We start from the raw sequence: 103,730 nt of genomic DNA, 5'->3' as shown, positions 1-103,730 counted from the left end.
CAGTGTACCCATTTTATGCAAACTTAATTTAAGGAATATGGGCGTTGTTAATAAGGACACCATTTACTGTGGTGTGAGTGTGGAATAATAGTGGAAGTGGTGGATGCAGCTTTGATTTCAGCATTTATGAAAAGTTTGGATAAGTGCATGGTTGGGAGGGGTCTGGAGGGCTGTGGTCTGGGTGTAGGATAATGAGACTAGGCAGAATAATTGTTTGGCATGGACTAGATGTTCTATGATTCTATGACCTAGACGTAATGCTACTTTAACACTTAGTGTTGTACTGAGTAATACATGTTTATTTCAACAGTATACATTACACAAGGACTGTGCCAATAGTTTCACAATTACTTTACGTGATTTGAAGACATCAGAAAAAAAATCTCACGCAATGTAAAAACTCTTGTATTCAACCTTTAGAACAACAAACTACATTAACATCAGTAGGACACAAATAAAAATAAATTTTATTATTTAATACAGGAATAAAATGTTTCCAGCAACCTAGTTTAAATATGACAGGGACTAGTTACCAGAGCTTCAATAACAATGTGAAATAATGCAGTGAAATTCTTAGCACCAAACCTTTTCTTATCATTGAGCTAGATCACATTTGAACAGACTCATCAATGCATAAAGAACACAGGAAATTTGTGGATAAACCGTAAATTTAGTTTATTAAATCAGTTATAGGGCATAGGTTACACTGCAAGTTTCCTGTTGTGGAACAATAAAATCGCTATCTTTTTGCATGCCTGTTTAGCCTCCGTAGGATTGCCCTACAATTTCCTGCCAAACTCAAGTTTATAGTCACCATAAAATAGAAGGAAATTAATGGAAATCTGCATAACAGAAATATACGTAACAGAAATATACGTAAATACTGAGTTCAGTATAAAATAAGTTAGCCTCTGTTGAACTTTAATAGACATAGCAGGGTAGAAATAAGCTTGAATTGGACACAGAACATACATGCAGATGCACATCAAGCTTTTCTTCTGAAATGTAATGCCATTTGAACTGGCAACCTGGGAACAAATTTTAAGTTCTATATTTATGTAGATAGAAGGAAAGAGCAGAGCACTAAAGTGGATGTTAAGTCATAATCATAGTGAATAGCAAATGATCTATCGTGCTCCTAATCCCCGTGATCATATGAAGCTCTGGAAAAATGTTTTCAAAAGAAAAAGATAATAAATTTACTTTGAACTTTGAAAAAGAAAATTTAGCATGCATCACAGTGAGGACTGATTAAAAGAAACCCAGACTGCTGAATTGAGTCACTCAGAGACTTAAGCTAGTTCTTGTAAATGGTCATTCTTCAACAAGGCAAGCTGACATTCCCTTGAAGACCCTCTCTGTCTCCTCATCTCAAAGTACACCATGTTTTAGCAGGTGATTCAATACAATTTCAGTAGCAATAATGATAGTGTTTATTTCAGTATTTTGTGTCTGACAAATGGTTCCATTGAATTTGCAATGGTTACACAGCGACTGTTTAATCACTTTTTCTGAGACAAAGTAATTTACATGGATGATCTAAAGCCGTCTGAGGACTGAGAACTCAGGCACCTATTGGTGTTGTGTACACTAATATCTGAGTTATTGATATTCAGGGCAAGTATGCTGATAACCAGGTTTGATGTGCTAGTTAGGAAGCTTCCCTGATCTCTGTAACAATATGCAAAATAGCTTAGCTGAAGGTGTCTGATGCCTGGTTTGATGCAGACTAACAAATATATCTGTTGCTTTATATTTGGCTGATGTGAAGGCCTCATAGACTTGTCAGATTTCAAACCAGATCTCTTGAGCAGCCAGTCTCCTACTGTGAGCCAGTGCTCTGTCTGCATAATTTGAAATTGGATTAATTCTTTTATTATAGTAATGAACTGAAGATTGGTGCTCTTCTGAATTAACACCTGCTATATTCAAACAATTCCACAACTCCCCAACTCTCGGTCTTAACAAACACAGTAGAAAAATGGACTTCCACTACATCATAAATCCACACAATGGAAAGCCTTCCCTTAAACACTCATAACTGCAAGAAACTCACCAAACATGCAAAAAAGCTCTACAATTTGGCCATTATTACAGGCAGAGATGTATTCAGTCTTTGGAATTAAATAGAGAATTAAAAAAATACAATTGTTTCAGACATACTGATTTATTGTGCTTCTATCTCCTGCCTAAAGTAACTTGTAATTGTGCCCAATTGTGCATCTGTGGGTGGAAATACACAGGAAGTTGTAAGCCATTATTAAATAATCATAATGGCATCATTGTTGCAAGGAAGCATTGCAGTAAGCTGTGTTGATACAAGGAGTATTTCTCCATTTAAAGCGTACTGTTTTACAATAGAACTATGAAACAGAAAATGGTTTGCATATTGGTATGTGTCCTCTGTTATAATATCCAATGTTCTAAAACAAGGAGATATTAAATTGGCTTGAAGCTCAACATTATAAGCTCATAAAACCAACAATGTACTAGTGGGCTGAGAGTTAAATAAAGCTTAGTTGATTCATCATACTCTGGATGGAAGTGCCTTTGTCAACTCATTGGGAGAAGTGAGAATGTGGGAGGCAGAGCTGAGCAAGAAAAGCTTTTTACCATCTGGAATAAAATCCAGTAGGAACCCATTGTTTACAAGGAATGCTAACACTTCGCTTAGTTTGACAATTAACTTCTATGTTGAGTAATTTTGGATTGAGAAAGGATCAGTTAGAATATACAAGACACAAAAGGTAATAAGGTATGTTAAATGGAATACAGTAACAACACTGAGACCACACTTGGAGCATTCAGTTCCAGTTACCTCATTATAGGAAGGATGTGAAAGCTTTAGAGAGGGTGCAGACAATTTATCAGTATGCTGCCTGAATTAGAAAGCATCTTTTATGAGGAAAGGTTCAGCAAGTAAGGGCTTTTCTCGTTGGAGTGGAAAAGGATGCAAGGAGAATTGACAGAGGTGCATAAGAAGTATTGAAAGTATAGACAACCAGCATCATCTTTCCAGGGTAGAAATGGCTAATAGGAGATGGCATAGTTTTAAGGTGATTTGGGGAATATCAGAGGTAGGTGTTTCAATTGTAAAACAGTGGTGAATGCATGGAACACACTGCTAGGGGTGATAGTAGAGATCGGTACAGTAGGGACATTTGAGAGATTCTTAGATGGCACCTTGATGAAAGAAAAACGGAGAACTATACTAGAGGGATCCATTAGATTGAGATTGAAATAGGTCAAAAGATTGGCACAGCATAGACCAAAGGGCCTGTGCTGCGCTATACTGTTCTATGTTCTACATGATCGAAGTAATTTAGGCTCTTTAATGTTGGTGTACCTAACACACACAGCTCAGTTGCAAATCTTCTGCAAGACCAGCAAACTGCTGGACACCTGTGCTCAGCAGGTGGAGTCTTGGGCTGGGAAAACTGCCGCCAGAATAGTAAGGTCATTGAAATGAAATGGAGGAAGTCTGGTAATAGGAGAAAGGTAAGTAATGGCCTTCGTTTCATTTCATTAGTTTCAAAGTTTTTAATAGTTTATTAAGAGTGCATCGGTGCCTGTGGTCAAGTTTCTTTTAAATAGGTCCTGAATTAGTGAACATGAACATATTCATGAACATTCAACTTAGACACCATATTTAATAGTCCCTTAAAACACACAAAATGCTGGAGGAGCTAAGCAGGCCAGGCAGCATCTATGGAAAAGAGTAAACAATCGACATTTTGGGCCGAGACCCTGCATCTAGATTAAGGGTCTCAGCCGGAAACGTTCACTGTTTAGTCTTTTCCATAAATGCTGCCTGGCTGGTGAATTCATCCAGCATTTTGCCTGTTGCTTTGGCTTTCCAGCATCTGCAGATTTTCTCATGTTTGTGATTATTCAACCCCATGGTTAGGGCAGTTAGAATAGTTCCGTCAGTGCAATTGGAAGTGCACTGGGAGAGGTCCTTTCATCTCTTGGACCATCCCAAAGAGCTGGAAACCAGTCTAATTTACCATATAGGAGGGAAAAAAAAACCTAATCCAGAGTGCAAGTGACTGCCAATTTCAAGGCAGTCGAGAACTTCCCCTCAGTACTGTACAACATCATATTTCCCAGAAAAATCAGAGGTCAAATAGCTGGGATTATACATTCAATATCCAAATCTTTTCTCTGTCAATATCTCATGAAACAATAGTTGTGCAATGGCTTCATATAAATATCGAAATGTGCAAATATACAAACATTTTAAATTATGACAATTACAATCTCAAAGATGCAAAATGTGAAAAATTAATTAAGCATAAACTGAAAGCCATAAATTTTCAGAACATATTTCATCAGAATAAAATCATTCAAAAGCTAAGTTCAAAGCTAAAAGGGAAACTTCTGCAAATTACAGGTTTCAGTCCTCACTTTCGTAACTGATGTTTCATTCCACAGATAATTCATCCACACTTGAAGTAGTGCATGAACCATCTTGCTCCACACAGAATTTGTTTCTATAATTTTAATTCTGTTGATTTACTAGAGGGTGACTGAATTCTTCAGTCTGTGGAGGCATGAGAAATGCTTGCAAAATAAACTGCAATGTACCTTTTAATATGTACACTATGTTGAAAAGCTAAAGTGAATCAGAAAGTAATCATTTATTTTGTAAATGCACTCATCTCTGTAATGCTCAAGTAATGAACTGCAATTGTGAAAACAATTTACAGCAAATACAAATATTAAGGTGGGAGGGAATCATTACATTACTATGTGCCTTTGGCAAAAAAAAAATCACTTTTTCCCACTGTTATTGAACTAAAAAAAAAAAAAAAAAAAATTTCACCGGACTATACATTTCAGAAAGGTAAAATCTATGAGTAATGACAGAAGCTCATGATCTGTTTGGCTAGTAGTTTAAATAATAAATAGCCTGAGTATTTCTTCATTTGCTTACTCAGCAAATTTTAATTCCAATGTGTGCAGCAGTTCTCTTCAGAACCTGTAATCACTTTAAGCAGCTGAATAGTCATGTGCCCATGCTCCCCACTCAGTGGAGATCATTTTGTTTTCATTACACTTTTAAAATGTCTTTTTGACTAAGCAGTCTGCTTTAAGCAGGTCTTGATTACAGCCATTGTTTCTCAGTATTGTATAAAGTCAAGTTTACCCAGTCATATTGATCAAATGATTATTCTAAGCATCTGCGAGCGTTGTTTTAAAAATAGCTCTCATTTTTTTTATTAATGTAGCTTTAACTGAAAAATCTGTGAGAAAAATTTAACCAGACTGCAATACAAATTTTTAAAATTCCTCAAACTGAGGAGGCCATTTAATCCATGGGTCAATGGCACTTCTCAAAGCATATCAATCAGCCCCATGTCTCCACTTAGTCTCCTTACAACCAGAATCTGCTCATGACTCACCAATTCCCTCATTCCACTTACCTACACTGGGGCTGATTTAATTACCAATTAATCTACCTACGTGCCTTTGAGACACCAGGGGAAATAGAAGCACTCAGCCGAAAGCCATGTGGTCACTGGGAAATTAAAAAAAAAATCTTCATACAGGTATAGCCAGAGATCACGATCAAGACATGAGGCAGCAATGCTCCTCAGAAATGAAATTTCCAGTTACATTGCAATTTTCACATTGATAGCACAGAATTTGGCTAGAAAATCATATCTCTACCAAATGGCATTTGAAATCTACAGCACCTTTGCTGCTGAGATTTTGTATTGGTTGTCCAGTTGTCAAGAAGGGAGCTGCATCCCAACCACCACAGAATCAAATGAATGTCATGACATCCGAATAATCTACTATCTCTTTACCAAAGAGAGTTAGGCTATTTGACTAAACTTTGTGGCAAGTCATGTGCATCATACACAGGCATTCTTCAGGTTTTATCAGTATTCAAACAGCACAGACTCGTGTGTAAAACACAAATAGCACATGCGGTATATGCAACAAAAGAATTAATGTGACCTAGTCCAGATGACCATTAAAATAAAGATGCACCTCTAGTAACTCATCGAGATGATGCTCATGTTTACAGCAAAGTTCAAACGTACACATTTAAAGTATAAAAGACTATTTGATTTGAAAAGAAACACGACAGGCATTTTTCGATCCATCACACCTTGTCTACCAGAACCAGTCAAGAACGTGTGCTTGAGGAGTAGTGAATAATGGGTTACAAGATGAACAAGACATGGGTGCACCCAGATGCATGCAGCATGTTGATATTTGGTACAACTACCTATATAATATTAACTAGATTGTTGTCAAAATGTCTGATTCTGAAATCTTGTGAAATGATTATAACCATATGTGGAATTTATTTATTTATTTTTTACACACAGTTTTGGCCAGAAGGTCAAGTGTATCAACTTGTCTGGTACTTTTGATCATATTTTACGTAGCTGAGTGACTTTGCAATCTAGTTTCGGCCACAAATTGGCAACCATTACAATACAGCTGGAGATATTTAAAAACTTATGGAAATAAAGTTAGCTATTGTTTTCTTTAATTGTTGAAACAATTTACCTTTACTTAGTGATACAGATCCAAAGACTTTAAAGATAATGGCAGTTTAAGTGATTTAGTAAGGTGGCAAATAGAGCATTAGGTGAAGAAGCATTTCATTATTCCCTCTGGTTGGAAGAATGGAAAATGGGATTTTTTTTTAAAGGACAGAAGTGAATAAATTGTGAGGTACAAATGAATCTACACATTTTTGGCCAGGCAGCAATTAAGGAGACAAATGGTATATTGGCTTTTATTGGATGTGGGTTGGTGTTTCGAGTAGAAGAGAAAGGGAATCTTGCTGTGCCCGTACATCTGCAGCACTGCTCTAGTCTCCATAGCAAAGAAAGGGCATGCTACCTTGTAATGTAGATTGGTTTACCCAGTGAAAAGACAATGAATAGATTAGTATTCACTGGGTTTAGAAATACATAAGGTGCTTTCACTGAAGCATTAGTGGGCAATTGGCTAGAAGTCTAAAGTATGTTTTCCCTGAATGAAGAGTCTGAAACTGGAAGCCTGGTCTCTGGATAAGGAATGAGATGAAAGAAAAAATACCTATTTTCTAACAAAGGGCTGCAAATATTTTGTATTCTCTATTTTGAGAACAGTGGATGCTTAGTCATAAATATTCAACAGTGCAATTGACAGACTAAAAGAACAGAGGGGCAAGGCTTTCAGCCTTGGCTAAACTGAGGATGGGGAAGTTCAGGTAAGAATAAGTAGTGTTCAAGACCTGTACTGTATTTGACCCAAGTCCCATTTGGCAATCATATATGACACTGAAGCTGAGAGTAATCTTTTTTGTTTTTGATAGGGAAGGGGGAATTGCAAGGCAATAGTGTTCATGGCTGGAATGGAAGACAATAGCTTTGGTTTCCAACTAATAAGTTGGGAGAAAACCTAAACTCATATGTTACACCAAGTAAAACACAATTAACTCTAAGCTCCAAAACCCACTGAACACAGCAAGCAGATATAGGATTTGTTATATGTTGACAAAATAATCCTTAGAATACAACTTATCCATGGTCTCACCCTGTTTCTACCAGCTTCATGTTTATTTAATTCAGATTTGATAAGCCAATCAGACATTAGATTCTCTTGCAAACATTACTACTTTTTTGGTTAGTAAATACAGATTCATGACTAGGTAGAATCATTTTAATCCATTTTAGATTTTGCCCATTGTGTTGTTTCCCATTCACCAGATGAAATGACTGATGTGGTCCTTGAGGATTCAACCTTTATGATGCTGTAAAAATATATTTGGTGAAGGACATTGTTTGACAATGAGACTTTTAAACTGTTCCTCATGATGTCACATAGCCAGAGACAGAAATAAGTAATTACTAAGTTAATGGGCCTGCCTCTGCAAGATGTATCATACTCCTTTAGCTGTATTAAATATGACTTGCTGTTGACAAAACTTCTGGGGAGAACTATTAATAGCTAATGATACGGACCTGTTGGAAAGTACATACAAAAACACAGTAAGAAATGTTTGGCAAATAGATATCTCAGCAAAAACAAAAAGCCTTTAATACATCCCTGCCAGGTCATGTGATATAGTATTGTGCCTTTGCTAGCATTATAATGATGGCATTGCTCCAGTAATGATCTCAGCATGCTTTCTGCACAGTAGAGTTTGAAATTACAGCAGCAGTTCCTCAAAACTCTTCAGCCTTTTGTATGATGTAGTTTCATAAAGAGACATAAAACACCAGATCTCTTCAGGAAAAAAAGGAACAAACTGCTGGAGGAACTCAGTGAGTCAGGCAGCATCTGTGGATGCAAAGTGATAGTTGACATTTTTGGGTCTACACCCTACATTGGGTCTAATGACCCAAAATGTCAACTACCTGCTTGCCTCCACAATTGACAACATAACACTGAAGTGCTGAAGTGTTCCGATAATGAATAGCCCAGCTGAGTTCCTCCAGCAGCCAGTGTTTTACCAAGTTGATCCCTTTCAGTAGATATTCATCTACAAAAATCTTCCTATTCTTCTGTTAATCACCACTAATGGCTATATGCATGCCATAGAGAGGAGATGTCCTTATTTAAACGTTGCACTATTGACATTAACCCGTGGTTTGCCCCTTTCATTTTTCGAGGGGCAATTATGGTGTTGGCGAAGGTAGAACACCGATACAACACTGCTCAGATGAACCTAAATTCACTCACTAAGGCAAGACGGCAAGCAGCAAACAGGAGCCATCCAGTGTTGTCACAAACTTGACTGTTTCGTGTAGAGTTGACATGACCTATGATTCTTTTCTTCTAAAAGCCATTACAGCAAAGAGGTTTTATTGCGATCAGCTGGGATATAGAGCAATAGTCAATGACATAACACAAGGCATTTATTGTGCTGAAGTGTTCCAATAAAGAATAGCCAAGCTGAGAGGCAGCTCTACACAAGGCAAACCATTCAGGGTACAGGTGGGTCTTCAAGGAACTATGGTTCAGAATCCTATGAAGAAAACAGAACAGATTAAGTACACAGTATCACATAGTACAGGAGGCCTCTGTACAAGCTGAAAAAGAGTTTGTGTAATCCCACTCTCCACCACCAGGTCATGTATCTTCAAATGCACATTCAAATATTAAATGTGATGTGATACAATTATCTGCCCTCATGAGGAGTGAGCTCCAGATCCCTACCACCCTCTGGATAAATTCATTTTTTTTCTTTTCCTTTCCATTTAATTCCTCCACCAAATATCTTAAATCTATTACTCATGTTTTTCAACGATCTGCTAAGGGAAATATTCCTTCCCTTTACTTTAGTCACCTCAACTTTATACACTTATAATTAAGTTTTCCTTTAAGCAACCTCTGTTGAAAGGAAACTCCCCTGCCTAATATTTTTCTCCTTCTAGCTATGTCTCTAGTCTCCTGGCAGTACCCTTAAGTCACTTCTGTCATCTCATCTAATCTTTCCTGTAATGTGTTGACTGGAAAGGTATGTGGTACTTGGATTCTAATCAAACTAGTATTACATTCTAGCATAATTCCACGCACCATTCATTATATTCTGTGTTTCCTCCAATGAAGAACAACATTCTGTCATTTTAAAGACCTGCCTCCAACAATTACAGATCTCTGGATCTACATTCCCAGGTCCTGATGCCCTACTTGCCCCGTTGCACCTCCCCAAATGGATCATCTCACCAGTCTTGCTTAAATTCCATTTACCACTCGTCTGCCCAGGTGACCAGACACAACATACATTTCCCTGCAGCCTTAAGCAAAAGACTGCAGAGAGAAAGCATCTGTTAACTGATCTAATGTACAGTAATTTAATAAACTACAGCACTTACTGGTACAGTACCTTCTTTTATATTTGTTTTCTTGGTGATCACTGTTACAAAATGGAGCTACTTTATTACTAGTTGTATTACAAAATGCATTTCATAGACCAGAGCAAAACAGGAAGTTTAGCAGGGAAGCCTTTCTAAATTTTTATTCCATGTGCATTGCCCAAGTCTAGAGTGTACATATTGTTGATTTTAAAAACTTGCCCAAGCAGGCAATATCACATTTTTCACATACCAATTATATGTGGGTGTTTCACTACTATGGACTACCAACATAAACTTCATTTGAATCATTTTATAAATACTGTATAGTACTGTGCAAAAGTTTTATATAGCTTTTGCACAGTACTGCATTTGTCACTGGACTAGAAAACAGGAACAATACAGTGGCTTTTTTATTTGCATCTCCCTGGAATTCAGAAGAATTTAACCTCACTGAAATCTATCAAATATTGAAAGACCTCAATAGTGCAGACGTGGAAGGGATATTTCCTATGGTGAGGAGTCTAGGACCAAAGGGCACAGCCTCAGAATAGAGGGGCGTCCACTTAGAATGAAAATGAGAAGGAATTTCTTCAGCCAGCAGGTGGTGAATCTGTGGAATTTCTTGCCACAGGTGGCTGTGGTGGCCAAGTCACTGGGTTTATTTATGGCAGAAGTTGATAGATTCTTGATTAGTCAGGGCATGAAGGGTTATGGGGTGAAGGCAGGAGAGGGGCTGATTGGGAAATGAATCACACATAATGAAAAGGCAGAGGGAACTCGATGGGCCAAATGGCCAAATTCTCCTCCTATAACTTATTGCATTATGGCCATAAATGTGTGTTTGAGTATAAATAGGATTGACATCCAATAGTTTGGAAAAGTTGCTAATCTGGTACCAAAAGTCCCAAAGGTGCTGGATAATCACAATGTTGCTGATCTAAGTAATACTCATTTCTCATGTATTTTAATCAGCCAATAGGTGGCGTCTCTGCCCAAGAGGACTGGATTGAACTGGATTCAGCCTTAAATTCTGCTGGGTCTTTGGCGATTCTGAGTAAGCCTGATAGATTCTTACTACCTCTTACTTTGTGCATTTACATTTATTTCAAATACAGGCACTTACATGATGAGCCAGCAGTTTGGAGAACCTGAAGATCTGTCAGTGTCAAAGGATCTATGACAAAATCATGAAATTCATGAAATCTAGATTGCTGTTTTTTGTTTACCTCAATCCCCCTAGCATTCCAAAGTAAACAATTTAGTCTGAGCTTTGACTACACTCAAGGACTGAGCATTCACACCTTTCCAAGGCAGAGTGTTTAGACAAGCTGAGTGAAGACATTCTTCATCTCAGTGCAAAAAATATGGATCCTAAAAGAAAACAGATAGTGGTTGAACTGCTAAATGACTGTTTTGCATCTGCCTCTATGCCAGAAAGGATACTTATGCTGAAAATTATGGTTGCTCTGCACTGAACATCATCATTAATATTACAATGCATAATCAGTCTCCCTAAAATAGATTAGGAGAGCTCAAATTTGTGACAACACTAGGTCAAGTTAGTATTCAGACAAGATTGGATAAATAATTCAAATAACATGCTCCATGGGCCCTCTGTCCACATCATTAAATCAATAAAATCGGGGATACTTCCATTAGTTTGAAAGCTGGAGAATGGAATTTATTTACTCTGCTTTATAGCCTGACATCAGTTATCAGGAAAAATACTGGAAGGTGACATGAGAAGCCTCTAGTGATCACGGAGGCCAAACTGTGACATGAACACTTAACTTGGATGAACACTGCATCATCCCCAAAGCAAAATCAATACAGGAAAACACATCTCATTTGCAGGCCATAATACAGAAAGGAGAAAGAAAAAACCTAAATGTTGCTGTGCATGTATTGTTTAAAGTTCCCAACCAATACATAGCTAATATTTACAAGGAAATGAGTTCTATTGTTTGATGCTGAACCTTCTACCATTTTAACATCAATGCTAGACAAACTAAATTTAGTGTCCAGTTTCCCCCTGAAATGGTTAGTGATAGAATACATCTCATACTTTACAACCTAGAAGACTTCAGACTATCGATCCTATCTCAGCTTTCCGCACAATTGCATCAGTCCCATTCCTTATGCATTTTCCATAATCTATTTTCTTGCACACACTCATTAATTCCTGTCACCCAATTACACTTAATTCATCCCAACATGATGTTCGAGTGAAGGAAGAATGAAGCAGAGGCTAACCTGTTGAGGTGCAGACAAAGGGCTTTGTTTGAGCCTGAGAGGGGTTGAGTGAGGGAAAGCTGCAAAACTCAGAGATGACCATAAAGGGAAGATAAAAACCTTATCCATCCTAGGTATAAACCAGATGCTGCTCCTTTCAGTGCAAACAGAGGCTCAATTTGACTCATTGGTCATTCTCCGGTCACCAATTTGCAGCAGCATTTATACCTTTGCTGCCTCTCACCCGTCCTCCACGCATCGCCAATTCCTCCTCAAATAAATAGCATTTACCTTTTGTATTATTCAAAAATATTAGTATTTCATTGCTATTATACAGTGAGTTTCAAAGCACAATTATCCAAGGAGCTTTCAATATATTCCTGCAATCCCGACTAATATCTTTAATCATCATTTTTAATCATCAAAACTGAGCCACAATGTGTCAGAGAGGAGCTCTTCGAAGTAACTTGATTATCCAAGTACATTTATGTTACCATATACAACCCAGAGATTTGCTTTCTTGTAGGCATACACAGTAAATTAGGAGCAGCAGCTTAGGAAGATTAAAGGCGCCTAACGGCAACTCCTTTGATTGCATCTTCAGAAACAGCTCTTCCATCTTTAATATCTCTGTTTTTCCCTTCCAGGGTTCTTTTGAAGAGTTACACACTGACTACAGTTCTTTGCAGGAATGGAACCCACTCTCGGGGTTACACGACTGGCCGTTATTCAGCATGTCAAGGGCTCTGCCTAAGAGCTCAGCTCGCCTTCGGAGGGCCAAGATCTCATGGCTCTGGAGGCGGGTCAGTGTCTGGGCAGGAGATTGGTGTGTCGTGGGAGATGGAAGATCTAAGGCTGTCTGCCCAGAGACCCGAGATCTTTGGGCACAGAACTTGAAAAAAAGCAACACAATGGACTTTTAACATCGTAAACCAGCGAGTTGTTTGTTATGTCTCCCCTCTCGCTGTGAAACAGAGATACCTCATTCGTGAGAGAGAGAAAAAGAGCCTGTGGCATGTGGAATACCTCATGAACAAGTAGTCTTTGGAGTACTGCAAGTCTGCATCTTTGCTGTTGCTCTGCTCACGCTCAAGTGCTCGGTGGTGGGTGCTGATGCTTTTTTTTGGCTGGTGGGGGGAGAGGGGAATCAATGCTTGCTGCCACTTATGCGCGGGAATGATGGAAGCTTGTGGGGACTTTAGGGTTCTATTCATTCTTTGCGGTACTTCTCTGTTTTCGTGGATGGTTGCGAAGAAAAAGCATTTTAGGATGTATATTATATACATTTCTCTGACATTAAATGTACCTTTGAAACCTTAAATCCAAGAAACACAACAGAATCAATGGAAGATCGCACTAACAGGATGGACAAACAACCACTGTGCAAAAGACAAACTGTGCAAATACAAAAAGAAAGAAAAAATCATATTAATAAATAAATAGCAATAAACATTGAGAACATGAGATGAAAGGTCCTTAAAAGTGAGTACATAGGTTGTAGGAATAGTTCAATGACAGCACTAGTGAAGCTGAGTGAAGTTATCCCCTTATATTCTTCCTGATGGCAGCAGTGGGAAGAGAGCATGATCAGGGTGGTAGGATTCCTTGATGGATGCTACTCTTCTGCAACATCGCTCCGCGTAGATATGCTCAATGAAGAGGAGGACTTTACCCATGGAGAAGAGGGCTTCAGCATAGCCACTCCTTTTTGTTGCACCTTCTGTCCGAAGGCATTGGTGTTTTCATACCAGGCTGTGATGCAGCCAGTCAATATACTCTATACTATACACCTATAAAAGTTTGTCAAAGTTTTAGATGTCTTGTCGAATCTTCATAAACTCCTAAAGAAAAACAGGCACTGCTATGCTTTCTTTGTAATTACACTTACGTGACAGGCCCAGGACAGATCCTCTGAAATGATAATACTGAGGAATTTAAAGTTGCTGACGTTACCTACCTCTGATCCCCCAATGAGGACTAACTCATGGACCTCCGGTTTCATCCTCCTGAAGTCAACAATCAGCTCCTTGGTCTTATTGACATTGAGTGAGAGATTGCTGTTATGGCACCACTCAGTCAGATTTTCAATTTCCCTCCTATATGCTAATTCATCACACCTTTAATTCAGCCAAACTTAAATACGGTATTGGAACTGTGCTCAGCTTCATAGTCATAAGTGTAAGGTGAGTAGAGTGGGGGTTAAGCCTTGTGGTGCACCTGTGTTGCTAGAGATTGTGGAGGAAATGTTGTTGCCAATTGGAACTCACCTGTGCCTGCAAGTGAGGAAATCCAGGATCCAATTGCATGAGGAGGTATTGGGGTCAAGTTCTTAGAGCTTATTGATTAGTTTTGAGGGGATGATGTATTGAATTTATGGTAAATGTTATTTATTTGAACTTACTTTAGAAAGTGGGGCTCATCACCCATGGCTGAAAGCTCATCTAGGAGAAGGAAAACTCTGATTTGAAACCTCCCCCTACCTTGCGGCTATATCCATTCACAGAGAAGGCTTTAGGAGTAAACCCCGAGGAAATACCTCGAACTGGAGTTCCTAACACAGACCTACATTGTTTAACACTGGTAACTACTGTGATGCCACTTATAGCAAACTATATCACTCATTGCTATTCCTTTGGATTCATCTGCTGCGTGGAGAGGGGGAGCCTGCTGCACTGGCAACAGCTTGCTCTCCATTTCATACTTTAATGGCTTGTGTATTGACTGACAGCGACAACATAGACAGCTGGGATGCAACCTTCATGGTTGACCTCAACCAACAGAGGGCCTCATACCTTAGAAAATAGCTACATTTAGAAATCTTCATTAAATAATTTATCTATATTCATTAAATCATAGTGAAGAGGGAAGATATAAATAACACAAAGTCAATAATGAAATATAAAATTACAGAAGATAAAGGGTCTCGGCACAAAATGTCGATTGTTTAATCCTCTCCCAAGATGTTGCATGACCTGCTGAGCTCCTTCAGGATTTGGTGTATGTTACTCAGCATAAAATAATTATTCCTTCCATTGGGCAGTATGTTAGCGTAATGGTTAGTGCAATGCTTTACAGCACCAGCAATCACTGATCAGGGCTCGATTCCCACCGCTGTCTGTAAGGAGTTTGTACGTTCTGCTACGGCCACATGGGTTTCCTACAGGTGCTCCCATTTCCTCCCACATTGAAAAGACATATGGTTAGGCTCAGCAATAGGAGGTTGTGGGCATGCAATGTTAGGTCTGGAAGAGTTGCAACACTTGCAGGTTGCCCCCAGCACATTCCTCACCGACTTGATTCAACACAAACACATTTCAATCTATATTTCAATGTTTTGATGTACATGTGACAAATAAAGCCAACCTTTATAAGCTGCTAGCCCTCCAGACTATCATTGCTATGGTACAGCCATCACATTAGTCCCATTTTACACTCCCCCCCCCGCAATTTCCTTCTCATAACTCCTGTAATTATTTTCCCTTGAACTATTTTGTTTAACAGATTTTCAGGATATGGGTCTTGCTGGCAAGGCCAGCATATATTTCCCATTCATTACTGGCCTTGTAACAATTGTGGTGAGCTTGCTTCTTAACCTTTCTAGTGAAATAACACTCAGCACTGTTGGTTTGAAAGTTACAAGATTGAAATCAAGAGACAGTGAAGGACCAGCAATATACATGCATTCTCAAAGCAGGATGGAGTGCAATTTGGAGAGAGATTGCAGATGGTGCCTAATGCCCAATGTTATAGAGGTCATGAGCTTGAGTGACTTTTGTGTGATGGTATTTTGCTGATATCTCATGAGAGCTTACTATCTTACATGTGCTGTGTATGACTGTTGGTACCGTGTTTTGCACCTTTGTCCCAGTGCAACACCGTTTCATTTGGTGGTATTCATGCATGGTTGATTGGCAATTAAACTTGAATTGAGAAGTGCTGTCAGGGTAGCCAAGCTGTATAACTGCAGTACATATTTTGTAGATGATACACACCATAAACACTGGTGGAGAAAACTAACATTTAGGGTATTTGGATGTGGTATGAATCAGGCAAGCTGTTTTTTTTCCTGCATTTAGTGGAGCATTTTGATTGCTGAAGGTGCTGCACTCATCCAGGCAAATGGAAATTATTCTACCACTCTCTTGACTTATGACTTGAAGATAGTGGAAAGGCCTTGGGATTTCACAGGGTAAGTCATTGGGTGCAGAACCCGAGGCCTCTGACCAGATCTTGCAGCCGTGGTATAGCTGGTCCAGTTGCAGTTCTGGTTGATGGTGATCACAAGGCTATTGAAGGAGTGGGATTAAGTGATGGTACATCATTGAATGCCATGGGGAAGGTTGTTAAACTCTCTTGCTGGACATGGCCATTGCTTGGCAGGTTAGCAGAGAGTAACGTACTGTTTATCAGCTGATAATTGAATGTAGTTTAGACCTTGCTGCATCCAAGTATTTGCTGAGACATTGACCCATATTTGATTCAGTTTGCAATGAAATAACCTCCCCTCTTGACCTTACGATAGAAAGAATGTCAGATGCAGTAGCTGAAAATGTCTGGGCCCCAGGACAGTACACCAGGGAAGTTTTGCAGTAACATCTTGGGACTGACAATGATGGTCTTCAACAGACATAGCCACTTCCCTCTGTACAAGGTATGATATGACTTCAAAGCTTGATTTCAGGTTTTATTAAGGTTATTTTAACAGTCAAATACTACCTTAATATCAAAACAATCACTCTTACCTCACTTCTGCAATTCAGCATAGCTCCCAAGGCTTTGTACTTTTTAAATAGTGTTCTCTACCTACCCTAATACCGCTGAATACTTGCGGAAAGATGCACACCTCCCTGCACCACAGTGCCACCACCCCCATCCCATATTCCTGGTCTCTTGGTACCAAAACCGTGTCGTTAAAACTGTAAAATAATACCACTTACTACATATTATCTCCTCTCATTCTATGAGAATGAACAATACAGGAACCTGAAGACCCACACTCAATGTTTTAGGAACAGGTTCTTCCCCGCTGTCATCTGAATGATCCATGAACTCTACCTTGCCATTCCAATTTCACAACTTTATTTATTTATGAGATTTATAGCAATGTTTATGTCTTGCACTGTACTGCTGCACAAAACAACAAATTTTAGGACATATGTCAATGATAATAATCGGATTCAATGTTAAGTTCCATGTTTCTACCTAATTCACCAGTCTATCTTCCCTGTTGTTTAATTCATTCGTGTTTCTTATCTAGAAGCATTGAAATCATATCTCTATATGAAGTCCAGGTTATCAATGTTTATCAAGAATAGTGGTCCCACTATTGATCACTGGGAAACCATGCGACTCTTTCTTCCTATTTGAAAAGTTACAACTCAGTACCACTCTGTTCTTAGGCCATTAGCCAAATTTTACACCAACATTGAGAGTATCCTTCCAGCGGCTCATAAATCTATTGTCAGGAAGACTGAATTGGTTTTCAGAGTTCATCTACACTCATCAACCTTTTCCATTGGTTTCAAGATTTCACATGTTGCCTAGCACAATTTCTCTTTAATAAGTTTTTAACTATTTTCAGTTGCCCATACTTTCTCAAATACAAATCTATTTTGTCCCAGATCATTCTTAAGTGTCCCAATTTACATAACTGTCCAGTGATTGCTTATGTGGAAAAGGACCAAGTACAGAAGCATAACACACAATGGATGTCATCAGAAGCACAATAGCCATTCCAGAGCTAACTCGCTAATCCAACTCTCCTACTCCTTACCCATAGTCACATAATGCTCTTCCTTTAAATACTTGTTGAATCCTCTTTTAAGTACAGTAGTTGACAGTGCTTTGCCACTTGATCCAGAGCAGAACTAACTACATTAGAAAGATGCTTCACCATGATGCTATATCTATACCAGCGGTCCCCAACCACCGGGCCGCAAAGCATGTGCTACCGGGCCGCGAGGAAATGATATGATTTGGCGATATGAGTCAGCTGCACCTTTCCTCATTCTCTGTCACGTGCACTGTTGAGCTTGAACGCATGTGAGGTCATTACCCATGTGTCATCCATGTCAGCGCGGGAAGGAGATCAACTCCTCGAGCTTGCAAATGACGGCGGGCAGGAAAGTATGTTTGACATAACATCTCTGCCGGCATTCCGGATCAAAGTCAAGGCTAAGTATCCTGAGATAGCCATGAAAGCACTGAAAACGTTGCTTCCATTTCCAACGTGTCTCTGCGATGAACGCAACAAAAATTAAATTGTGGAATAGACTGGACATAAGGAACCCCCTTCGAGTATCGCTGTCTCCCATCACCCCTCGATGGCACCGTCTTGTTGCAGGAAAACAAGTATTCAGCCCAGGGCTCCCACTGATTCAGTGATATTGGTGTGTTGCAATGATTTTATATGTTCATGCGGGGAAAATATGTGCTGTGTGTTTAATATCCAAATGTTACTTAAAATGTTATGATGCTATTGACTTATATAACCATATAACGATTACAGCATGGAAACAGGCGATCTCGGCCCTTCTAGTCCGTGCAGAACGCTACTCTCACCTAGTCCCACCGACCTGCACTTAGCCCATAACCCTCCATTCCTTTCCTGTCTGTATACCTATCCAATTTTTCCTTAAATGATAATATCGAACCTGCCTCTACCACTTCTACTGGAAGTTCGTTCAACACTTACTTGAAGCTCCCCTGTCCTCCCCTGATAACTGACTTATCACTATATTCATGCGAGGAAAACATGCATTGTGTGTTTAATAATAAATTCATTAGATAAACCCTTTTAGAAACGAAATTCAATGTATTAGCCACTTATCACCTATATTCCGGTCATGATTAACACCCCTACCCCAACAGAATTGCCAAAAACGATTTGTAGGAAAAAAAATCGGCATGTACACGCATGCGCACTGGTGCCCGCGCAAGGCTTCATGGTCATGGTAGTCTTTCTCGGGGTAAACACAACGTATTTGACTGCTACTCTTGTCCGTTGGCAACCCTACACCCTCGCCCCCAGTTGGCCGGTCCTCAAGAATATTGTTAATATTAAACTGGTCCGCAGTGCAAAAAAGGTTGGGGACCCCTGATCCATACCAAACCCTTACAAAAGGCAAGGATAAAAATAAAGTGAATTAACTTTAGATTAAAGGATATATTTACCTGTGATGTAGATTTTGGTTTCAAACCAAAAAATGTGGCAACCGTATTATTTTCCTTCGATTCGAAGAAAGCATCATAATCCTAGAATCAAACCGAAAAAGCGTAAGTACACACACAAAATGCTGGAGCAATGCAAGAGTACCTATAGTTCAACATTTTTAATAGACCATTGCATTTGAGAAGAAAGGAAGAATAGCAAAAGGTAGATGGGATTATTTCTCATATATACTTCAAAGTTCAATGTACATTTACTATCAAAATATGTATATATTTTCATCTCCAAACAGGCAGCCAAAAAACAAGAAAACCAGAAAAACCCAGAAAAGAAAAAGAAGACCATCAAACTCCCACGTAAACAACAGGAATTCTGCAGATGCTGGAAATTCAAGCAACACACATCAAAGTTGCTGGTGAACACAGCAGGCCAGGCAGCATCTCTAGGAAGAGGTACAGTCGACGTTTCGGGCCGAGACCCTTCGTCAGGACTAACTGAAGGAAGAGCTAGTAAGAGATTTGAAAGTGGGAGGGAGAGGGGGAGATCCAAAATGATAGGAGAAGACAGGAGGGGGAGGGATGGAGCCAAGAGCTGGACAGGTGATTGGCAAAAGGGATACGAGAGGATCATGGGACAGGAGGCATAGGGAGAAGGAAAAGGGGGAGGGGGGAAACCCAGAGAATGGGCAAGGGGTATAGTTAGAGGGACAGAGGGAGAAAAAGGAGAGTGAGAGAAAGAATGTGTGTATATAAATTAATAACGGATGGGGTACGAGGGGGAGGTGGGGCATTAGCGGAAGTTAGAGAAGTCAATGTTCATGCCATCAGGTTGGAGGCTACCCAGACGGAATATAAGGTGTTGTTCCTCCAACCTGAGTATGGCTTCATCTTTACAGTAGAGGAGGCCGTGGATAGACATATCAGAATGGGAATGGGATGTGGAATTAAAATGTGTGGCCACTGGAAGATCTTGCTTTCTCTGGCGGACAGAGCGTAGGCACTTATCCTTGTAAGCGGAACAAGTGCTACACATGCCCTCACACTTCCTCCCTTACCACCATTCAGGGCCCCAGACAGTCCTTCCAGGTGAGGCATCACTTCACCTGTGAGTCGGCTGGGGTGATATACTGCGTCCGGTGCTCCCGATGTGGCCTTCTATATACTGGTGAGACCCGACGCAGACTGGGAGATCGTTTTGCTGAACACCTACGCTCTGTCCGCCAGAGAAAGCAGGATCTCCCAGTGGCCACACATTTTAATTCCACATCCCATTCCCATTCTGATATGTCTATCTACGGCCTCCTCTACTGTAAAGATCAATCCACACTCAGGTTGGAGGAACAACACCTTATATTCCGTCTGGGTAGCCTCCAACCTGATGGCATGAACATTGACTCCTCTAACTTCCGCTAATGCCCCACCTCCCCCTCGTACCCCATCCATTATTTATTTATATACACACATTCTTTCTCTCTCTCTCTCCTTTTTCTCCCTCTGTCCCTCTGACTATATCCCTTGCCCATCCTCTGGGTTTTTCCCCCCCTCCCCCTTTTCCTTCTCCCTGGGCCTCCTGTCCCATGATCCTCTCATATAACTTTTGCCAATCACCTGTCCAGCTCTTGGCTCCATCCCTCCCCATCCTGTCTTCTCCTATCCTTTTTTTCCTCCCCCTCCCCCTCCCACTTTCAAATCTCTTACTAGCTCTTCCTTCAGTTAGTCCTGACGAAGGGTCTCGGCCTGAAACGTTGACTGTGCCTCTTCCTAGAGATGCTGCCTGGCCTGCTGCGTTCAGCAGCAACTTTGATGTGTGTTGCATCAAACTCCCAGTGTGCAAAGAGCAAAAAAACACATCGTGCAAACAATAAAAGAAAGCAAATGGCATTCAGAGCAAAAATGAGTCTATAGACATGAAGCCCGCAGCAGCTCGAACAGTCCACAGCATCAGCCACAGTTCAGCGCAGGGCCGCGTAAATATCACGGAACAGTGAGTGGAACTGGCCTGACCCTCACCTCTTATCCCAACACCCTGTCTTTTCAATCCATCTGGATCCACGGTTAAATCATCCAAATATCTGGTTGTTCCTCGCACTAGAACCCGGGCACTATCACAGTGATATGCTCCTTGCCTGGACCCTGTTTCAGCCCGTACCTGATCTTTCCAAATTGGCCTGGCACTTAGATCAATCAACCTTCACTCTCAGTTTAAGTGGATGGTTTGATCAATCTAAGCACATAGAGATTGAGGCCTTTTGCCCGAAGGCCTATGCCAGCTCTCAGACTAATCCCATTCCAGCCACTTATCGTACTCTCTCACTCATGTTTATCAACTTCACTTTGATTCTCCAATCACTGCCTCTGCCACCCCACCCCGACTCAAGCTATGGGGAATTTAAAGTAGGCAATTAAACTACCAATCAGCATTTCTTTGGGATGTGCGGCACTAAGAGAAAACACACACAGTCACTGAGACAACATATGCACTTCACCAGACAGTACCCAAGGTCAGGAACAGATTCAAGTTGCTGCAGCTGTGTGGCAGCAGCACTCTCTAATGCACCATTATGTGTCACTGTGCTCTTCAAACTTATACCAAGATGCATGGTTTGCTTGAAAATGACTTCTAAAATAGTCTTCATTAAAAATAAAATTACTATTTTCAAAGTTAATTATTTAAGTTACGCTGCTAATTATTAAGAAAGAATCGTAATTTCTGACAAAGGTGTACTTGGTAAATGGGAGGCCTTCAAAAGTGAAACTCAGGGAGTACAAAGCTTGTAGAATATGTGCCTGTCAGAATAAACGGTAAAGATAACAGGTTTAGGGAACCTTGGTTTTCAAGAGATATTGAGGCCCTGGTTGAGAACTAAAAGGAGGTGCATTGCAGGTATAGGCAGGTAAGAACAAATGAGGTACTTATGGAGTACAAGCAATACAAGAGAACACTTAAAAGAAACCAGGAGGGCTTAAAGAAGGCATGAGGTTGCCCTAGCAGACAAGATGAAGGAGAATCCCAAGGGATTTACAGATATGGTAAGAGCAAAAGGATTACAAGGGACAAAATTTGTCCTCTGATAGATCAGAATGGTTAACCGTGTGTGGAGTTAAAAAGTGCTGGGAGAGATCTTAAATAGAATTTTTTGCATCTGTATTTACTCAGGAGATGGCCAAAGAGTCTATAGAAGTGATGCAAAGCAGCATCAACTTCATGGACCACATAAGGATTTCAGAGAGGAGGTGTCCGTTGTTGTTTGTCTTCTACTGTATATCAATAATCTGGATGATAACATGGTAAACTGCATCAAATTTGCAGATGACACCAAGAACAGGGTGCAGTGGACAGCGAGGAAGACTATCAAGACTATATTGCAGCGAGATCTGGACCAGCTGGAAAAATGGGGTCAAAAAATGGCAGCAGATGGAATTTAATGCAGACAAGTGCGGGGTGTTGGACTTTGGTAGGATCAACCAGGGTGGGTCTTACACAGTGAATGGTAGAGCTGTAGAACAAAGAAATCTGGGAATACAGGTCCATAATTCATTGAAAGTGGCAGCACAGGTAGAAGGGTCGTTCAGAAAGTTTTTGGCATATTCATAAATCAAAGTATTGAGTACAGGAGATGTGATGTTATGCTGACGTCATACAAGACATTGATGAGGCCTAATTTGGAGTATTGTGCATAGTTTTGGTCATCTACCTACAGGAAAGATGTAAATAAGGTTGAAAGAGTACAGAAAGAATTTACAAGGATGTTGTTGGTACTGGAGGACCTGAGTTATAAGAGAAGATTGAATAGGTTAGGGCTTCATTCCTTGGAATATTGAAAATTGAGGGAGGATTTGATGATAAAAAATTATGAGTAGAGACATGGTAAATGCAAGCAGGCCTTTTTTCACTGACTACAACCAGAGGTCTTGGGTTAAGGGTGAAAGGTGAAATGTTTAAGGGGAACATGAGGGGAATCTTTTAAGGTCGGATGGCCATGAGAGTGTGGAATGAGCTGCCAGTGCAAGTGGTGCATGCGAGCTCAATTTAAGATACGTTTGGATAGGTACATGGATGGTAGAGGTATGGAGGGCTATGGTCCTTGTGCAGGTTGATGGAAGTAGCAGTTTAAATGGTTCAACACAGACTAGATGGGCTGAAGGGCCTGTTTATCCGCTGTAATTTTCTATGTCTATGATCTGGCTCTGACAGATTATTCTGGAAGCTCATTCAGGAAGTACAATTGCATTATTGTACTTCAATCATGTCAGTCACATCAACACTCTTTTTGCATATCGACAGGGAAGTCACTGGGAGTTGGTGATGTCTTTTGCCTGCATCAGAAACACACAACTGAATGGCTGGCAGTGATACCTGATGACACAGGCAAGCAGGTTCCACTCAACTGCTCTGATAACTTTCAGGACCTGAAACATGATGAATCTGCAGCCATCTGAAAATGCATATTGAAGGATTCCTGTTCAAGCTTGTCCCAGGCAATGCGCAACTTGTTTTTGTCTAGGAAGCAGCGCATGCCATGAGAATATGATCAGGAATTAAATCTCATTCTTCAATCTGAATTAGTCATGCAGCACAGAAGAATGAAGGGAGATCTTATTGAATTGACTTTATTACTTACATCCTTCATATACATGAGCAGTAAAAATCTTTACATTACATCTCTATCTAAATATGCAATGTACAATTTATAGTAATTTATAGTAAATATTATGTACAACAATCTAACATAGAAATACAGATGTGTCAGCATGAATTGATCAGTCTAATGGCCTGGTGGAAAAAGTTGTCCTGGAGCCTGTTGGTCCTGGCTTTTATGCTGTGGTACCATTTCCCCAGCTAGAACAGTTTGGAGTTGGGGTGACTCGGATCTCCAGTGATCCTTCGGGTCCTTTTTACACACCTGGCTTTATAAATGTCCTGAATAGTGGGAAATTCACAGCTATAGATGAGCTGGGCTGTCCGCAACGCTCTCTGCAGTATCCTGCAATTGAGGGGAGTCCAGTTCCCATACCAGGCAGTGATGCAAGCAATCAGGATGCTCTCAATTGTGCCCCTGTAGAAAGTTATTGGGATTTGAGGCCCATACCAAATTTCTTCAACTATCTGAGATAAAAGAGGTGCTGTTGTGCCTTTTTCACCACACAGCCAGTATGTACAGACCACATGAGATCTTTGATGTTTATGCCGAGGAATTTAAAGCTGTTCACTCTCTCTATCCCAGATCCATTGATGCCAATAGGGGTTAACCTGTCGCCATTCCTCCTATAGTCCAAAATCAGCTCCTTTGTTTTTGTGACATTGAGGGAGAGGCTGTCTTCTTGACACTGTGTCAGGGTTATGACTTCTTGTCTGTAGGCGGCCTCATTATCGTTTGAGATTAGGCCAATCAGTATAGTATTGTCAGAAAATTTAATTAGCAGATTAGAGCTGTGGGTGGTGACACAGTCATGACTATACAGAGAGTAAAGGAGAGGGCTGAGGACACAGCCCTAAGGGGCACCTGTGTAGAGGGTCAGAGGGGCAGAGGTGAGGGAGCCCACTCTTACCACCTGTCGGTGATCTGACAGGATGTCCAGGATCCAGCTACACAAGGCATGGTGAAGGCCGAGGTCTCTGAGCTTCTTGTCGAGCCTGGAGGGAATTAGGGTGTTGAATGCTGAACTGTAGTCCAAGAACAGCATTCTCACATAAGCATCCTTCTTCTCCAGATGTGCAAGGACGATGTGTCGAGAGGTGGCTATTGCATCATCTGTCAGTCGATTGTGTTGCTTGGTGAATTGTAGGGGGCCCAGTGTGAGTGGTAGCACGCTGCAGATGTAGTCCTTGACCAGCCTTTCAAAACATTTGCTTATTATTGAGGTGAGAGCAACAGGACGCCAGTCGTTCAGACATGTTACTTTGTCTTTTTTTTTAGGTACAGGCACAATGGTGGATGTTTTGAAGCAGGCGGGCACTCTGCATTGGGAGAGGGAGAGATTAAAAAATGTCTGTAAACACACCTACCAATTGTGCCGCGCACACGCTGAGCACCCATCCTGGGATGCCGTTCAGTCCTGCAGACTCACGACTGTCCACTCGTTGGAAACATAGAAACATAGAAACATAGAAAATAGGTGCAGGAGTAGGCCATTCGGCCCTTCGAGCCTGCACTGCCATTTATTATGATCATGGCTGATCATCCAACTCAGAACCCAGCCTTCCCTCCATACCCCCTGACCCCTGTAGCCACAAGGGCCATATCTAACTTCCTCTTAAACACAGCCAATGAACCGGCCTCAACTGTTTCCTGTGGCAGAGAATTCCACAGATTCACCACTCTCTGTGTGAAGAAGTTTTTCCTAATCTCGGTCCTAAAAGGCTTCCCCTCTATCCTCAAACTGTGACCCCTCGTTCTGGACCTCCCCAACATCGGGAACAATCTTCCCGCATCTAGCCTGTCCAATCCCTTTAGGATCTTATACGTTTCAATCAGATCCCCCCTCAATCTTCTAAATTCCAACGAGTACAAGCCCAGTTCATCCAGTCTTTCTTCATATGAAAGACCTGCCATCCCAGGAATCAATCTGGTGAACCTTCTTTGTACTCCCTCTATGGCAAAGATGTCTTTCCTCAGATTAGGGGACCAAAACTGCACACAATACTCCAGGTGTGGTCTCACCAAGGCCTTGTACAACTGCAGTAGTACCTCCCTGCTCCTGTACTCGAATCCTCTCGCTATAAATGCCAGCATACCGTTCGCCTTTTTCACCGCCTGCTGTACCTGCATGCCCACTTTCAATGACTGGTGTATAATGACACCCAGGTCTCGTTGCACCTCCCCTTTTCCTAATCGGCCACCATTCAGATAATAATCTGTTTTCCTATTTTTGCCACCAAAGTGGATAACTTCACATTTATCCACATTAAATTGCATCTGCCATGAGTTTGCCCACTCACCCAACCTATCCAAGTCACCCTGCATCCTCTTAGCATCCTCCTCACTGCTAACACTGCCACCCAGCTTCGTGTCATCCGCAAACTTGGAGATGCTGCATTTAATTCCCTCATCCAAGTCATTAATATATATTGTAAACAACTGGGGTCCCAGCACTGAGCCTTGCGGTACCCCACTAGTCACCGCCTGCCATTCTGAAAAGGTCCCGTTTATTCCCACTCTTTGCTTCCTGTCTGCTAACCAATTCTCCACCCACACCAATACCTTACCCCCAATACCGTGTGCTTTAAGTTTGCACACTAATCTCCTGTGTGGGACCTTGTCAAAAGCCTTTTGAAAATCCAAATATACCACATCCACTGGTTCTCCCCTATCCACTCTACTAGTTACATCCTCAAAAAATTCTATGAGATTCGTCAGACATGATTTTCCTTTCACAAATCCATGCTGACTTTGTCCAATCATTTCACCGCTTTCCAAATGTGCTGTTATCACATCCTTGATAACTGACTCCAGCAGTTTCCCCACCACCGACGTTAGGCTAACCGGCCTATAATTCCCCGGTTTCTCTCTCCCTCCTTTTTTAAAAAGTGGGGTTACATTAGCCACCCTCCAATCCTCAGGAACTAGTCCAGAATCTAACGAGTTTTGAAAAATTATCACTAATGCATCCACTATTTCTTGGGCTACTTCCTTAAGCACTCTGGGATGCAGACCATCTGGCCCTGGGGATTTATCTGCCTTCAATCCCTTCAATTTACCTAACACCACTTCCCTACTAACATGTATTTCGCTCAGTTCCTCCATCTCACTGGACCCTCTGTCCCTTACTATTTCTGGAAGATTATTTATGTCCTCCTTAGTGAAGACAGAAACCAAAGTAATTATTCAATTGGTCTGCCATGTCCTTGCTCCCCATAATCAATTCACCTGTTTCTGTCTGCAGGGGACCTACATTTGTCTTTATCAGTCTTTTCCTTTTTACATATCTATAAAAGCTTTTACAGTCCGTTTTTATGTTCTCTGCCAGTTTTCTCTCATAATCTTTTTTCCCCTTCCTAATTAAGCCCTTTGTCCTCCTCTGCTGAACTCTGAATTTCTCCCAGTCCTCAGGTGAGCCACTTTCTCTGGCTAATTTGTATGCTACTTCTTTGGAATTGATACTATCCCTAATTTCTCTTGTCAGCCACGGGTGCACTACCTTCCTTGATTTATTCTTTTGCCAAACTGGGATGAACAATTGTTGTAGTTCATCCATGCAACCTTTAAATGCCTGCCATTGCATATCCACCGTCAATCCTTTAAGTGTCATTTGCCAGTCTATCTTAGCTAATTCACGACTCATACCTTCAAAGTTACCCCTCTTTAAGTTCAGAACCTTTGTTTCTGAATTAACTATGTCACTCTCCATGTTAATGAAGAATTCCACCATATTATGGTCACTCTTACCCACGGGGCCTCTCACGACAAGATCGCTAATTAACCCTTCCTCATTGCTCAAAACCCAGTCCAGAATAGCCTGCTCTCTAGTCGGTTCCTCGACATGTTGGTTCAAAAAACCATCCCGCATACATTCCAAGAAATCCTCTTCCTCAGCACCTTTACCAATTTGGTTCACCCAGTCTACATGTAGATTGAAGTCACCCATTATAACTGCTGTTCCTTTATTGCACACATTTCTAATTTCCTGTTTAATACCATCTCCGACCTCACTACTACTGTTAGGTGGCCTGTACACAACTCCCACCAGCGTCTTCTGCCCCTTAGTGTTACGCAGCTCTACCCATATCGATTCCACATCTTCCCGGCTTATGTCCTTCCTTTCTATTGCGTTAATCTCTTTTTTAACCAGCAACGCCACCCCACCTCCCCTTCCTTCATGTCTATCCCTCCTGAATATTGAATATCCCTGAATGTTGAGCTCCCATCCCTGGTCACCCTGGAGCCATGTCTCTGTGATCCCAACTATATCATAATCATTAATAACAATCTGCACTTTCAATTCATCCACCTTATTACGAATGCTCCTTGCATTGACACATAAAGCCTTCAGGCGCTCTTTTACAACTCTCTTAGCCCTTTTTAATGCTTGCCCTGGATTTGTCGGCCTGCCACTTTTACTTTTCCCCTTTGTACTTTTTGCTTCTACGCTCACTTTACACCCCTCTGTCTCTCTGCACTGGTTCCCATCCCTCTGTTGTGAACTAACCTCCTCACACCTAGCCTCTTTAATTTGATTCCCACCCCCCAACCATTCTAGTTTCACCTACGTACCTCAGCCTCAGAGATGACCAAGCTATAGGTTGCATCAGCTGTAGGTCTCCTTAGAGGCTCAGTATTGGCAACATCACTGCAGTTGTACAAAATTATGAGGGATATAATTTTGCATGTACACAGATTTTTTCCCCCTCAGGTTATGTGGGACTAGAACTGGAGGTCATAAGTTTAGTGTAAGAGGGGAAATATTTAAGAGGAGTCTGAGGGGGAGCATCTTCATTCAGTGGTGTGAGTGATGAATGAGCTGCCAGCAGAAGTGGCTAATGCAGGCTTAATTGTAATATTTAAGAGAAGTTTGGATTGGTACATGGATGAAAATAGAATGGAGGGCTTTTGTACATATACAGGTAGATAGGACTAGGCAGAAAAAAATGCCCAGTGATGGATTAGATGGGCTGAATAACTTGTTTCTGTCCTGTAGAATTCTACGACTCTATTTCTGGAATTGAAACTCTGGCCTTTGCTGATTACGTAATCATGTTTATGGGGTGTATGGGGCGTCAGGGAGGGGTAGCACCTCTGGTGGGGGAACATGACACGTCCTTCTCAGGGCAGTTTGTCCACCTTTGGTTCCCACCTGGAACTCAGCTCTCACCTGTGGCTCCCCGTAGCTGTTTGCATGCGACAGCAGCCACACCCTGGGCAACGGCTTCGACAAGCCGGCTAATCCAGGTGAGGGTAGCCGACGAGTCTCAAACCCTCGGTGAGGTAGGCAGTTGCCTATCCCAGCATGTGAAGACAGACTCCGGCTGATTGAGTGGATGAGACTAATGGAAGGTCCAACAGTCAAGAAGGCGTCTCTGCAAGTGTCATGGAATGTATAGAGCAGGACAAGACACAGAAGACGTCCTGGTCATCCACTGTGCCTAGTCCCATCTCCAGTCATCTCGACTCTTGTCTTGCCACTGGATGCAGATGGGAATTGGGAAGAGAGAGTGAGGCTGACGCTGCGCAACTCTCCCTCACTTAAATCCAAGTCAAGCGCTAGTCTCAACACCATCAAGCCAGCTGGTGGCACAGAGACATCAGCACCGGACTCTGGGAACGAAGGTTCTGGAGTTCAAATCTAGTCGAGCCGCTCCCGGGCACACTTTCCATCCGTGCCGGGTTGAGTGTCGAGCTAGCAACGCGACCTCGTAAAAAAGTACTAATGGTGTCGAGGTCTTCATCGATGACGATGGACAAACCTATAGTCATGTTTATGTAACTTATTAATATCCTATCTCACACTAACTGTTAATCTATTATCGTTAGCCTCACTGGACTAACTAGGCCTTAATTTTATTTTTGAAAAGTATTTACTCTTGTTTTCAAGGCCCTTCATGGTATAAACCCTCCCTCTTTTAAAAAGTTCATTTCAATATTGAAACCACCAGCCACAACCCACGGCCCCTAAAATATCTACATTATAATTCCAACCTGGGGTTCCCAAACTTTTTTATGCCTTGGACCCCTACTATTAACCGAGGGATTTGTGGAGCCCAGGTTTGAAACCCTTGTTCTAATCTCTTAGACAACTATGAATTCAACCTCTCTACTTTAGTGGTTACGCCTTCAGTACTGGAATTAATTCCCTAACCCTGACTCTATCCATTTCTTCTTTAACAAGAATCATAAAATGAAATTCTATGACCAAGTTTTAAAATCACCAGCCTCAATATCTCTTTATGTGTCACCATATCAATTTTTTGGTTCATGAGGCAGCTTTGCTGCAATAAGGTAATCAAATTAAGGAAGGTACAGTCATGGACAATGTGCAATTGCTCGATTTGAACATTACAAATCAAATACATTTGACAAGACATGATTTACCATCTATTCAGAATGGCCCCAGTCTGGAGTAGCCCAAGGGTAGCTCCACTTGTGTTGGGGTCCCGGTAGTGACAAAAAAATGATCCCAAATCAAAACAAAACAGAATAATTGCTGCCACCCTGCGACTCCTGACGGAGTTGTTATACTTGAATGACGCACCCTCAGTTCCAAAGAATCGAATTCCTTATTCTGATCCTTCACTCGAAATTAGCAAACATACAATCTTAAAGCAATATCAAGTGGTCAGCTAAGATATGACCTCTGCTGGTGCCAAGCAACAAACTGCCACAAAATAAGCAAGAATAAGAAACTTATTCCCTTCACGTTTACCACACCCCCACTAATGTGACTAGTTACCATAATTAACAGAATAAACACACAACACAGAATACATGACTCCTACAGTCTCTATAGCAGAAGTGAGCCATGTTTTTTTTTGATAGATTACAGTTATAGTTTTACAATGGTGCTCTCTGCCATTTTCCTTTAGTTGCCGAACTTGAACAAATAGAAGAAAAACAACCTGAAAATCTGATCTTTCGCATACAAACCTTCAAAAGGGCTTAATAGCAGCAACACAGCAGGGAAAGTTATCGAGTCTGTGGATGCTGGCAAGTTAAATTAAACCCAACTGGCAAAGACAAACAGCAAAAGCCTTCACACATTCTGGATCAGAAGGGAGCCATCTGCTTAAAATGTACTTACTGCCAACTTGAATGATAGAGATGGTACAATCAGTGATGGTCAAGGTCAACCTCTTCCTCAGCATTTCTACCTTGTTCCCTTTGTATTTCCAACAATAGAATTAGTTTCACCCATTATTGTCCTCATTTCACTGCCACTATATTCCCTGCCAACAACATATCCTTGACACTTAACTAGAGCAAAATAGTGTACAAAGTACTGGGCTTGGCTGCCGCCTGCTGTTCAGCATGATAACTGCTATGCCCAGACTCTTAAAACAACATGCCAGGGTTTCATATTAGCAAAGGAACAGATAATTCAAGTAGTATATTGCAATGTTTTACTTTTGAAGAGAATGAAGAGTACCCAAGAGTGAGTTGGTTTCCTGCTGCTCAGGATAGAAATTGGGTTTAAATGGTTTTGAAAACTCAGAGCTAAGCACAGTGGAGGAAGAGTTCAGGAGTTGGGATAGATTGGGTATCTGGGAAGAGCAATCCTAATGAGTCCAAAGACATTGACTCCTACTGAGACTTCAAATCTGCTAAATAAAATTATGACTGACAGTAAGACATTGCAAATAATTTAAAAATCTATTAAAATTTAATTATAGCATTGGAATCGGTTCTTAAACATTTTTCAGTGAATTAAGAAATAAAACTAAAATGTTGAAATAATTAACATTAAGCTGCACTAAATACTTATGTACATTTAAATTAACTCAAACAAATGAAAACAAACTGAAATTCCTCCATCTCAGAATTGCTCCTCTCCTTAACGAAGACTGGAGTTGGCAAACATGTCCCAGGTTCTACTCCTGGGAAAATTCAAGGGTTGATTTCACAGTTGGATAAACTGCATAAAGATGGAACCCTGTTGCTGGATTCTATTAGAAATGTCTGTCAGAACAACATTGGCCATGATCTCTCAGGGATATTGAAGGAATTAAAATTGGCATCTCAAAGGCAGACGGTGAGCTGCAACTGCAGTTTGTGACAGTTAACGGAAGCCACTGAGATTCATGACAACCAGGACTATTGTTCAGTTGAGCCAGAACCTATGTTATGGGCATCATGATGCATCAGGGAGGGAGGTGGGGGAGTACTTGAATGCTTTGTTCCAAGGGGTAGTCACATCCTTTAGATTGAGTCAGCTGGGTATGACTGCAAGTACGGCAGTAATGGGGATTCTAAATATGGCATAATAAGAGTCTAAGCTGTTGCAGCTATGTGGTTCTTGATGTCTGAATGAGACTGCAGCGCAGATTGATTCACTGATCGCAATTCCGAAAGTACAAAGAGCCATTCAATCAAGTGAGCAAATAAAAGGAATACAATGCAGTTAAGAAGATGCATCTACAGCCACAAGCACGAGTCTTCAAGATTGCATCGTCTGCCCAGTGCCAGGGGTGAAAACATCTTTGAGGCTAGTACGGAACTTGGAGCGGGATTGGAAAAATCCAGTTGCTGTTGTCCATGTGAGAACCATCAACATAAACAGATCAAAGTAGATGGTTCTGTTGAAGGAGTACGAGCAGCTAGGGTCCAGATTAATGAACAGAACGAGGGGCAACAATTTCTGGATTACTACTTGAACCCTCTGCAAATTGGCATTGGGTTAATGAGATGAAAAAATTAAGTGCTTAGTTCAAAGTTTGGCGTGGGAGAAAGAAGTTTCAATTCATCAGACACTGGCAGCAGTACCAGAACTGGAAAAAGAGAAGGCTGGCCCATTGGGACAGGATTTACCTGAATCAGGCAGGGAGTAGAGTCCTTGCAAATGTATGACACAGAGATTTTATGTATGATAAAAAGGTTTTAAGTTAAATAGTGGGTTTGCGGTGGGGGTAGAGTAGTGTTCTGGCAAAGTCAAGTTTATGAAGTTACAGAGAAAGGACAAAATAGTTGGGGTTACAAAATACATCTAAATAAATGCGTCTATCTGGTAGGTAAAATCTATTTAAAAACAACATTCCCTTTCAATTAGAGTCAGAACGAGGAAAACCAAACAATACAAGGACACAATTGAAGGCAGTACACACAGAATTTATAGAAAGAAAGGGGAATTAGTGATGCAGGTAGAAATAATTGGGTCAAACCTAATGACCAGTACATGGAATGAAAAATAAACCTACAGATGTTGGAAATCTGAAATTAAAAAACCCTTTATCAGACATCTTTATCTCTGATCCAAGATGAAGGGTTCTGTTAAAGGGTCCCAGATCACAGACATTATCTGTTTCTCTTTCTACAGATGCTGCCTGCCCTGCTGAATGTTTCCAGCAATTTCTACCAAAACCATTGCAATCGGAATTAGATCAGGTTTATTATATAAGTGTTTTATATGGCTTGAAATTTGTTGTTTTGCAGCAACAATTCAGTGCAAAAGATATAAAATTACAATGAATTCTAAAATAAATAAATACTACAAAAATGATGGACTATTCAGAAATTTGATGTAGAGGGGAAGAAGCTGTCCCTAAATTATTGAGTGTGTGGGTCTTCAGGCTTCTGTACTTCCTCCCAAAGGTAGTAATGAGAACAGGGCATGTCTCAGATGCTGACAGTCCTTCATGATGAATGCCACCTTTTTGATGCACTGACTCTTAATCATGTTCTCAATGGTGCAAAAGATTGTGCCATAATGGAGCTGGTGGAATCTACAATTCTCTTCAACCTCTTTTGGGTCCTGCACAGGGGAGGCTTCAGACCAGGCGGTGATGTAAGCAGTCAGAATGCACTCCACTGTACATATGCAGAAATCTGCAAGGGTCTTTGATGATGTGCCAAATCTCCTCAAACTCTTAATGAAGTAGAAACACTGGTGTTTCCACCACTGACCCCTCAATGAAGGCTGGTGTGGGTTCTTCCAAATTCTCTTTCCTGAAGTCCACAATCAATTCCTTCAACATACATCAAAGTTGCTGGTGAACGCAACAGGCCAGGCAGCATCTCTAGGAAGAGGCACAGTCGACGTTTCAGGCCGAGACCCTTTGTCAGAACTAACTGAAAAAAGAGCTAGTAAGAGATTTAAAAGTGGGAGGGGGAGGGGGAGATCCAAAATGATAGGAGAAGACAGGAGGGGGAGGGATGGAGCCAAGAGCTGGATGGGTAATTGGCAAAAGGGATATGAGAGGATCATGGGACAGCAGGCCCAGGGAGAAGGAAAAGGGGGAGGGGGGAACCCAGAGGATGGGCAAGGGGTATAGTCAGAGGGTCAGAGGGAGAAAAAGGAGAGTGAGAGAAAGAATGTGTGTATATAAATAATGGATGGGGTACGAGGGGGAAGTAGGGCATTAACGGAAGTTAGAGGTCAATGTTCATGCCATCAGGTTGGAGGCTACCCAGACGGAATATAAGGTGTTGTTCCTCCAATCAATTCCTTGATCTTGTTGATGTTGAATGTGAGGCTCTTGTTGTGACTACTACTCAACCAGCTGATCTACTTCACTCCTCTACACTTCCTTGTTGCCATCTGAGATTTTACCAACAATAGTGATAAAGAACAGTGATAAGCTGTGCTTAGTCAAATACCAAGCTTAAGAATTAAGTATTCTAGGATATTTAACTTTTAGAAGAGATAAGACATAAACCAGTAACACACAGAAAAAAAGCTCTTCAGCCCAGTGCCTGTGCTAACTGTGATGCCAATCCAAACTATTCTACCTGCACGTACATGTCATGTATTTCTCCATACCCTGCCTGTTCATGTGTGCCTGTTTAAATGTCTTTAAAATGTTACTATTGTATCTGGTTCCACTACTTACCTGGCAACATATTCCAGGCACGAGCCCTTGGTGTAAAAAAAATTTGCCTCATTAATTTAGTTCAGATTTTCCTCTTCTCACCTAAAAGCTATGCCTTCTAGTATTTGAAATTTCCACCCTGGGAAAAGATTGATTATTTACCCTACCTTTACCTTTCAATTTTATATACTTCATCAGGTCATCCCCCCATCCCCCCACTTCCAATGCTCCAGAGTAAACAATGGAATTTGTACAACCTTTCCCTAAAGCTAACATGGTCCAGCCAGGCAACACCCTTCTGCATGCTCTCTAAAGCTTCCACATCGTTCCTCCAATGTAGCATCTAGATCTGCACACATTACCCCAGATAGGCCTAAACAAAGCTTTATACAGCTATAGCATGACTTCCCAAATTTTGTACTTGCAATGCCCTGGTTCACATCTTTGTTGTGCTGTAGGTATGTCATTCAGCAGCTCTGTAAGAGCTGTTTGTTCTGTTTTCAGCCTGTTTGGGTTATTGTCGAAGATAAGGGATGCTGTGGAATGTGTGCCATCCAATTAGTGGGAGGTTTTTCTTGGTGAGGGACAATAAGGTTGGTTTTGGGCTTTTGTTCGAGAGGAGATGAAGAGAGAAGACACTGGGAGAACTGGTCGTAGCACAAATCCGGTGAGAAACCTGTTTGTTCGAGATGGATTGCGAGTGTGACGAGAATACACATAAATTAAGATGTTAGCTGGCCTGGGCTGGCACCAGTGGGATCAGCAGTTGGTCTGCCACCTGTCTTCAGGAGAAACAGAGATAAGGAAAACAATGGAGCAGCATTTGGAGATGTTAATGAAGGGACGGGAGAGAGTAACCGAAGGAGAGCTGTCAAGATCGGCTCCCCCTTTGAACCCTGAACTGTTTGAAGTGATGGACAGGCGATACCCCAGCAGGGGGATAAAAAGGGAGAGGTTCGCTAAGGCAACACACACACGACACCCCGAGGTAATGAGACCCTGGAAGCGGTGCGTCTCCCACAAATCGGTGGGAAGTTTTGGAAGGCTGATCGCAGGACCAAGCCATAGACGCACAGGGTGGAAAGGCACGATCAGCAGGAACCTGGTATGTGTCCGCCCTTGCCTGGGTGTCAGGTTCACCGCAGAGAAACGATCGAATCTGGAAATGGAGGGGTCACGGTCGGTGACCTCAGAAGACATCACAAAGGGCTCACCCGAAAGCTGACTGTGAAGAATATCGCAGGTCTGTGTGGAAGCCATTTGAATATTCATTCGTTTTGCTCTCTCTCTCCTTCCCCCCCACTGTCCATCTCCCACGGCAGCGATTACTGCGAACTGAACTGAACTAAATTGAACTGAACTTTGCGTCACTTTGAAACTGGTCATTTACCCCTGAACAACGATAGAGCTTGATTGATTCTGTTATCTTAATTCTGTGTACATTTGTGTTTATCATTGCTGAACTGTTGCATTTATTATCCTTTTGGTTAGAGTACTGTGTTGCATGTTTCTTTAATAAAACTTTCTTAGTTCTAGTAATCCAGACTCCAACTGAGTGATCCATTTCTGCTGGTTTGGCAACCCAGTTACGGGATACGTAACATAAGTGGGGTTCTCGTCCGCGATTTTGAACGCTAAATTTGGGACGGAGTAAATTGATTGGGTTAAAATCCCCGAAAGAAAGAAAAGACAAACAGCAGAAATGGAGGTTGAGGGATTTATAAAGGCACCAACCTTGGAGGCATTAGAGGATGCCAGGAAAGCGGAATTGGTAGCTGTGGCCAAACGGGTGAATCTTGCTAAGGGGAAGTCGACAATGAGGAGAGAGGAGATACACAGAGCTATTGTAGAGCACTATGTATCTAAAGGTGTGTTTCCCCAAGGGGAGCTGGAGGTGGTGTCTATTGAAAAACCTGCTGGAGACGCGGTACAGGTGCAGCTTGAAAAACTGAGACTCGAGCACGAGTTCCGGGTACGGCAGTTAGAACACGAAGAGAAGCAGTTAGAAAGGCAGGAGAGAGAGAGAGTTAGAAAGGCAGGAGAGAGAGTTAGAAAGGCGGGAGAAAGAGAAACAGTTAGAAAGGCGGGAGAAAGAGAAACATTTAGAAAGGCAGGAGAAAGAGAAAGAGTTAGAAAGGCAGGAGAGAGAGAGAGAGAGACAGTTGGAGCGAGAGGAGAAACAGAGGGAAAGGGAATTCGAGCTGGAGAAGTTCAGGATAAGGGCAGAGCAGGAGCCCGTGCCGAACCAAGGTGGAGGGTTCCGGGCGACCCAGGAGGTTAGGCTGGTTCCCCCATTTGACGATACCGACGTGGATCGGTACTTTCTCCATTTCGAAAAAGTTGCTACAAGTCAGGACTGGCCGACGGATAAGTGGGCTGTTTTGCTTCAGAGTGTACTGAAAGGGAAAGCCCAACAAGCTTACTCAGCTTTGTCCGCGGAAGATGCCCAGAGGTATGAGGTGGTGAAAGAGGCCATCCTCAGGATTTATGAGTTGGTCCCGGAGGCATACCGGCAGAGGTTCCGGAATGCGAGGAAGCAGTGGGACTGCACGTATTTAGAGTTTGCCCGTGAGATGCAGACATATTGTGAACGTTGGTGCGCCTCGAAGGGGGTAGAGGGGGATTATGACAGACTGCTACAGCTGATCCTGATTGAGCAGTTTAAAGGTTGTGTCCCTGAGGGTATGAGACCCTACCGAGATGAGAAAGAGGCAGCCACGTTAGCCGCAACTGCTAAGTTAGCAGATGAGTATGCGTTGACGCATAAAATGAAGTTTGCCCCGAGTAAAGGCTACCAGAAGGGTAGTCAGGACGGCGGGGAGAGTCCGCCAGAAAAGTCAGAAAGTAAGCCGGGGACTAGTGAGAAGGATAAGGTAGACCGGGAACAGACTGGTAGGAAGTCTCCTGGGGTCGTCTGTTATAATTGCGGGAAAGTTGGACACTTTGCGTCCAGGTGCTTTGCCCCAAAGAAGGAGACGGGAAAAGGAAAAACGGCGATTTTGACTGGCTGTATCGAGCTGGTAAACGAACCGCTAGGAAAGGACAGGTCTGCCAAAGTTCAGGAAGGGCGCGAGAGGTTTATCTCGGCCGGATTGGTGTCAGTGAAGGAGGGGTTAAAACCAGTTCCAGTGCGGATCTGGAGAGACACGGGAGCGTGTCAGTCACTGATACTGAAGAGTGTATTATAGTTTAGCTCAGAGACCCAGACTGGGGAGGTCAAGGTCAAAGGTATTGGGGAAGGGACAGAGGCAGTCCCTTTGCACCAGATACACTTACAAAGCAACCTGGTCTCTGGACTAGTCACAATCGGGGTGAGGTCCGAAATACCGATGAAAGGCGTGTAAGTCTTGCTCGGTAATGACCTCGCTGGGAGAATCGTGTTCCCAGCAGTGAGATTGACAGGTCAGCCTGCCAGCATTGAGGCCCCGCCCATGGACTCACAGGTTCATCACAGGACTGCGGTAGTAAATTTAGCTGAGATGTTTCTGCCAGCCTTGTACGAGAAGGGGGTAGAAAGTGAAAAGAAGGAGTGTAGTGAAACAAGAGGTAGGGAGGGAGCTGAGACAGACTTAGCATTAGCCAGGAAAGAATTTGTGCAGGCGCAGGAGCGAGACGAGGGGCTGATGGTTTTGGCGGAGACAGCTCCCTCTGACGCAGAATTAACAAGGGAACCAGTAGGCTATTGTGTGGAGGAGGAAGTGCTGAGGAAGAAAGGGAAACCAAGTACCGTACCCGCAGGTGAGGAATGTGGGGTGGTGCAAAAGAGTTATGGGGATGAGATTTTTAACCTGGCCCACAAGGTACCCCCCGGTGGACATTTTGCGGTGCTGGAGGAAACAGTTGGTGGAATCATGAAAGAGGTTTACCGGCTGCCCAGGAGGAAGGATGTTATTGATCATGGCAGACGCGAACTGAGACGGTCACAGGCTTTTGATATGCTAACAAACCTAGTCGGTGTTAGCGCGGAAATCAATGAAGCTAGGGTCTCCCTGATAAGAGAAAAAAACCATTTTGAAAAGATGAGTATGGTATCGACCAGATGGGAGAAGGCTATTGTTTTGGCCAGCTCTGCTGATAAGGTCTCTCCCTTAATCCCCGAACAAAGCGACTCTTTAGGAGAAGTAATTAAATGGCTCGCACACGTGTGTTTGATTGTCCCGAGGCGATGCAAAGAACTGGGACGTTGGGTGGTGTTTGTTACGCTAGGCCAGCCTAGCAAGCAATATTCCTATAGAATGAGTAATTCAGTGACGAAAGGGCTGACGAACACAGAGGTGTGTATTGGCGATGTAATACAGCTGCCTGAAGCCAGCTTGATAGTGAACCTTGAAAAAAATGAGTTCGGCCACACGAAGGTCACTTACCTGGGAATTGTGGTGACACAGGGGCAGCTGGCAACGATGCAAGCTAAAGTGCGGGCTATCTCTGACATTCCAACCCTGACAGACAACAGGGCCTTCAGAAGGCTCTTGGAGATGGTGGGGTACTGTAGGAAGTTTTGCAATAACTCTGCGGTTACTACCCCTCCCCCTCCTACTAAGCCCTTGCGAGAGAAAACTAAGTCGGAATGGGACGACCCTTGTTATTGTGGTCCGGGGCGAAACCCAATGAGAGGTTACATTGATCGCAACTCATCAGTGTTTTTGGCCACTATGAAGTTTGCTAAGTTGGAGCCTGGTCTAAGGGATTATTAATAACACATATAAAAGGAACAGAAAATGTGATGGCTGACTGTCTGTCAGGTGTTGACAACTTAAAATTCGCTGTATTAGCCAAATAGCTGATAAAGATGTATATTTGTGTGTATCAAATAATGTATTCATGTTTGTAATTTTTACCCCGGTAAAAATCCTTAAAGGTGGGAAGTGTGACGAGAATACACATAAATTAAGATATTAGCTGGCCTGGGCTGGCACCAGTGGGATCAGCAGTTGGTCTGCCACCTGTCTCCAGGAGAAACAGAGATAAGGAAAACAATGGAGCAGCATTTGGAGATGTTAATGAAGGGACGGGAGAGAGTAACCGAAGGAGAGCTGTCAAGATCGGCTCCCCCTTTGAACCCTGAACTGTTTGAAGTGATGGATAGGCGATACCCCAGCAGGGGGATAAAAAGGGACGGGTTCGCCAAGGCAACACACACGCGACACCCTGAGGTAACGAGACCTTGGAAGCGGTGCGTCTCCCACAAGTCGGTGGGAAGTTTTGGAAGGCTGGTCGCAGGACCAAGCCATAGACGCACAGGGTGGAAAGGCACGATCAGCGGGAACCTGGTGTGTGTCCGCCCTTGCCTGGGTGCCAGGTTCACCGCAGAGAAACGATCGAATCTGGAAATGGAGGGGTCACGGTTGGTGACCTCAGAAGACATCACAAAGGGCTCGCCCGAAAGCTGACTGCGAAGAATATCGAAGGTCTGTGTGGAAGCCGTTTGAATATTCATTCGTTTTGCTCTCTCTCTCCTCCCCCCCCCCCACTGTCCCTCTCCCACGGCAGCGATTACTGCGAACTGAACTGAACTAAATTGAACTGAACTTTGCGTCACTTTGAAACTGGTCATTTACCCCTAGACAATGATAGAGTTTGATTGATCCTGTTATCTTAATTCTGTGTACATGTGTGTTTATCATTGCTGAACTGTTGCATTTATTATCCTTTTGATTAGAGTACTGTGTTGCTTGTTTCTTTAATAAAACTTTCTTAGTTCTAGTAATCCAGACTCCAACTGAGTGATCCATTTCTGCTGGTTTGGCAACCCAGTTACGGGGTACGTAACACGAGCGATGTTCGGAAGGTGGTGTGTGCTTTCACGTTGACCGAGGACCCAGGGCACGAGTGACAGAGAAGTTCAAAATGAGCTCCAACTTGTGCACATTTGACTGTTTGATTAGAATGCGCCCGTTTCTTTTTGTTATTCTTTGCTAACCCTTCAGTTAAGATACATAAATAAAATTCCTTTTATCGTATGCAGTGTAATGTCTGTTATTTTGTGACATTAATTTGTAACAGGGTAGCAAGTGACACAGCATCCACACAAACCGGAGTTTGGGGTGGGATCCAGTGCGCCTCAATCCATAAAGTTTGGAGGGGTCAGAGGTTGTTTTCCCTAGACTTACCAGCCAAGGAAACTGGGGTGTTCCATACTCAAAATTCTGACCATGAACCTTCTTTACTACCCTAAATATTGTATTGACACTTTCAGGGAGCTATGGATTTGCACCCCAAGATCCCTCTATACTTCAATGCTCCAAAAATTGGCTGCTATTTTTCTGTATACTTTCCCTTTAGATTTGATCCCCTGAAGCACATCTCCTCACACTCGTCCAAACTTTAACTCGTTACCTTGCAGATGCTGCCTGACCCACTGAGAATCTCTTCCTTTTCTGGTGTATTTCAGGTTTCCAGTGTCTGTATTTTTTTTTGGTTTTTCCCCTTCAGTAGTCACCAGGGTAATGAGTGTGGAAAGCGATGAGGTTTGTCAGAAGCAGATCCTAAAAGACCAGAGCAATGACTAGCCATGATGTGTTGAACAGATCCATCCTATATGCAGCCAAAGGCATTATATAAATGTATATAATCTTCTTCATTTCCTTTTGGTTTTTCCATCAATATTTCAGGATAGGCATAACAATAAAATCACCATAGCTGGAGCTGTGAACATTAACTAACTACTCCTGAAGAGCACTACTGGAAAGCTAGCATAGAGCAGCACACAGGAAAGATGTGATTGTGCTGGAGAGGTTCCTCGGGAATTGACAGGGACAGAGTGTTCCAATTTTGAAAAAAGACTGGAAAGGTTGGGTTTGTTTCCCTGGAGCAAATGAGTGAGCAGTGGAAGTAGAATTACAAAAAAGCATCTATGAAGTGTTTAGATGAGCATTTGAATTGCCAAGGAATTGAAGGGATTGGATCAAGTGCTGGAAAATGGAACTAATACAGCTGAGTGCCCAGTGATCATGGTGTACCAAATGCTGTGTTTCCATGCTTTACGACTTTATGATAAGTTAAAAAAACAATTTAAACTATTTGACTTTTTAAAATTCTTGTTTGTGGGTCCTCCCCTTCTTTATGATGTAAATATGACAGCATTCCTTCATACAAGAACTTTGCTAACTTCTGGCACTAAACTGAATTCTTGAAAACTTCATTCTTATAAACTTCATTCTTACACACCAATACATCAATGATCTGTCACAGGATGGTTTTTTGTTTAATCTGTTAAAGATCTATATTTGGAAAGCTCTGTCCAGTATGTAACTGTATTTTCAGTTCCTATTACCATACAAGGTCCATCAGACTCCAACTATGACAACTGCTTTTGGATCCATTTGGATTCAACAACAGACTTGGAGTGAGTGGCTTTGTCATTGAAATGAATACAGGTTCTCTGTGGGAACAAAGAAGTCACATGGCAACTGATAATTATCCTTGTATGTGGTATGTAGCCTTCTGGGAGACTATTTGGTAGTGTGCGCTGACTTCATTACAATCATTATTGAAGCCTCATTAGAAAGAAGGCCCTGACAATGACCTATGAAAATCAGATACTTCTTTGTCACTAGCTCCTTTGTCTGTTTTTTTTGTGATTTAATCAATTTTACTCATAACCTTAGAAGAGGATGCACACATTACTAAATTATACTCTAATCGTAATGTACAATAAAACAAAGTATGCAAGAACTAATCAAACGTGTCTCTGTCATCTCTTGGGATTGTTTTTTAATATGTTTCTAAAATTAACTGCTAGCTAGATAAAGCCTGAGAACTAAAGCATCACGAACAGGGAGTACTGGCCAATCTCTCCTCTCTGGCTCTGCATCCAGTTCCCATATACTTCACTGAATCACATTAAAAAATATATTATATGTTTGGTAGGTTTAGAAGTTATTACACACAGCTCTTGTTTAGGTCACGACATCTGACAGAATTTCAGCATAGAACATCTGTGCTCAACTCCCTGGCATTTTTAAAGAACAAGAAATAAATCACAGTAAATCACAGGAAACTCGTAATACATGAGCTCCAATAGAGACAGAAGTACTGGAGAAACTCAGCAGGTCACACGGCCATTGTGGAGAGAGAAACATTTCAGGTCTATGAGCCTTCACCAGAATGTCTCCGGTGGGGTAGGACGATGGTGTAGCACAGATGCTTCTCGGTTGGATTCTGACCTGCGGTGCTGTACAACTGGAGATTTTACATTCTCTGCACGGCTGGATGGATTTCCTCCAAGCGCTCCGAGATCCTCCCACATCCCAAAGACATACTGATTGGTTACTTGGCTCCTGTACCTACCAATTTGTGAAGATTAATAGCAAAATATATACAGCCTGGCACACTGACTCATTTTCTCTTCCCACAATTGCAGCCTGATCTAACCCGCTGAGCAATTCCAGAATATTCTATTGTTGCTTTAAAATTCCAGCATTAGCCATTTTTTCCACTTCCATCATATTCTCAACACTAGCTGACCTCCCTAGGCATTGCCCAGAGTAAATGAACAACTTGTTTTCCTGAGCAACGCACACAAAATGCTGGAGGAACTCAGCACGTCCGGCAGAACCTACAGAATTGAATAAACTCTCTAGATCAAGGACTCCTTGGAGCTTCTGCTTTTGCTTGCACATTGGGAGGGTAGGGTGTGGTCAGTGCTTCTGCTGGTGCAGGTGCAGGGGTGGGGGGAAAGGGGGTAGTCTATGCTTTTAGTGCTGCAGTGAAAAAAGGAATACCTCACTCAAGTCGGTAAGTGTGCATTAAAAAGAAACACGTCACAGGAGTATCGCCGTTTGAACAGCGGCAAATCAGAGATCAGCAGCAAGGAAAGAATCAAGTCATTCATGTCAGTGAGTGTGCATTAAAAAGCAGTGCTTCACGGGAGTTTTGATGTTTGAACAGCAGAGATTCAGATATCAACATTCAATAGCAAGTACAAATTAAAAATAAGGCTGTGGCAAGCAGTCTTTGTTGGAGCGGATAGCGTTGAGAGTGGGGATTTTGCGGCTTCAGTGAAGAGAAGCTTAAGTGAGAGAAGGACAAAAGCTGTAGGCAGATTTTTTTCCAGTTTATTTATTTTTTCCTTCTTTATAATTGCACGGTTAGAGAATTCAGGATGCCAGGCAGGATAGTTGATTGCTCCTCTTGCAGGATGTGGGAAAGCAGGGAGACCTCCAGTGTCCCCAACAACTTCGCCTGCAAGAAGTGCATCCAGCTGCAGCTTCTAACACTCTGTGTAATGAATTAGGATGCTGAGGCCCTGGTTGAGAAGAAAAAGGAGGTGTAAGCAGGGAGGAACATAAGATGTACTTGAGGAGTACAAGAAATGTAAGAGAGCACTTAAGAAAGAAATCAGGATAGCTAAAAGAAGACACGAGGATTGCAAGGGACACAATTCATCCTCTGAAAGATCATAATAGTAATCTATTTATGGAGCCAAAAGAGATGAGGGAGATCTTAAATGGAACTGAAGCACTGATGTATATAGTGGACATTGGAGATTAGACTTGGAAATGTCATGTGGACCAGATACCGGATGCTCAACCGAAGAACACACCTGAGTCGATTGCATCCAACAAGATGGACACATTACAGTCACCGGACTTGCCTCTCAGTGATGATCATGTCACTGGCAGCAACGTGACATGGAAAACAGAGAATGTTGTCTTAGGCACCTACCAAACCCAATGTCACTCCACAGGTCTACCAAACCTGATGCTACTCCACAGGTCCAGAAGCACTATCCTGAAAGAAACAGTGTGGCATCCAAGTACAGTTTTGTATTTTTTTCCCCATGCACGCTGCCTGGCCTGCTGGGTTCCTCCAGCATTTTGTGTGTGTTGCTCGAATTTCCAGCATCTGCAAATTTTCTCTTACTTTAGAACTGTGAAGTTAGTTATGGACTGTTATTGTAAAAGCATTTTTTATTTGGAATACGGGTTGTGAAAGGGAAATTTAATGTTTTGTACACATAATATTTTAGATTGCATTAATCTAAAGGGGCAGGAAGTGTAATGTATGGATCTATTTCCTTTAGAACAATGACACCCCCCCCCCCAGCACTACAGATGATCTGTTATCTGTGCACATGCATTGATCGGGTGTCTATGCATGCGCATTTCTCTCTCTCTCTCTCTCTATATCGCTTCTAAAGCTTTCTCCCACGTACAAGCTTTTACTTAATTGATATGTAATTGTGCAACAGGAACTACCTTGGTGCTCCACTTGCAGTGCTAGAGGTTCTTGGATCACTGCATGAGAGGATGGGAAGAGTAAAACAGCAGAGTGTTGCCTCTCCCCCAATTGCATGGAAAAGAGCCACAAGGAGGAGAGAGTGTGTGCAATGGAGCTGGAAGGGAGAACCATTGGATGATGGGCAGAATGCTAGGGGTAAAGAGAGGGTCGTTAGGCACTGAGTACTCATAGAAGGTGGCAAGAAACAAAGGTGGTAATCCATTCTATGAGGTGGCGAGTAGGATGGAAGTGGCAGAAAAGAGAACTCATTTGCACCAATCTGTAAAATATTGATCCCTATCCCAGAGATCCCTTCACCTCTCACAACTCTGTAAAATTAAAATTTTTCAGTTCTGAGAATGTGCCATTGACCAGAAAAGCTTGTTCCTATCTTCATGGATACTCCCAGAACTGCTCAGTATTTACTGGTTTAATTAGAATCTGCAATACCTGCAGTTTTATTGCTTTGGAATGTAAAAGCTGCCAGAAAATTAATAGTGACAACTAGGAGGATACAGCAATTTATAAATTTGAAAGGCTGGAAATATCAAGGATGGCACAAGCCCAAATATCACAAAGCTCCGTGACTGAAGAAAAAAATAAAGCCAATGAGTTGAGCTGAATGCTGGCCCACTCAGTTTGGAGTTTTAACCTCCCAATACCATTTCACCAAAAAATAATGTTCATTGTTGCAGCATGAAAATTACAAATCAAGGGTCACCAGATGGAAAACAGAAGGAAATAAAGAAGAATCCCTGTGGAGAAGTATAGTTGTAGAGCTCAGAATCAGAACCAAGTTTAATATCAGGTGAAATTTGTTGTTTTCCGGTAGCAGTACATTGCAAGACATAATAATAAAACTAAACTAAGCAATACATATATAAAATTAATTAATTAAAAGTAGTGTAAAGAGAGAGCAAAAAATTAAAACAAAATTAGTGAGGGAGTTTACATGAGTTAATTGTCCATTCAGAAATCTGATGGCAGAATGAAAGAAGCTGTTCCTAAAACACTGAGTATGTGTCTTCAGACTCCTATACCTCCTCCTTGAAGGTAGCAACGAGAAGAGGGCAAGTCCTGGGTGAGGGGGGTCTTTAATGACAGATACTGCCTTTTGAGGAATCACCTTTTGAATATGTCCTTGTTGCTGGGGCAGCAAGTGGCCATGATGGCGCTGACTGAATGTTCAACTTTCTGCAGCTTTCTCTGATCTGTATATTTGCCCCTGAACACCAGATGGTGATGCAACCGGTTTGAATACTCTCCATGGACTATTTGTAGAAATTCGCAAGAGGCTTTGGTGACATATCAAGACTCCTCAAACTCCTAATGAAGCCACTTTTGTGCCTCATTTGTAATTGTATCAATACGTTGTTGCGCTCGGGATAGATCTTCAAAGATGTTGACACCCACGAACTTGAAACTGATCCCTCAATAAGGACTGGTGTTTGTTCCCTCAATTTCCTCTTCCTGAAGTCTATAATCCTTGTCTTACCAGCATTAAGTGCAAGGTTGTTGCTACAACACTACTCAACCAGCTGATCTATCTCACTCCTGTATGCCTCCTCATCTCCATCTGAAATTCTGCCAACAATAGTTATGTCATCAGCAAATTTATAGATGGCATTTGAGCTGCGCCTAACCACAAAGTCCTGTGTGCAGAGTAGAGTAATGGGCTTAGCCTGGATCCTTGATATGCGCCATTGTTGACTGTCAGCAGGAAAGAATAGAGGAGGAAGACTAATTGGATAATTCTTTCAAAAAGAAACCAAATGACCTCCTTTTGCAATGTGTATCCTACATTAGATTAAATACTAATTGAATGTTTATTTTAAATTCAGCAATTTCTGTAATAGGTTTCCCCCATTTTGCTGACACAACTTCAGTATATGACACAAAAGCCTCAAGCATGGGCATAAATGAAAAAGGAATGAAGACAACAAAAATATCAGAAATGAAAAAGCAAAGCGATACAAATATCTCAGCATCCACCAAGATTTTTGAATCATACCGTACAGGTTTAAAACAGTGACTGCAATTTTATTTAATATGTTGTAGTTGGTAAAAGCACACCTGTCTACTTACTCCACAATATGCATCGTTGTTAAATATCTGAGGTGGGAGTGGGTTTCCTTTCACAGGCTGCTTCTCCTGAGGAATGTTGTGGTACATCCACAGTCTCTGATCTTCCAACATTGTTATATCAATCTCTTCAAATTCAATCTTGTTAGACTCCAGGAATCCCACAACATCTTGTTGTCGCTTCTTGATCTGAAATGAAACCAGAACTTCATTATGATTACTGAAGATACAGCTATATAAAACCTAGGTGTGGCTGCACTTGGAACACTGACCAGCCTTGTTCGTCATAGTGTAGGGCAGCGGCCCCAACCACCGAACCACGGACCGGTACCGGACCGCAAAGCATGTGCTACCGGGCCGCGAGGAAACGATATGATTTGGCAATAGAAGTCAGCTACACCTTTCCTCATTCCCTGTCACTCACTGTTGAGCTTGAACGTATGCGAGGTCATTATTGGCGCGTCATCCATGTCAGCGCGGGAAGGAGATCAACTCCTCGAGCTTGCAAATGACAGTGGGCTGAAAAGTATGTTTGACACAACATCTCTGCCGGCATTCTGGATCAAAGTCAAGGCTGAATATTCTGAGATAGCCACGAAAGCACTGAAAACGTTGCTTGCATTTCCAAGATTTTTCTGCAAAGCGGAGTTTTCTGCAATGAATGCAACGAAAACTAAATTGCGGAATAGACTGGATATAAGGAACCCCCTTCGAGTATCGCTGTCTCCCATCATCCCTCGATAGGACCGTCTTGTTGCAGGAAAACAAGCCCAGGGCTCCCACTGATTCAGCGATATTGGTGTGTTACAATGATTTTATATGTTCATACGGGGAAAATATGTGCTGTGTGTTTACTATCCAAACGTTACTTAAAATGTTATGATGCTATTGACTTATATAACCATATAACAATTACAGCACGGAAACAGGCCATCTCCGCCCTTTTAGTCCGTGCCGAACGCTACTCTCACCTAGTCCCACCGACCTGCACTCAGCCCATAACCCTCCATTCCTTTCCTGTCCTTTTACCTATCCAATTTTTCTTTAAATGATAATATCGAACCTGCCTCTACCACTTCCACTGGAAGTTCATTCAACACTGACTTCAAGCTCCCCTGTCCTCCCCTGATAATTGACTTATCACTATATTCATGCGAGGAAAATATGCGCCGTGTTTAATATTAAATTCGTTAGATAAACCCTTTTAGAAACGAAATTGAGTGCATTAGCCACTTCTCACCTATATTCCGGTTGTGATTAACATCCCCCCCCCCCGAACAGAATCGCCAAAAACGATTTGCAGAGAGAAAAAAAAAAATCGGCAGGTACACGCATGTGCAGGTCACGCATGCGCACTTGTGCCTGCGCAAGGCTTCATGGTTATTGTAGTCTTTCTCTGGGTAAACAAAACGTATTTGACTGCAACTCTTGTCCGTTGGCAACCCTACCTGCCCCCCGCCCCGCCGCCGGGTCGGCCGGTCCGCAAGAATATTGTCAATATTAAACCGGTCCGCAGTGCAAAGAAGGTTGGGGACCCCTGGTGTAGGGAGCTAGAGAAGGTATAGAAAGGGTTCACAAGGTGAAGGAGGCTGGTAACCTTAGGTTTGTAAAATCATGAAGGGATAAATAAAATTAATTGCCACAGCCTTTATTCCTTGGGGTCTGGGTCTATAATGAGGAAAAAAAGATTGGGGGGGGGGAGATTGAAGGAGGAACCTAAATGGCCATTTTGTTTACATAAAAAGGATGAGCATATGGAGTGAGCTGTGAGAGGAATTGGAAGATGCGGGTGCAATTATAATGCTTAAAAGACAATTGGACAGATAGGTAAGATGTAGAGCAGTGGTTCGCAAAGTAAGCAACTTTGACCCCCCGGGATAGTGGGAATTAATAAAGAGGTAAAGAAAAAAAAAGGGGCAGGGCCAGGAATGCTCGTTAGCAACAGGGCAGCTGAGGGATTACAGGCTTAATTTAAGAAATGAATTACTTATTATAAGCATTTGATACTCAGTGGCTCTTAACTGATTACAATGATTACTTCATCTCTTGCTAACCACTGTTCTCTTAGATTTTGCTTGAAGCGCGTTATAACTGCTGAAAAGCAATGTGACACTTCTATATTTGGCATATCATGACAAATTTGGACTGAAGAAATCGCTTTGTTTCCGGGCCTGACACACACTATTACTGCACACTACTGTAGTGCAGTGTTAGTTAGTACAATTCCCATTCACTAATCACGCAGTGATGCAATTCCTGTGAATTAGGGTATGACGTTCAAAGTTTATTATCTGCCTTTTCGAATGGTCTTGACCACATTTCTCTGGCCCAAGGCCCAATTGAGATATTGCTGCCCCTCCTGATGTACCTTTATGCAGAAAGTCAGGTTTTGCCTGAGTTATGATTTTGCCATAAACTTTCTCATTTATTGATATTCATAAGACCATAAGACAAAGGAGCAGAAGTCGGCCATTCGGCCCATCGAGTCTGCTCCGCCATTTTATCATGAGCTGATCCATTCTCCCATTTAGTCCCACTCCCCCGCCTTCTCACCATAACCTTTGATGCCCTGGCTACTCAGATACCTATCAATCTCTGCCTTAAATACACCCAATGACTTGGCCTCCACTGCTGCCCGTGGCAACAAATTCCATAGATTCACCACCCTCTGACTAAAAAAATTTCTTCGCATTTCTGTTCTGAATGGGCGCCTTTCAATCCTTAAGTCATTCCCTCTCGTAACAGACTCCCCATCATGGGAAACAACTTTGCCACATCCACTCTGTCCATGCCTTTCAACATTCGAAATGTTTCTATGAGGTCCACCCCATTCTTCTAAACTCCAAGGAATACAGTCCAAAAGCGGACAAACGTTCCTCAGACATTAACCCTCTCATTCCCGGAATCATTCTAGTGAATCTTCCCTGTACCCTTTCCAACGTCAGCACATCCTTTCTCAAATAAGGAGACCAAAACTGCCCACAGTACTCCAAGTGAGGTCTCACCAGCGCCTTATAGAGCCTCAACATCACATCCCTGCTCCTATACTCTATTCCTCTAGAAATGAATGCCAACATTGCATTCGCCTTCTTCACCACCAACTCAACCTGGAGGTTAACCTTAAGGGTATCCTGTACGAGGACTCCCAAGTCCCATTGCATCTCAGAACTTTGAATTTTTTCACCATTTAAATAATAGTCTGCCCGTTTATTTCTCCTGCCAAAGTGCATAACCATACACTTTCCAACATTGTATTTCATTTGCCACTTCTTTGCCCATTCTTCCAATCTACTCAAGTCTCTCTACAGACTTTCTGTTTTCTCAGCACCACCGGCCCCTCCACCTATCTTCGTATTGTCAGCAAACTTAGCCACAAAGCCATCTATTCCAGAAATCCAAATCGTTGATGTACAATGTAAAAAGAAGCGGCCCCAACACGGACCCCTGTGGAACACCACTGGTAACTGGCAGCCAACCAGAATAGGATCCCTTTATTTTCACTCTCTGTTTCCTGCCAATCAGCCAATGCTCTATCCACGTATGTAACTTTCCTGTAATTCCATGGGCTCTTACCTTGTTAAGTAGCCTCATGTGTGGCACCTTGTCAAAGGCCTTCCGAAAATCCAAATATACAACATCCACTGCATCTCCCTTGTCTAGCCTACTGGTAATTTCCTCAAAAAATTGTAATAGGTTTGTCAGGCAGGACTTTCCTTTAAGGAATCCATGCTGAGTTCTGCCTATCTTGTCATATGCCTCCAGGTACTCTGTAACCTCATCCTTGACAATCGACTCCAACAACTTCCCAACCACCGATGTCAAGCTAACAGGTCTATAATTTCCTTTTTGCTTCCTTGCCCCCTTCTTAAATAGCAGAGTGACATTTGCAATCTTCCAGTCCTCTGGAACCATGCCAGAATCTATCTACTTTTGAAAGATCATTGCTAATGCCTCCGCAATCTCCACAGCTACTTCCTACAGAACACGTGGGTGCATTCCATCTGGTCCGGAAGATTTATCTACCTTTTGACTATTTAGCTTCCTGAGTACTTTCTCTGTCGTAATTGTGACTGCGCACATTTCTCTTCCCTGCCACCCTTGAGTGTCCAGTATACTGCTGATGTCTTCCTCAGTGAAGACTGATGCAAAATACTCGTTCAGTTCCTCCACCATCTCCTTATCTCCCATTACGATTTTCCAGCATCATTTTCTATCAGTCCTATATCTACTCTCACCTGTTTTTTTACTCTTTATATACTCGAAAAAGCTTTTAGTATCCTCTTTGATATTATTTGCTAGCTTCCTTTCATAGTTAATCTTTTCCCTCTTAATGACCTTCTTAGTTTCCTTTTGTAAGGTTTTAAAAACTTCCCAATCCTCTGTCTTCCCACTAATTTTTGCTTCCTTGTATGCCCTCTCCTTTGCTTTAACTTTGGCTTTGACTTCTCTGTCAACCATGCTTGCATGCTTTTTCCATTCAAAAATGTCTTCTTTTTTGGAATATACCTGTCTTGCACCTTCCTCACTTCTCGCATAAACCCCAGCCACTGCTGCTGAGCCGTCTTTCCCGCCGGTGTCCCTTTCCAGTCAACTTTGGCCAGTTCCTCTCTCATGCCATTGTAATTTCCTTTACTCCACTGAAATACCGACACATCAGATTTCAGCTTCTCTTTTTCAAATTTCACAGTGAACTCAATCATGTTATGATCACTGCCTCCGAAGGGTTCCTTCACCTCAATCTCTCTAATCACCTCCGGTTCATTACACAATACGCAATCCAGTACAGCCGATCCCCTAGTGGGCTCAACAACAAGCTGTTCTAAAAAACCATCTCGCAGACACTCTACAAATTCTCTCTCTTGAGATCCAGTGCCAACCTGATTTTCCCAATCCACTCGCAATGTTAAAATCACCTACAATTACCATAACACTGCCCTTCTGACAAGCCTTTTCTATTTCCTGTTGTAATTTGTAGTCCACATCACTGCAGCTGTTTGGAGGCCTATAAATAACTGCCATCAGGGTCCTTTTACCCCTGAGATTTCTTAGCTCAACCCATAAAGATTCTGCACCTTTCGATCCTATAATCACCTCTAATAATTTAATTTCATTTCTTACCAATAAAGCCACGCCTCCCCCTCTGCCTATCTTCCTATCCTTCTGATGCACCGTGTATCCTTGGACGTTCAGCTCCCAGAGATATGCATCCTTTAGCCACGTCTCAGTGATGGCCACAATATCATACCTGCCAACCTGTAGCTGTACGACAAGATCATCCACCTTATTCCTTATGCTGCATGCATTTAAGTATAACACCTTAAAGACCAGTATTTGGTACTTTTCGCTTTGATTTCACTGCAACCTTATTGCACTGCAACTCATCCCAATGGCTACAAATTTGCCCCATCAGCTGCCTCTTTCCTGACATCTTTACTGCTCACTATCTTAGATTTATTTCTGTTTTCCCCTTCCTCTGCTCTGTCATTCCGGTTCCCATCCCCCTGCCAAATTAGTTTAAACCCTCCCTAACAGCTCTATTAAACTTTCCTGCCAGGATATTGGTCCCCTTCGGGTTCAGGTGTAACCTGTCCTTTTTGAACAGGTCATACTTCCCCCAGAAGAGATCCCAATTATCCAAGAATCTGAAGCCCTGCCACCTGCACCAGTCTCTTAGCCACGCATTCATCTGCCTGATCCTACTATTCTTGCTCTCGCTAGTACGTGGCACAGGTAGCAATCCCAAGATTTCTACCCTGGAGGTCCTGCTTCTCAGCTTCCTTCCTAACTCCTGGAAATCTCTCTTCAGGATCCCCTCCTTTGTCCTATCTATGTCATTGGTACCAACATGTACCAAGACAACTGGCTGCTTACCTCCCTCTTCAGAATATTCAGGACCCGATCCGAGACATCCCATACCCTGGCACTTGGGAGGCAACACACCATGCGGGTATCTCAATCAGGCTCACAGAATCTCCTGTCCGTTCCCTGAGTATGGAATCCTCTATGACTACCACATTCCTCTTCTCCCTCCTTCTCTCCTGCACAACAGCGCCAAGCTCGGTGCCAGAGACCCACGTACAGCATCAGTGCTTGATGCTGTACTTAAACCATAGGCAATTAACCATGGTTGTTAATCTATGATGAAAATTGCAGAAGCAGACTAAATGAAAAAGAAATGTTGACAATATGGTGTGGAATAGCTGAAATATGAGTTTATACCAGCATCAAACAACCAATGGTAGCCAATGTGTCTGTTGTGTGAAAGGAGTTTTTTCAAATGAGGCAATGAAACCATTCAGGCTCCTTGACTATTTGAAGGGAATAAGAACCTGGCTTACTTTCAGTCACTTTGTGAAAACTTTCAGAAATAGAAAGCACTTCCAAACCTACCCGGCAGCACTTCTCAACAAAACAATGATGGTTTATGTGCTTCATATGTTTCATTGCTCATTGCCAAACCTGGAAAGCCCCATACAATTGGAGAACAACTGATTTTGCCAGCAGGAAGGAAGGTTTTGAGTACAGTTTTGCATAAGAACCAGGTAATTAAGTTAATAAAAAATTAAAGCGATTCTGCACAACTCCACCGTTCAGATGATTAAATGAAATGTCTGAGAATGTGGAAGATACACTGTGCAAAATACCTGGGACAACAGAATTTACTCTGAGGTTGGATGAGTCAACTTCGCCAGGTAACAAATCTTTGCTTCTTGGTTATTTTTGCTTTATCAAAGATGAAAGAATAGTTTAAGAGGTGTTATTTGCAAGAGAACTAAAACAGATACAAAGGGGAGTCAATATTTCAGGTCAGTGGTCAATATTCCAAAGGGAAGGTCATTCCTCTCACCAACATTCTTGCTTGTGCAACAGATGGCGGACCATCAATGATGGAACACCACCATGAGGTTACTAATTTCTTGGAAAAAAAATCTGTACCTAGCATATTTACAATTCTCTGTATAATTCACAGACAGCATATTGTTTAAAAAAAAACTTATGTGATCAGCTGTACAAATCATTAAATGCAGTTATCACAACGGTAAATAAAATTAAATCTCATGCACTGAATTGACTATTCTGAGAGCTTTGTATTGAGAACAAATAGGAGTTTGAATGCTTGCTATTGCACACAGAAATCGGATGGCTCGCAAGAGGAAACTCCCCGAGATGCTTTTTTGCACCTTTTGAAACTGTGATAAAATTCTTTGAACACTTGTATGATTAATTTAGTAACCTACTCAAGAATATTAGGCATAAAATTGTTTATTTGTCAGAATCACCTGCAAAGTTTAATGAAATTAATCTTCAACTGCAAGGAAATGATGTGAATGTTATTCAAAGTCAAATCAGTCGACTCCACATTTCTGTCCAAGTTAACCCTATTTAAGTATAAATTGGGCCTCAATCTTTTCCAATTTCTGAGCCTCCCCAAGTTGGAAGAGAAAGAAAGAACACCAGATGGTGATCTTCAAGTATGCTGCCCCCACCTGAGTGAGCTGCACAAAGACATGTCAGAGAGATTTCAGGAACTTCTCTTGATCCAAATTCCAAATCGGGGAATAAATTCATTGTTGAATACTTGTAATGAGGAATTAATAGGAAGGATAGACGAAGAACTGATCTCGCTACAAAATAACTCTGAACTGAAGCTAAGGTTCAAAAAAATTGCATCAAGACCTTTGGTTGCAGAAAGAAATCTCTAAACACTATCCTTCACTGTGGTCTTATTTGCCCTTCCAACATAATATTCAGCAGTCACCCAACTTCCTTCAAGGCAACAAAACAGACTGTAAATTACCGAACATGGGGATCTGATACTCCTTCTGAGTGGCATTCAGCCTGAGCGATTAAGTTCCTGGGCAACTACAAACAAGGCACGAAAGCAGTGACACTTCATTAGGAGTTTGAGGAGCCTTGGTATGTCACAAATGACTCTTGCAAATTTCTACAGATGCATCATGGAGATCGTTCCTACTGGTTGCATCACCATCTGGTAAAGAGGACCCACTGCACAGAATCAGAAAAGGCTGCAGAGTTGCAAAATGAGCCAACTCCATCATTGGCATTAGCCTCCCCAGCATCAAGGACATCTTCAAAAGGTGATACCTCAAAAAGACTGTATCCATCATTAAGGACCTCAATCGCCCAAGATATGTCCTCTTTTCATTGCTACTATCAATGAGGTGGTACAGGAGCCTGAAGAGACACACACATTTCAGGAATGGCTTCTTCCCATCCACCATCAGATTTCTGAATGGACAATGAACCCATGAACACTACCTCACTTTTTTTTTTGCTCTCTATTTGCATTACTTATTTAAATTTTTTAAATATATACTTATTGCAATTTAGAGTTTTTTATTATTATGTATTGCAATGTACTGCTGTATAACAATAAATTTCACAACATATGCCAGTGATATTAAACACGATTCTGATTCCAACTGCAGATAATGAAATCTGCAAAAATCAAACAATCTGCTGCAGGACATCATCAGACAGAGCAGCATCTGCGGAGGTGAAAAAAATTAGATCATAATACCATTAGAAATAGGAGCAGAATTTAGCCCATCAAGTCTGCTCCACCATTCCATCATGGTTGATCCCAGATCGACTCAACCACGTAGACTGCCTTTTTGCCATATCCTTGATGCCGTGACTGATCAGGAAACTTTCACCTTACGCCTTAAAATTACCCATGGACTTGGCCTCCACTGCAGTCTGTGGAAGAGATTTCCACAGATTTATTACTCTCTAGCTAAAAAAAACCCTCCTTACCTCTGTTCTAAAGGATCACCACTCAATTTTGAGGTTGTATCCTCTAGTTCTGGATACCTCCACCATAGAAATATCTTCTCCACATCCACGCTATCTAGTCCTTTCAACATTCAATAGGTTTCAATGAGGTCCCCCAGCATTCTTCTAAATTCCAGTGAGTACAGGCTCAAAGCTGCCAAATGCTCCTCATATCGTAACCCCTCATTCCCAGAATCATCCTTGTGAACCTTCTCTAGACTCTCTCCATGTCAATGTTTTGAGTTTGGTAGCTCAGGTCTTCCTTTCAAGAGTCAAGATCTCGGGCTGTTATTCCAGTGACATGCTACCATGCTATCACATCACTGATCTAAGAAGCATATTTAATATGCATAGGTTCGTGTTTCTCATCTTTCCTTATGACATTGAAGGAGACTACTTGGCTAATAGCACCTGCAGCTTATTGTATGCTCAAGATTATAGGCAGCACAGTAGTTAGCACAAGGATATTGCTAATACAGTGCTTGCTGTAAGGTCAGTGTTTAATTCCCACTGCTATTTGTAAAGAGTTTGTACGTTCTTACCTTGACCACATACCTTTCCCAGGTGCTCCAGTTTCTTCCTACATTCCAAGGATGTATGGTAATCTTTATCATTATTGCATGCTCAAGATTTAAATACATTTCAATGCTTTTCAGTAGCCAGATCTTCCTGTGAATAGTGAAGACTTCTGGCTGCTAGAAGTATATAAAGTTATGAGGGGCACAGATAGGTTAAGGTGATGAAGTCTCCCCCCTGTCCCCCAGAATGTCAAATATAAGGGGCATAGCTTTAAGCTCAAGACTGGGAGGGGGTAAGTTTAAAGGAGGCAAATTTTTTTTGGACACAGACAGTAGTGAATGTCTGGCGTATGCTGCTGGAGAAATTGTAGAAGATACAATCGTCATCATTATGTGCTGTGTTGTATGACCTAAGCAAACATGGTCTTCCATCTTCCATTTTGAGAGGTTATTAGAACTGAGATGCAACACATGAATGCCAACCGCTATTTTTTTTCCATCAATTTTTTCCCTAACTGCAAGATGTTGGAGTTTCTCTTTCGCAGTACATGTCCCAAAAATTCCATCTGCCATTTCCTGATTGATAACATCAGCTCTCCTCTTATTTCGGCTTTTCACTACACTTCCTCATTTACACCTCAGGGCATATTCAAAACCGGACTCCAGCAACGACCATGGACACCTTCACAGCGATTGCGCAACCACCAACTGCGACTCCAGCCTTGAACTCCTACAGATGCTGCCTGGCCTGCTGCGTTCACCAGCAACTTTGATGTGTGTTCCTCATTTATTACTCTGTCCTTCCACGACATGTTCAGTCTTCTCAAAAATCCAATAGCAGATACAATAGCAACATTTAAAAAGCATTTAATTGAAAAACCAACAGGCAAGGTTTGGAGGGATTTGGACTTCATACAAGCAGATGGGATTAGTTTGGGTTGTAATCAAGATCAGAACAAACAATGGGTAAAAGTGTAAACACGAGGAATTCTGCAGATGCTGGAAATTCAAGCAACACACATCAAAGTTGCTGGTGAACGCAGCAGGCCAGGCAGCATCTCTAGGAAGAGGTACAGTGGACGTTTTGGGCCAAGACCCTTCGTCAGGACTAACTGAAGGAAGAGCTAGTAAGAGATTTGAAACTGGGAGGGGGAGGGGGAGGAAAAAAAGGATAGAAGACAGGAGGGGGAGGGATGGAGCCAAGAGCTGGACAGGTGATTGGCAAAAGGGATATGAGAGGATCATGGGGCAGGAGGCCCAGGGAGAAGGAAAAGGGGGGGGGGAACCCAGAGCACATCTTTTCCCTCACCCCTCTCTCTGCTTTCCACAGGGATCTCTCCCTACACGACTCCCTTGTCCATTTGTCCCCCCCCAATCCCTCTCCACTGATCTCCCTCCTGGGACTTATCCTTGTAAGCGGAACAAGTGCTACACATGCCCTTACACTTCCTCCCTTACCACCATTCAGGGCCCCAGACAGTTCTTCCAGGTGAGGCGACACTTCACCTGTGAGTCGGCTGGGGTGATATACTGCATCTGGTGCTCCCGATGTGGCCTTCTATATATTGGCGAGACCCGACGCAGACTGGGAGATCGTTTTGCTGAACACCTACGCTCTGTCCACCAGAGAAAGCAGGATTTCCCAGTGGCCACATTTTAATTCCACATCTCATTCCCATTCTGATATGTCTGTCCACGGCCTCCTCTACTGTAAAGATGAAGCCACACTCAGGTTGGAGGAACAACACCTTACATTCCATCTGGGTAGCCTCCAACCTGATGGCATGAACATTGACTTCTCTAACTTCTGCTTATGCCCTACCTCCCCCTCGTACCCCATCCGTTATTTATTTATATACACACATTCTTTCTCTCTCTCTCTCCTTTTTCTCCCTCTGTCCCTCTGACTATACCCCTTGCCCATCCTCTGTGTTCCCCCCCCTCCCCCTTTTCCTTCTCCCTGGGTCTCCTGTCCCATGATCCTCTCATATCCCTTTTGCCAATCACCTGTCCAGCTCTTGGCTCCATCCCTCCCCCTCCTGTCTTCTCCTATCATTTTGGATCTCCCCCTCCCCCTCCCACTTTCAAATCTCTTACTAGCTCTTTCTTCAGTTAGTCCTGACGAAGGGTCTCGGCCCAAAACATCGACTGTACCTCTTCCTGGAGATGCTGCCTGGCCTGCTGCGTTCACCAGCAACTTTGAAATGGGCTAAAAGACCTGTTTCTGTATTGCACAGTAACAGGAATTTCTTCTTCTTTTCTGTTTTTTTAAAAAATCACAAAGAACAACATGATGGCATTGTGCTAGATTCCATTAATCTGGCAACATTAGACACACAAAAGGAACGCAGCTCTCTGGATGTTTTAAAAGGTCAAAGATCTCTCATGATCCTATCACTGAGGCAATGATGTAGCTATGCTACTTACAATTAACATGGCTACAATACTAACAATCTCAAGATTTTGGCAGCTTTCCAGTCATAACGTAATCCTGTCCTTCAGGAGTGATGTATTAAAATGGACATCACTATAATATGGAATTTACTAGCTAATTTAAACAAATGATAGAGCTCAAGTGAAAAGCAAAAATAATGCACATGTTGAAAATACGAAATAAAAAACAGGACATCATTATCTTAACCTGGGAGGCTGTTTGGTCCACCAGGCCGATGTTGACTCCCAGGAAAACAATTCCACTACTTCCACTCCCACTCTAGTTATTTCCTTGCCGTTGTATTCACTCTCAGCTCCCCTGATTTCTTTTGCTATTAATCTACAATAAGGGGCAGGCTATGTGACCTATGTAACCAACTAATACATTTTTGGAACGTTGGAGGAAGCTTATGCAGAGAAGGCACAGTCTCCATAGAAACTGCCGCTGAAGTCAGAATCAGAGCTGCATGCCTAGAACTGAGGGACAACAACACTGTCTGCTCCACCATCATTCTCTGCATCTGGAGATGTTCTGCTGATCTAAAACATCAGCCATTTCTTGCCCTATAAAACCTGACTGAATTGCCAAATTTCTCCAGCACTTTTGTCTTTACTGGAGTGTGATGCATGTCATGCTGGCAGAGTCAGTTTGCTGTTGTTGTATTTAGTCTGGAAACCATGGGATTTACGGCAATATTCATTTAGGGAAAAAAAACTTGCATTTATAGTTTAATTATAAACAATCCAAAGGCATTTCAAAATATTTTATGCCCAATCTAGTGTTTTAGAAGTGGTGTGCACTTCTGTGGAATACATCTTTTCATATACAAGTCTGCATTTATTAACATTATCACCAATTTTACTGGTCAGGTATTGGAAAGAAAAATGCACTCCCATGTATTCTGGCCCTTTCAATGACCTTTATAAGAATATTCAAATGAATAAGATAATACAATTTCAGATAGAGCATGCCCTTGTTTTAAAGAAAAATATAGGACAGATCTTCTGTAAGAACTGTGTAGACCTTCCATGAGGGAAGTTCTTAACTGACTTAATCCTGAATGAGAGCTGATCTGCTCTGGATGCCTGGTGTCAGCGAATTTTTCATGGAGCTCAGTAAGGCATCATTGATTTCCAGACACACCTCAGGTCACAGACCGTGAAATCTGTCCTGTCAGCCAATGTTGTCTTGGTAAGCCTAAAGCTAGTTCTGTCACCCTGCTGAAATGAATGGTTATTTGGCAGGAGAACATAGAACATTCCACATGATACAATTATGTTGACTCAAACATCTTTAAATCTGAAAGACCTTCACAAACTTTAGTAACAGTGAGACATAGACAGCTGGTAAGCCTGAGGTGGGACCTCACTGGCTGTGAAAATTACTGTGTGTGTGAAGCCAGCTTCTTGCACCAAGACCTTCTCACACTATATCACAGCCTGCAGACAAGTTGGAAGCCCAGTGCTGATGGAAGACTATACCGTGGCCACACAGCAGATAAGACCATGCCCCAATGTGTGAGACAAACAATTTTGTTTCAGATCAAGAACCTTCAACAGGCCCAAAACATTGACATTTTATGCTCCTCCATAGATGCTGCCTGACTTGCTGAGTTCCTCCAGCATTTTGTGTGTGTTGCTCAAGATTTCCAGCATCTGCAGAATCTCCTGTTTTTAAGACTTGTTTCAGATGGTGTTATGTAATTTGCTAATTCCCTTGTACATACAAGGAGTGTTCAAATTCACAATTTCATGGTCAGATATAAAAGGTGGTCATTTTTCCTTTGGGTAGCTTAATTAATTCATTAGTATAGTCAGAGACAAAATAGAGGTTTTACTAAGAAAAAAGTTTAAAAACCTTAAGTTCTAGGAGAAGCAGATGACACAAGTTCAATAATTTTGCATTCTTAACAGAGAAATAACTTTTTAAGTAAACATCTAAGGAATCAGTCCCAATTTCAATCTAAATTCACTTCCCATGATTCCTAGATGAAAGCAATGAAATGACTCATTCACTTCACTATTTACCTCAGCCTGCAAGCACAGAGCATGCCATCTAAGATATGTACCGCTACAACTTATCAGTGCTTCTTCCACCACCACCACTACTATTTGGAACATTCACACACGGCAGGCATCTGGGAACAATGGGTATGCCTCTATGTTGCCTAATATTCTCATTTAGAAATGTGTTGCCAATCCTTCATCTCTGGAATAATTCCTTGAACTTGGTACCTAATAACACTGCAAAAAAATAATTTCACAACAAAGTCTCAGAGGTTGAAGACAGCAGCTCTTGATCACCACCTCCCCTGGATTAATCGGGGATGGGCAATAAATTTTGACTGTGTAGCAATGGCCACATTCCAACAAGAGAAAGTAGATAAACATTTTATGAAGGTTCAGGTTAATAACGTATACTATTTTGTGAAAGTATGTTCATTCCATTTTTTTTAAAAAAAAGAATGACTTAAATGTCACAAAACACAATCCTAACAAATTTAGGGATTTCTTTTTTCTGAATAAACAAAAGGTCATCAACCTTAAATGTTAACTCTACTACTCTCTCCATATCTACTGCCTGATCTGTGCATTTCCAGCACTGTTGTATTTTTATTTCAACATTTGCACTTTTTAAAAAATGATTTCTATTAAGTTCAGGTTTTATAAAAATATTCAGCATGAGAGCTTCTGCAGATGCTGGAAATCCAACACAATCAAAATGCTGAGGAAACTCAACAGATCAGCAGCATCTATGTGGGGCAATAAAAACCTGATGTTTCAGGCCAAGACCCTTCACTGACCCTTGCTGCCAGATCGCAAGAGAGGGAGTTTGTTGAATGCCTACAAGATAGTTTTTTAGAGCAACTTGTGTTTGAGCTTGCTTGAGGCTATCTTAGATTGAATATTGTGTAATTTCCCAGATCTTATTAGGGAGCTTAATGTACAGCAAGCCTAGGAGACAGTAAACACAATGTGATTGCAATTTGAGAGGGAGAAACATAACTCACATGTATTAGTATAGCAATGAAATGAAAGGAATTACAGAGCCATGAGAGAAGAGCTTCCCCAGGTGGATTGGAGAAGGATGACGGCAGAGCAGAGATGGCTGAAGTTTCTGGCAATAATCCACAAGGTGCAGGATAGATATGTCCCACAGAAGTAGTAGTTCTTGAATGGCAGCAGTAGGCAACCGCAGCTAGCAAAGTTAGTTAAGGACTGCATAAAAGCCAAGAAAAGGGCATATAAGGTAGCAAAAGTGAGTGGGAAGATGGATGTTTGGAAAGCTGTTAAGATTCAACAAAAGGCAGCTAAAAACTCTATAAGAAGGGAAAAGATGAAATATGAGGACAGATTAGCCAATAATATAAAGCAGGATATGAAAAGTTTTTTTCAGTTATATAAATTGTAAAAGGGAGGTGAGAGTTGATACTGGACCACTAGAAGCTTCTGCTGGTGAGGTAGTAGTGGGGGGACAAAGAGATGGTAGATGAACTTAATGGGTACTTTGCATCTGTCTTCTCTGCGGAAGACACTAGCAGTGTGCCAGAGGTCCATGAGTGTCAGGGAGCAAGAGTGAGTGTCATTACTATTACAAAAGAAAAAGTGCTAGGCAAACTCAAAGGTCTTAAAGTGAGCAAGTTGCCTAGGCCAGACAGACTACATTCTAGTGTCCTGAGAAAGGTTGCTGAAGAGATAGCAGATGCATTGGTCATGATCTTTCAAGAGTTACTTGATTCTGGCATGGTCCCAGAGGACTGGAAATGTCACTCTTTAATAAGGGAAAAAGGTAAAAGAAAGGATATTATAGGCCAGATAGCCTAACCTCAGAGGTTGGGAAAATGTTGGAGTCTATTATCAAGAATGGGGTTTCAAGGTACTTGGAGAGCAATGATTAAAAAAAAGTCAAAGTCGGTATGGTTTCTGTGAAGGGAAATCTTGCCTGACAAACCTGTTAGAGTTCTTCAAGGAAGTGACAAGTAGGGTGGACAAAGGAGAAGCAGTGAATGTCATTTACTTTGATTTTCAGAAGGCATTTGATAAGGTGCCACACATGAGGCTGCTTAACAAGATAAAAACCTATGGTGTTACAGGAACAATACTGGCTTGGATAGCAGAATGGCTGACAGGCAGGAAACAGCAAGTGGGAATAAAAGGTGCCTTTTTTTAAAGTTGGCTGCTGGTGACTAGTGGTGTTCCTCAAGGGTCAGTATTGGGACCGCTCCTTTTCACATTGTTTGTCAATAATTTAGATAATGGAATTGATGGCTTTGTGGCAAAGTTTGCAGATAATACGAAGATAGGTGGAAGGGTAGGTAGTGCCAAGGAAGCAATGCAATTGCAGCAGGACTTTTACAAAATTGGAAGAATAGGCAAAAAAAAGTGGCAGATTAAATAAAGTGTTGGGAAATGGATGATAATGCATTCTGGGAAATGGACTATTATCTAAATGGAATGAAGGTTCAAACTTCAGAGGTGCAGAGGCACTCCCAAAAGGTCAATTTACAGGTTGAGCCTGTGCTAAAGAAGGTAAATGCAAAGTTGGCATTTATTTCAAGGGGAATAGACTATAAAAGCAAGGAGATAATGCTGAGCTTTTATAGGACACTGGTCAAGCCATACTTAGAGAATGGGCAATGATTTTGGGCCCCATATCTTAGAAAGAATGTGTTGTTATTGGAGAGAGTCCAGAGGAGGTTCACGAGGATGATTCCGGCAATGAACAGGTTAACATGAGGAGCATTTGGCAACTTTGGGCTTGTACTCACTGGAATTTAGAAGAATGCAAGGGGGGAATTTCATTGAAACCTACCAAATGTTGAAAGGACTAAATAGGGTGGATGTGGAAAGGATGTTTCTTATGGTGGGGGTATCCAGAACTAGAAGGCACAGCCTCAAAATTGAGGGGCAACCCTTTAGAACAGAGATAAGGAGGAATTTTTTTGGCCAGAGAGTAGTAAATCTGGGGAATGCTCTGCCACAGACTGCGGTAGAGGCCAAGTCCACGTGTATATTTAAGGTGGAAGTTGATAGTTTCCTGACTGGTCAGGGCATCAAACAACTTAGCGAGAGGACAGGTGTATGGAGTGGGGTCAGTCATGAAGGAATGGCGGAGCAGACTCGATGGGCTGAATGGCCTAATTCTGCTCCTACGTCTTACAGTCTCATTAGGGTTTTTAATCTTTCTAAAATATTTGCTCTCTCAATTCAGTTGCAAAATCAAATTATTTCAAATCTGCAAACATGCAGCTATGATCCAACTCTTTCATTTCTGAAATTTAAAAAAAAAATCATTACTTACAATTTGAAAACATTCATTTTCTGCTTTCATTACAAGGACATCTTCAATAAAGCCACATCATGACCTTGATCCATTTAATACCTTCTCCTGAATAATATATGAAAGCGTTCTATTTAAAACCCTACACCAACATTACAAGCTTCTATCAAAAGGAGTTGCAAACCAAAGAAATCAATACAATAATTTGAAACCACAATCAATTACTAATAATTTTAAAATAATTTAGCAGAAATTATCAGTTTCATTCACAATGTTCACTGCTGTAGAAAGTCATGTTTTTGTGAAATTGTAGGAGACACTGAGCAATTGGGCAGAATCTGGTGAGACAGAAACTTATTATTTCAAGTCAATGACTTTTAATTCAAAAATATTTTCAAGAATTTACAACCCTACCTAGTAACTCAGCCACAGACGGTCGCAAGCCTGGCAGTGAAAAGAGGAGGGATGCCATGGGGCTAGCAACCCCATCCTCTAATAACGCAGAGCTATAGAAACTGCAATAAAAGCTCCAACCACCTCATTCCTGGAAGAGGAAGGATCTTTGAAGATGGGCTACACCTGGGAATAAATTGAAAGACTGTCCAAGGACATAGGTCAGCAGGGTCAGCAGCCTCAGCCCAGTGGGGGAGACGGACTAAAACAAAACTTCATCGTGTTCGTATCATTATTGCAGAAATCCTGCTTATATTACACGGCTGAGGTGCAATTTGTTCTTTTTAATGTTCACTTTATGACGACTGTGACCTTGCAATAAAATTAAGTTCGAAATGCTAGGCACAGTAAGTTCACAGCAAAATATATAAGGGGTGATCGATAAGTTCGTGGCCTAAGGGAGAAGGAGTCAATTTTAGAAAACCTAGCACATTTATTTTTCAACATAGTCCCCTCCTACGTTTACACACTTAGTCCAGCGGTGGTGGAGTATACAGATATTGGACCTCCAGAAAGTGTCCACAGCAGGGGTGATAGATAAGTTTGTGGCGGAAGGTAGAAGGAGATGAATTATACAGCTCTCGTTACATGCACATGCAGTTCAACTCTTGAGTGATTATACAGAAGGTTTGAGGTTAATGATTGATAAGTTCGTGGCCTAAGGTAGGAGATGAGTTTTTATTGGAAAAATATTGGCCAGATCTTTGATAGGCACCATAAGATAATTTCACTTCAATGAAGAGAACAAACAGAATTTTATCAAAGATAGCAGCCCTTCAGTATTATGCTGATGCTTTGCTGAAGATCGTATGCGCAAACATTAAAGTGGAGCTTGAATGCATAAGAATTCACATATCCTATATCTTATGGTCTTAGGTTTCTGTGTCAGATGTGAAAATACAATTGCCAAGCCAGTGCTGACACCAGAAAAATATGACACAAAATTCAATGGTTATTTTTCATCAATAATAAAGAAAGAGGGTAATTAGATTATATTTACTTATATTTATTTTAGCACTATTTTGCTTAATTTTACCAGAGGCTCTATACGCAACATAAATAAATTGACCCTCGTAAAATTAAGCTAAATAATGCTAAAGTAAATATAAGAGGTCAATACTTAAACTCCGACTTGGTAGATTTATTTATTTTACACACACTTTAAACTAATCTCTGTTGAAGCCCTCCAGTCTAATCTTAAATTCTTGTTAGAAGATCGTCTGAGCCTACTCTTCTCTCCTTCTGTCTACAGCTTAGCAACCACACCAGTATATTTAGGAGTAATAAGCATGCAGTATTAAGCTGGAAATGGGATGTATCAATAAAAAAAAATATCTGATCTTCTCTCAGTTTTACAATCACTAGATCTTCCACCATCTTCTCTGCTACCTAGACGAACTTGTTTTCCTCATTCTCAGTTCAGATGAAGGGTTCAGTACTTGTTTTCTCTTTCCACACATACTGGCTGATCTATTGAATTCTTGTTTTATAATCTACATTGAAGTATGCATCACTTCATTTCTTAGCAAATGAATGACTTAGAAAATATTAGCTATTCCAAAGTATGTCTATTTGCCAAGAATATGAGCCTATCAGAAACAAGATAAATCTCACCATTTGTTGTGAGTCACAAGTGAGGATTGGTAAACATGAGGAAATCTGCAGATGCTGGAAATTCAAGCAACACACATCAAAGTTGCTGGTGAACACAGCAGGCCAGGCAGCATCTCTAGGAAGAGGTACAGTCGACGTTTCGGGTCCTAACAAAGGGTCTCGGCCCGAAATGTTGACTGTACCTCTTCCTAGTGAGGTTTGGTGGTTAGGAGTGGTCATCTTGATGCAAAGTGTGAGTGTGTGAGTGAGAGTGAGAGTGAGAGTGAGAGTGAGAGTGAGAGTGAGAGAGAGTGAGAGAGAGAGGAAGGAAAAAAAAAATTGGTCTTCAAGATCTGTGGAGGAGCCTGGAAAATGCAAAAAAAAAAGCAGTTTCATGTATATTAGAGCCTAGTTTAAAATTCCAATGCATTTTTTGAGTTGGCTTGGCCAATTCCACTTTGAGCACTACAGCACAGAAACAGACACTTTGGCACATCTAGTTCATTTTGTTCACATGTGGCAAGAAACCTGCTATCAAGTCGTGAACGTCTATAAATTTGCTGACGATACAACCACTGCTGGTAGAATCTCAAGTGTTGATGAGAGGGCATACAGGAGTGTGATATGCCAACTAGTGGAGTGCTGCAGCCACAACCTGGCACTCAACATCAGTAAGACGAAAGAGCAGATTGTGGACTTCAGCAAGGATAAGATGAAGTAACACATACCAATCCTCATAGAGGGATCAGAAGTGGAAAGAGTGAGCAGCTTCAACTTCCTGGGCTGAGAAGTGGCAGATGGAGTTCAACCCAGAGAAGTGTGAGGTGGTACACTTTGGAAGGACAAACTCCAAGGCAGAGTACAAAATAAATGGCAGGATACTTGGTAGTGTGAAGGAGCAGAGGGATCTGGGGGTACACATCCACAGATCCCTGAAAGTTGCCTCACAGATAGATAGGGTAGTTAAGAAAGCTTATGGGGTGTTAGCTTTCATAAGTCAAGGGATAGAGTTTAAGAGTCACGAGGTAATGATGCAGCTCTGTAAAACTCTGGTTAGGCCACACTTGGAGTACTGTGTCCAGTAACTGGTTGCCTCACTATAGGAAGGATATGAAAGCATTGGAAAGGGTACAGAGGAGATTTACCAGGATGCTGCCTGGTTTAGAGAGTATGCATTGTGATCAGAGATTAAGGGAGCTAGGGCTTTACTCTTTGGAGAGGAGGATGATGAGAGGAGACATGATAGAGGTGTACAAGATAATAAGAGGAATAGATAGAGTGAATAGCCAGCGCCTCTTCCCCAGGGCACCACTGCTCAATACAAGAGGACATGGCTTTAGGGTAAGGGGTGGGAAGTTTAAGGGGGATATTAGAGGAAGGTTTTTTTACTCAGAGAGTGGTTGGTGCGTGGAATGCACTGCCTGAGTCAGTGGTGGAGGCAGATACACTAGTGAAGTTTAAGAGACTACTAGACAGGTATATGGAGAAATTTAAGGTGGGGGCTTATATGGGAGGCAGGGTTTGAGGGTCAGCACAACATTGTGGGCCGAAGGGCCTGTACTGTGCTGTACTATTTTATGTTCTATGTTCTATCTCTGAGGGTCTAACCTGGTCCCAACATATCGATGTAGTTATAAAGAAGGCAAGACAACAGCTATACTTTATTTGGAATTTGAAGAGATTTGGCATGTCAATAAATACACTCAAAAACTTCTATAGCTGTACTGTGGAGAGCATTCTGACAGGCTGCATCACTGTCTGGTATGGAGGGGATACTGCACAGAACCGAAAGAAGCTACAGAAGGTTGTAAATCTAGTCAGCTCCATCTTGGGTACTAGCCTACAAAGTACCCAGAACATCTTTAGGAAACGGTGTCTCAGAAAGGCAGTGTCGATTATTAAAGACCTCCAGCACCCAGGGTATGCCCTTTTCTCACTGTTACTATCAGGTAGGAGGTACACACTCAGCGATTCAGGAACAGCTTCTTCCCCTGTGCCATCCAATTCCTGAATGGACATTGAAGCCTTGGACACCATCTCACTTTTTAAAAAAATATACAGTATTTCTGTTTTTGCATATATTTAAATCTATTCAATATAAATAATTGATTTACTTGTTTATTATTATTTTATTTTTTTTTCTCACTCTCTGCTAGATTATGTATTGCATTGAACTGCTGCTGTTAAGTTAACAAATTTCACATCACATGCTAGTGATAATAAACCCGATTCTGACCTGAAGCAGCACCCTGGTCGATTTCCTTCTACCCTTCATCATGGATGCTGAAGTTAAACACAATAACCTCACTGGAGACCATCTAACTCAGACCCAATCAGACTCTAATATACAATTCTGTAGGTTTAAGATTCTACAGCTATTTCAGGGTACGGACACATTGGATGTAAATGCATGCCCTAGCATGGTTTAAAACGTTGATGCATTGAGAGTGGAATTTGCATAAATGGAATTCTATGGTATTGGTTTGGATAATTGGTTTTCCATTTAGCCTAATGTTCTTTTTTGTAATTTTTTAAAAATAAATGTAATTGGACAGCCACAATAAAAAGGCAGTTGCAGAATTAACACCAAATCAGAAAGGCAAAGGGCAGCCTGAATTGTAGAATTATTCTCATCAATTCCCAGTAGTGGCATCTGTTAGTCTCGCGAGACCATGTATCTGCGTCTGGAAGTTTCCAGGGTGCAGGCCGGGGCAAGGTTGTATGGAAGACTGACAGTTGCCCATGCAGCAAGTCTCCCCTCTCTACGACACCGATGTTGTCCAAGGGAAGGGCAAGGGCTGATACAGCTTTGCATCAGTGTCGTCGCAGGAGTTGCCAGAACGAGGTTGAAGGATTTGTCCTCGGGGTTTACTCCTGAAGCCTTTCCCATGAGTGGGTATGGCCGCAAGGCAGCGGGGGTTTGAAATCAGAGTTTTCCCTCTCTTAGATGGACTGCCTTCCCAGGCTGACAAGTTCCATCTACCTGAAGCACTGGTTTTATGGCACCAGGACCTGCCTTCGCCCCTTCTCCTGTCAGTAGAAACAGTTCCGCTGGGCTTAGAGGCTAAGCCACACGAGAAGGCCAGGAGTTGGACTTGGTTGTCAGAGGCTATTTGAAGCGCATGCCATGAGGAGCACTTTTAAGTAGTAGGAGCTTGTCCTCGCTACCACTCCTCGGCTTGACAACCTTAGAACCCAGTTCCCAGTAGCACCCTGCAATCAATTATCTGAAGGGACCATTCCCAAGATGAGAAGTCAGATAAATATAACAGCTTCTTGGATGCCCCATCTGAACCCATTCCTGTCCTTAATTATCTCAAGGTAAAATAATTTTCTCTGTATGTCAATGTGGAATACTATTCCATAATGTTTTCTTAATGTATTATGTATGATATGTATTCTTTTGATGCATAGTGGAGAGTATCCTGTGGCTGCATCGCAGCCTGGTGTGGAAACACCAATTTCCAGGAACAGAAAAGGCAATTGAAAGTGGTGAATACAGCCCAGTCCATTACAGGTAAAGTACTTCCCACCAGAAGTACAATTACATGCAGCACGGCCATGGCCAATTCTCACTACCACAATCGGTCAGGAGGTCTCACATAAGGTTGCCAACTGTCCCGTATTAGCCGGGACATCCCGTATATTGGGCTAAAATGGTTTGTCCCATATGGAACCGCCCTTGTCCAGTATTTCCCCCGCTAAGGTAGAGCGTTCCAATGAAACTGTCCGTAAGCCGAAATGGCATAAAGCGCAGAAGCAATTACCATTAATTTATATAGGAAAATTTTTTGAGCGTTCCTAGACCCAAAAAATAACCTACCAAATCATACCAATAACACATAAAACCTAAAATAACACTAACATATAATAAAAGCAGGAATGATATGATAAGTACACAGCCTAAAGTAGAAATAATGTATGTACAGTGTATCAGAATCGGGAAGATTAAGCCAAAACTGATTTGTGGGAGGTGGGGGGGGGGGGGGAAGAAATCGGCATGTACATGCATGCACACATCACGTATGCACACGTACATGCATGCGCACACAGGTGCCCACGCAAGGCTTCGTGGTCATGGTAGTCTTTCTCGGGGTAAACACAAGTGTCCCGTATTTGACTGCTACTTTTGTCCCTTATTTGGGAGTGAGAAAGTTGGTAACCCTGGTCTCACACCACCAGATTCAGGAACAGTTATTACACTACAATCAGTATAACTTCATACACCAGTACTCTGAACTAATTCTATAACATACAGACTCACTTCCAAGAGCTCTTTACAACTCATGTTCTCAGTATTACTTTTTATTTGCATTAATTTGTCTTCATTTGCACATTGGTTGTTTGTCCATCTTCGTTTATGTAGAGTTTTTTGTAAATATTGTACTGTGTGTTTTACTTGGATTTCTAGCATCTGCAGATTTTCTCTTATTTGCTACTATATGGGGTATCAGGGTAGAGATATGTCTCTACCAAAGGTGGGGTTAGGTGCTCCTGCCCTCTGCTGCTCTGCAGGTCACCCTTGGTCAAGGTGTAGTACTTGCTTAGCCCCCTGATCAGGGTCACGTGAGGCCATGGGAGCAGGTGGTGGATGGTCATATCAGCAGCTGATGCATATCATAAGCCCTGGTTGTGTGACCACTGATGCCAGGCAAACCAATCTCTGAAGAATTTTGATAATGGCTGAGGTGACCCATCTTATAAAGACACTGCCCAGAAGAAAACAATGGCAAGCCACTTCTGTAGAAAAATTTGCCAAGAACAATCATGGCCAGGACTATGATTGCCCTCATCATATGACATGGCATATAACAAACAAATGTACCTGCACCTCCTCTTTCACCTCCATCCATGCAGAGATTCACATGGTTTTCCATGTAAAGAGGTTTGGGCGAAGGAGTGGAGAAAGAGCTAGCAACTGATTGGTAGATCGGGTGAGGAGGAGGTGCTAAGCAGATAAAGGAGGGAGGAGTGGAAAAGTGACAGAGATCAGAAGTGACGTGTAGAGGAGACAGTGAGTGATGGAATGTTAAGAATAAAGATTGCCATTACACTATTTAAAGAAAAAATGTAGTATTTTGCCTACAACAGTATCACTAAAACAATTTACATGATAAAAATTTCTTTGACATTTGTGACACGCTGTTTGCAACACATGGTTAATATTAGGATTTGTTCAATATCATATTAGCTATTCCTCAACATGGAACTACCTTCCTGGGCATTCAACTACATGTTTGTGGCTTTCTACTGCTATAGCTCATTGCCTTCAAGGTACAAGATGTTGGTGTTCTTCTGCACACCACTGTTGTAATACATGGTTATTTGTGTTACTGTCACCTTCCTATCAGCTCAAACCAGTCTGGCCATTCTCTCCTGACCTCTCTCATTAACAAGGCATGTTCAGCCACAGAACTCCCTTTCACTTCTCTGTGAACTCTATTGACTCTATTGTGTGTGAAAATCTGAGGAGATCAGGAGTTTCTGAGATACTCAAACCACCCCATCTGGCACCAACAATCATTAAACTGTCCAAGTTACTTATATCACATTTCCTCCCCATTTTGATGCTTGATCTGGACAAAAACTGAACCCCTTGACCATGCCTGCATGTTTTTATGCATTGAGTTGCTTCCACATGATTAGCTGTCTAGATACTTGCATAAATGAGCAGGTGTGCCTAATGAAGTGGCCACTGAATGTACATGTACATTGATAATACATTTAGTTCGTTATATGGAAGTCAGCTAATCTGGTAGATCCTACCAACATTATTCTCTTTGTTCTTCTGAAAGTACAGCCCCTTTGATGGAGTACTGATATTTTTTGCCTTCTATTTTATTTATGTACAGTCAGTATTTGCAAACTAAGATCAAAGTGTTAGGGAAAGGGGGAGAAGCAGTGAAGATAGTTTTACTGTTGGATTCAATCTTCACAACATGCAAATGCACAGACAAAGACTATTTCGCTTCAGAACACATGACATAAACAATAAATCAGCATTAAAATCATGCAGCAAATGAATGAATACCTCAAATCGTACCTTCAGCAACATCATAATAAAATTAGAATTAATTTAGCTCATGTAATTGTTAATCTGGTACTGAAAGTCAAAAAGGCAAATTATGAAACTTACAGAATTAACCTATAGAGTCACTTCAGGAGATACAATCCAGACTCTGCGCAGTTAATACACTTAAACTATTCAAGCAATTTTTGGATCATTTTTCCTGATATACTTATGGAGAACTGGGTGAATCAAGTTACTTCTGAAAGGTTACTTGGAAAAATCTCTAAAAATCCCTTATGTTTCTTGCAAAAACTATCTCCAGTGAATTATCTCATCTGTAACAGCAGCAATTGCACTGATGCCTTCTAATCTAGTTTTTTTTTCCTTTTGCCAAGAAACAGAACAATTCAGATGATTTCTGTTTGTTCCTGCTGACAATATCAAAACAATTGGTTGAGTCATACAAGAGAACATTATTACCATCTGGAAGGAATGTTTAGCAATTTAGGTGCAGCATCTTTCCTTCTGCCATCCGATTTCTGAATGGACATTGAAACCATGAACATTACCTCACTATTTTTTTCTTTTTTGTACTACTTATTTAATTTACCTATCTGATATACATTTATACTTACCGTAACTCACATTTTTTTCTATATTGTCATATATTGCATTGTACTGCCACCGCAAAGTTAACAAATTTCACAACATAAACCTGATTAAACACAAGCCTTTTTAAACTCGAGCAACACACATCAAAGTTGCTGGTGAATGCAGCAGGCCAGGCAGCATCTCTAGAAAGAGGTGCAGTCGACGTTTCAGGCCGAGACCCTTCATCAGGACTAACTGAAGGAAGAGTTAGTAAGAGATTTGAAAGTGGGAGGGGGGAGGGGGAGATCCAAAATGATAGGAGAAGACAGGAGGGGGAGGGATGGAGCCAAGAGCTGGACAGGTGATTGGCAAAAGGGATACGAGAGGATCATGGGACAGGAGACCTAGGGAGAAAGACAAGGGGGGGGGGGAACAGAGGATGGGGATGGGCAAGGGGTATAGTCAGAGGGACAGAGGGAGAAAAAGGAGAGCGAGAGAAAGAATGTGTGTATAAAAATAAATAACGGAAGGGGTACAAGGGGGAGGTGGGGCATTAGCGGAAGTTAGAGAAGTCGATGTTCATGCCATCAGGTTGGAGACTACCCAGACGGAATATAAGGTGTTGTTCCTCCAACCTGAGTGTGGCTTCATCTTTACAGTAGAGGAGGCCATGGATAGACATATCAGAATGGGAATGGGATGTGGAATTAAAATGTGTGGCCACTGGGAGATCCTGCTTTCTCTGGCAGACAAAGCATAGGTGTTCAAGCAAAGCGGTCTCCCAGTCTGCGTCGGGTCTCGCCAATATATAGAAGGCCACATCGGGAGCACCGGACGCAGTATATCACCCCAGCTGACTCACAGGTGAAGTGTCGCCTCACCTGGAAGGACTGTCTGGGGCCCTGAATGGTGGTAAGGGAGGAAGTGTAAGGGCATGTGTAGCACTTGTTCCGCTTACAAGGATAAGTGCCAGGAGGGATATCAGTGGGGAGGGATGGGGGGGGACGAATGGACAAGGGAGTTGCATAGGGAGCGATCCCTGCAGAAAACGGGGGAGGGGGAGGGAAAGATGTGCTTAGTGGTGGGATCCCGTTGGAGGTGGTGGAAGTTACAGAGAATAATATGTTGGACCCGGAGGCTGGTGGGGTGGTAGGTGAGGACCAGGGGAACCCTATTCCTAGTGGGGTGGCGGGAGGATGGAGTGAGAACAGATGTACATGAAATGGGGGAGATGCGTTTGACAGCAGAGTTGATAGTGGAGGAAGGGAAGCCCCTTTCTTTAAAAAAGGAAGACATCTCCCTCGTCCTGGAATGAAAAGCCTCATCCGGAGAGCAGATGCGGCGGAGACGGAGGAATTGCGAGAAGGGGATGGCATTTTTGCAAGAGACAGGGTGAGAAGAGGTCCTGACGAAGGGTCTCAGCCTGAAACGTCGACTGTACCTCTTCCTAGAGATGCTGCCTGGCCTGCTGCGTTCACCAGCAACTTTGATTGTGTGTTGCTTGAATTTCCAGCATCTGCAGAATTCCTGTTGTTTGCATTATTAGACAACCTTAGTGTTTTTAAAATCTGCTTACTGACATGTAGAACTCATCTGAACGTCCTAGATAAAAGCAAAATTCATTTAGGGTATTAATAAACCTTTACTCAATTAAATTAATAAAACTGCACAAAGCCATTCCTTGATTAAGTACTGTGGAACATTTCAAAACACTTCTAAAAACCTACTTTTTTTTTTAAAAATGTGGCCTACTTATAGGATCACCTAATGCCTATTGATGTTGATTTTACTTATATAATTTGGTATATTCAATTACATTTTATTCTACATAATCTACATATTATAGAGAATCAGCATGTCAGGCAGCATCTATGGAAATAAATAGACAGTCAACATTTCAGGCTGAGACCCTTCTTCAGGACTGAAACCTGACCTACTGAGTTCCTTCAGCATTTTGTGTGTGTTGCTTTGGATTTCCATGTAGACTTTCTTGTGTTTAATGTTTGTCTTATTATTTTTAATTTTGTCTCATATTTTTAAGACTATATTGATTTATCTTTACCATCTATTATAGTAAAGCACTTTCAGCCTGCATCTTAATGTATAAGAAGGTGCTATATATAGTTATTATTATATAACATATTTTGAATAGAAAAAGAGAAAGTAAGTATTTTAATATTCTGCTAAATTGATCTGGCTTGTGGAAATGAACTTTGTCAGAAAATTGAACCAATACCGAACCAATGCAACTTTAAATGGGCAACTATGTCTCTATCCAGTTATCTTCACACTGTACACTGGTACCCCACTTAGCACTACCCTGCACAGCTCAGAGGCCCTTACTCCTAAAGTCCTAACATTCTTAGATACAAAAAGATGATCACTTTTGTTACATGTTGTTGTGCAAGAATACTAGCCTGAACTTCTGCCCTCCCAAATCAATGTTCTCCAGCTTTGGATGTTATCCAAGAGAAATCTCTGGGCTGGGGAAAGCTATTCAGCAAACAATGAGGAGGAGACAACAGCTTCTATCATATCCACAGAAGTTACTTGGAGTGTTCTTTTGCCTTCATAGTGTAATTTTTGCCAGGATGCTGTCTCACCAGCGGTTGGACCTTCCAGATACAGGTGTACATCTACTACAATCAATGGAAACACCTTGACTGCACACAGGTCTCCAAAAACACAGTTCTCCATTTAATGAATTATGTGGCTTCTAAAACCAATTGGCTGCATCAGTGATATTTTGGGTAAATACTTATGCAATCAATCATTTTGTTTTATTTTTAATTAATTTAGTTCACTTTGTAAAGATCTGTTTTCACTTTGAGACAAGAGTCTTTTTCTATTGATTAGTGTCAAAAAAAAAAGAAATTAAATCCACTGAGATTCAATGTTGTGAAACGATAAAACATGAACTCTTCCGGGGGGTGGGGGTAAATACTTTTTATAGGCATTGGAGAAGCCATACCACTCTTGCCATATTGCTTTTCAGCAGCTAATAACAAAGGGAAACAGTTCACATTCTCACTGCAACTCACTCCACACCAAGAAACAGCTTTAAAGAGATCACCTGCTATATTAATGCAGGAGCAGCAATGGGACGCAGAGCTCTTGACCAGATCCCTGACACGTCTCTGTAAAGCACTTGGAGGTGGGGGTGGGTTGTTTCAGGTTGCTGATAAAGCAGTACTGCTGGTAACATATCTCTATACCGTACTAAAACATACGGCTGCATTGACTTCTTATAGCATCAATTCCACAAGCATGCCTTTTTTTGAAAAACGCACTGAATACCGTGCATGGTGGTATAATTTAATTAACTAATTAATTAATTTTACACAGGGTCCTTGTGAAGCAGTTCTTTTTTTTCTCTCCCCTCATTAGCTATAAATGGGGCAAGAAAATTGAACAGTCCACAATGTAGCCTGAAGATCCTGTGACAAGAATACACATAGATGTTAGCTGTCCTGTGTGATCAGCAGTTGGTCACCACCTGTCTTCAGGAGAGGGAGAGATAAGGAAAACAATGGAGCAGCATTTGGAGATGTGTAATGAAGGGGAAGGAGAGCTGTCAAGAGTGGCTCCCCCTTTGAACCCCGAACTGTTTGAAGTCATGGACAGGCGATACCCCAGCAGGGGGATAAAAAGGGACAGGTTCGCTAAGGCAGGACACACATGACACCCAAGGTAACGAGACCCTGGAAGCGGTGCGCCTCTCACAAGTCGGTGGGAAGCTTTTGGACGGCTGATCGCGGGATCAAGCCATAAACGCACATGGTGGAAAGGCACGATCGGCGGGAACCTGGTGTGTGTCCACCCTTGCCTGGGTGCCAGGTTCAGCGCAGGGAAACGATCGTATCTGGAAACGGAGAGGTCACGGTCAGTGACCTCAGATGACATCACAAAGGACTCACCCGACAGCTGACTGCGAAGGTCTGTGTGTGGAAGCTGTGTTGAATATTCATTCGTTTTGCTCTCTCTCTCCTTCCCCCACACTGTCCATCGCCATGGCAACGATTACTGCGAACTGAACTAAATTGAACTGGACTTTGTGTCACTTTGAAACTGGTCATTTACCCCTAGACAACGATAGAGCTTGATTAATCTTGTTATCTTAATTCTGTGTACATGTGTGTTTATCATTGCTGAACTGTTGCATTTATTATCTTTTTTTTGATTAGAGTACTGTGTTGCTTGTTTCTTTAATAAAACTTTCTTAGTTCTAGTAATCCAGACTCCAACTGAGTGATCCATTTCTGCTGGTTTGGCAACCCAGTTACGGGGTACGTAACAATCCATTCTCAGCAATTTAGGTTCAGTGTCTTCCCCTCTGCTGTCAGCTTTCTGAACAGTCTATTTGTTATTTATTTTGTAACTTTACAATAATGTCTTTGCACTGTACTGCTACCGCAAAGTAACAGATTTCATGACATTAATCAGTGATAAATCAGATTGTGACGTAAACCTACAGCCCTCTACATACAGTACACCAAGTTCTCTTTACTCCAGCACAGAAGAGAGAAAAAAAGCCTGGCATGGCCATCAAACAGTTCAAAAGTATATTCATTATCAAAGTAAGTATATGTCACCATATACGAAGTACCCTGAGATTCATTTTCTTACAGACATTCTCAGTAGACCAAGTAGTACAATAGAATCAATGAAAGACTACACACACACACACATATAGACTGACAAACAACCAATACGCTAAAGAATATAAACTGTGCAAATACAAAAGAAACAATTAATTAATTAATAATACTGAGAACATGATTTGTAGAGTCCTTGAAAGTGAGTCTGTAGGTTGTTAAGTCAGCTCACTATTGAGGTAAGCAAAGATATCCATGCAGCTCAGGAGCCTGACGGCTGCAGGATCATATCTGTTATTGAACCTGGTGGTGTGGGACTTAAGGCTCCTGTATCTCCTTCCCAATGGCAGCAGCAAGAAAGCATGTCCTGAATGGTGGTGGTCCCTGCTGATTGGTGCAAGACAATGGATTGGGTTGTAGTCATGCTGGAATCAAGCTGCAGATTTCTTCAGGAGCTCCCGCTCCCTATTATCTTGTTGGAAGGGCTCCGGAAGCCCTAGAAAATTGTGCAAATGAATTTTCCACAAAAATTGCGATGGAAACCCAAAAGCAGCAATGCAGAAATTCATCCAGCTTCTGTTTCATTATTACTCCACATTATTGAAAGTTACTCAGTGTTACATTTCCATCATCAACCTGCTTTATTTTGTGTGCTATTCTTTAGTGCTATATCCCATCCCCTCAAAATATCCTGCAGGTTTTAATGATCCTTCAAAATTAAGTATATAGTCAGGCTATGATGAATGTGATTATGAAAGAAAAATGAGATTTTGTTACTCTTGCAAATCCTAAAACAGCAAAAGCTTAATAACTAATAGAAGTTTATTTCAAAATAAAAACAAATGATGCCTGACAAGAGAGCAAAGCAATTGAGGATTTCCCAAAGGAGCATGAAGCTTCCAGCTGGGTTAACTCCACAGCTGAAAATCTAATCAGTACAAGGGAAATTAAGCCATTATGTTTGGTATGACTTGATTCCATATTGATGAGCAGCCATTAGTCAGCAAATGGCCCAATGCTTGCAATGGTATTTATTATAAATGCATGTCAGGCAAACTGGGCTGGAATGTCACAGCCATCAGTATTACATCAGCACTCAAAATGCTTAGCCACACTTCTGATCAAAGAAAAACATTGCTGAAGATTAAATTAAACCAATAATAATTTTAAAATATTAAAATAAATCTTTCTGGCCTTTGAAAAGAAAAGTGAAGGACAACAGGAGTATCTGAACAGACATATTATTGGTCTTTTTTATGAGGTATCCCCTGTACTTAATAAAATGGATGCATGTTCATGGACTTCTGCTGCTGTAGCCCATCCACTTCAAGGCTTGACATGCTGTGCGTTCAGAGATGCTATTCTGCACACCACTGTCGTAACACATGGTTACTTGAGTTACTGTCAACATCCTGTCAGCTAGAACAAGCTTGCCATTCTCCTCTGACCTCTCCCATTAACAAGGTGTTTTTGCCCACAGAACTGCCATTCACTGAATTTTTTTTTTTACTTTTTTTGTTCAGTTCCTGTTGTGCGTGGAAATCCCAGGAGATCAGCAGTTTCTGAGATACTCAAACCACCTCAATGGTCAAAGTCACTTAGATCATATTTCTTTCCCATCTGATGTTTGGTCTGAACAACAAATGAACCTCTTGACCATGTCTGACCTTGACTTGCTGCAACGCGATAGGCCAATTAGATATGTGCATTAATGAGCTGGTATACTAAAAAGTGTACAATTCTGTGTGTATGATGCAAATAATAAAATATTTAAACTACAGATTGGAAGAATTTTGTGGAGACTGCATTAGTAGTGCTTTGAGATGCCAAGTGCAAGTTATTCATATCTCTCCAAAGCATTCAGGAGGGCAAAAATTGCTGGCACTCAGTAGACCATGAGTTTGGTGCTGATTTTAAGGCTTTGATCTTTTCAAAACCTTATCTCAAAAGTATCCGCAAACAACAGGAATTCTGCAGATGCTGGAAATTCAAGCACACACATCAAAGTTGCTGGTGAACGCAGCAGGCCAGGCAGCATCTCTAGGAAGAGGTACAGTCGACGTTCCAGGCCGAGACCCTTCGTCAGGACACAGTGATGTGTGTTTCTCAAAAGTATCCGTTTCTTCACCAGAACTGCTGATTTCAAACAGCCAAGCTTCTTTAAAGCTTGCTGGATGACAATGCCATCATTCCAAGTGGGAAACTGGCAAAGAGTGTTAAGAAAGTCATGGCTTATGAGCCATCAGAAACCATTAAGTGGTAGGATACACACAAGAGAATGCAGATGCTGAAATCTGAAGCAAAGGACAAGCTGCTGGAAGAACTTGGCAGAACAGGCAGCATCTATGAAAGAAAATAGAGGAATTGTACACTTCCCTCCACATATGCTGACTCACGTTCCTCCAGCAGCTTGCACTTTGAGTTAAGTTGTTTAAATGGCTGCTGGAACACTCAGCATTGTCCCTCAGAGGGGAGTCAAAATTTGGTAAGCGGGGGGGGGGGAAGGGAAGGTAAAGTCTGCAGCTTTCCCTCTGTCCAATAGGAGTACAGGGGTCCCCAAATTTGCATGACTGTACCTCACTTGAGAGATTCATTTATTGCTTACACTTGCACCCTCACTTAACCCTTTCCAATTTGTCATCTCTAGTTAAAGCATTGAATATTCCTTCAACTTATGTCTTTGCACTGGATTGTTGCTGCAAAACAACAAATTTTGCGTCATACAGTGATAATAAACCTCATTCTGCCTCTCCACTGCCCTGGAAAGGATTAGGACACTAACTCTGAAAATCCAGAGCCTGGAATTAATATCCTGCAGCTAATCCCATCATAACCAAAGTCTAAAAACTTTAAATAACTATAATTTTCTTACTGATTGGTTTTCATGCTGGGTAAAAAAAACTGCCAAGATGCCTGTCTGAAATTGTAGTTGTGTTATGATACTGAATTATAATCATTCAGTCAAGGTTCAATATTCCTACATAGACACAAGAGACTAATAAATCTATGCCAACTCCCATTCTCCCTCTTAATTCCCGATAGACCTACTCTCCCACAAACACATCAGCTCCCTGTTGAATATTTTTAGCTAATTATGCATAACTTACAGTCATTAATTAATCCAACAGCATACTTCAAGAAGAAAACCAGAGCACCTGGTGAAAACTCACACAATCATAGGGAGAATGTATTTTTTTTGAGGAGATTGAGACATGTAAGGCTCCCCACCCCCATTCTAAAAACTTTCTACAGGAGCACCATCGAGTGTCCTGTTTGGCTGCATCATTGTGTGGTACTGAAGCAGCAAGGCATCGGACCACAAGATCCTGCTGAAGATGTAAAAACCACTGAGGGGATGACAGGGGCCTCCCTGCCCCCTACTTGCAACATGTACCAGGAGCATTACAGAAATAGGGCCAAAGTATTGCTGAGGGTCCCTACCACCTATCCCGCAATCTCTTTGACCCACTACCATCAGGAAGGAAGCATCAGGACTAGGACTGCCTGACTGAATAACAGCTTTTCCTATCAAGCTGTAAGACTCATGAATATCGACCCACCATTAAGGTGTTGTCATTGAAACAGCAACCTGTTTACTATTGTATTGTTTACCTGTATTGAGCATGACATGCATTTTGAATTATATTTTATTAATTTATTTAAATTAATTATTTGGTTTATTTGCTGTGTGTGATACCATACATATCTTGTGGATGCACAGTGGTCTGGAGGAACATTGTTTTGTTGGGTTGTATATATGTGCTGTCAATTAACTATAAACTTGAACTTGAATGTGCAAATTCCACACAGACAGCATGTAGGGTTATGATCAAACCCGGTCCCTGGAACTGTGAAGCAGCAGTAGTCCCTGTTTTACCAGCATAACCACACGTGCACTACCACCACAATCAAGAGGAGCTTCGGAGAGACAATGGCGCCTAACAGCAACTCATTTGCTTGCATCTTCAGACACAGCTCTATTTCCATCTTTAATATCTCTATTTTTCCCTTTCAGGGTTCTTTTGAAGACCCTGACCTGGAGTTACATGCTGACTTTGATTCTTTGTAGGAATGGGACCCGCTCTCCCTAGCAGATTAGCTCACTTTTGGAGTTCCAGGATCCCGTGGCTCTGCAGATGGGCGGACCGAAGGTCGGTGTCTCTGCAGAAATCCGGTGTCGTGGGAGATGGAAGATCGAAAGCAGAGAGCTGGCTGCTGGCTGTGTGCCCAGAGACCCGAGTTCTTTGGGCACAGAACTCGGAAAAAGCGATGCAACAGACTTTCAACATAGTAAATCAGCGAGTTGTTTGTTATGTCTCCCCCTCGTTGTGAAACAGGGCCACCTCTTTTTCCCTTATTAGGGAGAGAGAGCGAGCCTGTGGTTTGTTGAATACTGGGTGAATGAGTAGTCTTTGGAACACGGCAAGTCTGTGTCTTTGCTGCACACTTGAGTACTCGGTGAGGGGTGCCTATGCTTTTTTTTTTGCTGGTGGGGGAGGGGGATTATTGCTTTGCTGCTGCTTACGCATGGGAGGGGGGAGCTGGAGTGGGCTTTGGGGTTCTAATGTTTAACTGTCATTCATTCTTTGGGGGCACTCTGCTGTTTTCCTGGATGGTTGCAAAGAAAAAGTATTTCAGGATGTATACAGTATTGTATACATTTCTGACATCAAATGAAACTTTTGAGATTCCCTCCTAATGAAAGTCAGTGAAAGAATAGCAGCACAATGTTATTTATTTAATGTGGAAAGCATGGGAGGAAGAGAAAACTGGTTTGGTGGGTGGGAAATAACAAATCTCTGAAGTGACACATAACCAAAGAAATTTGGAGACCACTGTTCTTAGGAACAGGGAAAATGAATGTCTTTGTTATTGCGACACCAAAGGGAAGCTGTGTGCATGAAGTTGTATGACTCGTAACAATCTCTAGTTAATGCTTCAAAAAAATTAAGGCCCGAGTATATTGAATTTCAGCTAGTAAAAGCTGAAGAAACAACCCTGTAGATCTACTTTGAATAACAATAAATTGTATTAACAATAAATTGTAACAGTGCGGATCATGCATTTGACTTTAAAAATTAGATTTCAAAATGCAGATACTGTACTATGCTTGGGCAACTGACAAATTTACATTTGCCTGCAGATAAGTCACAAAAAAAAATCAGTCACACAACTGGACTAAAGTCCAGGCAGGGAAAGGACTAAGAAATACTTAACTTTATATGATAATATTTGACTTCAATAATTCAATTTTTGTACAACTTTTTCAAATGATTGGAAGTACCCTATTTAAACAAACAAGGATCACTGGTGGGGGAAACGGTCTCAACTTCAAACTGAATCAAATATCAGACTAAAATAATTCAATCCCCAAACAAAATAGTTTGACAGTAATTCCCCAGTATACACAATACTCCGGACCACACTTACGAGTATTGCGAGCGGCTTTGGGCCTCTTATCTAAGAAAAGTGATGGCACTGGAGAGGATCCAGAGGAGATCCACGAGAATGAGTCCAGGAATGAAAGGGTTAATGTATGAGGAGCATTTGATGTCTCTGGGCCTGTACTTGCTGGAGTTTAGAAGAATGGTGGGGGAGAGAAGAAGACACCTTATTGAAACCAAATGAATATTGAAAAGTTTAGATGAAGTGGTTCTGGAGAAGAAGTTTCCTATAGTGGGTGAGTCTTGGACCAGAAGGGCACAGCCTCAGAATAGATGGAAGTCCATTTAGAACAGAGATGAGAAGGGATTTCTTTAGCCAGAGGGTGGAAAATCTGTGGAATTCATTGTCATGGATGGCTGTGGAGGTCAAGAATACATTGAGTATATATAAAGCGGAGGTTGATAGGTTCTTGGTTCATCAGGGTATCATAGGTTATGGGAAGAAGGCAGGAGAATGGGGTTGAGAGGGATAATAAATTAGCCACAATGGAATGGCGGAGCAAAATGGGCGCCTCAGTGGCATAGCAGTTAGCGCAACGCTATTACAGCATGGAGTTCAGAGTTCAATTCCAGCACCGTTCTGTAAGGAGCCCCTGTACATCCTCCCCATGGGATGGGTGGGTTTTCTGGGGTTCACTGGTTTCCTTCCCAAGTTCAAAGGTGTATCAGGTCGGTTAATTGGTCTTTGTAAATTGTCCTGTGGTTAGGTTAGGGTTAATCAGATTTGCTGATGATTGCTGGGGTGGCATAGCTCAAAGGGCCAGATGGGCTTACTCCATGTTGTATTGCGAAATAAAATAAATCAGACATGGAGCAACTCGATGGGCAGAGTGGCCTAATTCTGTTCCTATGTCTTGTGGTCTAATAATGTGGATCTGTACTTCCAAGCTTCCAATAAGTATATAATCATTCCAATAAACAGTAAAATGCATAGATCATACTTTTACAGTTGCCATCCCTTGGCTTTATTGCAAACGTAATTTTAATTGGATTTCCTAGCAATTAAAGTTCTACTTAAAAATACAAAGTCAATGGCTCAAGAGCTAATGAAATACATGTTCCTCTACAAGTACCTTATATGCACCATTATGCAAAAAGGCAGTCAAATAAAACTGCTCAAGAATCATCAGGATACTGATAATTAAACTTCCCCACCACTGAGCACATTTATATGGAGTGCTGTCACAGGAAAGCAGCATCCATCAAGGAACCCTACCATCCAAGTCATGCTCTCTTCTCACTGCTGCCATCAGGAAGGTGGTACAGGAGCCTCAGGACCCACACCAACAGGTTCAGGAACAGTTACTATTCCTCAACCATCAGGCTCCTGAACGGGGGGGGGGGGGCGGGGGGTGGGGGATAACTTCACTCAACTCAATAATGAACTGTTCCCACAACCTATGGACTCACTTTAAAGGACTCTTCATCTCATGTTCTCAATATTTATTGGTTATTTACATATTTATTATTTTTCTCCTTTTATTCACACAGCATGTTGTCTTTTGCACATTGATTGTTTGTCCATCCGGTTGGGGGTAGTCTTTCATAGATTATATAGTGTTTCTTGTATTCACTGTAAATGCCCTCAAGAAAATGAATCTCAAGGTTGTGTATGGTGACATAAATATAGTTTGATAATAAATTTATGTTGAACTTTGAATGATCAAGGCTCAATCTCACCAAACGGCACAGACACACAAAAATGCAAATAACTAAAATGTTAGTCATTGGTTCAATTCATGTTCCATCATCAGTCCATATTTTGAAGCTTATTGCTGACCTCTGTGTGCACTGCGAAAACAATGAAGTAACCAGATGCCAAATGATTCATATTTTCCATATTAGAAGACTGAACTCCAGCCAGATCAGAATTAAAAAGATATATTTATCTACAACATAATAAATCAGTAAAATCACTTTCTTTGCAGCCTTTTCTCTGATTTCAAGGCAGATCAAGTAAAGAGGCCAAGAAATTTGAAATCAGAGTGCAAACTATGAGGTCCAACTGATGTATTCATCCAGTGAGCTGCAATCAATATGGCAGTCTTTGAAAGTTTTTGAAATAAAGATAGATTGATACTTGATAAGGGGTTAAAATGTCACTGTGGAAGAAAGGAACATAAAGGTTACTGTGATCTTATTAAGTGGTAGTTGGGCGACCTACTACTATATATGTCTGAAGTCTCTATCACGTGGATCGGATTCTGAGATAGCAAGAGTCAAACATAATTTATGGATTGCTGATGATGTAAGCAACTAGATTGTGCAGAGCGATCACCTTCATATTCAGTGATAATAATGAGACAGAAAAATTAAAAAATTAAATTCAACCTGTAAAAGCAATGGGCTCAGTACCATCCACAAAAGCAAATGTAGACAATGAGCTGTCATCAGGAAATAATGATTGGTTCCTCAGCTGGTCCAAGACTGATCCAGTGTGACACTTAGAACCTATCTGGACTGTATAAGTTCTCTGGAGAGCAACAAATAAGAACTTTCTTAAAGTTTTTTTTAAATGTCCACTTTTCAGGATAAAGGCATCACTGCAAGACCAGCATTTCTTTTTACCCATCCCAACCTTGAATACAGCATCTTCCTTCACCATTTCAGGGAATTCAACCAATTGTTGCAACACTCCAGTCCAGAGTAAAATTGGCATACTCCCCCCACCCCCCACAGGTATATAGGAAACCAGTTGGACTTCAGTTTCATGGTTGTCATCATTAAGAGTATTTTCTTAAAAAAGCTGAATATTAGTTGAATGTAAATTTTATGGTTACCTTGCAGGATTTGAATTCTGGATTACTAATCCAGAATTCAAAGGTTTAATTGGCAGAATAATTTAACTGCGTCCTACACCATACTATGCATGTTACTGTTGCTAGTTAAAGATTACAGAAACATGTAGTCAAATATTAATGATCAAAATATTTAATATTATTTTTTATCATTAATACTTGAATATTATTTGATGCATCTACTGGAGTACTCCAGAATACTCCATTAGACCACTTTTTGGCCACCAGTTGTTTGCCATTTGTATTAATAACCTAGAGAAGGGAGCAGAATGAAAAATATCCAGGTTTGCTGATGTCACAAAAATAGATAGGCAAATTATGACAAGGACGTTGTTACTCTGCTCAGGACATTGGGTAGATTAAATGTGGGCAAAACTTAAAAAAATAGCACAGGGTAAGAGGAATCATGTAAATGGAATCTACAAATGAGTGAAGGTGTTCTTGTGTATAAATCACAGAAGGTCAGCAGGTAGGCGCGGCAATCAGTTATTGGGGCAAGTGCCATTTTGTCAAGTAGAGAAGATTTGTTACAATTGTACAGAGTACTGGCGAGTCCACATCTGAAACTACTGCACAAGCTTTGATCCCCTTACCAGTAACACTGGAGGTAGTACAAAAGAGATTCACCAGGGCATTTCCTGGGACGAGAAAACTATTGTTTTAAGAGAGGCTGAACAGGTTGGATCTGAATTCTTTCCTGTTTAAAAATTGAAGGGGTGATCAGATTGAAATGTATAAAACACCCAAGGATACTTAACAGGGCAAAGGTTGAGAAAACACAAGTGGGAGAATCCCCTGCTAGGGGACATAATTTCAAGATAATGGACACATCATTTAAAACGAGAAAAGCCCTTAACTCCGGGTGGAGTCATCAGGACGCTGTCATGATGGGGTTTTTTTTAAGCAGGCTTTCTTATTTTTACAAGGTCGAGTTGCTAGCTCAACACTCAACCCAGCACGGATAGAAAACGTGCAAAGGATCCGGCTGGATTCAAACTTGGGAGCCTTCGCTCCAAAGTCTAGCGCTGATGCCACTACGCCACCAGCCAGCCTCATTTAAAACTAAAGTACATAGAAATTTCTTCACACAGAGAGTAGTGAATCTCTAACTCTCATCCCAAGAATTTTGGAAGCTAGTATTTAAAGTGGGGATAGCTAATATCTTTGAAAGATGAAGGGACAGAAGCCCATGAGGATTTGGCACAGAGGAGACATCAAGGCTGAGGAAGAACAATCATGATCATGTTGAATGACAGGACAGGCTTGAAGACTCTGGTGAGCCACTCTTCCTCCTATTTTCTTGTACAATATTCTAATAGTTCTACCATCTAAACCAGAACACTTACATGAAAATCCTCTGAGTGCAGGAATTTTCATGCAATTAACTTTGTTTATTTATTTATTTATTTTTAAGTGTTTCTTGGAAACCAGCGCTCTCCTTTGCTTATATCACCACTTCACATTGGGTTTTTATTTGAATTTACAAGTGTACATTTTAATAGGTCCACAGTTGAGTTTTAAGTGGCTCTGTTCATGCTGTGTCAAGGAAAGTAATAAATAAATAAAATCAATTTTGATTTTAGTAAATGCATAAAAAGATACACTAATGGAAACATTTACAAAGTGAAATGCTGTGCTTATTGTCTTGTTAGTTGTGATGGAAACAAGATTTCAGGGACATTTATCACCAAAATTTTAACTATAGAATGCATCTTATCCTTCTCACGTAGCAAAAAAAAAGCACAGAAAGCAAGTCAAGATAAAAAATGGTTCTTAAAAAAAATCAATATTGTTAATGCACATAACAGGAGCAGGCGCAGCCCAAATGCCTCCCCTGAGGTTGTTTTCTGCCATTCACTGTCAAGGCTGATCCAATCTCTGCCTCATAGCCACTTCCTGCATTTTCCCTAAACCTCTTAATTGCCTAGCAGTTCAAATATCCATCAAATCCTGCTATAAATATATTCAATGGCTCTGCCTCCTACTGTCTCTGGGGTATTCCAGAAAATTACAATGCTCACAATCAAAATTCCATCTCACCTGTGTCTGAAACAGTTGACTTCTTATTCTGAATAAATACTCCCAGTTCCAGATACATACACCTAATTGCAAGCATCCTGAGGAATTCTTCTCAGAAATGTGCATTTTTCACTAGAATTAGTTCTCATTCTATCCAACCCAATTAAGCAGAACCTCAACATTTAAATAGCAGTCCCTTCTTGTCAACTGGGTGAACTTCGTCTGCACTGCAAGTAATGCAAGTCTTTTTTTCCTTAAATATGAAGACCAAAACTGTATGCAGCAATACAGGTATGGCCTCCTCTGAACCTTAACATTGCATCAGAACCTCCCTACTTGATTACCCAAGCACCTTGCAACAAGTGCCACATTCCATCATCCTTCCCACTTAGTTCCTGTAATACCAATCCTTTGTGTTTCATGCATTGAAACTTCTAAGTCATAAACACAAATTCTGCAGAAGGTGGAAATCTTGAGCAGCACACACAAGATGCTGAAGGAACTCAACAAGCTAGGCAGAATCTGTGGAGGGGAATAAACAGTTGATATTTTCAGTCAAGACCCTTCTCCTCCATAGATGCTGCCTAACTTGCTGAGTTCCTCCAGTGTTCTCTGTGTGCTGCTCAGGACATCCAGAGTCCTTTGTCCTGTGATACTTTGTAGCCCCACTCCCTTTAAGTAGCAATTTGCCCTTTGATTCTTACTTTCAAAATTAATAATTTCCTATTTTCCCCACACTGCATCTGATCTGCCAACTTCTTGGCCATTCACATAATCTGTGTGAATAGACTGTGGCAGGTTATTTATACCCTCTTTGCAATTTGCTAATTTATCTTTATATCATTAGCAAATATCATATTAAAAGATAATGCTATTTTGTAGTTCAGGATGTGAAATAAGTAAACGTCCCAGAGCATTTCAGAATAGTTACAAAGAAAACATTAACAGCTGCCACAGAGATACAGATGAATAAAACTGAGCAAACCCAAGAAGATTTTATTTTTTAAAAAAGGTAGAGAGAAATATGAAATTCAGTGCATTTGCTTCAGAAGGTGGCACAAGCAGGAGACATTTTTAGGAAGATTTGTGTCATGGGGAGTATGGTAATGGCATGGAGGCAGTGTAATGGGAGAAGGGAAGAATATGCCTTAGAGAAGGAATACTAGTTCCCTGAACTGGTCCTAAATGAGCAATGAACAGGAAATTATGACATTCCATGTGACACAGTGCAGCAGTGCTATCAGGAGCCGAGACAGCACAGTAACATACTGTAATTGTAGGACCACTGTCACTCAGTGGTCAAACCTAACCCTGGTTGCTGCCTATGTGAAAGTTGCACATTGTCTCGATGCCCACACTTGTTTCTCTAGGTACTCCGGTTTCCTCCAAAATCACAAGGACATATGGATTAATAACGACATGTGGTCCTGAGTAAAGGAGAATGTGGGAAGAGTAGAATTAAATTAATATAGAACTAATGTTAATGAGCAATTGATGCTCAGGAAGGGGCTGCTTCTGCACTGTATCTCTCTCTGGCACTTTGACTCAAAATAGATGTTAATATGTTTCACTCTAGGGATAACACTTGCTATTTTACAACACCAAAATTAACCAGAGTTATGTAACAAAACTTCAGGGCACATATTTTATAAAAACAAGATAACAGAAGTCTAGGGGAGGTCTAGAACGAGGGGTCACAGTTTGAGGATAGAGGGGAAGCCTTTTAGGACCGAGGTTAGGAAAAACTTCTTCACACAGAGAGTGGTGAATCTGTGGAATTCTCTGCCACAGCAAACTGTTGAGGCCAGTTCATTAGCTATGTTTAAAAGGAAGTTAGATATGGCCCTTGTGGCTACAGGGGTCAGGGGGTATGGAGGGAAGGCTGGGTTCTGAGTTGGATGATCAGCCATGATCATAATAAATGGCGGTGCAGGCTCGAAGGGCCGAATGGCCTACTCCTGCACCTATTTTCTATGTTTCTATGTTTCTAAGTCAGAGTAGCTTTATCAAGCCTAAATTTCCTCTGTTCCTACATATTCAAGTACTTCCCATTACAAAAGGAATGGGTTCATTAGAATTCTTAGCTGCAGGTCAGAAGGCTGTGAGCTAAAACTATTTTCTAGAAATCTGAGTGCATAATTCAATATTGAACCAGTGCAGACCATGACACCATAAAGCCACAAGACATAGGAGCAGAATTAGACTATTCAGCCCACTGATTCATTCAATCAGGGCTAATTTGTTATGCCTCGCAACCCTATTCTCCTGCCTTCTCCTTGTAATCTTTGATACCCTTACTAATCAAAAACCTCTCAACCTCGGTTTTTAATGCACCTAATTACTTGACCTCCACAGCAATTTGTTCCACAGATTCACCACGCTCTGGCTAAAGAAATTCCTTCTCAACTCTGTTCAAGGGGCGCCCATGTATTCTGAGGCTTTGCCCTCTGGTCCTAAACTCTCCCACTACTGGAAACATTCACAGGTGTGAATCAGCATCAAGGTACCCCTTTTCAGATAAGTTGTCAAAATGAGCATTTACTTATTTTTCTTATACACTCTGACTACTTATCAAAGTTCCCAAGTCACAAATTCAAAGAAGACCAGGCCTCTCTTCCCACTGAGCCAAAAGCCTTTTAACCAATATCAATAAAACAGAGACACAAGGAAATCTGCAGATGCTGGAAATTCAAGCAACACACACAAAAACTGCTGGTGGAACGCAGCAGGCCAGGCAGCATCTATAGGAAGAGGTACAGTCGATGTTTCGGGCCGGGACCCTTCGTCAGGACTAACTGAAAGAAGAGATCGTAAGAGATTTGAAAGTGGGAGGGAGAGGGGGAGATCTGAAATGATAGGAGAAGACAGGAGGGGAGGGGTGGATCGAAGAGCTGGAAAGTTGATTGGCAAGAGGGATTGGCAGACTGGAGAAGGGAGAGGATCATGGGCCGGGAAGCCTCACACCCCATCCATTATTTATTTAAAATATTTTTTTATTTTTCCTCCCTTTTTTTCCCTCTCTGTCATTTTTCTCCTTCTATCCCTCTCACCAACTCCTTGCCTGCTCTCCACTCTCCGGGCTCCCCTTCCCCCTTCTCTCTCTCCCCAGGCTTCCCATCCCATGATCCTCTCCCTTCTCCAGTCTGGTATCCCTTTTGCCAACCAACTTTCCAGCTCTTAGCTCCACCCCTCCCGTCCTGTCTTCTCCTATCATTTCGGATCTCCCCCTCCCCCTCCCACTTTCAAATCTCTTACTATCTCTTCTTTCAGGTAGTCCTGACGAAGGGTCCCGGCCCGAAACATCAACTGTACCTCTTCCTATAGATGCTGCCTGGCCTGCTGCGTTCCACCAGCATTTTTTGTGTGCGTTGTTTCAATAAAACGTGAATTTCTTTGTCATTATCACGTTTCTTTTTGTGGCACATTGCAGTGTTACTTCTCTTCATGAAGACAAGAGATTCTGCAGACACTGGAAATCCAGAGTAACATACACAAAATGCTAGAGGAACTCAGCAGGTCAGGCAGCATCTATGGAAGGAAATAAACAAGTGTTTCAGGCTGAGACCTTTCCTCAGGACTGGAGAGGAAGGGGGAAGAAGCCAGAATAAGCTGGAGGAGGTGAAGGAATACAGGCTAGATAGCGATAGGTAAGATCGGGGGGGGGGGGGTGGGAAAGGAGTGGAATGAATGAGAAGCTGCAAGGTACTAGATAGAAAATGTAAAGGGCTGAATAAGAAGGAATCTGATTTGAGAGGAGACTGCACCAAGGGAGAAGGGAAAGTAGGAAGGGCATTAGTGGGAGGTGACAGGTAGGTGAGGAGATGAGAACAGGTAAGTGGAAAATCCGAGTGGGGAATGGAAGAAGACGGAATGGGGAAGGGGAAAATCACCAGAAGTTACAGAAATCGACGCTCATTTCATCAGGTTGGATGCTACCCAGATGGAACATGAGGCGCTGCTGTTTCCTTCATGCTGAATTTGTAATTTGTATTTAACGTCATCGTGAGGTTGAGATATTGCTGGCAACTTTCCGATTATACACTGATGGACTTAGTAATAACAGACTTGACCAGCACACTTCAGAATCTCTATGAAAGCTCTGGTTGTAATAAAAGGTGAACAGAATAATTGCTAGAGAATGGGAAATGGTCATGTGACTTCACATCTATCAATGTGAGATGTTGGTGCTTTTTTCTTCACATACGCTGCCTAGTCTAGTCACTGAATCTTCAGCAATCTTCAGGGATGTTCTTAACAGCTGATACAATATTTGTTTTGAAATTATGTCCTATTTTTGAAATAGGGATTGCGCCAGCAGCATATCATTCAGTAACATCAGAAATTATTTCACCATTGCCCGGCATATCAGCTGCCAAAGTAGTCTCTAATCCTTTAAGGCTGACTTTTTGTTTTAAAAAAGTCATAATGTGAGTGGCTTCTCCTGCTGTGGCGCATGTCAGATTTTGTTCCGTGCCATTTTTGTGAAGTGCTTAGAATAGTTTACAGTAGTAGTCTTCAAATGCGAGCTGCTATTGTATGGCTGAGTAATTTATTAAATTAGGTTCCAGATCATTCTATAGGTTACATCAACACACAAAAAAAAAATCAGATTTGATTTAAAAGAATGGCGGTGCAAGAAACAATTTCCCTTCATTTTTATGCTGTTTTAAGCTATTAAGTATTCTGGCATGCAGTCAAGGAATAACCGCAGGAAAGGGCACATCCATCACTTACCCAGAAGTGATGAATTACGTATTTGGTATATTGCCGCTATAGAATTTTGCATATTATATATGCCATGTCTAATTTTGCATTCAAATGCATAATCTTGCTGGGTAATTGACTATTCTTCTTCCTTGTATCAAACAACATACAAATCTACCTTTCCATACAAATTCAAACTCCAGCAATATCTAATACAGCATCTTTCTGAATCAGCAACAACACTAATCATAATTCATCCACAATGAGACTGCGTCAGGAAGTACAGTGAATGTCAAACTAAAGACCTATTTTATGCTTTCACCTTGTGGTATCAATATCCAAATATAAAACATTTAACTGCCAGAAAATATAATGCACATATTTTTGATTAAAGGTCTGTCACAGTGGTGAAATGTCAGCATGCTGACTCACTGAACTACTCTGCTTGCTTTTATCCTAGCCTCACCCTTGCCAAGGCTAAAACCTTTATTTACATGCTCATATCAAAGCATCACTTTTGCAGTGCCTTCCCTCTGAACTCCTCACAGCAATAACACAGTCCCACATGCTTTAAAATCCATTGTACTCTGAATGACACCTGCTGAGACACATTGAGATATATTGAACCTACTACAAAAGTTTGAATGCTCTGTTAAAAATGTTAAGTATCTACAAAAAAAAGTTATATTGGAGTGACCTTGAAAACAAACATACATCACCAGATACTTGCTGTGCTGAGGTCTCAGTGAAAATACAGAGAAGGAATACATGCTCCTGCAGGTTTCAGAACAAGTACAGTATGCAAGGCAGCTAACACAGCATACAGGGTAATTGCCTTTTTGACTAACAGGTAGGTCATACTTAAACTCTATAAAACCCCAGGCCATAGTGCTGGGTCCCATATCAGAATACTACAGCATGGAAACAAGCTCTCCAGTCCAACTCATCCTGTCGATCATGGTGCTAGTACCATTTGCCCATATCCCTCAAAGCCCTTCCTATCTATGTACTTATCCAAAATGTCTTTTAAATGTTGTTATTGTACCTGCCTCAACTACTTCCCCTGGCAGCTCACTCTACTAGGGACATGCCAATCGATATTTGGGAAATTAAAATCTCCCACCATGACAACCCTGTTATTATTGCACCTTTCCAGAATCTGTCTCCCTATCTGCTCCTCAATGTCCCTGTTACTCTTGGGTGGTTTACAAAAAAAACACCCAGTAGAGTTACTGACCCCATCCTGTTCCTAACTTCCACCCACAAAGGCTCTGTAGACAATCCCTCCATGTCCTCCTCCTGATCAATAGTGCCATGCCCCAACCTCTTTTGCCTCCCTCCCTGTTCTTCCTGAAACATATAGATAGATAGATACATATACTTTATTAATCCCAAGAGAAATTTGGTTTCGTTACAGCCGCACCAACCAAGAATAGAGCGTACATATAGCAATACAAAAAAACCCCAACAATCAAACACCAAAATGCAAACTATGCCAGATGGAAAATAAATCCAGGACCAGTCTATTGGCTCAGGGTGTCTGACCCTCCACGGGAGGAGCTGCACGTTCAGTGGCCACAGGCAGGAATGACCTCCCGTGCCGCCAAGTGTATCACGGTGGAATGTGGCCGAAGTCCAACAGTAAAAAAGTTCAATATCCAGTCTGCAAACATGTTCCTCGATCGTAATATACCCCAGATTGCACCATCCGTTGTTAGCCAGAACAGTAAGCACCCAACTCCTTTACGCTTACCGCTCCCAGTGCACTTCCGGTCAGCCGGAATGGTATTACCCACCAAACTCCTCTTCTTCAAAAGTCTCTGTTGTTTCGACCTGGTCCTCTTTCCTTGGCTTTATGATCCCCTTCTGTGTGTTTTCCTCCGGATTTCAGCAGGGGTGTCCACCACTCTGTTCACTAAGCCGGCCGGTCTTTGTGACCTTGCTTCTGTCCCGCGTGTCGGGATGTAACCATTTCCAGCGCTAAAGAAAACCCAAATAAAACTCTCTCTACCAGCATGTTAGAGAGGGTGCAGCTTCGACGTGTTACCGTGAGAAAAAAAATACAAGAAATAACGTAAATTAAAAAGTAAGAATAGATCTGAACGGCTGTACCAGGCTGCATGCACGACTGCCACATGTTGCCAAGTCTAAACATATTGCCAAGGCTGGAAAATTTTGGTTAAGAGGAGAAAGTGGCTAAACTGGGAATACTCTCTTTGGTACAATGATAACCAAGGAGAGATTTATTTTGGGTACATAAAATATGACATCCACACGGAGTGCTACGGAGGATGTGTTCACCTTAGCAGAGAGGGCAGGAGCTCAAGGCTATCAGTTTAACTAAATGAAAAAAGAAAGGAATTGAGGGAGTGGATTTAAGAGCAATGGGAATCCAAAACTCATTGCCAGAAAGGATTGTGGAGGCCGATATTCCCAACACATTTACAAAATACCTGGACGACCACACTTCCCCTTAACAACTGAATCACAGAATATATGAGGAGGGAGGTCACAATGAAGCTGTTGAATACACCAATTAAAATCACACCTCCAGGACTAAATATGTCTCTGTATTAAACATTACAGGGGAACATGACAGTACTATAGATAGTTCAGAGGAGAATTTTGGATTATTAACTGAGATCCAACTCCTGATACTTTTTGTCCAGCATAGACATAGATGCTCTTTTCAGTGCATTAATATCCAATGTCAATGGAAAGGACACAATTCCCTAAGGAGAGTTGGTAACTATGAGATGTAAAGTTAAGTTAATTGATTGGAAGAATTAGTGGGACTTGCAGATGTAGATCTTAAAAAGAGTGCCTCACAGGGCAATAGAGGTAAAATCTCTCAATGGATTTTAAAAGAATATTGGAAGCATAAAAGTGCCATAACCTCCTGTGGGATTTGGCAAGGACATAATGGGTTAAGTAGCTCACTTTAGTTCTATAAATATTTATAATTCCAATTTCCTTTTAATAGTTTAAGTCTATTTTAAATGTGGTTAAGGACCATTTGTCAACATAAATGCCAAAATGCAAGAAGGGAGTAGTCAACAAGGGTACAGACTCATTTCAAATACAATTAAGCACATTAGAGATATACAGGAATGCACACAGTCTGCATATGCCCATCCAAAAGTGCTCAGATTTAAATTCTTGGGCAGGTCCTCTGCAAAAAAAGTTGCAGTTAAAAATATTATGAAGCAGTGCGATAACACTTGCAAAACACATCAGTATTTATCTCCAAAATGCAGACTCTCCCAAAACACCAGATACTACTTACAGAATTAGTGAATGCATTTTTTAACAATTCATAACATGTTCAATGTGACAGAACAGTACCAAAGTTACAGTATTTGAATCAAGTACGCGGATATTATAAATTTTAACTATTCTAGTATTAAGGCTTAGACAGAGAACGCTATTGACATAAATCTTATCTGCACCATGCAAGCAAAATATCTCACTTCAATAAGAAATAACTTAAAACAATGAAAAATAACCAGACTCATCAGCTTTATTTGCCACATTGTAATAAAATCAAATACTGCAATAAAATGAACAAATAATCGTGGAAATATATATTGAACAATTCATTCCGTATAAGACTGGAGTCCTTCACCTTTGGAATAAAGTTATAAAGTTTATTGCCATGAGTCAGAAACAATGTACATTGGAGTGCGCCATTAGTAGAGATGGGACTCTGTCCTCAGTTTCGCTAAAGACTATTAAGAGTGCGCCCCCCTTCTTTTTAAAAAAAGAAATACATAAACACAGGACAAATTTCTCCAGAACAAATAAGAAGAGTTTGCATGGCAGAGAAAATCTCTACACCGTTCACGCATCGCGCACTTCCTTAAGGATTTCATTTAGAAGAAAAACAAACAGGTCCACCCTCCGCCTCGTTCAGTTACAGTGTTAAATTCGGGGAGGCGAGAGAACATGGAGAGGATGCCGGGCAGGAGCACATATACTTAAAAAATAATCACCCAGTAACTCATTTCAGTGGAAACCTAGAAATCGATCCAGAGCAAATCTAGCAAACGATCCGAAACAACTGGCAATGTCTTAACAAAGTTTTGCCGCGTATGAATGAAAACGCAATTCCCTTGTATCTGTCACATACAACAGCAAGGTTCCAAAGTAGTAAAACGGAAAAGCATTATATTGGAAATAGGTCAAATTATGATACACTACTGACGCAAGGAAATTAATGTTTTTTTTACACGTTTGTCTACCAATTCCATTGAAACGGATGTCCGAATCCCAGGTATAATATTGTTTACTCTGGTTGCTGAAGAGACGCAGAGCTGCAGTAGAAACACGATGGTAACCTTCCACAACGTAAACCAGCTGATACCGCTGCTGGTTTCCTACTCACCGCAATAGAGGCAGAAGAGGAGGCGACGAACACACGAATAACCATCTTCTCAAATCCAGAAAGAAAATCCGCCGATTAAGGAAATAAATAAATCCGTCTCTAAAATAGGTTTAACGCCTGGAATCTAATCGCTGTCTAAACTATGCAGCTGCTACCTACGAATGCATGGAGTGGGAAGCCAGTAAACAGAGACATGCACTTTTCCAATCTCCGTACAGCGCACACCTCCGCCACTCTTCAAGGGATTGCAGCGTTTTCCCTAATTCACAGCTATTCCTGGTCCTAAGCTTCTCGGCCGCGCACTGGATGCTGGGCAATGAAGTCTTTGTCCTCCCCCTTTTAGAAATGGATGCATTTACATGGACTACATTTCCGCGCATGCAGCTCACCGCGCACAGCTCCCTTCTGCAGCAGTGACAGTCGCGGAGAGGGCTTTCTACACTTAAGATATAAACAGAGAATGCTGGAAATACACGGAAGGTTAGACAGCTTTTGGGAGAGACCATGTAAAGTTAATATTTCAGCTGAACAACATATAATGAATTCTGGCACCGCGTTAATAGATTAAATATCCCAAGGGTAGGGACCCATTCAGCCTTAATTCAGAGGAAGAGGGGCGGAGCCACCTGTTGTCAAGAACAGTGAGTTTCATCACGGAAAGTCCGAGTTCCGAATTGAAAATTTGATGCGAATCGTTCAAAAAGCCATTGTGAACACGTGAATGAAAAATAAATAATGAAGACAGTTATGATTTCGAATTGCTATGGAACATTTGGTTTACAGTATATACCTGCACCACGGACATTGAACTTCATAGCTCAACCTGACGGATCGGCTAAAGGAAGTGGACTAGATTATTCAGTCCTTCAAACACTTTCTACCGTCAAATCGGTGATTTATGTCTCAACTTCTTTTATCTACAGTACTTCGACCTACTTTATTCACTTTGGTCCACAATGCTAACTGAAATCTACAACTCCAAAATTTGAGATGTTTGTTCATAGTGTCAACAGCTTTTTGATGGAATGAGATCTACTTTAGTACTGAGATGAGAGTGCACGTTGTAATCCGAAATAAATAAAAACGGCTAAACTCAGCAGGTCAGTCAGAATCTATGAAGGCAAAGTAATAGTTAGCAATGTAGGACAAGACCCTAAACCAAATGTGAAGGGAAAGGCAGCCACTTTATAGCAACACACACAGTGCTGGAGGAACTCAGTGAGTTGGGTAGCATTTATGGAAGGAAATGGCAAGTATTCATTTCAGGTCAAGCCACCTCCATCATACAGCAATCTGTTTTTGTCTCTACATACAGCAGTACAAGGGAAGGGTGGGACGAAGCTAATAGGTGATCAGTAGAACCAAATAATGGGTAGATGGAACAAGGCAAGGGAGAGAAAGGTGATAAAAGGTAGACAAAAACTGGATGGATATAAGAGGGTGTGTGCAGAAGAACAACAGATGCAAAGTTACTTGTAATTGTTAAATTCAATGTCTATATCATTGGATTTTAAGCTTCCCAAGTGGAATATGAGAAATTGTTCTTCCATTTTGTGTTTGGTCTCCCCATAGTAATGGGGAAGGTCAAGGACAGAAAGGAAAGGAGAGTTAAAATAACATGCAAAATGGAAGAGAGGTTGCAGGTTCTCCACAAAATGGTTACCTAGTCTACAACTGGTTTCTTCAGTGTGGAGGGAAGCCCCACTGTGAACACAAAATACAGTCATCGAGGTAGGAAGAGGAGCAGGAGAGATCTGCCTCACTCAGAAGGACTTGTTTAAGTCACTGGATGGTGCTGAGATAGGAGGTGAAGACACAAGTGTTTCACCTCATAGGGTGGTGGGGGAACATGCCAGGCCATAGGGAAGGGCATTGTAGTAATGTTAATTGGAATAATTAAACTAATCAATATATTAAGTAATGTGTTCATGTGCATTTAATTGATGTTAAATATAGATGTTAAATGAACTAATATGCATTTTTGGTTAATTAAATGTAAATTTACACACCTTGTTTTCCTCCGTGTTCTTATGCACCACTTAGTATGTACTTCCCTTGATTTTTCCATTCAAAATATATCCTTTACAAATCTGTTCCAACACCAAAGACATAATGAAACCTATTTTATATTGTAATGTTATGTGGCCTTTATTGTTTCAAAATCCATTGAAAACTGCTGCATCAAGTTTCATCTGCACCAGAACTATTGAGTTGTTAACCTTTATGTGCCCATGGGTGGTGCTGTGATCACCACCTTATTGGCAATTGATAGAACTTGATAAAAGAAACAAATATGAAAGATCTTTAAGAAAAGGTACGTAGAGTGGTGAATAGGTCCAGGGAGGAAATTTCAGAGTTTAATACCTCAAGGCAAAGTCGCAAGGTGACTTATTTGGGGTAGATCGAGTGACAGGGCTTGTAGAACCTCTACTTTAGTGGTGCCTTATGGGACTTGAAAATCTGCAGAGACAGAGAGGAGAAACATCATGGAGAAATTTCCTTAATAAGTCAGAAACATCAAAAGCCAATAGTGTAACTTATTGTTCCACGGAGAAACTGGTGTTCCTTTTTTCAGTTTTTATGAGATTTAATTTACCAATGCTAATTTTTTAATATCACAACTCTTTCATGGTGTACACCCATTTTGCATTTCTTTAATTTATTAGCAATATTTGATTGGTGTCAGTAAAACTGTAAAAGGCCCCAGCTTTACAGTGTAGAAGACAGAATGTAGCCTGCTCACAACATGAAAAGGTCTGGGAACAAAGCTATCCTGCAGCGTGAGTGCAAAGAAGAGAGAAAGAAAATGAGAATTTTCATTTGAGCCCATCATTTTTAACTACCTGAATGAGTGGGGGAGGGTAACAGGATCCTCCATTTGGCTGGAAGGTCATTCAAGTACAGAGCAAGTAATCGTACGTTTAGGTACAGTAATTAAATACATCTGAAATAAAATGTTAACAGCAACAGTGACTGTGAAATTGCTGGATTTTTGTGAAAAACAAAATCATCCTCTGATGTCCTTTAAGAAAGAGAATTTGCCATTGCCTGCCTAATTTATTCTATATGCTTAAAATGTCACCAAACTGGCCTCTAATGACAAAATGAAGGAAGAGCAGTAAATGTTGGCCTTGTCAGTGATGCTGACATCCTGTGAATACATTAAAACAGTAATCTTGCAAGGAGGGCCATTTACAATAAGCAGAGGATGTGAACCAGGTGCAACCAAGTTTATATATTGTCTGCAGTAAAAGTTGATGAAAGCATTTTTACCAAAGAATTTTTCTATAATCTGTATAAACAGGGTTGTCTATGCAACATAACAATTAAACACAAAAAATTGGTGGAGCAACACACATGAAATGCTGGAGGAATGCAGCAGGTCAGGCAGCATCTGTGAAAATGAATAATCTGTTGATGATTTTGGCCAAGACCCTTCTTCAGGACTGGAAAGGAAGGTGCCAAAATAGAAAGGTATGGGGAGGGAAAAGAGGACAGCTAGGTGATAGGTGAAGCCAGGTGGGTAGGAAAGGTAAAGGGCTGGAGAGAAAGGAATCTGACTGGAGTGGAGAGTGGACCATAGGAGAAAGCGATAGAGGAGGAGACTCTGGGGAAGGTAATTTCAGCCCTCCCCACGAATCGCCCTCCTGGCACTTAGCCCAGCGAATGGCCAAAGTGCTACTGCTGTGCACTCATCTTCTCTGTCACCTCCATTCAGGGCCCCAAACATTCCTTCCAGGTGTGGCAACACTTTACCTGTGAATTTGATGGGGTTCTCTATTGTGTCTGGTGCTCCCGATGCGGCCTCCTCTACACTGGTGAGACCTGCCATAATTTGGGGGACTGCTTCACTGAGCACCTGTGCTCCATCTGCCAAAATCAGGACTTCTCAGTGGCCAAACATTGTAATTTTGATTCCCATTCCCATTCTGTTATGTCAGTCCATGGCCTTCTCTTGTGCCACAAAGAGGCCACCCTCTGGCTGGAGGAGCAACATCTTGTATTTCATCTGAGTAGCCTCTAACTTGATAACATGAACATGAGCAAATCTGCAGATGCTGGAAATTCAAGCAACACACACAAAAAGTGCTGGTGAACGCAGCAGACTAGGCAGTATCTCTAGGAAGAGGTACAGTCGATGCTTCGGGTCGAGGCCCTTCGTTAGGACTGACTGAAAGAAGAGATAGTAAGAGATTTGAAAGTGGGAGGGGGAGATCCGAAATGATTGGAGAAGACAGGAGGGGGAGGGATGGAGGTAAGAGCTGGAAAGTTGACTGGCAAAAGGGATACAGAGCCGGAGAAGGGAGAGGATCATGGGACGAGAGGCCTAGGGAGAAAGAAAGGTGGGGGGGGAGCCCAGAGGATGGGCAAGGAGTTATAGTGAGAGGGACAGAGGGAGAAAGAGAGAATAGATAGATAGATAAATAAATAAATAAATAAGGGATGGGGTACGAAGGGGAGGTGGGGCATTAACAGAAGTTAGAGAAGTCAATGTTCATGCCATCAGGTTGGAGGCTACCCAGACGGAATATAAGGTGTTGTTCCTCCAACCTGAGTGCGGCTTCATCTTGACAGTAGAGGAGGCCATGGATAGACATGTCATGATAACATGAATATTGATTTCTCCTTCTGGTTAAAAAAAAGATTACCTTCCCCTCCCCTCATCTTCTATTCCCCCCTCTGGCCTTTTACCTCTTCACAACTGCCTATCTGGATAGTGAGGAAGTGTGTCAAAGAATACAGTAGGATATAAGTATGCAGGAATTATGGGAGGAGAAATAGCAGATGGAGGTTGCATGTTGGAAGGTTAAATTTAAAGGGAATGTATACAGGAAGTGAGATGACCCTTTCCAGCAATAATGTACAGAGAGATTGTAAGGTGCAAGGCCTCTGATGCCTTGCATTGGTTGGGGTCAACCATGGATACTGTGTCCTAGCTTTCAACATACATACAAGCCAGGGCAATACAATATGGAGAGCAAGTTGTTGCCCATGCAGCAGGCTCCCCCTCTCCATATAGCTGATGAATCGAAAGGAACAGCAGAAACTGATACAGTTTGGCACCAGCGTTGTCACAGGAGTTGCCCATCAGTGTTGAACTCTTAGGGACTCCAGTTTCAATTGTTCCACAAGGTTTATTTCCGAAGCCTTCCCCATGCGTGGGTATAACTGCAAGGTTTGAGATGAGAGTTTTTCTTCTCCTAGATGAGCTGCCAACCACAGCAGAAGAGACCCACTTGCCCAAAACAGACTGATTTTAAAGTGCCAGTAATTCATCTTTGCCCCTTCTCCTGTCAGTAAAAACAGTTCCACCGGGTTTCATAGCTGAGCCATGTGCGAAGGCCAGGGGCTGGACCTCAGGACAGAATATGTTCCACCTGCTACCACCCACTGCCTCTGTGGTCAAACCAATTCTGAATCCACACAGCCAGATTTCCCTGTATCCATGTCTCTGGGCTTTCTGATAAGTCCGTCATGAAGATAGGCTTGTCACACCACACACCTCTGCCTTTGTCATTTTTTTTTCTGTCAATTCATCAAAGATTTCAATCAGGCTGCCCCTCATAAAGTTACAACTATCCCTAATCAGACTAATCTTCTCCAAATGCTTGTAAATCCTCTCTCTAAGAATTCTCTCCAATAGTTTGTTCACCACTGACGTAAGACTCAATGGTCTACATTTCCCATGGTTATCCCTATTATCTTTCTTGAACAAAAGAATAACATTTGCCATAGTCCAATCTGCTGGTACTATTCCTGTGACCAGCAAGGATGCAAATACCATCACCAAAAGTTGCAGCAATTTTTCCCTCAATTCTTGTACTAACCTGCGGTATATCCCTGCTGGCTGCGGAAACCTATCTATCCCAATATTTTTCAAAAGATCCAGCACATTCTTTTTCCTAACATCAACATGTTCCAGCATATCAGCCTGTTCTACATTTCTCAAGGTCCCACTCACTAGTAAATACTGAGGCAAGTATCCATTCCTGGTTGGCCAAAGGGGCTTTGGTATGCAGGAAGCATCAACACATGAAAGTTGCTGGTGAACGCAGCAGGCCAGGCAGCATCTCTAGGAAGAGGTACAGTCGACGTTTCAGGCCGAGATCCTTCATCAGGTCGAACTGAAGGAAGAGCCAGTAAGAAATTTGAAAGTGGGAGGGGGGGAGATCCAAAATGATAGGAGAAGACAGGAGGGGGAGGGATGGAGCCAAGAGCTGGACAGGTGATTGGCAAAAGGGATATGAGAGGATCATGGGATGGGAGGCCTAGGGAGAAGTTGGGGGGGGGAGCCCAGAGGATGGGCAAGGGATATAGTGAGAGTGACAGAGGGAGAAAAAGGAGAGAGAGAGAAAAAGAATGTGTGTGTACATATAAATAACGGATGGGGTACGAGGGGGAGGTGGGGCATTAGCGGAAGTTTGAGAAGTCAATGTTCATGCCATCAGGTTGGAGGCTACCCAGACGGAATATAAGGTGTTGTTCCTCCAACCTGAGTATGGCTTCATCTTTAGAGTAGAGGAGGCCGTGGATAGACATGTCAGAATGGGAATGGGACGTGGAATTAAAATGTGTGGCCACTGGGAGATCCTGCTTTCTCTGGCGGACAGAGCGTAGGTGTTCAGCGAGACCCGACGCAGACTGGGAGACCGCTTTGTTGAACACCTACGCTCTGTCCGCCAGAGAAAGCAGGATCTCCCAGTGGCCACACGTTTTAATTGCATATCCCATTCCCATTCTGACATGTCTATCCACGGCCTCCTCTACTGTAAAGATGAAGCCACACTCAGGTTGAGGAACAACACCTTATATTCCGTCCGGGTAGCCTCCAACCTGATGGCACGAACATTGACTTCTCGAACTTCCGCTAATGCCCCACCTCCCCCTCGTACCCCATCCGTTATTTATTTTTATACACACATTCTTTCTCTCACTCTTTTTCTCCCTCTGTCCCTCTGACTATACCCCTTGCCCATCCTCTGGGTTCCCCCCCCCCCGCTTTTCTTTCTCCCCGGACCTCCCATCCCATGATCCTCTCATATCCCTTTTGCCAATCAACTGTCCAGCTCTTGGCTCCATCCCTCCCCCTCCTGTCTTCTCCTATCATTTTGGATCTCCCCCTCCCCCTCCCACTTTCAAATC

At 41.7% G+C, this 103,730-nt stretch overlaps 1 protein-coding gene across 3 annotated transcripts; it reads right to left on the bottom strand.

Moving 5' to 3' along the window:
- Window positions 1–297: 297 nt before the first annotated feature.
- sh3bgrl2 (SH3 domain binding glutamate-rich protein like 2) lies at window positions 298–96,874 on the bottom strand. Of its 3 annotated transcripts, XM_063040333.1 has the most exons (5): window positions 96,588–96,874; window positions 46,972–47,157; window positions 19,218–19,298; window positions 10,936–10,986; window positions 298–8,980 (listed from the first exon to the last, which is right to left on the bottom strand). In XM_063040333.1, exons 1-4 carry the CDS (start codon window positions 96,630–96,632, stop codon window positions 10,978–10,980), a joined length of 321 nt encoding a protein of 106 aa, XP_062896403.1. In that variant the 5' UTR covers window positions 96,633–96,874; the 3' UTR covers window positions 298–8,980; window positions 10,936–10,977. The 3 variants fall into 3 exon arrangements, with proteins under 3 accessions (XP_062896403.1, XP_062896402.1, XP_062896404.1); XM_063040332.1 differs by lacking the exon at window positions 10,936–10,986; XM_063040334.1 differs by lacking the exons at window positions 298–8,980; window positions 10,936–10,986; window positions 19,218–19,298 and adding an exon at window positions 43,723–43,912.
- Between the last annotated feature and the right edge of the window lie 6,856 nt (window positions 96,875–103,730).

Source organism: Mobula hypostoma, chromosome 2 (genome assembly GCF_963921235.1).
Source record: "Mobula hypostoma chromosome 2, sMobHyp1.1, whole genome shotgun sequence".
In the NCBI taxonomy this organism is placed as follows: Eukaryota; Metazoa; Chordata; class Chondrichthyes; order Myliobatiformes; family Myliobatidae; genus Mobula; species Mobula hypostoma.
The sequence above is the reverse complement of the archived record's forward strand: the minus strand, read 5'-3'. Positions and strand labels throughout refer to the sequence as shown.

What these genes read in the sequence shown, in the direction of transcription:
- sh3bgrl2 (XM_063040332.1), bottom strand. Translation starts at nt 96,632, where the DNA reads ATGGTTATTCGTGTGTTCGTCGCCTCCTCTTCTGCCTCTATTGCG. An exon ending in CCTCTTCTGCCTCTATTGCG is followed by an intron (nt 47,158 to 96,587) that starts GTGAGTAGGAAA and finishes GTTTCATTTCAG; the next exon opens with ATCAAGAAGCGACAACAAGA. An exon ending in ACAACGATGCATATTGTGGA is followed by an intron (nt 19,299 to 46,971) that starts GTAAGTAGACAG and finishes GTTTGATTCTAG; the next exon opens with GATTATGATGCTTTCTTCGA.